General features: G+C 39.9%; 2 protein-coding genes and 1 pseudogene across 2 annotated transcripts; all 3 read left to right on the top strand.

Annotated features, from left to right (window-relative positions):
* The first annotated feature begins 7,706 nt into the window (after positions 1 to 7,706).
* LOC145398478 (short-chain dehydrogenase/reductase family 42E member 1-like) lies at positions 7,707 to 17,503 on the top strand. Its single transcript, XM_080271355.1, has 7 exons — positions 7,707 to 7,866; positions 11,006 to 11,115; positions 11,957 to 12,075; positions 13,238 to 13,483; positions 14,546 to 14,606; positions 15,870 to 16,441; positions 17,446 to 17,503. Exons 1-7 carry the CDS (start codon positions 7,707 to 7,709, stop codon positions 17,501 to 17,503), a joined length of 1,326 nt encoding a protein of 441 aa, XP_080127481.1.
* A 13,348-nt stretch (positions 17,504 to 30,851) lies between these two features.
* Positions 30,852 to 101,435, top strand: ACC (acetyl-CoA carboxylase). Its single transcript, XM_080271279.1, has 42 exons — positions 30,852 to 30,925; positions 32,791 to 32,954; positions 33,673 to 33,802; positions 34,954 to 35,121; positions 37,128 to 37,259; positions 37,775 to 37,989; positions 39,271 to 39,480; positions 39,614 to 39,784; positions 42,023 to 42,185; positions 43,920 to 44,082; positions 44,973 to 45,082; positions 45,249 to 45,393; positions 46,017 to 46,244; positions 48,316 to 48,466; positions 48,896 to 49,145; positions 50,807 to 50,910; positions 51,579 to 51,718; positions 51,858 to 52,024; positions 53,691 to 53,797; positions 54,759 to 54,890; positions 57,420 to 57,623; positions 58,093 to 58,211; positions 58,747 to 59,020; positions 61,168 to 61,358; positions 72,127 to 72,277; positions 72,919 to 73,155; positions 73,367 to 73,570; positions 79,353 to 79,548; positions 81,336 to 81,436; positions 83,027 to 83,188; positions 84,863 to 84,970; positions 88,486 to 88,606; positions 90,209 to 90,417; positions 90,718 to 90,861; positions 91,307 to 91,477; positions 93,706 to 93,849; positions 95,613 to 95,748; positions 97,125 to 97,302; positions 97,423 to 97,624; positions 98,163 to 98,399; positions 98,851 to 99,030; positions 100,787 to 101,435. The coding sequence occupies exons 2-42, from the start codon at positions 32,841 to 32,843 to the stop codon at positions 100,943 to 100,945; spliced, it is 6,828 nt and encodes a 2,275-aa protein (XP_080127405.1). The 5' UTR covers positions 30,852 to 30,925; positions 32,791 to 32,840; the 3' UTR covers positions 100,946 to 101,435.
* Positions 91,002 to 91,120, top strand: LOC145398520 (5S ribosomal RNA; annotated as a pseudogene).
* Positions 101,436 to 144,179: the final 42,744 nt, after the last annotated feature.

Below are 144,179 nucleotides of genomic sequence, written 5' to 3'. Positions count from 1 at the left end.
TGTTTACGTTCTTATTTTTATTTGTGGTTTGCATAATCTTACAAAGAGTCGTATTTTAAGTGGATTTGCTGGGTCGTAACACCTCTTTCTAAGGGATTTATTCTGCACATTACACCTCCATGTCTTCTTGTACGTTATTGATGTAAACGGCGTCGGTATTGAAACAATGAAATTAGCGTACACGGGAATTTAATAATGTAATCTGCAAAATAAATCGCTAAGGAAGAGGGTCTGCGAGGCCTCCTTTGCCACCTAGAGTATTGCTTATTAAGTATACGTGTCGGGGTTAGGTCAGGAGGGGAACATTTTTGACACTGCCTGTTGCTGAAGTCAGGTGAAATCTCATCTATTGTGTTGCCAGTCGGTTCATTCTTTTCCCCTCTGTCTGTAAATAAAACCAAAATTCTGCACTGAAAACAAAAACGATTGATAAACCAGTCTCAGTTCTTCGTCGTTGGAGAAGGTAATTAACCCTACGGTCTTAATCTGCCCGGTTACACAACGACAGGGAAGGCATACCTCTGCCGATGACTAAGATTAATAATTTATTCCTGCATCCGGATCCGGATCCACATGAAAATCTAATCAGCCCTCCCTTGACTCGGTGCCCACCTTTCCACCAGATTTCACTGAAATCCGATCACAATTTTATGAGACAGCTTGAACACAAGCAGACACACAAACACGGGTGAATACATGACCTCGTCTACCTTCGTTGGCAGAGGTAACCACAACAACAATGTCGCTATCAGTGACTGGCGTAATTGGATCGAAAGTGGTGATAAAAGAGTGTAGTGGTGTTTTTGCGCGTACTGGGGATGTTTGGAGGGTTACGTCTCTCTCTCTCTCTCTCTCTCAGAATACATATATATATATATATATATATATATATATATATATATATATATATATATATATATATATATATATTGTATTATATGAAAAATATTTAGTGTGATGTCATTTTTTATAATTTGTATCTACAAATACACTTGCTACCTCCACATTACTTTATTCACCTTACGAAAAGTGTGGCGGGGTTAGCTAACAGAAATTTTTACAGACTCTCTCGCCTCGATGGATTTCTTTTAAGTTGATACAGTGAATAGGGGTAGCAAGACTTAGAAACTACGACATCGTAAGGAAGGCGTTCACACAATCTCCAGGGGTTGACTTTTGTATATACTGTGTCGTCTGTCTCGTGCATTTTATTAACCTTCCTTTTCTCTCTCGGTGTACGTTGCATGAAATACTCCTACGGTTCGGGTGTAGACCCATTATTTATCCTTTTTCTCACAAAGAATCAAAACACTTAATGGTGCTGAGGCTGCAAAGTATTGAAGATGTATTATAATGAGATTGTATAAATTTGTAACTGATTTAATCGAATACAGTCAACGAAGGTAGAAGTATATAGCAATATTGTGTTTAAGAATTCATTTTTTTTTTTTTTCTGTGGGAGAGATTGACCACTTTTGATGCCAGTCGAATGTGAGGGTACGTCGTCTACAGTGACAGTGGTTTGCCTCAGTAATACAAAGTGGTCGAGTCTCAAATACCTAAATTCTTAAGAGGTACAGACTGTCACAAGATTTATCGAGAGCCACAACCACAAAGGGCTTGAGTGACTGAAAACGACAGGATTATCTAAGGACTTAATTCAGTGGACGCCGACATAGGAAGTGTATATTGTTCATGAAGTGTTGCGGTGGCTAATGAGGGCCGTCGGGTTGCAGTCATATCCTCACTTCAACCAACACTTCATTTTGATTTAGAGGAAGAGATTATTTTGTGTTTACGGTAATCAGGAGAGTATGATGAACACTGCCAGAATTTTATAATGATCATTTCCCATTGGCTAGAATTTTTGAGCTGTGAAAACTTGAGCATTATAACCTCCCCCTCGCCCCCCCAAAAAAAAAAGCATTAATTCACCGATGTAAAATAATTCAGACGGCCAGAGAACGAGTATCATGTGTGGATTATTTTTGTACAGAAGCGAATGCCCTCGTTTCTTTTCAACACCTTTTTCGTGAGCCAACAAAGAAGTCAACAAAGGACACAATACTTGCTGAGCTAAAAATACTAGTTCCCCTGGGAGAGCAACGAGTCTACACGCTGAGTCACACACTGCGGGTTTACAGTAGTGATCACAAGCAGGTCACGTAGTTGGGTAAACTCTACATTAATAATACTTACGTAACTACTGTCGCATATCGATTCATCTGTGTGGAGTAAGAAGAAGTGATGTTTTACTCACGTGAAATTCGTAGTCAGAAAAGCTAATCGATATATAGTATATACTCCATGGAAGAGCTTGTATACACACACACACACACACACACACACACACACACACACACACACACACACACACACACACACACACACACACACACACACACTTCAAGGTTCGTAAGTGATATGTTGTGACGTGTTTGATTAGTAAGAAGTAAAAAAGAAAAAGTTTAGATTAACAACATAGCACATAAAAGTTAGCGCATTAATGTACATAAATCCATTAATACGTCGTTCATTTTACAGCTTATACGAGTACGTCTTTCCTCTTTACAACCAACAGAAGATAGTAGCAACTGTTTCTTCACGTAATTCTCTTGATGGTTGAATAAGAAATCGTGGAAGAAAATATCCAAGCTGTACTTTGAATACTAATGTAAAAAATCTCAATATGGAAGGTTCTGGAAAGTTGTAAAGGGGTGGACCGTGAATATGAGAGAGGAAATTGACCAACACATGCGAATAGTGACAATATTTGGTGTCGATGATGGAGTGGGTTAAAATGAAATTGGTGGTTGTAGGGGTAATGGTGATTTTGGTGGTGGCAGTGGTGGTTGTGTGTAGTGGTGAGTGGTGGCTAAAGTAGTGAGTGTGGTGGTTGTGTGTGGTAGTGAGCGTGGTGGTCGTGGTACGTGGCAGTGAGTGTGGTGGGTGGGTGTGGCAGTAAGTGTGGTGATTGTGGTATGTGGTAGTGAGCGTGGAGGGTGGGTGTGGTAGTAAGTGTGGTGGTTGTAATAGTTTTGGTAGGTGATTGTGTGGTGCGGTAGTATGTATGGTAGTTAACAGGCTTTTTATAATGGTTGTTAAGATCAGGCAGATGGAGAGAGCAAGGAATTTGATAGCCTGGTAAAGATGTAAAATGTGTGTACAGAATTACTTGTTGCACTCTCAAAAACAACAACAACATTGTATGACCTTGTGTTTGTTGCTGTGTGAGCTGGGTGGGGGAGGGGAAGAGGGAGGGGTAGAAAGGAAAGGGGAGGGGTATAAGGGGAGGGGATGAAGAGAGGAGGGGGTGGAGAGGGAGCGGAAGTGAGAGAGGATGAGGGGAAAGGAAGAGGATGAGAGTGGAGGGACAGAAGAAAGGGAGAGAGGAGATGAAGGGGGTGGAGGGAGAGAGGAGACGAAGAGGGTGGGTGGAGAAAGGATAGGAAGCGGGTGGACGGAAGAGAAGAGGAAGGGGTGGAGGGAGAGAGGAATGAGATTTATCCTTGTGGGTGGGAGACAAGATAGGATGGGGGGATTTGAGGGGGAGAGATGCGGGGATGATGGGGTGCTTGCCGGGGCAGGGAAAAAGGCATGCCATCTCTCCTCTTCCCCACCTCCCCCCGTCTCTCTCCTTTCTTCCACCCTCTTCTCTCCTCTCTCACACCCTCCTCTCTTCACCACTTTCTCTCCTTTCCCGCAGCTTCATTGGTGTCAAAGGCTCAAACACCCTTTCCTTTCCAGAGTATATAATTTTATATTAGCAATGGCTCCTTCCCTGTGATGAGTACTAAGGTGTTGTTTTTATTTATTTATTTAATTTTTTTGGCCACTGTAAGACGATTTTATCCAACTTTCAAAAGGTCTCCCGTAACGAAAAGATTAACAATTTACACCCCCTCCCCACAAGAGGACAAATACGTCTACTTTGGGGGCATTTTCAAAGAGGTAATTGAGAAATAGGAACCCCAAGTTAGGATCAATTTACTTTGTTATTATGATCCAATCGGGGAAGAACAGTACGCTAAGTAACATCAGTGCAGCGTCCTTTATGATACAGATATAGCCAGCAAATGCTAAATATTCCCTTTTGTGTTATTTTATATCTTGTAAAATCGAAAGAGCATGTATAAATAACGTTGCAACAAATTAATGTAACACACACAGAAATAGACTGACAAAAGGCGAGGGAGCGCTGCCTAAGTCCACGATTGTTTTTGTGATGTGGTGTGGCTATGAGATTGGTGGTATTGTAAGAGGTGAGTTTGGTGGTGTGGTGTGTGGGGAGAGTCGGTGTGATAGGGATGGTGCTGTGCGATGTGGGCGTGGTGTGGTGTGGTGTGAGATGGTGCTGGTGTTGTGTGGTGTGGTGTGAGATGGAGTTGATGTATGGTGTGGCGTATTGTGAATGGATGTGATGATGATGGTTTTTCTCTGCGGCTGTGGTAGTTGTGGTGACTGTGGTTGTCGTTGTGTGTTTAGTTGTAGTAGCTGTGATCGGTTGTGGTGGTGATGGTTGTGTTTTTAGTGTGACAGTAGTTTTTGAGGTCACTGTGGTTGTGATTGATCGTGGATATTGCTGTGTGTGTGTGTGTGTGTGTGTGTGTGTGTGTGCGTGTGTTTTGATGGTTGGGGACAGGGTTTTGTTTTTGGATGGAGTGGTAGAAGTGGGAGTGCGTGTTTTGTGGTAGTTGTGGTTGTAGTGTGGTAGGGTTCAGGGGGTTGGGAGAGGGACTTTGGCTCAGTGGTGGGACTGCCTGACATACCTCACGTGCCGCTCTGCCCTGCCCTGCCCTGCCCTGCCCTGCCCTGCCCTAGCCCTTTCCCTTCCCCTGCCCTGCCCTCGCCCTTTCCCTGCCCTGCCCTGCACTCCCATGCCCTGCCCCGCCTTACCTTTCCTTGTCCTGCCCTGCCCTGCCCCGCCTCGCTTTTCTTTGTCTTGCCCTGCTCTCCCTCCACACCTGCTCTGTTCCTCCCCTGTCTAGCCCTGCTTTGCTCTACGTCGTTCTGCTCTTGTGCCACACCTGCTTCCTCCACTGAGCTCTACCAGGATCTGCTGGGCTGTTTGGAGTGTATTGGGTGTACTGGAGTGTATTAGGGGCATTGGAGTGCGTTACGGTGTTCTGAATTGTGACGGGGTGAGTTGGCATGCACTTTTTTTTGCGTTGGTATGTATATGAGTGAATCAGAGTGCGTTGGCTGTATTAGGGCGTTAAGGTGCAGTAGGGTGTGTTGGGATGTAATGGGGTGTATTCGGGTATGGTGAGATATATTGGAGTGTGTTGTGTATTGTGTTGGGGGGTGTTAGGCTGTGGTTGTATTATCAGTATGTACAGGGTGTGTTGTGGTGTGTTGGAAGGATTAACTGCATGGTTAGGGTGTGTCAGGGTGTGTATCAATATTGTAAAAAGCCTAGTGTAAAAATCAACTCCTCTTTAACACCTCTGCTTGTTGTTTCCACTGTTCACATTTCTACCACTTTTTGTTTTTCTTTTCTCTTTTCCTCATCGTCTTTTGTTACATATTTTCCCTTCCGTTATTCCATTCTCTTCCTTTCTTTACCATCTCTTATTGTTCTTTTCCGTCCTGACTTTTTATATCCTATCTTATTTTCGCTGTGCATCGTCTTTTTTCTCTGTCTCTTTGTCACTGGCTTTGCCACTTGTTGCTCCTCTCTTTCCAACGGAAAATTGTTTCACGAAAATTTTTCTCCGACGAAAAATGGTGCTAGTCACGACGAAGTGCTATGGGAAGAATGTAGAGCTGTAGCCATGTCTTTTTCTGTTATAACTATAAAGAAAATAAAGTATACAGCAGTTATATACCCCATAGATTTGACGATGTTCGGCATGGATTACATTTTTCTACTGTGAGGACGTGAAGACTCAGTGAACTATCATTGCGACTACTACTATTAAAATTATTATTATTATTATTATTATTATTATTATTATTATTATTATTATTATTATTATTATTATTATTATTATTGTCATTGCTCCGATAAATGATTATGTGACCCCTTCATTTGTGTCACGTATTTTCCATTCCGTTTTTGTTCCCTCCAGACGATTATAAAAATTAGGAGAGAGAGTTCAGGAAATGAAGAGGGGGTTAGATTTGACCTTAAATAACCTCTGTAAAACACGATATCCTTTCTGTGCTCTTAAGCTGATTGAGGTTGATTGGAGTTAAGAATGAACTAGACACCACCGTACTGAAGAGGTGAAGGAGAACAACTGTAGTGTTTGAGAGCTGTTCATCCTGTGTTCCAGAATGTTAAGCCTCTAAGAAGAACAGAAATCTTAACTCATGACTCCTGCTACCGTTAGTTATAATTAATGATATTGACGGACGATTTTATTCAGCTTTGGAGTGGCCTGTAGGTGTCGGAAGGTAAGAAAAAAAATAAAAAAAAAGGTCTCCAGTAAGCAAGATAAAATGATGGTTCTCTCTCTCTCTCTCTCTCTCTCTCTCTCTCTCTCTCTCTCTCTCTCTCTCTCTCTCTCTCTCTCTCGTGTAATATTTCGTGGTTAACTATATTTTCGTGTGAATATGTTACTCTTTGTCGTAGGGATGGTTTAAGGTGCAAAAAATAAGTCTAAGCTGGGAATGTATGTTTGTGTATCTGGGTCATGTAGGTGTGAGACGTGTTTACTTTGTGTACGTCTATTCTTGTGTGTGTGTGTGTGTGTGTGTGTGTGTGTGTGTGTGTGTGTGGGTGGGTGGGTGGATGGGTGGGTGGGTGGGTTGATGTGTATATGTGAGAATATATTGGTATGGTATTTGTGTGCAGGTGAGGGGACGCGCTGTATGTGTTTCATCGTTCTCTTTTGTCATATGGAGAGAGAGAGAGAGAGAGAGAGAGAGAGAGAGAGAGAATAAATTCCCTCCCCTCTCACCTCTCTTGTTGATGTTGTGTGTATTTTGGCGATCCAGTGTCTCATTCCCGTCTCAGGTGTCTGCCCACCACACTCCTCACTCATCTCGCCTCTTGCCACCTTCCCTTCCATCATCCTCTTTATCCCTGTTTCTGTTTTATTATTGCTAACTTCTTGGCGCCTTCCATCACACCCATTCTTCCTCGTTATCGTTTATTATTGTTAAGTTACAGGCGTCCGCTCTTGAAAATGTGGCATGTTTTCGAGCGAACAATCTTGCCAGTGCTGTTATTTTTGCCTTTTAGCGATGTGCGTAGGTCCGCCATTGTTTTAATAATTTCCGAGATGACCTAGTTTTGGTGCTTGATTTGGCTTTTTTTTTTTTTACTTTCTGTTAACAATTTGGTGGCGAATTTTGAGAAAAGCTACATAATTAGCGCCTATTTTTCCCCTAAGTTGTCCAGTGATGTGCATAGGTCTGTTGTAGCTTCAAAGAGTTTGCTAGATTACCCAGGTTGGTGTTTAGTGTTTTAGTTTTTTTTTTTTTTTTTCGTCAAAATGGTAGCGAATTTTGAGGAAAGTCAATCAAGGAACACCTATTGTTTTTTCGTAAGATTTACAACTATGTACGTAGATCCGCTGTAGATTCAATAGTCTTCGAAATAACACGACTTCCTACCTATGTCCCTATTTACTCAACATTCTTACTTACGTCCCAACTAATTCCACTTTCCTACCTACGTCTATACTTACTCCAGCTTCCCACCTACGTCTCTACTTACCGCACCTTCCTACCTAGTCTCTGCTTACTCCAACAGCTTGATGCGTGTGGTGGTAACGGGTGGGGGTGGATATGTGGGCTACCATATTGGCTGGATGCTGGCACAGGGGGGTCACCAGGTCACCCTCCTTGATATCACCTCGTCCGACCCAGAGTGGCGGGTCACAGCGCCAACGGCACTCCATGACGCACTGCCGAAAGGTGAGAGAAAGAGAGAGAGAATTACATAATCGACGAGTGAACTAAGCAGACAGCAATGAACAACGAGAGAGAGAGAGAGAGAGAGAGAGAGAGAGAGAGAGAGAGAGAGAGAGTCTGATTACTGTTGTCACTTCAGGGTACTGGTGCAGCGGTGAGGATGGGTGTGAGTCAATGGGTGGTTCACTGGAGTACGTGGAGGGCAGTGTAACCCGCCTCGAGGATCTAGGCCGATGCTTCGAGGGTGCCACGGGAGTTATACATACAGGTAAGGTGCACACACACACACACACACACACACACACACACACACACACACACACACACACACACACACACACACACACACACACACACACACACACACACACACACACACACACACACACACAATTCACTGATCGCAAAGCTTAACTCTCGTGGTATTGACGCCTCTAGTATTCAGTTCCTTCCTGTTAGCACCAAAGTCTGAATAGAAAATTAGTGTATTATCTACGTAATAAGACTCAATAAAACGCAAACACAGCGCAAGAAATCTATATACTCATGGCCAGATACGAGCCATCAGAACAAACTGCTGTGTTGAAGGGTGTGCGTGCAGAGTTGGAAACAATCCTGTCTTCTTGGAGGATTGGATTGCTTTTGTCAGACATGGCGGTAACCCAGTCTAATTTTAGCAGTGACAAACAATGTATATCTAATTTCACCACTGACGAACATATATTTCGTTTTAGCAGTGACAGTGTACTGTAGACTTCCTAGGTACATATTGTCGGTTCATTTTCATCTGACGGAACTGGCCCACTCGTAAAACTTGAATACTAAATCGTGGGTGCATGAAATTTGATGAGCCTCAGTTATGAGGTACGACTGAGTGTCCTTGGTTACTAGTCAAATACACTGTCCAGGCCGACTACACCTGGCTATCAATCGAGGTGAGAAGAGTTACGGAATTTTGTCAGGTGAAAGCAAAGTGACCATAGTGAGCCTGCTAATGATATCCTTCGTATACACAGCGCTTATTAGACAGAGGAGAGAGACAACCAAAGAGGAGATTATGGAGGAATACTGAGAGGACAAGAAGTTTTACATGCAAATGAATAAGATGAAGTGCAAAGAAAGTAATTGTCACCATGAACAGGACAGAATAAGGAAAATAAAGTGTTTCATGAGAATTATGTAGGGAAGAATGTACTGCATTGTAAAGAGGAGAGAAAGTAATACGAAAGAATATTAAAACTGAACAATTTACAGGACCTACTGAGGTGCTACTGAGATAGATCGATATAAAAGTCGATAGCTTTATTTTAGTATTATTTTATACCGATTAAATGAAAAGGAAAATTTCGCCACGAGAGGCCTCCCCAAAACTAAATAAATAAAAAAATCGTTTGACGTTAACAAAAAAAAAAAACAAAAAAAAAAAAAAGGCGACACCGTACTGAATGCTTTGTAATCATTTTCCCGTTTACATATCATGCCTTATGTCTTCATTTCCCCGATGCTTAAGACAGTGTTTATTTACAAGTATCACATTTATTATATTTATAGGTTGTCGTCATTACACCAGGGTGCGTTAGAGGGGGGAGAGAGAGAGAGAGAGAGAGAGAGAGAGAGAGAGAGAGAGAGAGAGAGAGAGAGAGAGAGAGAGAGAGAGAGAGAGAGAGAGAGAGAGAGAGAGAGAGAGAGAGAGAGAGAGAGAGAGAGAGAGAGAGAGAGAGAGAGAGAGACCTTTTCTGGTTTGAAAGAGGTTTAATCGGCAGACGCATGAATAGTCTGGCATATCCTTTGAGTCATGGATTTCGCTGAAGTTTTCCAGTTTGAGTCAGTAGAATGTCAGGTCATAAGTGGGCGTGACCTTTGATGATCATTCGTAGCTTTAAAGGTCACCCAGTGTTATAGTTCTTTTACCTAAACCTCTTCGCCACGATTACGTATTTCGCTGGCTCTCACAAGAAGCCTACACTTGGTGGCGCAGTGCATCCTGTGTAGGGTAACTGCGGCATCTACCCGGGAGACAAACCTTGTATTTCCCACCACTATTCCGTGGGAAGGACGCTGCTCCGACCTGGATGAGGCACTGTCCACCGAAAGGAGGACGGCAGATCCCTGCACGGTGTATGTACTATACTGTGCTTGCATGATGGCCCCACAGAAGCAGTTGCCTACCTGTGGTTGACGGGTGTGCTCTGCCAGACAGACGAAGGTTAAGCAACAAGAACAACAGCGATAACAAGATATTTGACATTATTATCAGGGATCCACCAAGCGATAGTATTCAAGATACAGGTATTTTGGATCGCTATTCGTGCAAGGGCTAGTGAAGACTTTAACTAACCCCAGCGATTCGCAACTTGATACTTAGTTGAATATACTCATCAGGATAAAGCAAGACGATGAGAGCGAGGGGCTGAAGGTAAGTCTTCTGCTGTGCTATGTTTTTAGTGTACTCTTGTGAATAGCGTGAGGTTCAGCTACGTCATTGGGACTGTAAAGCCCTCACGTGACTGATAAGAGATAGCACATAAACATTCCCGCAGACTACGACACAACAAAGGAATTGATAATACAGGTTCCTATTTCAATTCTACATGTAGACAGACTGAAATAAAGAGGCTTTGCTCAAAGGTCTAGAGGTCTGCCATGGGGGTCACGGAGTGGGTCCATGGGCCGACTACAACAACAGAGTAAGGTCCCTATACCCCTGCCTTTGCGTGATTATACAACTGATTGCTTTCGATTTGGGGTTACAAGAAGTTGAGATCGATAATGATATATTTCTTAGTATCAGCATATATCGTGTTTAAATAGATAAAAGTCGTGTGAAAATATATTTGACGTAGTAGCGAGTATTTGCTGAACATTGTTATGCTTTGATTTACTCGTAAGTAAGGAGAATACACTGAAAAGATGGACGGTCTTGGATACCACACTTTCCTTCTTGACGGCAAAATGGACGCATAACATTGTTCAGCAAGTACTTGGTATTATGTCAAAGGTATTTCCCCACGATAGTTATCTGTTTAAAAGTAATTCATGATGATACTACGAATATTATCAGTGTCGATATTTCATACTTCCTTGTAGCCCCCAATTCAAATAGTAAGTGATGTCATTAAAATATTCTTTTTATGTGTGTCAGCGTCATACGGGTTGTCAGGGCGGGAGCAGCTAAGTCCTCACGATGACCGGGTGGAGGAGGTCAACATTACCGGCACCAGACATGTTATAGCAGCGGCCATCACAGCTCAGGTCAGTCACTATACACCCATCACGACTATCACTGCACCCCCATCACGGCTACACACCCATCATGACTGCACACCCATCACGAATACACACCCATCACCACCACGATACTCCACCGTAGTATTTTTTTTTTTTTTATGCGTCCGACTGTGAGCATAACTAAATTTTATACTCCGTTTTCTTTGTCCCAGCTGTCCTCCTACGTATCTCAGCTTCACATACCACCTCATAGATGCTAAAACCTTCCGTCTATAGTGAATATATGCTAGGACTGTCTTATTCAGGACTGGTGTAAAGACATATGAAGGAGTGTTTGTGACATGACGGTGGATTGTATGGAAGATAAGTAAAAAATATTATAAACAGCACCACATCATAAAACTGTTCTCTGTCCCGGCCATGGGGTAAATTTTGTCCATGCGTGTAAAGTATGATAAGAATAAAACGTCGAAAAATCAAGAGTTTATAATGAGCCGGAAAAAGTGCGTGAGATACATAACACCTCCTCTCCCCTCCTGGCCTGTTCCCCTCCTGTCACCCTCTGCCTCAGTCCTTACTACCCTTTCATCCTCCTCCTTCAATCCTCATTATTCCCTCCTGCACCTCCCTCTGGCTGCCTTCCCCCTCCATCTTCTCCCCGTTCACCCCGCTATGCAATTTGGGTCATGGATGGAAGCCTTAATATTCCGCGTGCACTTTTTAGGCATTAAATCTAACCCCTTCCAGTCTACAAATATAGATTCTCTGCCATAAGTCTGAAACTCCTTCTGAGCAAATATAGGTCGTCCGCCTTAATGGAACTTCGTGCAGTCAATAGGCACTGATCTTCTTCCCCCCTACCCAGGTGAAGGCCCTGATATACACGTCTACATACAACGTGGTGTTCGGAGGACGTGAGATACATGGTGGGGACGAGACCATGCCGCAGTTCCCCCTCCACGCCCAAGGGGACCACTACGCAAGGTGAGTTTGTGTGTGTGCGTGTGTGTGTGTGTGTGTGTGTGTGCGTGTGTGTGTGTGTGCGTGTGTGTGTGTGTGTGTGTGTGTGTGTGTGTGTGTGTGTGTGTGTGTGTGTCTGACTCTGGGCATAAAACCGATTATCCGTTCCTTGAGCTTTAGCGGTCCTCCTACGTGCCACACACCTATCACTTCGATGCTAATAGCCACCCCATGGTGATTACAGCGCAAGGTGACTTTATTATTATTTCTTTGTGTGTCCGACTTCGGGCATGGAACTGAATTTCTGTTCCCTGAGACCCAGCAGTCCTCCTACAGACCAGCATCTTTGCATGTCATTACTTCAATGTTGATAATCACCGTCTAAACTGAAAATGTGCTTGGTCTGCCACATTTAGGACTAGTGTGATGGCATTATGGAGGGCGTTGGTGGGTCTTGAAGAAGGTCACTAAAGGTTTTTTTTTTTTTTTTTTTTTTTTAGCGAAAATCAAATCCTCAGAATGTTCCCTGCCCCAGCCTGATATCGGTGGCAGAATCGGTAGAGAGGTGATCTGTTGTCCCAGTGGACGGAATTCGAATCCCAACAGGGACATAGAACAACAGCTTAATGAGTTTTAAGTTCGTTAAAGTAGACTGTAATGATCTACCACAGACCCTTTGACATGTCGTAAAAACACCCCAGCTCATACCAATACACCAGTCCTATGAGACAACCCTACCATGTGCTGTCAATATAAGCGATGGGTGTTAGCGCTGAAATGATGATATGTGGAGGTGTGAGGTACCCAGGAGGACTGCCGCTCCTCAAGGAACAGGTTTTGAAGCCGATGTCAAGAGACGTGCATATAAAAAAAGATGTCCTAAGTAAACGAGGTGAAACACTGGGATAACGTCCATGACTGTACCAATCTTGTTTGATTTTGTTGCTGGATATAGCCAATTATCATCCTTCCAGTGTAGTAATGACAAAGCCATTGTGTAATTCACTTTGTAATACCGTTCGTATGATGTGTATTTCCTTCTGCCTAATAACACCTGTTTTTAAATGCAGTGTATCAAGGCATCTCATTTTTTTTTCGGAAAGAACAACTTTTTACAAGCTTCCAATCTGTGTTTCTCTCTTCTTTGCAATTACAAAATGTGTATGTGTTTATGTTGGCGTGACAGGACTAAGGCTGTGGCGGAGATGTTGGTTCTTATGGCCAACGGGAAGTGCCTACCCCAACACCCATCGATTACCTGCCAGGCCCCGTCCCCTGACCCTCCCCCCTGCCCCTGCCGCATCGCCTCCTGCCCCCTGCGAGCGTGCCCTGCCCCTGTCCCTAACACGCTGCGGACCTGCTCCCTGCGTCTGAACGGCGTGCAGGGTATTGGCGAACGGCGGCACACCAACAGGATTATACCGAGAATCAGGTTAATGTCGGTTAGTTGTACTGTGCTGCGTTTTATTAGGGTGAATGCAAGTAGAATATCATTTTAGATTAGGTTTGATTGTTAGGTTGGGTCATGGTAGGTTTTATTAGATTAGGGTAAGTTAGAATGTAAGCTTAAATTTGCTTGTTTAAATCAGATGTTATTAAGGTAGGTTAGATTAGAAAATCATTTTAAATTCGGTTTGCTTAGGTTATACTAGATTTGTTAAGGATAGGAGATAAGTTTAGAATGCGCATAAGTTCAAGGTCTGTCGTTTTGTAAAGTTAGATAGGGTCAAGCATAATTACATTTGGCCAGTCTTGCCCCTGGTGTTATCATCCTTGACATTATTAGTTCTGGTATTATAATGCTGTACCCCAGGTAGTACATTGTTTGGCGTTGGAGAGGGACGCCTTCATGTGGTGGCAATAACATAACCGGGCGGCTCAGCTGTCTGTTTATACAAGCATCCCTCAACTACTTCCCTGTCCCCGGAAAAGGGGATGGTAGATTGCAGAAGGACAGCTTAAGCATTCAGTCTACTGGGTTCACGGTTCAGATGAGCCTTGGGCCACAACAACGACAGGGTATTATGTCTTTGAACAGTGTGTTAACCAGAATTCAAATTTGATCATGTCCCTTTATCACTGCTGACCGAATTAACTTCCAGCTGATTTATTTGATCATCCCAGGAGAACTGTAACGCCTCTTCGTCCTGAGATTCTTGAGATTCACAAGCAAACTAGTGATCAGTTTTCTGTCATATATTAATGCACCAATTTTCTGATCACTGCGTATGATAGTATATTCATGTTCTGACCACATCAGTGACGTAGTTTTAAAATTCATTCGCGCTATTTTCATACGATTTCATTAAACGTAGGGAGAGAGAATGCATTGATGCAGATTGTGAAGGGGTCAGTAGAGGCTGTTTCTAACCCTGTCACCACAGATTGTTTTCCAAAGTGGGCAAAATCGTTTAGAGGTAATCTAGAAAAATTTTTAAAATAGGTTATCGGATTAAAGTGATTAAGAAACTAACTGTTAACACGTCCTCTGCAGGTCTGGGTGGAACGTGACCCTGGGCAGGAAGGATTCAGTGGTGGACTACGTTGGCATCCAGGTAATATACTGACACTGAATTTTCTTGACTTAACATTCCTCAATATTTTCTAGCCCAGCTTAATTTACCTACCCTAACCTCAGTCAGCGTGTGACCTACAGCTTTCTTGTAACACACAGCACATTCAGAGGAAAGAAAAGTTATAACCATACAAAACGTATTTAAACATACCAAACAAGACCTATTACACTGAGCTGTGCCGAGACGCCCGTGTGCCGAAGGGCAGACTCTGTTCGTGACTTAACTACCTTACTCATTCTTTTTTTATAGAGACAGAGAAACACAAAAATGCCCAGACTAATAAAGCATAAAAAAAAAGTTTCAGTCAGAGGGACGTCTCTCAGAGTCAGTGATTTCCTCTAGCCTTAGCCACGATGAAATTTAAAATGACATCATCATTGTGAAGTGGCTACAATGAAAATATGAGTCTCGAAAGACTGGAATTATTTGCTTCATATAGTACTTCCTATCTTGATTTTAGACCTTTTCCCATTGTTCATAACGGCCGTGTCAGTTTGCATGATTAGTTATTTACTGCTCTTCTGTCTTTTTTTCCTCGTGGTGTAATTTTGGAATCCTGTATATAAACGCAACTTGCACCGCTTCTCCCTGTCCAGCTACGTCGTGAACCTCTGTACTGTATACTCTTGGGGGTATATTTTTTTCAACTACGTATTGCCGATTGCCAAACCTCTTTTTGAACACAAGTCTACAAACGGTTCGCCACACTGTATGCCTTCCATCACACTTGTCCTCCTCATACCTGTCCCTCTGTTGCATTCAAATCATCACCACGAGCACCAGCAACACCTCTTATCCACTCCTTGAAACTCTCTCAGTATCTCTTCCTTAATTATTATGGTAGTTCTCGCCCACACCCATCAACGCCTAGCAAGGCCGCTTGTATGGGTTACAGTGATGCAGAACTCCTACCCACTCTCACCCGCGCCAACAGGCATTTAGTCTGGACGTGACCATACTCCGAAGGACAATATTTAGGCCACTTTTTCAGCTACAGCAGCGGCCTCCATCCCACTATTGACGCTCGAACTAGGCCCGCTTAAAATAATAAAGAAAGACTTACACTTTAACTAGGCAAATTTAGCCCTAAGCATAAACACATAGGGCCCTTGCTTTATAGACAGTAGCCCATTCCTGTCCTTTGTGAAATTCCTCGTTGACAAGTGTTGTTTGTGAAGTATTTAACAGCGTTTTCAGCACTTCTGATTTAATACAAAACTTTGTTCCTTATTTGCTTCTCAGAACGTTGTGCAGGCCCACGTGAAGGCTTTAATGGCATTACTGCATGAACAAAACCAACCAGCAGTATCCTTAGACCCATCCATTCCTCGCTCACGTCCGCTCAGCACGACAGACCACCAGTCTGACTCTCCTCCTGATTCATGTGAGTCAGGACCTTTTCACCTCAGCACAGAATCTTGTAAGGTTTCTGGCGAGGCTTTCTTCATCAACGACGGTTCTCCCATCAACAACTTTGAGTACTATAGACCTTGGTATGAGGGTCTGGACTACCCGTTCCCCATGATCAATTTGCCTCTTTGGTTCATGCTGGTCTTCACACACATCCAGCACGCCATCTACAAGCTTGTTCACCAGATCTTTCCCTTCGACCCAGTCATCACTACCGCCGAGGTATACAAAGTCGGCGTGACGCACTATTTCAGCAGCAAAAAGGCCAGGGAATGCTTCGGCTATGCACCAACTCGCCCAAACGACCAGACGGACGTTGTGCGGTACTTCAGGGATAAAGGATACAGTAACAACATCGGTAGAAGTGAAAACCTTGTCAAGTCCATTATCATATTGCTTGCGTTGTTAGCTGTGTCGTCTGCCTACCTTTATCTTCTGTCTTTCATTTTTTTCTGATTCTTTTAGATGAAATTGTACGTAGACGTCTTTTTCTTCTAATATCCAGAATGTCCATTTTTTTCTTTTCTTTTTCTTTCTTTCCTTTTTTTTTTTTTTTTTTTTTTTTTTTTTTTTAGCTAAGGAGAGACTTTTCGAACTTGAGGGAGATTTCGAAAGGTCGAATGGTGAATGGACGAGTGTGACCCAGGTAACTGGGCTTTTCTTGCCGTCAGGAGCATGTACATCGATTGTAATTAAATCATAGAGTTGTTCCGACAGTGAGAGAGGTAATGAAGGATGTGTATTGAAGAGAAGTTGTTCGGAAAATGAGAAAAGGAAGGTCAATAACAAAATGGAGGGATAAAGTGTAGTTACTGGAAGGTTACAATGATACGCAGTTGTAAAGACAAATTTCCTTGAAGCACACTTCATTATCATCGATGGTGTTCAGTAACTAATGTTTTTGCTTCCAGTGACTGACGGTCCATAATTTGTACCATGATTTAAGTATTTTCGATTCTTCATTTTACCATGGTTACCCTTGTTGAATATAAGTTAGCGAGAGAAAATGTGAAAAAATAGTGAAAGTGGCAGGGTAAACGTAGATAAATACTAGATGCCTTAACTTGCATATGTTCGTATACATTGGACTCTGTTTCATTATGTACTCAGTGAAAATAATAGCAAGGCTCTTTCAGGTAAGTTTTCTATTACTTACATCAATCTTCATTAGCTTACAAACCAAGTGTAGTCCTACGAACTGTGTTTTTATGCTTGAGAAAGCCTAACACGTCAACTTTCTCTTTCTTGTGTATTACGGCATTCCAGGACGACTGACGTTTTGTTACATTTTCTACCGTAATTATATTCCAGGCATGAATAATTATTCGGCTATAAGTAAAGTTGTACCACAATGTAAAGAAAATAGGCTACCTGTGTCCATGAACACTTTTTGTCCACGGTTTTGCAGTGAACTCAACCCGGATACTGCAGTCTACTTTTTGCCGACGAAGGTGAAAACTTGTTGAGATTTTTGTACCACATGATTCTGCAATCTGACCTTTTATATATATATATATATATATATATATATATATATATATATATATATTATCTTTGAGTAGTGGTAGTAATAAAAAAGGTAATAAATAATTGCAGTGAAGTGTTGAACCACTTCTGTTTTTTAAAGTATGTTTCATCCTTGCTTCAACTATTCAGGAGAGCCCGCTAGCACGTCTCTGCTTGGCTCAATAAACTAAAATATTTACATCGACGTCAAGGGCTTTATCGGTCTACATTCAACAAGTGTTCCGCCGATATGTACTTACACTTACATGTGAACTACCTATGTATACCTCTAGGCCGCTATGTGCTAATCTACCTCCATACTTTTAATTGTACTTGTTTGGCGTTTCCTCTGGGACGAGATTAAAAAAATATAAAAAATAAAAAATGCAGTGTTAAAATGTGTTTAGTAATTTGACGTACTTATCTGTCAAAACCAACTGAGGTAGCCAATTTATAACTTGAACACTGAATTAGGTAACTTATTTCATTTATTCATTTTGTGTGTGTGTGTGTGTGTGTGTGTGTGTGTGTGTGTGTGTGTGTTACTACCTCCAGACGATTTTAATCAGCTATGGAGAGACCATTGGAACTGAAGAGGTGAGATATAGCCTTCATTAACTCCGTCACCACAAGAAATCTTTCATAAAGGTGAAGTAAATCGTCTGGTGGCAGCTTGATTATGGTGGACAAGCTAAAAGCACTAAATGCTGAAACTTCAGGGTCCATTGGTTAATGCCCTTGGCGTGCTGTGGCGTGGTGTGGTACAGTGTGGTGTGGTGGTGTGTTTTGTGGTATGGTGTGGCCTCTCTAAAGTCTGCGAGTGAAGTACCTCGCGTCCGAAAATCATTAGTGAGAAACAGGCAGGCAGCATTGCTCATGGAGATGCTGCCGCATCTAACCATTCGTCGGCTACATAATTCACTGGTCTGCTATAAGTCACGTAGCACTCACTTTTTTCCTTTTTTTTTTTTTTCTTGTTTACTGATCTTGGGCTGAATTTACAAACTGTTCTGAATCAAGTCATTGTATAAGACTGGGTTCCCTGTTTATAATTTCATCTATATTCATAAAAACACCAAACATTTCACAGCTGAACTAAACTGTATATTGAGGTGAAAAAATACGAACAGTTAAGATTACCCGAGAAAAGTGAAGTGCTACGGAAGCTTGCTTATCGGAGAAGTGGGTTAAGGTATTTTATGAATAGGATCCCGGCTGATAAATGGAGCCCTTGAGCCGATTCAAGGTTGGTGATTGAGATAAAAACCTCGGCAAAAAAGAAAGATAACAAAAAAAGTAGGGTAAAAATGATAGAAGGGAGGAGAAAAAAATGAAGCAAAAAACGTAGCCAGCGATCAGAAAATGTAGGTGAATTGTTAGAGAGAGAGAGAGAGAGAGAGAGAGAATCTTTTTCCACAAGTGTCTCCGCAAACTCTCTCAGGAAGTAGTTCTATCCAGCGGGAGAGAGAGAGAGAGGGGGGGGGTAGTCTACTCCATTCACTGAGTGCCTTCTAACTCAACTGAGCGACTCCATCCATAAAGAGAGAAAGGCAGGGGAAGGTAACACAAAAAACGTGGAGAGTGTGTCCGCCTGACCAGCAAGGAGTGGCTTAGCTGGTGGCTGGGGTCCTGCACCACACAAATGCCGTCTCATCACAACTAAGCCAGTCTTCCTCGGCCTGTCGGGCAGTGGAGGCAGTTTCCTCGTGGGTGGCTGTGGATGTTTGCTAGCACATCATGGTACAGAGTCTGAACTGCTGAGGTGAAATACGAGTAGTGCTGTGTGTTGTGCAAAAGGAAGTCACCGACAAGCCTACAGTGTCTGAGAGGACAGTGAAGTGATGTGCAATGGATATGTGACTGGTCAGGGTCGTGTCGCTTATTGGTAGGATTTTCTGTGATATTGGTAAGTAGTGCATGAGGTGAATAATTGCTAACCTCTTTAGCCAGTTGGCACAAGTTCAGCTGACCGATGAGACGTTTGTTATTGGTCAAGTTGAACAAAGTAAGTCCAGCATTAGTCTTACGGGGCGTCAGTATCCTTACGTTGTATGTCGATCATTACTACACAATAGTTATGTCGTTTTAGTGATGCCTAATACCAACATGGATGCAGTGCGCTATGGTTAATCAGAGTGTGATATCGACATTGATAATGCTGGAAATCCTGCGTTGTGCCAGAAGCAACAAGTGTAGAATATATTTATTGGTTAACTTCGAACATGATCAAACCAATAATTCAATGATGTATATATTTATGATTATGAAACATGAATATATGATGGGAGAACAACTAGTTTCTCATTCGCTGTAGTGTTTCGCAAAATTTCTCAAATCACTGTTAGAATTATGAAAATTTTACAGTTTCAGACTGACTACATTTGTAAATTTAATCCCTTCCGTACGATGCCCTACTTTAATGTTTTTGTTACTACCAGACGACGGTATTCATTTGAGGAACAGGATCCGGGAGTGGACGGGTTAGTCGGGATATATCTAATCAGTTGACAATGTCTTCAGATCAAAATCATCTGGAGACCTCAAAAATTAAACTGGCAATACGTCATCTTGGTGAAGGTTACAGCAAGTACACTGTTATCTGTTTATCCTTGTGTGGGACGTTGATGAGGTTGCTTTTCTACCGTACCTCATCAGGTGTTCCTGCACCTTATTTCGAAGTGATGTTATTCTGGCCACCCTCACCATTGTCATCATAATCTGTTGTGTAACCCGTTCTTGCCATCACCATTGATAATGTAATCTTAGTGACAGTGCACTCCATACCTTCTCGGAGATACCCTAGCTGTTTGTGTCAGGTATAAGCATGAACAATGAATGAAGCTGCTGGTTACCCTCCACCTGACAAAGTCAAAGGAGGGTGTTGGGTGTCCGTCCGTAGAGTTGGGCGGTTGGCCTGGCGTAGAGATTTCGTTTCCTGGCCAGAACTCAGAATGTATTTACTATATAGACATGAAATTTCACTTACTTATATGTCGTATAGTGAACTGGTGTCCTCTGATAGGTAGAATGCTGTCTTAAGTAGTTATTTTGAAAACAGTGAAAAAGAAAAAAAAATTCCAGACATGTCAGTGCAACGTGCGCAGGGAATCAGAAGGGCCGAGGTTATGTGTCTTCAAGGCGTTCTCCTTACGCCCACCTTTAAAGGAAATGATAGGCTGGGTGAGGGAGGGTATGTGCTTGGTCAGTGGAAGGTTTCAACAGCGTAGCGTTGCCTGTATTTTTTATAAATACGAGTATATATATATATATATATATATATATATATATATATATATATATATATATATATATATATAAAATGTGTGTTTTTACCAACACCTCTGAGTAAAAAAATAAGTAGACCCTTCAGAGAGCGCACACCTCCGCCAGCGCTTATATCAGACAACGCAGATCACCACCAAAATTTAATCAACTCTTCTTTGTTCCATGAGCTGTATGCCCACAAAATTTTATTGAAATTCTTGAATAACTTTATGAGATATGAACAAGCAAACAAAAAACAGTTCTGAACCGGAACTCGATCTCAGATCACAGCCAATATTTAACCGACTGTTCCTTTGCCTATGACCCACATATCCAAAAAATTTCATTGAAATGTGTCAATAACTTTTTCATATATCGTGTGCACAGACAAACAAACATACAAACGAGTGAATACATCACTTCCTCCCAACTTCGTTCGTGGGGATAATAATAATGAAATGGTGTAAGTCAACAGCCGTAGTGTGCCGTCAGTGACACTGTGGATGGAATGTTGCATAAAGCAGCAGCAGCAGCACTGAGATTATACTATTAAGGGTCCAATTGCGAACCCGGTGGTAGCCCACCCCCCTTCCACTCTGCCAGTCCCCAAGTGGTTCCTGTTGCAGCCACCCCACCCACACCACCACCACCCCACCCTATCATAGACAGAGCCAAATAATCCTATATATCTCCCTACACACACACACACACACACACACACACACACACACACACACACACACACACACACACACACACAAAAGCATCCCGCAGCTGTGGCACTTCGTGAAGGCACTCCATCCTCCGTGTTGCGTAACCATTCTCCCCCACTTTATTCTGGTAGCATTTTGGCAGTGTTGGCCGTCGTCAAGCACAGCAGAGCGTTTATCTGATCTCCCTATATCTATTTTCTTGTCACCCAAGCCACAGGAAACATAATTCAAGGAGGAATAATAATACCAAGGTCATATCTGAGTATAAATAATCTCAAAGTGACAGATGAACAATGATTGTTCTTAATTCATATCCTTTTTAAATTGGACGATTTGCATCGTCTCATGCAGTCACAGAAGTATTTATATCTTTGAAAATAGAGATAGGGTGATAAGCTGTTTAAGACTTTCCCACAGTCAAGAGTGCTAGGACATTTTGCGATGTGTATGTCGAATACCCTGAAGTTAAGTCCGGCTAAGGAGTAACAAAAGCTTTGTGTTGTAGGAATATTCTTGGGGTTGAGAGAGAGAGAGAGAGAGAGAGAGAGAGAGAGAGAGAGAGAGAGAGAGAGAGAGAGAGAGAGAGAGGGGAGGGGGGGCTATCCACGCACCGTATGCCTTGTGTGTCATGGGAGCTAAAAATAGGGTGGGGGTGGGGGTGCAGGCGGGGAATCTTTTTACCCAGTAAACAACAATAACTCATTCACCATAACTTGACGGAGATGTTCGTCCTTTTGCAACTGTTTCCCTTAACCCAGTGGCGATGGAAGACAGTACTAAGACCGTGCATCCTTCCCAGGGCATTTTATTGTGACTCGCACCACATTCCAGTGCAAATCTCTTGTTACAGTTCGGCGTTCAAGATGGAGAGGTGGCAGTTTTACCTTGTAGTCAAAGTGTTCAGAGTATATGTGTCCTGCACCTTTTCGTCACCCAAGTAACACTGTGCAGTCTCATGTAACTTCGTGAATTACTAAAGCTTTCACTGAGAACTAAGAAGAGTAGAAGCACTGAAAGCGGTTAATTAAGGAAGGAAAATGTGATCTGATGGCGTTGTTCGAGAAGATGAGAGTGAAGTGGAAGATGTGACATGGAAGAGTCAGGGATGAATGCTTGTGCGCGGAGTTAGAATTGAATTTGTTGATGAATAATGGGCCGTAGTATGGAATGACCGATTAGACATCCCTCTACCTGTGTATGTCAGGTTGAAGTCTAAGGTGACGAGAGTTGCGATGACAGAGGCGTGAAAGAGGATAGGCTTTGGGGACCGACTAGGCAGAGTGAGACAGCAAATGCCAAGATGTTATAGAGAATTTGTGATGGGTGATTTAAAGGGAATGGTTAGTCTTGGCATTGTGAAAATTATAATGGGTCGTTTTTGAGTCCTATGGAAAAAATCGATAATGGACAGCGGCCTAAAGACACGTATTAGCAACGGAAATATTGCTTAAGTAATATTTGAAGCGCAAAGAAGTAGCCTACAGCCGGTGAAAGTTGCCAGTGGTGCAGTAACCCACAAAATAACTCGAATAACTGCGTCAGTGTGAGACCGGTGAAGCTCAGTCCAGGTGGAGCATAGTCATTCATGTGTGTGGGTGAGAGAGTGCGGAAGGGGGGGAGAAAAGAGCGAGGAAGACGGCTGGTGTGAAGAGTGAAGTGGTTTGTGTGAAGAGTGGATAGGTTGGAGGAGAGGGGAGGGAGGAGGATGGTTGGTGTGAGCAGTGGGAAGGTGAGTGAAAAGGAGGGGAAGAGAGGAGGGTGGTTGGTGTGAACAGTGTGTGTGTGAGAAGAGAGGAAGGAAGGCAAGAGGGTAGTTGCCGTGAATAGTGGATATGTGAGAAGAGAGGAGGGAAGGAAGAGGGTAGTTGGAGTTAATAGAGGATGAGTGAGGGGGGGAGGGAGATGGGAGAGCGTGGTTGTTGTGATGGGGTATGTTCAGCATGTAGTTATCATATATTTTTGTACCATGGTGAACAGTCTAGGTATTCACGTAATGCATGTGTAATATTTTAGTCATATTCCTTCGTAGTTGCGGATAAGTCGCGCGCGCACCCCCCCCCCCTCCCCACACACACACAATTTTTGGTGGTTAAATTTTGGTAATGATCTGAATTGTCTGCTATAGGCGTTGGCCGAGGCATGTGCTCCCCGAGTGCTGTCCTTCTTGCTTCTAATGCTCTCAGTCTTGACTTGTGTCCTTTTGACAGCGTTCAAGCTTCACTTCCTTATGTTAGAATGGGAATCACAATATTGTCATTCAGCGACTTTTTGTTTTTTACTTGTTCACTTCCATATTCCTTATAACGGGCACATGGCACATTAATATTTTCTTATATGCTGTATACATGTATATTCAGGCATGTCCGTGATAAAATGGTATAATGACTTAGGAAGGAAAAATAATCTGTCGTAGGGAAAATCTATCACAAAGGAAGGATGATAGAAGGTCCCGTGGGTCAAGCCCCAAAAAAATTCAGAACAAAACACAGGCAGGTTTCTGTCAATGAATTTGAAATATAAAACTAAAAAATGAAAAACCGCATCATCTTAACCGCGGCCATCATGTTAGATTCGTTTATGACTGTGACAACACCATTGATTTACCTGTAATAAATTATTATATGTTTTCATGCTTTTATAATCACTAAAGAAAAATAGACTTGTCATATTGGCACCTCTGTTTTTCACACTGAGGCTAACAGAACACGTGTTGTTTTACCGTTATTATCCACCAGAGAAAGCATCAACAAACTTTATGGTGAGCGTTTTGACTTCGTAATAATGCCTGGTGGTCGTTCACTCTGTCCCGCTCACTGTATAAACAAGGACATTATGTGTTGTGACGATCAAGACTAGGGCAATGAGCAGCGTGGACCGACTGCATGAAAACAAGCACCGATAGAGTGCACCCATTGAATTAATCTTTTGTTTTTTATCACAGTGAATTTCATAACAAAGCTACATTTTTATGAAGACTGTAATACGCTTTTCATTTGTAAGAGGTAAAATATGTTATAGGTAATTCTTTTCCAGTATTAAATGACCATTCTTTCTATCATTCTTGTACCATTGCGGTTGCAGATGAACACTAGGCTGCAACGACCCAATCACTGAATGAAATCGTCTGGCGTTCTCTGGTAAAGAAAAGAATGTTGCTCTGACCATACAAGCTGTTTCTGGTATTAACACCCAGGCTCATGTGATTTAGTTTCAGCTGAACAAAATCGTCTGACGCCTACTAGAACAGAATACTAGAGCTGTTCTGATTATAAGAGAAAAGGAACTTTGTGTGCCAGTCCACTGGGTCATCAGGACTTGAAAATACAATATATTTAAGGCCACAATAAAAAAAAAAAATGAAAAAGGAGCACAGGTCTCTAAGTCTAGTCAAGTGGTTCCAAACCTGGGGACACTGCAGTATGGTAATATTGACTCTTATTTCATTTTTGATGTACTCAATTGATGATATTCACCTCAGGAGAAACTGTTCAAACTGGAGAGGTTAGATTCTGCCTTCATCTACCGTTTCACTAGCAGAGATCCTTCATAACCTGAATAAAATCATCTGGTGGTTACCTGAGAAAAATTAAAATCGCTATAATGGTTAAAGGGTTAAGTTCTTGGACTGACTGAAGACAGGATTTAGCAATAATTTTCCTGAGGTAAGATTTATGAAGAATCCTTGTCTTTCAACCATCCCGTGTAGTGTAATTGGAGGCAGAGTAGAATGAATCCCTGGATTTGTGAAGGAACCCATTTACCAAGGACACGTTCAGAGAGACGAGTGTGACGGAGGCTGGGGAAAGCATGACACGCAATCCTCTGTCAGCAATTGACTGTCTGAGAAGTTCTGTCAGTCTTGTCTGGCCATATTTGCAAAATGGAGCTTTCCACGCTCTTGAGCGTCAGGCTGACAGATCGTGACCAGTTCCACGTGAAAGATGGATGACTTATGTTGTCCCCGTGAAGTGACTTAGTAATTGAGCATCAGGCTGACAGATCGTGACCAGTTCCACGTGAAAGATGGATGACCTGTGTTGTCTCTGTGCAGTGACTCAGTAATTGATAACCCAAGTGGAAGCAGTAACCAGCTTCAACCGCGCCACTGAGATACCAATTCACTTTTTATATGTTCTAGTATGTGCGTGCACCGCGTCGCTATGTTCAAGTTCCCGAGGTACGAAAATTTCATAGTCAGCATTCTCGTTACGATGCTGTATTGATTGGCATATTGAAAGAGAGATATAGATGGAGGCCATGGCTTTTATCGTAGGTTGTCATGGGGTTACAGAACGGAAAAGTTCGGGAACCACTGGTCTAGACAAGACTACCCTTTTGTTATGGGACCGCTGAGTATGAGATCCAGAAGCCTGAATTTTTCTTATGCAGCAGCAGATGAAATAGCCTTGTGCAATGTGCATTGTATTGCTTACTTATTGCAGTTCTTGTGAATGAAAAATTTCCTAAGTATCGGCAACAGCAAACGATTTTTTCTGGCACGTTGGTAGGCTTAAGAGCGAGTAATGAAACACGTACGTTACAGCATAGAGTAAATCCAAATGATATCCTTTTGTAACACTGGTACTGGAACCGAAGATACCGGGATTACCGACACAGTAATGTCATCATTGCACCACACCTCTACATGACCAGTAGATGGAAAAAAAAAAAAAAGTATATTTGCCATGCACACATCTCAGCCAACCAGAATTTCATTACCTCTTTCTACTCCTACCATCTCATGCAATACCTTTCGGATCATCGTCATTACCATGTGTCATTTAGCTTATGATCAATCGCTGTCGTGTAATATAATTTGTGAGTGCTTTTTTATGCTGCTACCGCCCTCGTACAATCAGTATTTTTTCTTTTCTTCCTTTTTTCTTTTTTCTTTTATTTTGCATGCCTACCTTGCGTATATTTCCCCTCAGTGCAGAACTGGTCGTTGTGCAAACATAATTCATCCAACAGCCTTACAACTCTATACGGTAACCTTCACACTTGTAACTTAATAAGACCGGCATAATTTAAACATGTGACACATCCAACAGGAATTATACTCATATAATGTAACTGTCCTTCAAAGAATTAGCAATTAGTTACATAAGATGAATGGTTAAAGTATATGTATTTACTTATTTACTTTCATATTTTTCCTTCCCATTTCTGTCATACCTCCCCCTCTCTTGTACGGAGTGGATCCTGTTGAAATGAACTGAATGGCCGTGGCTGGGTGAAATGAAAGAATGAAAGTAAAAGTCTGTCATTCCTCCCTCTCCAGCCACCCGCCATGATTTTATCTTGGTGGCGACCCAGCTGAAGTGGTGAAGGTAATTAAGGTACAGTGGCCGTTATCGTGATCTCGAGTTGCTGAAAGCCGTATTAGGTAACAATGTGAAAGTTACGATGTTACTAGGCGGTAGTTGTGATGCAAAGCTGTGTTACTGCCCCAGATACCACACCACTACTCATAACACAGCACACCGACGCCGGCCAATATTTTACCTTTAACCCTTGACTTTTACCTTTTACTGATTATTATTATTGTACGCCAAAATATAACGTAAATATATTGCTTCGGAAATAAACTTGCATATGCAATGTGTTACTGTATAATGAAGGTCAGTGGGAAGAGGAGGAGGGAGGTTTTGGCATGAGTGACTGGCGTGTATCACATTGACAGGTTTTATTTTTTCCATAATGTCCACCTCCATTCATCTTTCACTTCCCTACTAACTTGTTTATCTCTCTTTACCTCCATCCAGAACATTTTCTTACATTTCGTCCACTCAAATTCCCTCCAAATTCCTCATCCACTCTCTTCTTACCCTGTCTTTCTAGCATACAGAGAGAGAGAGAGAGAGAGAGAGAGAGAGAGAGAGAGAGAGAGAGTTGGTAGGCAGGAAGAAAGAGCGTAGTAAACACTGTCAGCTATGAAAGTAAATAATGATGTCTTCTCACTTGCGCATCCTGTCAATATGTCATGACAGACCACATGATGTGTTTCTATAACTCTGCCCATCTAAAGATATGTCTCCCGCGGCACACTAGTTCAGCAACATAAGCCGAGTTTAGGAAGGCAGTTTTTCTGTGCATGACGAAGTATTTGTGAAGTTTAATGCGCAAACTAAATCACTAAGGAGTAGATGTTTTGAAATATCTAAGGTGATTTATAAGACAACCCTACATTTCACGGCATAATATGTTATTCCTGTCTGCTTACTGATCTTGCACTTGTCCTTAGTCACCCTACCGCTTTCGTCATGGAAGCCGTAATAGAAAATGCATCCTTATCTCAGAGATCACATTACATAAGACAGAAACGGTTTCCTCCCTGATTCATTCGTGCCTTCGCCTCCACAAACATCTAGCCTCACCAGTTGTGCTGGGACCATTGGTACGTGTGCAGGCCAATCTTGCTTGTTATACTTGTTCATGTCGCTCGCTTCTCAAACCATCTGACATCACATGCAGCATTTTTAGTTGTGTCTTAATGCGTTTTTGAAAAATAAGGCTTACATCTTGTTCTTGCTGTTCCTTTACACCGATCTGTCTGGCCGAACAGAGCTACCGACCACAAACAAGCAGCCACCTTCTGATGGTGGACAGCACCTCGCCAAGGCGGAACTCCACACGGTGAAGTGCGGAGAAAATGGAGAAGGCATAGCCCCCTAGAAAATGAGCTGTGTCTAAGAGATATGAGTGATTAATAGTGTTAGACCGGATTTTGACTACTTGGTAAATGTGGCTGAGCTCCCCGTCTGGGAGTATTTTGCAAGGCCAGCTACCATCACCTCCATGGTAGTACCTCCCGGAACGATGGTAACCGTGCACCTACAACCTTTTTGGTGGACTAACCGGTGCTACACCTTGCTCAGCGGTAACCCAGAACAGTGCAAGGCAGGGGCCTCCATCTTTTCTGACCCGGACACGTGCTCCGGCCGCATACCTCATCGCTTACATCCAAAACTAAACAGTGGTTTAACGCAGCTACATCCTTCTCCCGAGTCATATCATGCTGCTCTTGAGTCATTGTTGAGAGATAACCATGTTTCACCTCAGTCATTATAGCCGATTCTCTTTCACTTACATATCCACCACTTTAGTTTGCGTCACTCTCCTGTCTTCATCGCGGCGACTCACAATAACCACTGCTTTTATGCCACCATCCTTCTCTACATATCTAACAACATCTCTACTTTCCCTTTAGTACTGTGAGAGGGAGAGCTATTGGCGTGGGAGCGCTTCGAGGTGTAGGGACTCAAATTTATGTTACCATTGTCCAGTACATTCAAAGGTAGATGTCTAGTGTTCTTTTAGTTGCATTGCATAATAATAAAAAAAAAAAACTTCCAGTCACTTCTTCAGGGTTCAAACCGTTCTGCTTAAGACACGGCCCTCTTCATCGACTTGAATGCTCTTCCATCCGACCACCAAGCCTATATTTGGAGTTTAAGTCCTGTTTCAAAGCTGTCAGAGCAGAGATGTTATTAGCCTCAGAGCTATAATAAGCTTAGGAGTGGCCATTCGTTATCTCAGGATTGAATGCGTGCCACGGTTCATAGTATTACAAATTATATAGTTACGAAATTACAGCAGGTACAGAAATAGGCTAGGGGGATTCCGAATTTTTGGGGTGGGTTTTTGTTCTTGTTGTTGTTGTTGTTTTAGCCTCAGGTTCATCTGAATGTGAGCCCAGTGGACTGTAGATCAAAGTTACCCCATTCCTGCAATCCACCACCCTTTCGAGGGACAAGAAGGAAGTTTAAGGACATTTGTATAGCCAGTTATTGTACCTGTCTGCTTATATCGGTGCTGCCACGTGAAGGCTTCCCCCAGCATCCTGAGCTGGATGCAAAGGCAATATGGGAGACCTACAGAGCACATGACACAAACATATGCCTTACGGGGTTGAGACCTGAGGGGCATGCAGTAGTGGTAATTTGCTTAGTTTGAGGGCCTTTTTTTTCAGCAAATTTTTTTAACGTAATTTGGCAGAGTAATGGATCTGATTAATGTTAAGTTATCGTACATGCTCCGTGTGATGACAGGTGTGAAGCAGGATAGGTTTTGGAATCATATGCTAGTCGGCTGTGAAATGAGCGTACGTAGGGGTTAAGCAGTGTTTGTGATTTACGAACTTGATGGAGGAGTTGGAAGCCGTCCTTTGGATGATCGTAATGAGTCGTTTGGGTGTGCCAGGAGAAAATGATGCGTCGACTGAAGGAAGCGTCAAGAAAAGTTTGCATAAATAATCCATACTTCCAACACACATGAGTGCATGAATGAGCACAAACAGATTAGTTAATGTCGGTAGAATTTACGCAGATAATGTGTTTGTAGAGAAGTTTGCTGAAGCGTGACACTGCTAGGAAATTCGAAAGACGATGTGGGTCATTTTCCCGTCAAAGTCGTAGCAGTATGCGATAAGAAGGGTAGAGAGGTACTCAGATAAAAATACTTGTAAACACTGATAAATAACGTAGATGGAGATGAACGTGAGATAATATTGAGGAATTAGCAACTCATGCAATAGATGGATTAAAAGAATAAAAATGGCCGGTGATGAACCTAAGATAAGCTACCAGCGTCCGCGCACCTAGCAACTCCCGCACCCTAGGCAATCGTATTTTATGACAGCACAGTGCGTACTCATCCCGTCATTGACGTCACCTGGTGCGATGTCGAGCCATGTGCCGAGAGAACAAGCCCCGCCCCATCCACCTCGCACCACTCACCTCACCATGCAGTTGCCAAACAGTTTTTTGTCAGTTTATTTATTTAGTAGAGATACATAATTATGACATATAACAATGATTAGGAATGAAAATAATTAGCTATTGTAATTCACAAATACCTTGGATTGCTTTCTCAATGGATATTTATTGCGATCATAAAGGAGATAATTTTCGCAGCATCGCAGGTGAAGATGTTGCATACGTCCCGAATTATAATGTGATGATTGCAAACAAATAATATCTTATGACTTTACTATATAGTCACTCAGTTTAATTATTAGTGTATTGATGTTTGGTAGCCCACACAAAAGAGGGTTGGCAACATGAAAAAAAATAAATAAATAAACAATACTAGGTTGTAACTCAGTTGGTTAGAAGCCTTCCCATAACGTCAATTTTGTTGATTAATATGTGAACATGAGAAAATTTACTAAGAATATTGTAGCATTTATGCTCAACGTACGAATATTAAGAAAAATTAAGTATTATAATGTAACTGTTTATGCAATGATGAGATTTTTTGGTTAAACCTCTTCATTGCACAACCCGAGTATATCTTATGGCATTTCCCCTATGGGTTCGCCGTCCTGACTGGGAGAAGTTGCATTTTAACATCTGTGATGCTGACCTGATGATCTTGAGGGGCCACTGCCAAGGCTTCGCCTTCGTAAGTGAAGCAGCAGTATCTTTCTGTCTTTATATCTAGCCGTATTACGTTCTGAAAGAGGGACGGAACAATGGAATTAGCGTGCCGTCTAGGGTTAGAAAGCTTTCAGCCTGAGGAGACGTGATTAGCATGACCATCTTTCATTATGGTACACATAGCGCATCAACATTGACAGTAATACTGGAAGTACATAATTGCTTGGTATTTCCGATAATAATCCATGTGGAGGGAATAACCAGGAGCTCTGCAACAAAGTTTTTTAAAAGTTTATGTTTTTGTAGTTCTCACTCAGGGCTGTTGGTTTCTGTGGTATTTTTGAGATTCCTCTTGAATGTGTTTTTTGCTGTGTTGGAAGTCTCAGCAAGTTTCCAGGGAGTATGTGTCCAGTTCACCAAACAGAGTTAGGGTGAAACATATGCTTGGTCAGATTATGCCTATCCCAAACTAACCAGTAGGGATTTGTACGCTAAAATGGGGCTCTGATTTCATGGGTTTTAGTTGGACTCCTCTGGCATTGCATCATAAGACGACTACATGCAAAGCCGTAACCACAGTTAATTACTAAAAGCTACTGGGGAGTTTTTGATGTCTGTTTGCAGTTAAAAGAATGTAGCTTTTTATAATTTTTACTCCCTTCCATTGAGGAAAGAAATTTAAAAATTGGGAGGGGGGGCGAGTTGTCTCGGATTTAAGGGTTAAAGGATTGCAAAGAATTCAGAAACCAGTTGCTGTCAAATCAGGCAGGTGCTGGGTATTTAGTATGATTTTACTCAGTACTGTGCAGACTTTTTTGTTTCGTTTATAAAGTTTGGAACATAGTTGCATGTACCTGCCGTGTTTACCTGATGGTGCTTACCATGCTACATTACCTCTGGCATTGTACATGTTTGGTTATTTTTTGGATCTCATACCGTAGCAAATGTTTGTACTGTAGTTCTACCTCCTGATGTTAGGGTATGATTTTATACATGATACTATTTTCGTACTGTATTAGCTGTAGTGAAGTTATATCTCCTGTGTACCAGTAACTGGTTGTAGCTAAAAAAATATCATTGTTGTTGATGTTCTTGGAAACTGAGTTAATATAAGACAGTCATGATGGTTGTGTTAATGATTAAATGAGTGCTTATTGCATTACTAAGAGATATAATTTATCTGTTTGGCAACTTGTGGAAACTCGGGAGAAAGAATCTTATCACTTGATTTACTGTATGCAGGCAAGGTCAGGTGAAGAGCAAGTTCAGTCTCTGATGACAAGGGAGTGAGGAAACTACATCGGCTTTTTACAAGACAGACCATCTGTAATTCATATTCAGAAAACATGGACATCTTTATTTTCTTTGCAGATCGACTTCATGTATATCTTTATTGTATATTGAGTATATTGTTGAGCGTGGCTTTTATATATAAGAATGTCTTCCGTAAGTTGAGTACTCTTTTTTTTTTTGTACAATTGTGAATGAAATATTTTTCAGTTTATTATGATTGTAATAATACAGTTTTGAAATACAGAGATGTGATCAGAGTCCATCCAACTTTTCTGGATATTTAAAAGTATAATAAATACTGTATTGTATTCTATGTTACTGTCTGCAGCCTTATGTCATATCCAGTATAGTGTACAGTGTGTTACTTCTTTATACAGTGAAATTATACTTTTGATGTGATCTTCAGAGTCCAGCCAACTTTTCTTAATATTGTACGGTATTTATAAGTTTTACAAATGTTCTGTTCAATGTCGCTGTCTGTAACCGTGTCTTATATTTGTAATACACTATATTGTACTGCACAGCCTACAGTGTGTTACATCTTTGTACTGTAAAATTATATGTTGCAGATATGATACAGATATCTTTTTCTTATAGGTGACAGAGTGGGTGGTTTTGGCATAGGGAGTGGTGGCGGTAGCATCAACATGATGGCTTCTCCTGATCAGCCTGGTGGGCGCTCGGCTGATCAGAAAGAATTCACCGTTGCAACACCTTTGGAATTTGTCAGGAAATTTGGTGGCAAGAAAGTTGTTACCAGGGTAAGTTCTTGACAGTCATCTTGATTGCAGGTCCATGAAATTATGTAATTCCTGTACACCTTCTGTGTTTATTGTACAGATATGTTACAAGTAGGCCTCATTCAGTGGTGTCATGAATTAACGCCTTGTCAACTTAAAGTTCTTTTGTTATTATTAAGTTATTTTGAAGCAAATTATTTTGAGGGCACTTTTGTTGCATAGTCTTAAATAAGAGCATGTCCCTTTGAAGGCAACATTTTGCGAGTACACATCCTAGGTTTTAAGTTAAGGCTGACTATTGTAGTAAAAACCTTGATTAATCAGTAATGGAGGCAGGTATTGTTTGAATTGTATATACATATTTTGGTTATAAGTAACATAATGTGTTTGTATATGGTTAATGTAAGTCTTCAGCTTACTACTTCATTCCAGGGTAAAGGACAGATTAGGAGAACGGGATTAAGTACTGTTTATATAATTTATAGTATGGTATTTGAAAACACTTCTGGGTTACCATATCCATAAGGGCATATATATATATATATATATATATACCAATATATATATATATTTATTTGTTTATATATATGCCCATGATTCTTCATTTTTACACTTTCTCCCCCTTACTGTGAGAGGTTTCCACCAAGTAAAACTACAAATAAACTAGATGAAATAGAATGTTCATACTGAAGGTTTGAAATACCAACTAAATGTAATATTTCAACTATTTCTCTACCAGATCCTCATAGCAAACAATGGCATTGCTGCAGTCAAGTGTATGCGTAGCATACGGAAATGGGCTTATGAGGTATTCAGAAATGACAGAGCTTTTCATTTTATTGGAATGGTCACACCAGAAGACCTCAAAGGTAAGTTCATTTATTCTGCTTAAACTGTCTTGAGAAGTTACTGCAATTGAATTATAGAAAAGAACATTCTAATATAATGTCAGTTTTTTAATGCTGTAGAGAACCTTATATCTTTTATTATGAATTATATTCATAACAATACAGGTATCAGCTTAAACCTTCTTCAGTACTAACAGCTATGTATTGTGGTTGTATGTTTCATAAATTTGAAAGACTGTAATTACACCATGGCTGATTTGGTCTGGTCTCAGACATGAGACAAAACAGGCTGGTGCTGAATTCATGAATGGATTTGGTCATCTGCCCATTCAGACCATGCTGCCACTAACATAAAGCAGTACCAGCCGTTGAAAAAAAAAAAATAACATTAATGCTTAATGTGAAAACCATACATAGTATGTTGTTACTAATTATCAGATGTCATCATGTACTAAATTTAATTACGGTATCAGCTGATTTATGGCAGTTGTGTGGTCTGTTTCATCAACTGTGGTGAATTTTTTTCATAAGAACTTCATAAGCAGTACCATATCACATCAGCAGTTTGGACTGTCTAACTGCTCTTCATTGGCATACCCTCTGTCCAACTCTGTTCATTTGATTTTAAAATGATTAGCTAACTGCCATCCATTTGTTTATGAACAAAGATCTCTGAAGCATTCAGCTGTAAACTGTCAGGTTGAACGCAACCCTGATGTTCATAGGCTGGCAATAGTACAAGTTTTTGCTGCTTGTGTATATACAGCTTTGCATATTTGCAAATATATCCAATATATCCAGCAGTAATATAGGCATCTTCATAGCCAGACCAAAGGCTACCAGTAGTTACCAACCAAGCAGGAGAACATTTGAGCAGTTAGCAATCCTACAAGGCTTATTTATGTATTATGTCCATTGGTAGTTACTGCAACTGTCTAGATATGTTCCATACAACCTTTTTCACCAATTTTATCTAGAACAATGAATGAATGGTGGTAGTTTGATGCCTTTATAATTGGTTGGTGTACTGTAAAGTAGCTACAGCTGCTTACCAACTTTATCTTTACAGTGATGTATAGATGTATGATACTACACACTGTGTAATAGTTAACTTGTTATAATCTGATAATGTTTTATGTGTGTAAGATTAATATACATGTTGTGGTACTCAGCGGGTGCAGAATACATCAAATTGGCTGACACAACAGTATGGGTGCCAGGAGGTGCCAACAACAACAATTATGCTAACGTGAAGCTCATCCTGGACATTGCAACTCGCTATGAGGTGGACGGAGTTTGGGCTGGCTGGGGACATGCCTCAGAGTACCCTGAACTTCCAGGTGAGGTTGGAGGGAATGAGCATTATTTGAAGTGTAGGATAGGGACAGCTCTTGGAAAGGAATAAATAAGGTGGGTCCATTGTAGATGCATTAAATAGTACATACTGTACTTATAATATGTACAAGCTAATTTTGAGTATGCCATCTGCATTAAGACTGATTATTCTTTACCCTGTCCTATTCTTCACCCTGTCCCCATTTCCTGGTCAGACAGCTGTTAACTACTGACTACTTACGTTGAATGACTCTGAATGGCACAAAACTTAGTGATGAGACAATGATCACCTACTTAATGTAACAAAGTTACTCTTAACCAGCTTTGTAATTTATATGAAATTGTGTCATTCACATGGTAGTGTTGCATAATTTGTCTTTGATTGTTAGTTTGGCTGGTGGGGAATAGCATTTATGATGTAAATTAATTGTTTATAAAATCATCTTGAATTTTTACTGATGAGTCTGCTGAAATTACACAACCTTAACATCCCTGTATGCAGTAACTCATCACACCATATGATTTTGATATTTTTAGTGGTGAGTGGTGACAAACATCATCCACTCATTGTAGTACTGCATACTTCTCCCTTCATCGTCATCATTCTTTTTCTCAGTTTGCCCTCCTCTCTATCTGTTTTTTCTATCCTTCCTGTCACTCCTCAGTCCACAGATGACACTACACAGAGTGAAAAGTGTAATGGTTTCCTATTGCACAGGAAATAATTAACAGTGTTGGGTGGTAACCATATAACCAGGTAACATGGTGATGTGGAGCCTACTATGGTGTCCCTGTTACCTGGGTGGAGAAATGAAATTGCAGCGTCCATCAGGGAACCAAATGTCCACATTCTTCTCTACATCTTGCTCAGGCATGGTGCTGTCTGCTGTGAGGGAACATCAGTTTGTAGCATGTGACGGCCCAGCAAGGATGATTGCTTGCTTGCGGTTGATGGGCCTTTTTAGCCAGACTGACTGGGGTTACGTGGCAACAACAGCTTTGATGCTGTAGAAGTCATTTTCTCAGTCTTGTGGTGTTAGTGTTTGATGCCATTTGTTAAGACAAGCATAAAATGATACTGTTGAGAAACTCCATTTCATTCAAAATATTTTCTTGAGTTTTACTTTTAAAATATAGGTTCCATAGTAATAATTATTCATTTTTCACATGTCAGTACACCTCTCAGTGGATGATATGGCCACATACTCATATATTTATTTGTGATGATGAACATTGTAATATTATCCTTGTGCATTGTTAAGGAAGTATATTTTTTTTTAACTGTTTGCACATGCACATCCGTGCATCCTCTAAGCCAGTTGGGTAGTTGAAAGATTATTGGTTTGCCATAAGAATGATTTCAGCAATTATTGCGATATTATGTTACTGAATAGAATTATAAGTCACTGTTCATCGTCACATGATCATTATCATAATCATCATCATCCAATTCCATTATGCCCCATACAAACAGGACCATAGGGGCCCAGGGTTGAGCTACTCAGTCATGGCATATTAGGCAAAGATGGTTGCCACACTTTCCCCCACGTGTCATTACATGAGCAAGAAGTGCCAACCACCCCACAGATGGAACCTGTACAGGCACCATCTGGTTAGTGTCTTAACCCACTAAACCACCAGGCATTGAATGATAACAGTCATTGTGTTAAGTGTTATTATTTTTTTTCATTAAGTAACTCTTAATATGACTCCATCGGATACATTTATGTGAAGTTGCAGTATGTGGTGAATGTTTTTTGGTGTATCAGATAGAGCCAGGATCCAGGGGCTTGAATGATGAGTGAATGGAAGCATGCTCATTGAACTTGGCAGACTTGTCTGGTCTGGATTTTGCCACTCCACACCCTGCCCTAGGGTGAGAAAGGAGGTCCAGATGATGATGATGATGATGAACTGTAATATGAAAATTTTGCTTAAAGTTAGGAATAATAATTTTCTGCTCATTCTTCAGATTTTATTGTAAATGTTATTCATTTGTATTTCATTACAGCTAAGCTGCACAAGAATGGTATTGCTTTCATTGGTCCACCAGAGAAAGCCATGTGGGCACTGGGAGACAAAATTGCCTCCAGCATTGTGGCTCAGACTGCAGATATTCCAACCCTGCCTTGGTCTGGCTCAGGTGTGTGCACAGAAGAGCTGTTGCCGTACATTTTAAACACTTTAGTCCAATGAAGTACTTATTTTGTTATTGCTATCTCCAGATGGTTTTATTCAGCTTGGAAAATAATTAGAATGTCTTCATATACTTGTTCTCTGGAAGAGCCCCCCCCCCCCATCCTGTATAAAATCATATAAAGGTAGTAGTGATAAACCAGTAAAGCACTGTACACCATCAGATTCAAGAGATTGAATGGCATATCAAATTTGAGGGTACAGCCTTTACTACAACACATAATCTAGTGAGACCCTACCTGTTTTAATGTATGGACTCACTGTAGGGTAATTATCATTGTAGCTGACTGAATCCAGTGTAGTGTACCCTTTTATTCTAGTGTAATTTTTAGTGTAGTTGGCTGAGTGTTTAATTTTCTCTTTACACTGAAAATGTAATAAATAATAATTTAGTGTAATAAATAGCAAAAACTTAAAATGATCAGGCATCATAAATCTGTGTTATAATGAATTGTTTCACAGGTCTAAAAGCAGAATACACAGAAACCAATTCTGGTTCAAGACTGAAAATTCCACATGAGTTGTACAAACAAGGCTGTGTAGAGACAGTAGATGATGCTCTTGCTGCTGCTCAGAAGATTGGTTTTCCAGTCATGATAAAAGCATCTGAGGGAGGAGGAGGCAAAGGAATCAGGAAAGCTGAATCAGAAGATAATTTTCCAGCTCTTTTCAGGCAGGTTAGTCTCAGTTTTGCAACTATTGCAGTACATGACCAGTTGAATGTGTGTACCTGCCAGACATTTATGAAGCACTTAGTATAAAAATGTATGGGTGGTTTGCCTTTGAGTTAAAAGTTGAGTGGTTGAATGATGGCGTATGTGGTATGTGGGGACATCACACAACCTTGTCGCACACCCACATTGATCGTGAACCAATCACTTAGATACCCATTTACCCTTACACATGCCTCACTACCATCATAAAAACTCTTGACAGCACCTAGCAGCTTACCATCTACACTGTACATGTGTAAAACCTTCCACAATCTTTCTCTGTCTACTGTATTTTGTCATATGCTTTTTACAGATCCATGAATGCCATGAACACCTTATGGTTCTTGTCACACACCTTCTCCACTCTCTGTTTTACTACAGATATTTGATCCACACATTGTCTGCCACTCCTAAGGCCACCGTGTTCGTCACTCACCAGGACTTCTGAGCTCTCTCATACATTCTCTATAATAATTCTTCCATATAATAATTCTTCCATATACTATGCCTACCACACTCAGTAGACTTATGCCACAATGATTCTTGCACTCACTTCGCTCACCTTTATTTCTTTACAGGGGTACAATCACTGCCTTTTTCCACTCAACTGGCACAGTTTAACTCATCCATGCTTTCATGCATATCTCCAACAGGCACTTCATTCCACTCTCTCCACTACACTTAATCATCTCTGCATACACCTCATCAACCCCAGCTGCTTTCCCATATTTCAGCCGCTTCACGGCGTTCTTCACCTGTGCTACTGTCACGTTTCCTGGCACTGCATTCCTTCTCTGTACACTCCCCATGCCAATCATATTAACAATCGCTTTGCTCTATCCACTCCCATTCATCAGACTTTCAAAATATTCTTTCCATCTGATCCTTCTTCATCCTTATGGGTTAATAATCAACCATCTACATCCTTCACACTTTCACATTTTTTCCACTGTCACTTCTACATTCTGCACCTCTTTCCAGAATAACTTTCTATTTTCATAGTAATTTGCGTTCATTTTTCTTCCTAGATCATCATTTACCTCCATTTTTTTTCCTTTTCAGTAGTCTCTTTACATGCTTCTTGATCTTAATATATTCATTTCATATTTCAGCTGAACCTCTGTCTTGTATCCACTCTAGCCACTTCTTCTTCTTTTCCTCCACTGCTCTTTTAACCTCTTTTTGCTTGTGGAAAATAGGTTTAGGATGATGATATTGATATTTAAAATCAGTGCTCAATTTTAGGTACAAGCTGAGGTGCCAGGGTCTCCAATTTTTATAATGAAGCTGGCTGAGTGTGCTCGTCACCTGGAGGTGCAGATCATCGCAGACGTGTACGGTCATGCTGTCTCACTGTTTGGCCGTGATTGCTCTGTGCAGCGGAGACACCAAAAAATCATTGAGGAAGCTCCTTGTGTCATAGCAAACCCAGACGTTTTTCACAAAATGGAACAGGTGATTGATATATCAGAAACAGTATCTTATACCATCAGTTACTGTTTACTTGATATAATGTATACCATACGGTACTTTAGATGTTGCTGTTTATTTGACTACATTTGACTAATAGCTAATGCATAATTTTCAGGCAGCAGTAAAGTTGGCAAAGTTGGTGGGTTACGTTAATGCGGGAACTGTAGAGTATTTGTATGATAATGATGGCAACTTCTACTTCCTGGAACTGAACCCACGACTACAAGTGGAACATCCATGCACAGAAATGATCACAGACATCAACCTGCCTGCAGCCCAATTACAGGTTGTGTAGACTGTCATTAAAAGAATATATATATATATATATATATATATATATAAAGTATCTTCTACCATAGTAGCTATTTCTGGTACAACTATTTTGTATTATCAACATGATGTTAACCTTACTTCCCATGAAGATATATATGGGTTGAGAAGTCTTAATAAATTAGAGTAGATAAGCATAAAGGTAGAAGAACCATCTTGAGTGCCCATTTAAATGGGCCACACATCCATTCCTACATTTCAGTCTTCAGTGTTTTTGGCAGCACCTAACTGGCAAGCCATGCACCCCCTCCCCCCCCTCTCTCTAAATTTGAGCACTGGAATGGGTTGATTATTCTCATTAATTAATTTAGCCCAGATCTTTGATATTGTGGTTCTCTATTTTACTACAGTATTTAGTCCTCTGAAATATAAACAGTTTGTATCTCAGCCACACCATCTTGATCTTGCTTCTCCTCATGGGGCTAAAATCACCTGTTTTAGTACTTTTCACACTGCTGTCTCTCTCTGTGTCTGCCGCCATGTAAGTCCTGCATAATGCAGACATTTAACCTTTACTTACTTCTTGGTGACTTCGTTCATTTCCACCTTGATCTGTGTATGCAGTATCCTATACATCTTCCAGTCATGTCACTTATTTTCAGGATCAGAATCAGTATACAGTGCTCGTCAGAAGTATTCAGCGTTGTCCGCCAGGCACGCAATACTTATGGCCCAAAAAGAATCACCCATTCTGGGGGGTAAGAATTGAGCCACAAGTTTGAGCTCCGAGCATGACGTCACGGTAGCCTGGGGCCTTCCGACGCGCTGGTTGGTTCCCGCCTCAGTCGCCCACGGGCTGCCTGAGAGAGAGGAACTCCGCCGAGTGTCCCTCTCAAATTGCGCCATTTTTTACCGAGTGTCCCGCAGTGTTCTGGCCTTCACAACTTTGTTATGGCACCTACCCGTGAACTATCGAGTGAAATCATATCCCAGATCATTGCTCTAAAGGAGGCAGGCCACCAGACAAAGGAAATTAGTGAATTGGTTGGTGTGGCACGATCGACAGTGCGTCGTTGGTGTGCGCGGTTTCGGGAGGAAAACAGTGGTGCAGTTCCCATAAAGAAACCGCGGTCTGGTAGGCCTAGGAAAACTTCCCCAAGGTCTGTTAATGTTTTAAAACGTGCATTGGAGTTTAATCCTCGTGTGAGTGCAAGGAAAATTAAGGAGAGCAACCCGGAAGTGTTTGGTGAGGTGTCAGTGAGAACAGTGTCTCGTAGGGTGCATGAGCTTGGTTACACAAGTCACAGGCCTGTGAAAAAGCCTCTTCTCACCAAGAGCCAGAGAATTCGTAGGCTTTCCTTTGCTAATAAATATCTAACCTGGGGTGAGGAGCAATGGTTGTCAGTGTTGTGGTCTGATGAGGCAACGTTTAGTGTTACCTGTAACAGAGGAGCACGTGTGTATCGACGCAAAGGCAGTGACCCACTTGACCCACGGTATGTAGAAAGCACAGTTAAACATCCTGATTCACTCATGGTATGGGGTTGTTTCTCAGGGAAGGGTTTGGGGAAGCTTGTTGTACTTCCCAAGAACATCAGAGTGAACCAGGATGTTTACCTGGAGCTTCTGTGTGATCATTTACCAGACTCCTTCGAGCTAACAGGTGCACGAGTGTTTCAGCAGGACGGTGCACCTGCTCACAAGGCCAAATCGGTCACCAATTGGCTTCGTGACTGCGAGGTATCATTCATGACAGACTGGCCAGGAAATAGCCCAGACCTCAACCCCATTGAAAACCTCTGGTACCTCGTAAAGAAGAGTCTCCAAGGGAAAGACGTGAGCTCTCTGCCTAAGTTGGAAGCCGCCATTCGTGACTCCTGGGACAAAATACCCCTCCAGCACCTCAGGAGCCTCGCCCTTTCACTTCCAAGACGTCTCAGGTCCTTGAAGAAACGTAAAGGCTACCCTACGAAGCACTAAAGGTAAATAAAATGCATTATTTATGTGTTTTTTCAATGTTGAAAGGTTTGTTTCTCAGGAGGGACGCAGGGCGCTCTATACTTCTGACGAGCACTGTAGTGGTACAGATTAATCATCTAGAGAGCCCATATTCATCATAAGATGTATCTGTATCACTATCTGTATGAGGAAAAAGCTCCTCATCACTGTCTGATTAAGTATTTTATATGATTATGAGAAAAAAATGGTCCTGGTTGTCCTCACAGTCGTGTTTGTATATTTTATTGTTTTCCAGGTGGCTATGGGCATTCCTTTGCATAGAATTCGCTGTGTAAGGGTTCTATATGGAGAGTCATCATGGGGTGACACTGAAATTGATTTTGACGAACCAAAGATACAGCCTGTGCCAAAAGGTCACTGCATTGCTGCCCGTATTACCAGTGAGAATCCTGATGAAGGTATGAATTCTGTTTTAGTGTCATTCATATTAATGATATAATAATAGATGTGTGAATTATGTTAACCTTTAGAGAAGTACGAGCATTTCTATACTGTACTTAACACAGTAAAATTGTGTTGTATGAGCTTGGATAAAGTATGATGCCACTTCTGAGTGGGTTAATCCTTTCAGTATCAGGCCTGCATCACCTGCTTGTTACCGTTCAAAGCAGTGTGTCTTAGTACTTATTTAACTCATTTGTTGCCATTCAATGCAGTACTGGTATGCATTAAAAAAAATATCATATGTTTGAGGTGCTTGGAAGGGGTAGTGCTGTGTTTGAGGTTTGAGTGAAGGAGTGGCAAGGTGTTCAACATTTGAATGCATTTTGCATCAAACGATATTGAAAGAGATAATTGAGATACTGGTAAGTTCAGCTCTTTGAGGAGTAGAGACCTCCCTAAGCTGAATAAAACTGTAAAAACACTAAAATGCAATAACAGAATTTGTTCAATGAAACTGCAGTGCATATTAGTGAGGTTATGCTATAGCATTTTGTTTGTTTTAGGTTTCTGGTCACTGGTCATAATGCAGACTCATTTGGTAGTGTACTGATCATAGTTTTCTAAGTTCTTATTCATTCATTCATTCATCATCCAATCCTGCGTTGCCCCATGAGGAGTGTAGGAGCCTGGGGCTAGGCAAGTTGGTCCTGACATTTAAGATGAGAGTGACCAGCCTCATTCGTACCTGAGTGGCATTTACGTGAGCAATAAACCCCAAACATCCCTTGGATATAAACCTTCACCAGCTCAATCTGATTGGAGTGTCTTAATTACCCACTAAACCACCAGGTGCCAAAATTTGGTTGTATGGTTACCACCCAGTGTAGCAAATGGTTTCCTGATGTACAAGAAACCATTTGGCTTATCACTCAGTGTACAGTCACCCATAGGCAGAAGGAATAGGAAAGGCACTAATCCTCTGCCAACCCGTTTGTTGACATTTAGAGAACTAGTGTTGGTTATAAGGTTGCCACCCAGCATATGAAATGATTTCCTGGTTTACAGGGAATCATTTGGCTTGTCACTCAGTGCAGAGTCACCTTAAAATAGAGTATCATTACACCTAAGGAGTGGATGATGGGCACCTCCACTGACCTTGTATTTCGCCTCATAATAATTTACATGGTTAAGTGGTAAATACACTAAAATATTAATTCATATTACCCTGTGAAGCTGATGTATGCCTTCTTCATACAGTAAACTCAATTATCCATCATCGTAATATCTTTTGCTGCTGGCTCAGCGCTGTTAATGCAATATCTGGCAAAATTATGCAATATGCGGTGCCGACATGGGACGTATCCGGAGGTTCTGTGCAATATCCGTCATTGAGGTGTATCAGCAGGCTTGTAAATGATAACCAGTTGGCACTGTATTACTGTATTTTATCATTACTTTATTGTATTTTATTCTTAATTTTCATCTTTTGCTCATGGGAAAGTTTTTAGGATAGAAAGTTGAGGTGGATAATAATGCAATATCTGGCTTAGTGCCAAATATTGAGCTGATGGAGGTTACTATGCAATATCCAGCGTTGTGCAGTATCCCATGTAGGGCTTGACTCAGTTATGCCAGATAATTGAGAGTTTACTGTACTTGTTGGCACTTTAAATGGTGATGTTTGGCTTAATAAGTGTTGTAGATGTTTATTTCTGTATTGTACTAACAAAGATGCCCATTAATTCTAGGATTTAAACCAAGCTCTGGAACAGTGCAGGAACTGAATTTCCGGTCAAGCAAAAATGTGTGGGGCTACTTCAGTGTCTCTGCGTCTGGGGGTCTTCATGAATATGCCGACTCACAGTTTGGCCACTGCTTCTCATGGGGCGAGGATCGTGAGGCAGCTAGAGAGTAAGTGACTGGGTGCAATTTGATAACCTTTTTAGCATTCAGGGAGTAAATGTCTGGGGAGAATTTGATTATTTCTTGAAGAGCTCAGCACCTTCTACGTTTGCCTGCTCATTCTTGTTGGTCTTCCTTATCTCAGTTGTTGCTGGTTGAGTGAAGTCAGGAAGTTTATGTAGTTTTGTTATATTCAGAATGAAGTTGTTGTGGCATCTTGAAATTGTATCATCTTTTTCGTGTCATCATCCCAATCCTTTTTCCAATTGACTGCATTACTTCCATACAATATTAATCAGCTAAGGATGAACTTCATGAACCTTTCAGCCACATAATTAATGGAGGGCATACCCAGCTCAAATAAAACTGTAATTTGGTAGCAACAAAAATAAACTGCCAAAATAGATAATCTTGTTGAAGAGGTTAACAGCCATAGGTAGGCAGGATCCAAACCCATGGCTTCTAGAATTATTTTTAAATAGTTGTCTTGTGAATGGGAAGTAGGGTTTAGATAATTTTGATGATTTGAGGTCGGTTCATACCATATTGACGTGCTGGGAATAGGTGGTAGTCTTTCTCCCTCAGCCCCAGAGATACATGAATGATAGAGGGTAGAGATCTGCATGTAGACTTACAGGTAAGAAAGACTCTGCATGAACCTTGATTCTATTTGTATATGGCTTTCAGTTCGTCTTTGAGAGTTTATTTCATCAGATTTTCTTTTATTATGATGATTGATGATGATGATGATGATGATGATGATTATTATTATTACAACTATATTCAGTATTCAGTTAGGTTTTTATACAGCCATTATTGCAGTAATTACAGGTGTTTTATGATGTTTCTGTAAAATTAAGGTATATATTTTTTTATAAACATTTCATTTGTATTTGCAGGAATCTGGTGATAGCCCTGAAGGAACTGTCTATTAGAGGAGACTTTCGAACCACTGTAGAATACTTGATCACACTTCTTGAAACAGAAGCATTCCAGAAAAATTCCATTGGTAAGTTGGAAAGCAGTGTTCAGAGTTAATAATACCTGAATGACTGATGATTACTAGTCTTAGTTCTCTGTAGATAATTATGCAGTATAATTTTATGCTTCTAAGTAATGGTAAGAAATCAGGCAAGGTTCGTAACACATTTACACTTATATCGTCTAACCCTCAGATACAGGATGGCTTGACCATTTGATAGCGGCTCAGGTGAAGGGCAAAAAACCAGACACTATGTTGGCAGTCATGTGTGCTTCAGTCCTCATAGCAGACAACTACATACAAGATGCCTATAATAACTTCCATAGTTCATTAGAAAAGTAAGTTTTTGAGCTTGTATTATGTAATGTATGATTTAGATTTTCCCTGTGTGTTTTATCATACACGATGACTTAAAAGAGCAAGTACAGTACCTTACATTTATTATGTACAGAAATGGTGATTAGATGTTAAAGCATGTAGCTAACAGTATTTCCATTTAGATGCGATGTTATAGGATGAAATAATGATAAGCAAGAGTAATTATTGATACTTGTCTGCAGTCTTGTCTCATACACTAAGAGCATTCAGATGTGTTCTAGCTCCCTGCTATACAGTCCAAGTCACCTTGTTATTAGTCACTTCATTAATGTATCTAGGCTTAGTCTGTAGCTTGCATAACAGTGTGATGGCTGTACTCTAAATGTTGTATTGTTGATTGTAATGCTTTCATTCTTTGATGATGATAAAAAGTTACCGGTACCTAGATTTATGTAGCCTCTACATAAATGGAAGAATTATAACTGCATTTGGAGAAGTTGTTTATTGTGGTGATACAGCAGTCGAAGTTGGGTTGAAGTTGTTGTATCCCTTTATAAATAATATTTCCAATTGAGGATATGATGCTTCCATTTGAACAATTTATGGCACTGTGATAGGACACCCTATTATTAATTTTCATCAGAGGTCAGGTGCTGCCCTTAAAATCTCTAAGCACTGAGGTGGAGGTGGACCTCATATATGAAGGGACCAAGTACCACGTGCAAGTGACACGCTCAGGCCCTGCTCAGTACTTCCTGGTAATGAATGGCACACACAAAACTGTTGACTTCTTCCGCATGAGTGATGCCGGGCTCCTGCTTTCTGTGGATGGTGTCAGCCATGTCTCTTACCTCAAGGATGAAGTGGACAAGTGAGTTTCCTAAATTCTCTGTACTGTTAGAGCATAATTTCATACTCCTAATGATTTACAGATGTAAATGATCATTAGAATTTCCTGTTGAACATTCTTATTTCCATTTCGCCAGGTCAGTGCAGTGACAATGGAATTTGCTATGACTGACCTTAAAGTTCTAGAAAATTGTATGGGACACTTAATTGGAAAGGCTAGCTCATCAGATTGGCAGTTTAGTATAGTGTGCACTAAAATAAATAATTGTTGAAGCCTAACAATTTCTGATATTAACATGTTCCTGATTCCATAGTAAAGCTGATGAATGGGAATTAATGAGAGCTGAATAGTAGTAAACATCATTGGTTTTGATGATGCTCAGAAAAGTAATGGGGTGTCAGAAACTGTGACATTGACAGAACTGATGACTGTTATGAGAGAGTGAAGAATTGGAAAGCATCACATGTTAATGAGGTGTATGCTGAGATGTTGTGTAGTGGAGAGAGTGAAATAAAATGTGTGATGGAAAGATATGAGAAAACTTGGAGGAACAGAATTATGCCAATAGAGTGGAACAAGACTGATTGCTTCTGTGTTCAGAGGTAAAAGTGACAGAGGTGAGTGCAAAAATTATTGTTGATATATGTATTCTGATAATTGTAGGAAAGGTATATAGAAGAACAGTTATGGAAAAGATAGGGAATACAGAATATCAGAATGCCTTGTGAGTGATGACCAGGGTGGTTTCAGGAATGGTAGGGGATGTGTGGGTCAAATGTCTGCAGTAAGACAGATAGTGGAGTAAATGTGAGAGCTGGACTGTAAGGCATTTTTTTGCAATATAGTTATGAAAAAAGCATGTTATGCCATGATTAAAGAAGGATCATAGAAGATTTTTTGTAAGTATGATGCAGATGGGAGGCCTTTGAATACTGTATTAGAGATTTTAATGATGATAATGTAACATGTGGAATAGTTGGTGGATGTCATAAGTGTCAGTGTTGAGTGAGACAAGGCTGTGTGATGTTCCCATGGTTGATCATTATATACATCACAGTGTATATGTTTGGAAGTTGGTATGTAAGAAAATAAAACTTGAGTGACAAAGAGAGGGATGGGGATGGTAATGAATAATGAAAGTTGGAACACCTTTTATCAGATGACTACAAATGAATTTGTGTTGCATGCTGACAGTAAATAAGAGCTTTGCATATTGACTTATAGATTTGTGTATGTGTACTTGCATCATATTTTGAAAGTTAATTGAGATAAGAGTAAAGTGATAGTAGATGAGAGAAAGGGAACTTTCATTGAGAAGTGCTGATGATTGGAGAGTGACAGATTATTAAGGGAGTCTAAGCACCTCAGTGCAGTAATAAATGAGAAGTAAATATGCAGAGGAGGTGGTAAGTAGAGTAGCGGAGAGAAGGAAGAAGGCACTTGCCAAGGTCTTGATATCAAACAGATTGTGTGGAGGCTGCAGGAGGAAGTGGATGGAGGTATGTTAGACCTTGCACTTATGTATGAGTGTGTGACTTTGGTGTTGTATTAGAATGGAAAGAGCAAGTACATCTATAAAGAAAAATGACCAAAAATATATGCAGATGGTAAGACCTGTGAGATAAAGCCAAGATTCTGGTGGCCTGAATAGTGTGTGAATAAATATCTAGCTTATTTCACTGGGCATACAATCAATATTAATTTTCTCTCTGTCAAGTTTCCTTTGTCCATGTTTTTTGAACCTACCTCATTTCATCCTAAGGTGAGAAAAAGAGATGAAGATGATATTCACCAGACAGTGGGGATAAATTTCCTCTCTCTCTCTCTCTCTCTCTTTCTCTCTTTTCAGAATGATGCCTAACAGTTTTATCTGGTTAAGAGAACCCTGCCTTTATGAAGGGGTTAATGAATCCTGTATTTAACCAGTCCACCTGAGAAAGTGTCCTATAATCTAAATGCAGTCGTGTGTCAGCAGCAGGGACAGAGTGAGAAAAATGTCCACTACTGACCTAATTGATGTTGGAATATTGTTGGATGATGGTGACTTTGGTTACTTTGGAAAGAATGCAAAAAGAAGGAATTGTCTCAACAGGTACCGCCTTACTATTGGCCACCAAACTTGTGTGTTTGAGAAGGAGAATGATCCCACAATGTTGCGAACCTCTGCTCCTGGCAAGCTTATCAACTACCTTCAGGAGGATGGAAGCCATGTGTTTGTTGGACAGCCTTATGCCGAAATAGAGGTAATGAAGAAGTTAATGTAGAGAGAGTTATTCCGTATTACATGCCTGTCCAGTTTATCCTAGGTGTTGTGAGAACAGCTAACTTTATACGTGTGGATGAGCTTAACCGTGTAATGGAGATTATGATTTAATTCAAATGATTGGTCAACGAAATTGAACGAATGTATAACTTTTTTCACTGAGCACCCAGAATTGCTTAGAGTGTGTTATCCTTTTTGCTAGATTGTACCCACCCTCTTGAGATAGTGATGAGTGTGTGATATTGAAAGGAATTTTTTTTTTTTCGTGTGCTATGTTGCTTTTAGTATTTTTTATTGATCCTTGCTTCATAATTTTGTTTCAGGAATTCATTGATTTGTAATCTCCCTGTGTGTTTCATAAGTTTGTTTTAGGATTTTACTGATTTCTAATCTTGTTTGTTTATAACAGAGTATGAAGATGGTATTGACACTAACAGTGCAAGAATCTGGATGTGTCTATCACTTGAAACGCCCAGGTGCAGTTCTCAATGCAGGTGATATAATTGCCCGCATGGACCTAGATGATGCATCCATTGTTACTAAGGCACAGCTTCATGATGGAGGCTTTACTCCGAGCAAGACTCCACTACCTCGTGAAGATGAGAAGCTCAACTACATGTATCAGACTTGTCGGGCTGTCCTTGATAATGTATTAAATGGTGAGATTATGATTTTTTGTTCATATGACAACTATAAATTTACATGATTGCATTAACATACTTTATACAGTACTGTCCACAGTTATGAACAGCATCTTGAGGTATGCAGGCAGCATTGTTTATATAGCACCAAACCTTAGCATTTTCAGCAACTATTTTTGTAAGAAATTGATGATAAACATTTTCTTTTAAAATTGTACATAGTAGGCCTATTCATGTAACATGATGAAAGTTAGGTATTATGTACAACTTTGAGTAGTGAGTAAATTCCAGATAGTTATATTTCAGTAAGTACAGTACTACACATTTTAAAAACCACTCGTATAATGGACACTTGCAGTTAGTTTGCGCAGATATGAAGGACTTGGCATGATGCTTATCATTATAGAACACTGAGATTCCTTCTAGTATACATAGTGGAAAAAAGGTTGAGATTATGATTGTGTATTTAGAATAGATGGCTGAATGAATGACAAAGTGGGAGAGTTGAGCAAGCTAGAAAAGTGCATCACAGCTGAAAAGATGTATCTCAGGTAGGATTAGAGTATCATTTAACTCTGTCTGGCTCTCAAAACTTATTCTGTTGACTAAGAAGGCATTAGCTGGAATAGATTACTAGAGTTTTCCTGACCAACAGAGAGATAATGATGGCAGTATTAACACTCAATCTCCTAAGTTCATCGTCAGCTGAATTAAATCAAGCATTAGCCGGAATAAAATACAAACCTATAGTTGTTGTGACTGTAAGAGGATGAAGGAAATAATGGAACACCTGCATGACGGTGCGATGATGCCGAATTTAACTTGAAAGTTGAAGTTTGTTGATAATGAGTAGAAGTGTGTGATTAGGTGATGCTGTACGATTATACCAAGAGAAAGGATGAAGATAGGGTGGTGAAAAGTTATATATGAGTCGGTTTGAAAATGGCAAGAGGTGTAGAAGGCCTAGAACGTGGATTGATATAGCAAATGAGTAAGTGAAAGTGAGGCATGGAAGTTGATATGTCTAAGGAATAGACGAGATATGAAGCAGGTTGGGTTAAGTACGGTAACTATATGTTTGGAAGTGCATAACAAGGGTTTTGTTGCCTGTTTCTTACCAGTGTAATAACTGTCTGGCAGCCGTTGAATAAATATAAACAGTCAGGATATTGGAAGCTTAAATAATGTGTGAGTGATTGTGGTCCTCTTAACTGGGCATAGTGTTGATAGATCATCCCTTGATATGTGTGTAATTCACTCGCAGATATGTAAAATGCAAGAAGAGTGACAAGTTTGTTGTTGAAAAATGAAGTGACTGATGATTTTTCCATTAAGTCCTCCATCTACATGATATAGAAGGTTTGAACAATTTATAGGTATGATAGTTGGCAGGAGAAGAAGAGTGGTTGAGAGAACCGTGTTTTTTTTTTTTTTTTTTTTTTTTAAAGTAGAGAGCAGCCTGGATCACCTGTCTTGGCCATCACGTGTGAGGAAGGTCCAGAAAGTACCAAGACATCAGTGAGAAGTAGATAATTCATTACTCTGATTTACTATCTGACAGATACTGTACTTTGCTCTCGATTGTGTTTGCTCACATCTGCCCATACCATAAACGTACGTCTTGATATTAATACTTCTTTACCATTTCCATTTGCTGTGGTATGTCTGACATGACATAGGTTACTGTCTTCCTGACAACCACTTCACACCTATGGTAAAGGAGACTGTCCAGAAAATGATGAGTGTTCTACGCGACCCTAACCTGCCCCTGCTTGAGCTTCAGGTTTGTTTCCAGTCCCATAAATGATTATACAGTAATCTCCATTAACTTGCTTGGTACGTTTAGTTCCTTAATACCGGTTCCCAAGAGATTGTTACTAGTGCTGCATATAGAAGTCAGCAGTATTTCTCCTTTATGATTGTAGTTGGTACCTTTAAGTTGTAATGGAGAGTTTATTGTATGCAGTATGTGTTTATGGAAATTCTTGTCGGTATTGTAGTATTTATTTAGGTGAATACATTTAATGTATGCTGCTTGCCAATAGTGAATGAGATGACTAGTTCAAAGTCTTGCATATTTCTTTGAATAGCTAGGGTAAAAAGATAATATAGGTAAGAGCAAATTGATTGTTGTTGAGTAAAGCTAGTCAGATTATGATGTTTAACCTTTAGACATTGAGCTTTGTCAGCACAGATGAAAAGCAGTGACATCTGATTATAATGATGCATTGGGAACAATAAATGATAATGAAAAAGTTACATGATATTAATGTCTCCACATTAAATAACTGAATATACTGATGAGTAGAAATTTAATATTTGGACATTGAGTTAATGGATTTGAATAAATGGTTGGCATAGTTGGTAATGATATGACTGTGTATTACACTGCCATGTTCTGTGCAGTATTCAGCCTCACTGAATAAATAATAAGTAGCATGTATTTTCCAGGAAGTCATTGGATCTATTTCTGGGAGAATACCTCAAGCAGTTGAGAAGAAAATTCGCAAGTATATGATGATATATGGCAGTAATGTGACATCCATGCTTGCACAGTTCCCATCTCAGGAAATAGCTAGTGCTATTGACAGGTGAGTTATCACTGGTGTGGTAAGCTCTAGTTATTGTTTGTTGTATTCTTTGAACATTGCTTGATTATTAATACTGTAACAGATTCCTTTAATATCAGTATTCCCTATCTGTAAATGTTATCCATATATGTTTCTGTAGCCACGCAGCATCGCTACAGAAGAAGGATCGTGATGTGTTCTTCGTTACAACACAAGGTCTAGTGCAGCTCTGTCAGCGTTACAAGAAGGGCTCTCGAGGACGCATGACACAGGTCGTGCAAGAGTTGCTCAAGCACTACCTCCTAGTTGAGACACAGTTCCAGCATGGTAAGTAAACTGAAGTGATTGAAGCTAGTGACAAAGAGAGGTCAAAGGCAGTTATAAGCTGTTGTAGACTACCTTGCTAGTTGCAGCATAGCTTCGAACACTCCAGTACTGTGTTAGAACTTCAGGTAGTGACTTTACAATTTTACATATGGCATTTACTGTAAGTTATATCCATTTCACTGAGTATGCTGTTGATAGTTCTCCATTTTTAATCTTTTCTGTTTCCTTGTTTTGAGATCTTACCTTACCCTGTCCATAGTTGGGGAAAAAAGGTCATGATGTTTATGTTGATGCATCATTATCCCAACTGTTATTTCCCACCCAAAGATGGGTTAAGGAAGGGTCCAGACAGCAAGGGGAAAAAGCCTGATAGAGGATGAATTAAGCAACATCATGTCCAGAAAATGAGTTGCATGCATTCACTCACCATTCAGATCCCCAGAATCTTGGTTCTGCCTGACATAACTATCCACACCTATAATATATGCTTCACATTGGCAACCTATCAGCTTGAGTGAATCTGACAGCTGTTATATTCCAGGGTAGAGACGGGTGCCAAACCCGTGTCACACACTTCTCACAAAATTCTTCCAGCCAGCTCAGTTCTTTGTAATTTTTCAAACCTAATCAGCCGCCATATCTTGCGTTCTTACACAGTCATTTAAATATCTGTCCACCTTCTTCTTGGTCTGCCACACCTCCTCCCAACTTCAAACTTCCTCAGATGTCACCCTTTCACAATCCTGTTTACAACCTTTCTTTCCATGTGACCATACCATGTAAGTTTGCTGTCTGTCTTGTGTCCATATGCTTCCTTACTTCACATTTTTCATGGACCACATTATTTCTTATCCTGTCCATACTCTGCATTCTGCATATCATCATCGTCATCATCATCATCATCATCATCATTACTTCCTTTCCCACCCTAGGGCAGGGTGAGGAGTAACAATGTTCAGACATATATATATATATATATATATATATATATATATATATATATATATATATATATATATATATATATATATATGTGTGTGTGTGTGTGTGTGTGTGTGTACTGTATAGTTATACACACACACACACATATATATATATATATATATATATATATATATATAATAAGAGTTTGCAAAGTCTTATTTTTGTTGTTGTAGATCCAGGTTCATGGCAATGAAGCTCATGGACTGCACACAGAAGGTACCCCTTTCTTAAAACCTACCTTTCTTTTATCAGGGGAGGAGTGTTTTGAGGAATGTTTATAAAACTGGGCAGCAGAGCCTTCCAACTATATTAAGTGCCATCATGTGAAGTCATCCTTCAGCAATATGCAAAGTTTAATACTAGTTATGCAGCATATTGTTATGCTGTTGGAAGGGGCTCATATTTATTGAGACAACACTAACAAGAAATAGCAATTTCCTACATCAGCAATAGCATTTCAGGCTGTAAACATTTTTCAGATGGCTATACTAAGAGCAAAATAATTTTTTGAAATTCTGAAATATTAACTAAATATGCCAGATAGTTGTCCTCTAGAAAGTACCTGTATTGCATTTCATAAGGCTGAAAGCTAGCAGTTTATAAATTAAGCAGTCATAAGTTAGTTTCTGTATACTCATGTATTGACAAGACATATTTCGCTAAATGATACTTTAATTTCCAGGTTCTTATGACAAGTGTGCTCATGCACTCAGAGAAAAGTATAAGGATGATGTCAGTAACATCCTTACCACATTACTTTCCCATTCTCAAGTAGCAAAAAAGAATCAGGTTAGTGTTCTTACATTAACTGTCTGATGCTATGGCAGGGACGTAACTTCGTATCGGTAGTGATATACAGTGTGTGTAAAATGTGTTTGTCAGTGCAGCATGAAGGTTGAAGTAATTTGTTAACTGTTCATGGTCTTTGTTGAGTGTAACTTAGTACTGTGCTGAACGTATGAGATGTTGCCTTTAACTGTTGATGCCACTTCTCAGATATATTGAGAGTAATTTTATCACAGGCCCAAGCAGCACTTCCATATCTGTACAGGTCTTGTTTTAAGCCGTCCTTTTGACATTTGTTATTGTACTAAGTCCTCAGTAAGTTTAACAAATGCTGCCTGTATAAATATCATTGTTGCATATGAAATTGATTTACCAGTTTTTCCCAGTATGCAGTAATAATTATACAGTATGTAGAGAGTTAGGACTATTTTGAACACATCCCTTGCATTCAGTGAGAATTGCCAGTACTTGATGGCCACATTCCATCACAGATCAGGGACGTAGTGTCAATACAGTACTGTAAAGTTAACCATGTATGTGAGTATATGAGCTGCTGTAGAAGTTTGGCTGTGCTAAATGCTTTGTTAACCTAAGGTAGTTTTGCTTTATTTTATATACCCAGTAACTAGTATCCTGATTATACAATAGTAATTACCATTATATTTTGAGTTCCTTAAACAATATTTACAATACTTTTGAGCTTAACATATAATAATTTCTGTGCACTGCTGGCATGGTTTATATGTTTATATAGATTTATACATACTATAAATTATATAAATGCAGCAAGATTGTTGCTTAAAAGGTAATTAAGTGAATGTCTGGCCCATATCATTGTTGAAGGTTCTCCCTCTTTTGTTTTTTCTCTCCTTGTTTTCTGATTTCTACCACTCCATCTTTAAATGGGAAGAAAAGCCATGATGATAATGATGGTGATGATAATGAAGTTCTGTTTGGATTTCAGATGGTGATCCTACTGATAGAACACCTGTGTGGTCATGAACCAGGCTTGACTGATGATTTGTCAGCTATATTGGAGCAGCTAACAAAACTGAACAGCACAGAGCACTCCCGTGTGGCTCTAAGAGCGCGCCAGGTAGTGTCCACATATTGAATAATATACTATAATACAGAATGGAGGGATGGGGTGGAGAGGTATATGAGAGAGGGGGGTGTGAGTTGGGAGCAGGGCAGTGAAATGGCGGGGGACAGGGTGACATGGAGGCAATTTGTTTGTGTCCACCCTGAACGTGATTGAGGCGTCTGGCAATAGATAGATAGATATATATATGTATATATATATGTAGTTATATATATATATATATATATATATATATATATATATATATATATATATATATATATATACTATATATATATATACCATATATATATATATATATATATATATATATATATATATATATATATATATATATATACTGTATATGGTAAACAGAGGCTGGAGGCAGTGTTTAAAGAATCCTGAGTAATATGCTTGTACAGAGAAGGATGCATAGGATTGTTACTGAGACAAGAGCAACGAGAGGAAGGTGTGTAGGCTTATGTGGCAAACTCAGTTGAGGTATGCATGGTGAAATTAGAGAAAGTAAGCAATGGTAGATGAATATTGGAGTTAGATTCATAGATTTACACGGAAAGATATGGATCTGGATAATATATGGAATGCATGCAAGGAATGTTTAATTAGGAAGGCTAGAACTGTATGTGGTGTTGCAAATGTATCAACCATTTTAACAGTTTGGTAAGGTGTAGAGCTTGAGATGTTATTATGGAAAAAGAAAAAAAACATGATTGAGGTAGATGGAGAATTGCTGATGAAAGAAGGGAATATAATGAGGGTAAGAAAAGTGTATGCTTGTGCTATATGATCATATGGAGAGAATGGGTGCAAGTAGAATGGTGAATTATGTACTGTATATCTGAGTGAGTTTGAAGGTGGGAGGAGGCATGGTTTAAAAAAAAAAAAAAAAAAAAAAAGGATAGACATGGTAAATAGGTGTGAGAAAGGAAAGTCGGAAGATTGATGAGGTTAACAAATTGACAGGAAATCAAGTTGCTTTACCTCTCTTTCTTGATTCTTTCCACTTCCATCTGCCTACGGGTGACACTACACTGAGTGACAAGCCCAGAGGTTTCCTGTACACCAGGAAACAATTTACTGCACTGGGTGGTAACCATATAACCAAATTATGGCACTTGGTGGCTTAGTGGGTAATTAAGGCGCTGCAGTCGGATTGGGCCTGGGCAGGTTTATATTCAAGGGATGGTTGGGGTTTATTGCGTACGTGATACCACTCAGGGATGAGTGGGGCTGGTCACTCCCATCTTAAATTCCAGGACCAACTTGCCTAGCCCTGGGCTCCTAGGCTCCTTATGGGATACCACAGGACTGGATGATGACTGAATGAAAAAAAATGTGCTGTGGAGCACATACAAGGGTTTTGAACGTTTTTTATTTGATAGTGGATAGGCTATATGTTAGGTGTATGTAAATTACTTCTAAAAAAGTGTGTGTGTGTGTGTGTGTGTGTGTGTGTGTGTGTGTGTGTGTGTGTGCATGCACATGTCGAAGCTAGAATTCCAAGGACATGAATGATGTGTGATTAATTGTCTGGCCCATTTCACCGGGCATGTTGTTGATGTTCTCCCTTTTGTGTACTCTCTCTTTCCATCTGTTTGAATCATACCTTGCCCCACTTAGGTGGGCAAAAGGGGCAAGGCGATGGTGGTACAGCAGTTATATTTTTTATTCTTGGCAAAGGCAGATTAACAATTCAGAGAAGACCAGCAGTACTCCTACATGTCATATAATTGCATGTCACAGGTTTAATGCCAATACCCACCGTCCATACTGAGGATGGTGGGCATTAGGGGTTGGTCATTTAGGATTATCATGATGGTACTAGTTGGGGTATTTGTGTTACATATCAGTGGGTCTTGTAAGTTATCAGTAAAGAGTGATTTAGCAACATTCAGTCCCTTAAGTTGTTCCCATATTCAGTCTTGGATCAGTCTTAATTCTTTTGGACAGCAACGTCCTATTCTGCCACCTGACCTTATGTTCATAGATGAAATGCATAAAGTTAACCCTTTCTGTGTAATAATATCTTTTTTGTTTTATTTTTATTAATGTCAGCTTTGGTTTGATGTGGCATACTGAAGGGATGAATAGAATGAACATGTCTTAAGGTCTCAAGAATTGAATATTGTACAAAAAGAGTCCATAAAAAAGGGATGTTGTTGTTATTTTTGTTTAATTCTGGTCAGAGTGGTTGAGGAGACTTCTCAACCTCAGATAAGCAACTGCTCTTGTGGGGCCATCCTAAAGGTTCAGTACAGTACATAAACCATGCAGTGAATTGGCACTCCCTTATGGTAGACAGTGCCCCACCAGGGTTGGACCAGGGTCCTTCCCATCGTGGGGTACAGGAGAATATGAGGATGTTTGGCTCCTGGATGGTTGCCACAGCTACTTCTAGCAGGGCACACGGTGCCACCATGTGTAGTCTTCTTGTCAGAGCCCTACAGAAAGGATAAATGCAGGTGCTGTAAGTAGTTCATAGAATTAAAAGTCTTGCAAAAAAGGTAAAATTTTCTACAGGTACTAATAGCTGCTCATCAGCCAGCCTACGAGCTACGGTATAACCAGATGGAGTCCATCTTCCTACCAGCAATAGATATGTATGGCCACTCCTTCCACCCAGAGAACTTGCAGAAGCTGATCCTCTCAGAAACCTCCATTTTTGATGTCCTTCATGCCTTCTTTTACCACTCCAATGTTGCTGTCAGGATGGCAAGCTTAGAGGTATGCATGCTTGGTTGTTCATGGATCACAGGGTCTTGCTTTATTTTTTAGGTTTCATTGTTGATTTATACATACTTCATTCAAAGGCTTGAATGATGATAAACGTATATGTGGCCTATCTCATTTGGCACACTATTGATAGTTCTACTTTCATGGTTTATATATCTCTGTTTAGGGTGGGAGGTAGGGTCAGGATTATTGTCATGAATGATGACTACTTGTAATATCCTTTTGCACTGCTTTTTGATCATTTTAGTGCAGTACTATGGCTCTTTGGGAGGGAAAAGTAATGAAGTTAAGTACTAGTATGTACTTTTCCTCATTATGTTTTGGCCACAAACATGATGTCACTGTATTTACTTTTTGAGCAGTATACTTAACTTTTTTTTTTTTTTTTTTCTCAGGTTATATGCCAGAAGTATCTTTAATATATTTTTCTACTAAATAGGATATTTCTCTCTCCTTGAAGGTTTATGTTCGGCGAGCATACATCAGCTATGAATTGACATGTCTTTGTCATAAGGAACTTTCAGGAGGAGTGTGTGTTGTTTTCTTTAAGTTTCTGCTACCATCTTCACATCCTAACAGGTTAGTATACTTATGTGAGTAATCACTGTTTGATATTAGCAATACTGATCAAATGTAAGACCTTTCATGTGGTTATTTTGAAGTAATATAGCAGTGTAGGAAGGTGAGAATAAAGTGGTTGAAGATAGGGTGGAGGTGTTGTGCAAAGACAGAAGAACTTTTAGCCATTTTGGAGGGTTATTAAAAAAGTATGGTATAGGTTTTTGTTAATGAGTTTACCACATTCTAAAGTATTTCATGATTGTAGCATTCATGTATAAAATCATTGTGATTATCATTATCGTTCTAATCTGGTATCCCGTGTTCACATAGGGTGGGGAGACCTACAGCATGGCTAGTTAGTGTATTTTTGAGACGAGTCAGAAAAGAAGGAAATCCTAGTTCCATCTTCATCAGTGTCATGGATACGATGTCATAGGAACTGTGAGGTGACATGCAGCCAAAGTTAGGTTACTACTTCCCCAGTTCAGTACAGAGTGTAATGAAGGTTTACTGATAGTTACCAGAAATTAATTGCCTTGCCTACTTGATGCAGGATTCCTCACAATAAGATGTGGAGCACCCTGGAATACTCTGACCCTCACCACACCCCCATTGACCCTCCCACTAACCTCGAGAACTGCCAGCGGATGGGTATCATGGCTGCCTTCAGAACCTTTGAGGACTTTGAGATCTACTTCAGTGACCTCATGAACTTCTTCCAACCCATGGACCCTGCTGGCCTTGAGGGGGAAATGAGTCCTCAGGAAATGCTGTCTGGATCAATCAAACTGGGATCATCCTTTAAAGACCATGTGGATGAAGTTAAAGTAAGGAGCATGTGCTTTTGTCTGGTCATTTATAGCAGTAGGCCTGCCAGAGAATATAAAAGGATTTCAGAGAACATGCTATCATGATTAATAGTTTAAGTCAAGTAATTGATATTTTGTATTATCATCATAGGTGTATTTATTATTACCATTATCATCAATATCATTCTCATTATCATTGTTACTGTCATTATTTTCATCATCAAATGAGATGAAGAAAGATCCAGAAACAGAGAAAGAGAATGTGTAACAGTAGGAAAACTGTCATACAGCTTGGCAGCCACAAACTCTGTCATACACCATTCAAGCCTTCGGAATCATGTTTCACCCCATGGGCAAAATTATCTGCACCTGTTTTATTTTTTTCTATAGATATTGTTCACACAAACCTGTTAGTTACTCCATTGACTACCAACTTAAAAATGGATGCCAGATTTTCCTATGTACATCTCTGTACATGCTTCATTCATCCACGTCATCTTTTTATCTTTTCATCTTCTGTATCTCTCTTGCTCATTCTCTCAGCCATCATATCCATTCACATTCTTGGCTTACCACACATCCTCCAACCGTCTAACTCACTCAGCTGTACTACCTTGTACCTCTTTTATAACCCCATCCATATATAGATTGAATAACTTTGGGGACGTGACACATCCCTGTTTCAATTCAACATTCAGACAGAAAAATTCACTCAGTTCACTATCCACATGCACTAAAGCCTTAGCCCCCTTGTACATACTCTTCACGGCATTCAGCAGCCTCCCACTTACTCCACTTATTCTTAATACTTTCCACATCCCTTGTCTATCCACCCTGTCATATGCTTTCTCCAAATCCATGAAGGCTTCACGCAACGTCCTTCCCTTCAATCGAAACTTTTCCACTATAGACCTAAGAATGAGTACCGTATCTGATCTATACAGCCTCTTCCCCTGCTAAAACCTCCCTGTTCTTCTCCAACTAATTCCTTTGTTATTTCCCTAACTTTGTCAGTAAGTAACCTACCATATACTTTTCCTATTACACTAAGAAGACAAATTCATGTATGAATACCACACACTTCTTTTTCCTCTTTTCACTTGTACAGAAGAATAATTATATCTGACTTCCAGTCCTCCGAGACTCTACTTTCCTTCCAGGCCTGTCTGCAAATCGTCATCCATTCTGCTCCTATCTCTCCCCCATGCTTCAGCATTTTACCAGACACTTCATCAGTTCCTGAGACTTTCCCCATTTTGATTTTCTTCTTTACTTCCATCCTACTGATTTCTTCCTCTCTTCTCACCTCCCTCCTCCTCCCAGCCACTCCTCAACCACTCCATCCTCGCATTATTTTCATCCTTTATGCTCTTGAATTCCTTAAAGTGTTCTCTCCATCTGCCTGTACCACCTCATATATTTGCTTTGTAATTTTATCCTTACTCTCTCATTGTAATTTTCTGTTGTAACATATATCTCTACCACCCAGTTTTCCATATTAACACAGATGGGAAGAGCAAGAGCATTCTTTTATGGTAACATAGGGAACACAAATCAGAGGAGAAAGGATGATTCAAGCACTCTACCCTCCTTTTTTCCTGCTTGTGCCATAGGCTTGAGACTATGTGTAACACAAGTACTGTATGGTTGGGTTGCCACATCCTTATGCCAATACTGAAGGGCGGGGGAGAGAGGGGAGGGTGATTTCTAGTCTCCCCTGACCCTCCACTTTAGTCACCTTTTGGAGAATATGTTCGTAGTAGTATCCTTTCTGCCTAATCTCAGGATAAAATACAAACTCAAGGATATTGTGCATATCTCAAAAATAATCACAATTACCTGTACCAGAATATTTCAGAGTATAAAGGATTGCTCCACCTCATGTAAATGTGGAAAATTGTGTTCAAGGATACTGTCTATCTATCCTGTTTGGGGTGGCCACAAACAAAACGCCTCCATGTCACCCTGTCCCCCGCCATTTCACTGCCCTGCTTCCAACTCACACCCCCCTCTCTCATATACCTCTCCACGCTATCCTTCCATCTCATCCTTGGCCTCCCCCTCCCTCTTCCCCCCTCCACCTCACTCACATACACTCTTTTCATCAGTCTTTCACCCTCCATCCTCTCCACATGGTAATGATTTAATTAAATATCTTTTATCAGAAAACAAAGGATCCCATACACATAATGAATATTGGAATCAGTATGGAAGAGGAGATGAATGACAGTGAACTGAGTGAGCAGTTTGCTGTGTTTTGTGCCAGCAAGAAATGGGAGTTCCATGAGGCTGGTATCAGGCGCATAACTATGGTAGTTTTCTACAAGCAACAGTTCCCTCGATATTTCACCTACAGGTTAGTGCCTTCGTAGATTAACTCATGCACAGCTGATAATTACCATTTTATGTTGCAGACAATTCATTTGTTATATATACAGCCTTCTGTTAATGCAGTACAGTATTTTGCAGAGCTTTGATATATAACTTAAGTTCCTTCAGGTTTTGTTTTTACACTAATGAATTCTGAACATGTGTATAGGGGATATATTATGCACTTTGCTTTAAAGAATTCTGTGGTTTTACAGCTGCTTTTAAAATGAGTTGAGTTGATTGTATAGTTGTTCTTACACGTAGTTTTTTTTTTTTTATGGACACCAGAATCGAAGAGAGTGTACTGAGATGGTATGATCATGTGGAGAGTATGGATAACAATAGAATGTTGAAAAAGATTTATCTGAGTGAATTTAAAGGAGGGAGGAGGCAAGGTAGGCCAAGGAGAAGGTGGAGGGATATGGTGGATGAATGTGTGAGGAAAAGAGGTATGGAAGTCGGTGAGGCTAGAGGACTGTCAAGAAATTGAGCTGGCTGGATGAATGTTGTGAGAAGAAGTGCATGATCAGGGATTTTGCATCCCTTTTTAATGTGACAGCGTTCAGATTGACTCCATCAGATACTTTTATATGAAACTACAGAATGCGGTTAAAATTTTTGGTGTATCAGATAGAGCCAGGATTCCAGGGGCTTGAATGACGAGTGAATGGAAGTGTGGCCCATTGGATTGGGCAAACTTTGGCTGTCAGGACGTTGCTGCCCCTCACCCTGCCCTAGGGTGGGAAAGGAGGTCTGGATGATGATAATGATGATGATGATATGTTTGTTTTTTTCATTCAGTGACATATGCCACATGTATCCAAGACTTGGAAAATCTGCTTATCTTTGTAGTACCTGCACATTTCCTTTGTGTGTACAGTACGGTATATGAATGTCAGTTTTCATTTTTTCCTGATGCTTATTAATATAGGCTATCAGGTTTTGATATATATTGCAATAAGACTGCAGTTATTTGCATTTTCAATTTGCATATAAAAGATTTTAACTGATAACTAATCTAAAAGGTTTATTGAGTTCAGAGATTATTAGGATTACTATCTGAGTAAAGCACTGTAAGATGAGGTGACTTTGGTCATTGTATAGAATTATGAGTTATCAGCATGTAGACTATTACTGCAGGTAAAACTTTGTTGTACCAAAATATTACCCTAATTTGATGTTCATTCTTATGCAAGCATTGTTTAATAATTTTAGAAACAAGTAGTATGCAGAAGTTATCATCATCATCCAGACCTCCTTTCCCACCCTGGGATGGGGTAATATAGAGTCCAGAGAGTCTGAAAAAAATGGGTAGAATGAGAACTACAAGAGTTTGTCATTGAATGGATTACACTCACCTATTCAGTTCCCTGGAATCCTAACTCCACCTCACAGGCATAAACATTCACACTTATGGCCATCATACCACCTGTCAGCAAGAGTTATTATGCAAAATTAATATTAACTCAAAAGTAAAATGTTGTATGACATTTTCTGGCAAAATAATGCCAGAGTACATAACCATATCGATTTTACCTCCACCAAAGAAAGTTGGAGTAGGTTATGTATTCACGTATGTTTGTCTGTTTTTCCACTTCATATCACCAAAAGTTCACAGTATATCGTCAGTCATCAGTCATCATCATCTGGACCTCCTTTCCCACCTTAGGGCAGGGTGACGAGTAGCAATATCCAGACAGCCTAAGTTTGCCCAGTTCAATGGGCCACGTTTCCATTCACTCATCCTTCAAGCCCAGGGACTCCTGGCTTCATCAGATAGGCCAACAAATTTTCACCATGTTCTTTAACTCCACATTTACCTATCTGATACAGTCAGTCTGAATGTTGTCATGTTAGAAAGAGGTGCCATATATATATATATATATATATATATATATATATATATATATATATATACTGTATATATATATATATATATATATATATATATATATATATATATATATATATATATATATACTGTATATATATATATATATATATATATATATATATATACACTGTATATAGTAATACCTCAATATACGATACCTCTAGATGTGATACCCTGGCCTAACAATGGGGGTAGAAATACCAACATACCCCTCCTAACGATGGCCAGACCCTGTTTAACGATGGGTTTTGGATTTTTTTTTACTGATTTTGATGATATTTTAGACAAAAATTGTGTGTTTAGGCTGATTTATAAACTGTTTTTAGTCTTAGATTAATGTGTTTTAGCCATAGGTGGGGTCAACATTGTCATATTGGGATACAGTTTACTTAACTTGATTTTCTCCATACTTATATTTGACAATTTTTAGATTTTATTTGTTTGTTTTAGTGAGGTATTTACAGGTGTTAGTCTTAGGTTTCTTCCTTGACAGCTGTTAGGCCATTTTGGCTTTCAACTTGTTTTTGGGCTCATTTGGGTGGGTTTTGGGCTTGGTTTGGGGGGAAACCCAAGGCTGGTAAATGTTCCACATTGCATGTTAAAAGTACCCCGATATTCGATACCCACCTAACGATGGGGTTTTACCTTACCAATTACATCATTAAACTGGGGTATGCCTGTATATACAGTATATATATATATATATATATATATACAGTATATATAATATATATAAAATCCAGAGTAACCCCATCATATAGTAACAGAAACATTCATGAAATTTTCTTTGTGCAACAGGAGTATAATAGACCAGTGTAAATTTTTAACTTGTACAGTGGTCCCTCGCGTTTAGCATGTTTTAAGTTAGCGATTTTCACGTTTAGCGATAGGTTAGAAAAGGTACCAATCCTGCGCATTTAGTGATTGTCTTACGCATTTTGCAATGTTGGGCATGAAATGCCTTGCCCGTCCACCACCAGACCACCACTGTTATCATTGTTGTGAGCATCTGGCGATCTTGGATGCATTTTTTTTCTCTCACAGTGCCGAGCATTTGGCGTTTTTTGCTGGTGAGTAGGTGTATAACCATATGGTACTGTATCTGTATAATGTATTATTAATACGCTGTATCAATTTTAGCACTTAAAGTAGGAAATCGGCGGTCAAAAGGATGACTTGCAGGACGGGCGCAGACTAATTGGTATTTTTCCCTTATAAGGTACACTTCACATTTAGCAATTTCGCATTTAGCGATGGTTTCTCCAGACTAATTAAATCGCTAAGTGCGAGGGACCACTGTATATCTTATTAAGGCTTGTGAATCAGCTTTTTTCAGTTGTCTTATGTTTTAATATATTTAAAGCAAAACTGACATTGATAATAACCAGTCCTAGAAATTACTTTCTTTGAGATGTAGCAGCCCAAGGCTTGGCTCCCATAGTCCAGATCATTTAAGAGTAGACTTGAAACAGAGCATGCTGAACCTATAGATTTGTCTTGATTGTAGTTGATGTGAGAATGCATTTTATGTTTCTTGCCTTGTTTTGTTGTTACCTCAAAGGTTGAGCTCACAGTACTAAAGTGATCTGCTGCTGTTTTTCTAAACATAGTTCAGTAAAAGTCTTTTAATCCAGCATCCTTATGGTCAAAGGTTTGCCAGTTTATCAGATGTGCTACATTGTTGAACATTACTCTTTCATTATTAACCACTCTTTTAATCCCTGTTAATACAGCAAACATCTGTTGATGGTAAAAATGTGACTTCATCATGATCATTATCATCATCATGATTCTTCTCCTTACTCAATTATTAGCTGAGGGTGGATCCAGTAACAAGGAAGAAAAAAGTACAAAGGAGAGAAAACTTATCAGTAGCATATCTAGTGAAATGGGCCAGACAGTCATCCACAAATCATTTCAAGTTCCCAGAATCATGACTGTATTTCACTTGCCTTGACTATCTGCACATTCCCCCCCCCCCCCCAATGGATGTGCCTGTCATTCCAGACACTGTCAGATTGCCAAGTTACTCCATGACCTGTCAGGTTGGTAAAGGGGTCCAAACCCTTGTGCTGTGCTTTTCATACATGTCTCATCAAACAGTATCCCCTGTCAGTTCCCAGGCCTCATCAACTTCCATATACTGTGTGTAGCTACAGTAAATAATGGGATGATCCATTGTCTTAACAAGGTGAGTCTTGTGAGTGTGTGGAAGTGTTTTGTTATTTGGGAAACATTATGTGCAGGAGGTGGGGCTGGAGTTTGCTCTGTGGCTAGAGTAAGGAGTGGTTGGAAGACGTTCAGGGAACTGTTGCCTCTCCTGACACTGAGAGAGCTCTCCCTCCATGCTAAGGCATCTTTGTATGCAGCCTGTGTTAGGAGTGTAATGCTTTATGGTAATGAGACCTGGGCAGTAAAGGAAGAGGAGACTCGCAGGTTCAAACATACAGAAATGACAGTGGTTAGGTGGATGTGCGGTGCGTCCATGCTTACAAGGCCTGGGGGGGCTAGGTTTACAATAGAAGAGTTAAGAGATAGGATGGTACAGGAGTTTATTGGTGTTGTGATGAGGAGAGGTAGATTGAGATGTTTGGGCATGAGAGGATGGGGGATGATAATTGGGTGCAAAAAATGAGAAGTGTTAACATTAGGGGTAGAGTTGCAAGAGGTAGACCGAAAAAGATCTGGGACGAGGTCATTGAATGTGATCTCAGGATTGGGGGACTAAATAGGGAGGCTCCCAGAGATCGGGCAGTTTGGAGAGCCACCATAAGGTGACCAAGGCCGATGCATGCAAGCACGTTGGAGCCTTTAAAAACAAAACAAAACAGTTGTGGGTTAATAATGAGGTTGGTGATATGTAGTATACTATACTTTGATCATTATGTTAGGCCATTTACATACCATAGTACAGTACCATAAGTGACTAAAACTTACTGGATGACAGACAGTTGTCTGTGTCAGACTGTTGGGTGCTGGTTTACAAAATTTTGAAAGAGAAATGTATAGTTATATGCATGCTGTTTTATTGAGCTGCTTGTGTTTTTTATCATTATGATAAAATACCCTTACTTTATGTAAACTGGCATATAAAAAAGAGCCTAAATGCCTTCATTATTATTTGTTATTATTCATTGTAATATTTTGCAATGACTATTACCTTATTCTACTTATTTCTAAATTAGCTTCCTTTACTTAGCCTAATATCCAAGTTCAGAAGAGGAGAGTAGTCTTCCATTATAGCAGGTTGGTAGGTATTTCTGTATAGGCTTTCTCTGTTTTGTTTTTATTGTATTTTCACTGACAACAGGAAAGAAGCTGTTGCTTAGTTACAGTTAAAGCATGTTATGAAGTTTTTGGCTGAATTTTTAACATTTTCTCTGTGTTTAGAGCTACAGTGGTGTGATCAGACATCTTTTTTGTTTTCTTTATATACAGTATACTGTATCTTTATGTAGTAGTGAACATGTTGGTGATGTATGTCTTTATCTTTTACTGCAGACCAAAACACCTGTTGAAACACATTGCCAAAACTATTGACTCCAGGTATGATGAGTAAACATAGCATTTGTGGTTGCATCCTATTAGCCACAGATACGGTATTTTGTACTGTACTAACATTTGTTGTGGTAATTTACTGCATTGCTTCTTGGTGTACTTTATTATTTATCAGTAGGAGTATAGCTTTGTAATATTTGTCTTGATTCCATGCCAAATTTTAGCATATGAATGAATTTAATCTCACATGGTGGAAAGCATGATTTTTGCAAACGTGCAACAATTTCAGTCAACCCTGAGTCCAGGTCAGGTGGATCTGTTGTACAGCATTTTTGAGAGAAAATTTTTAAGATACTCAGGACAGTACTGTATTATCAAGGTGAGTGGAAATCAGTGATAGGGAATGCTGAAATACCCATTTCACCTGCTGTCAGCAACATAGGTGATCATCATCTTTGTTTATATCATCATCAGATGTAGAATTTCTTATTGCTGACAAAGCCATTCTTCATTCTCTGTTACACAAAACACCGTCAGACACTGTGTACTGTACTGTTCAATCTGTCAGGTTGTTATCATGATGTTCACATATACCATGCTTCAAATACAATAGGGAGAGAAGCAGCATAGCCCAAAAGATGACCAGTATGGTTAGAGCTTTCTTGGCACCTTATGGTAATCCCTGATTATTTCTCAGTTTACTTGTACCAAACATTCTTACCCTTTCCTCCATGGTGTCTGTTGAACACCATCTCTCCTTTTCAGAACCCGGCTTCACTTTTTGTGCATACATTGAGATGTATAAGACATCCATCCGCAGACTTTTTTTTAATGTTAATTTTTCTCTATGGTCTTGCACGCTTGACGTGATATTCGTGTATTTCTGCTTAGGAACTTAACCATTTCTCTTGCCGCAAAACATAAATCACCTAGAGTTTTCTCCACTCTTTATGAGACCGTCTCATTGAGTCAGTTACTCTACTTTTAGTTCTACACATGTATAGTCCATTCTGTACTGATTTTCTAAATTCAGCAGCTGTCTTACTTGTAAAGAAGAGTACACTGCATTAAGTAGCCATCTCTCCATGTTTAGAATTAGATACTTGTATTAATTTATGAGACTTCAGTGTTGTCACCACTCAACCCTTCTTGTCACATATATATATATATATATATATCATCCGGACCTCCTTTCCCACCCTAGTGCAGGGTGAGGAGTAGTAACGTCCAGACAACCCAGGTTTGCCCAGTCCAATGGGTCACATTTCTATTTACTCATCCTTCAAGCCCCCAGAAGCCTGGCTCTATCTGATACACTAGAAACATTCATCACATTCTGTAGCTTCACATAACCGTATCCGATAGAGCCAGTCCAAATGCTGTCACGTTAAAAAGGGGTGCCAAATCCCTGATCATGCACTTCTTACAGCATTTATCCATTCAGCTCAATCTCTTGTCAGTACCCTAGCGTCACCGGTTTCCATACCTCTCTTCCTCGCACCCTCATCCACCATATCCCTCCACCTTCTCCTTGGCCTACCTCGCCTCCTCCCTCCTTCAAATTTGCTCAGATATACCTTTTTCACCACTCTGTTGTTATCCATTCTCTCCACATGACCATGCCATCTCAATACACTCTTCAGTTCTGTTATCCACAGACTTCCTTACTCCACATCTTTCACAAATCACAGTATTTCTTATCCTATCCCCTCTCTGTTCTCCACATACATTCCTCAGCAGTCCCATCTCCACTGCTCTTTTCATTTTCATGCCACACCGTAGTCTCACATCCATGTGTTAAAGTTGGCACTAACACTCCTTCATGTAAGACTTATGCAGCTGAAACACTCAAGCCTCTGTTTCTTATTGAGGTTTTCATAGCACCAGGTACTTTCCGTCCTTGTATCACTCTACTTTCCACTTCTTTTGAACATTTATCTCTCTTTTCTATCACTGTACTCAGATATTTGAACTCTCACCAATTCCAGTCTCTCTCCATTCACTAACATCACACTTGGAGTCACCTCATTCAGTAACCATCACTTTACTCTTTTCTGCATTTACTCTCAAGGCACAACGCTGACAGACATCAGCAAAATTCTGCACTAGCCTGCCAAGTTCTTGTCCAGTATTTGCAAGTAGTACTGCATCATCAGCATACAACAAGTTTAGGATATTCCATCCATCACCATTCATGACCAACACCATCCCTCTCTCCATTACTTGTGTTTTTACGTCTCTGATGACCCCATCCATATATATATTGAACAACTACGGGGACATCACACAACCTTGTCACACGCACACACCGATTGTGAACCATTCACGTAGATGCCCATTTACCTTTACACATGCTTCACTGTCATCATAAAAACTCTTGACAGAACCTAGCAGCTTACCATCTATACAAGTATACAGTACTTATTTGTATTCTGCCTAACATTGGTAATTTGATATATGACTGCAATCTATCTAGATGTCATCAGGCATTTTATTGCCACATCAGGAGTGACCAGTCTCTCGTCCTTAAGTGGCAAACACAAGTTATCCCTCGAATGTAAACTTTTATGGGACGACACATTAGGTTGGAGCATTTTATACAGTACTGTACAAGTCATGAAAAGTGTAGTGACTGGGATGTGAAGCAAACTGCAAAATGACCAAATTATGACCAGATTAGTTTAAAATGGATATGGTTTTCAAATTTATTTCTAGAATTTGCTATTGTTCTCATAAATTTTCAAACTTGTATTTGTAATCCTATCATGGGAAAGGGGGGACCATTGGATATAACAGATTTTTGGCTTTATCAGTTAAGGCTTCCCCCAATTAGTCCATTATAGGGGGATCTACTGTGTATATGTTTGATATGTTTGTGTGTTTAGATAGATAGATAGGTTGATACTTTTTTTTTGGGGGGGGGGGGGATTTGTCAGAGAGGTGGTTTACAAGATCAAGGTGGCAGTCTTTTGATCATTTCACAGCTGCTTGCACTCATAATGAGCCCATACATGCAGAGGTGAGCTTAGTAAGAACTTGTGTACAGCCTTGATATCCTACACACAACACATGGAGTTCACATTGAAGTGAATTGATGGTATGCACAAAACTTGCTGAATTTGTGTGTTGAGTAAACGAAACAGTATCACTGTATTATGTTGTTCTAAGTACTGTATACTGACAGCCAAAGTAGTCAGGGTCTTTTTGGAACATCATATATGTCAAGGATAAATTACAGTATTAGTAGGCTGACTTGTATGAATTTTATATACTGTATGTCTGTGTATATTCTAATATTAACCCAAGAAATGATTCAAGGTCATTGACGTAAAATCTTTCTTGCCTCACTGTTACCATTTATTGCTGATTTTGCCTGCCACTTCAGTTCTTGAACTCTCTGTCCTTCTACTCACGATTTTCTCCTGTACATCAGTCTTTCTTCACTTAGCTTGTTATTAGCTTATTTCCTGCATACTTTTAATATATCTGTATACATGAACATACCACCTGATACCCATATAAAACTGGACCCAGAATACCATGCTATGAAACTTTACAGTTATATGAAATTTTCTTATGATTGACTGTACTGTAGTACATAGAACTACTTTATTTTACTCTGTATTTTAAAAGATTCATGATTTTGAATTTTTACTCACAAACTATGGTTCTGCTGCTTGAATTTGTTGCTGTTACGCCCATAAATGAGCATGGCAGTGGCAGTAATGAGAGTGCTGGTGGTGGTACAGTACTGAGTGCACTGGTGGTGGTTGGGAGTGGTGGTGGTTAGTTGTGTGAATTTTGTAACCCCTAGTTCAAGCATTGTCGAGAACTTGAGTTTTTGAAACTGCTTTCTCTGTTATTATATATTTATTAAGATTTGGGGATAGTTTTATATGATTTGTTCTTCTTGTATGTCGAACTGTAAGTCCCTAAGAGAGTCTCTGTATGGTGGATTTCTGGCAGTTGTAGAAACCTAACCCCTGTGAATATTACAGGTGTACTGTATTGTATGGAATGGTAATATATATTGGTATATGCTGTGGTGGTAGGTGAGGATGCTCACCATCCACCCACTCAATGTAGTGCTGCTCTCGGGTGTCTGCCCTTTCCTCTCTTCCTTCCATCCTCTTCTGTCTTTCTTTCCTTCATTCTTTCCTCTTCCTTCTGCCTATGGGTGACTTTACACTCCTTCTTCTGGGTTTTTTTCTTTCATCTTTTCTCTTCCTTTTTCCTATGGGTGACTTTACACTGAATGAAAAGCTAAATGGTTTCCTGTACACCAGGAAACCATTTACTACGCTGGTTGGTAACCATATAACCAAATTTTGGCGCCTTGTGGTTTAGTGGTCAATTAAGGTGCTCTGGTTGGATTGAGCCTATGCAGGTTTATGTCCAAGGGATGGTTGGGGTTTATGGGGTTTATTGTTCATGAAATGCCACTCAGGAATGAGTGAGGCTGGTCACTCTTCATCTTAAAAGTTAGGACCAACTTGCCTAGCCCTGGGCTCCTACGCTCCTCTTGGGGCAACATAGGAATGGATGATGGATGGATGGATGGATATGCTATAGTAGTCCATAGGCTGCATTTTACTGTACAATATATGATTTGCACCTTGTGGCCATAAAATGCTAGTATCCCAGTGAATATGTATGTCACATAGTAATAGTACCTATGAAAAAAATAGATTAGCTTCATTTATAATGTTAATGACTGTTACCATGTAACTTTAAGACTGTGTTCCAGTTTTAGTTCCTTTGTTCAGCGGATGCCGTAAAACTATGTAGAAGTCAGTTTAACTGAAAAGTATGAAACATTGTAGGATAAAAATGTTGGCACGTATTTTGCTTTTGAACCTCATGTACTGATGATAGGGTTCCATTTTTTCATGTGTTGCTTGCCTCTTGTGTACAGCACATAGTTCAGTGCCATAGATATGCCTTTTTGAAACATGATCTGTAAGTTATTTGTTTAAATTGATTCACCACTGGATGGTCATCATTGAAGTATGTGCACTGAGCTACTTAGTGTGGAATTATAGTACCGTATATAGTACTGTAATTGCTTTTTGGAAGGATATAGTGTTTATTAAATGCTTTTGATTAATAGTGCTGGAACTTCATTATGGTTGTGTTATGTGCATTGAGAGCTTTTTATTTAGCTTATATTTGATTTTGGAAATGGAATATTATAATTGCAGGAACAGCTTTGATTTTTTAATAATAATTCTTCATATGCAGTTAACATTTTTATCATAATGTACAGTAATTGTAAAAATGACTTGGTAGTGCAATGTACACAGATGTCACTTGCTTGAGATGTTGCATATTCTAACTTCTAACTGGAGCTTCTGTGTGACAGGTCAAGGGATGAATTCCACGAGGACCGGATCTATCGACATCTAGAGCCAGCACTGGCATTCCAGTTAGAGATTAACAGACTCCGCACCTATGACTTAGAGGCTCTCCCCACCTCCAATAGGAAAATGCACCTTTACCTTGCCAAAGCCAAGGTTGGTATAGGTTGAAATTAATTATAGTTTGAATATGATGTCATCAGTTTTGTAGAAATACCAGTGCTGTATGCTTTAACATCAAATGTTCCACACTCGGATGTCATATGTAAATGAAAAACAGTCTGCTGCATAAAGCAAGAGAAAGAGATTTGCTGTCATTCAGGTGTGGCAAGCTTCTATCTATCGTTCTATTTCCAGACATCCTAATCCCGTCAGGGGTGGCCACAAACAAATCGCCTCTGTGTCTCCTGTCCCCCGCCATTTCACTGCCCTGCTCCTAGCTGACACCGCTCTCTCTCATATATCTGTCCACTCCATCCCTCCATCTCATTCTTAGCCTCCCCATCCCTCTTCCCCCTCCACCTTACATACACTGTCCTTGTCAGTCTCACGCTCTCCATCCTCTCCACATGGCCAAACCACCTCAGTGTGTTTCTCCTAACACTTCCTATCACATCCACATCCACACCACAAGCTTAAAGTACAGTAATTAATTAGATGATGTTCAAGTTGAGCATGTGTTAGTTTTATACAGTACAGTATATTACAGAAGGGAGTAAGAGAGAGGGGAGGGTTAACAATCATATTTCATCATACTGGCCTACATGAAACAGCAAGTAATCAGTTTCCTGTCGTAGGTGGCAGATGGGCAAGAGGTCACAGATTTCCGATTCTTCATCCGATCCATCATCCGCCACTCGGATCTGATCACGAAAGAAGCATCGTTCGAATACTTGGAGAAGGAGGGTGAGAAATTGCTGCTAGAGGCCATGGATGAGTTGGAGGTGGCCTTCTCTCACCCTCTGGCTAAACGTACTGATTGCAACCATGTCTTCCTCAATTTTGTGCCTACTGTCATCATGAACCCTTCGAAGGTGTGTGTGATTGATGTTGTTGTTGTTTTTCCTCCTCCTTCTCCTCCTTCTCCTTTTCCTCCTCCTCCTTTTCCTCCTCCTCTTCCTCCTCCTCCTTCATCTTCTTCTTCTGCGTCATTAGTGAAACTGTTAATACCATCATGATATAACAATGTAGACTCATCTTTTACCCTAACTATCTTTACTGCACAAAAATGATCTCACCTCACAGATTGAGGACTCAATCCGATCTATTGTCAATCGATATGGGCGGCGACTGTGGAGTCTGCGTGTACTTCAAGCAGAGATCAAAATGACCATTCGACAAACTCCGCAAAGCAAGACCATCCCCATCAGATTAACCCTATCCAATGAGTCTGGCTATTACCTAGACATGCATCTGTATCGTGAAGTCACTGATAAACTCACAGGACAGGTGAGGTTGATAATTATTATGTGGTTAGCTGCAAATTTCCACTGCTTTTAATTTTTGTTTTCCATGAGTGTAGAGGAAATATATTACAGGAAAATAGGTCATAATGCTGCCTAGAAAGCTAATAGTACGTATGGTACTAAGTAAAAATTTTTAAGTAAATAATCATAACCAGTTCTTTCAGACACATGAGTCTTTACAACAAATGAGTGTAAATATTTAAAAGAAATCAGAATTAAAGCTGCATTGTGTAAAACAGTCCCATTTGATTATGGTAGACAAGGTACAAATATTTCAGTAATTGGATTTCATTGTGGTGCTTTGTGTTGGCAGTGTTATTCTTCATTAATTATTCATTATCAGGCTCTAAGCCTTTTCTGTTTAAATATAGAATTTATATACAGTAATTAAGAAAGGATTAAGCATTCTTGATCAGCAGTATTGTAAGAAATTAATTTCCTTGTCTACTGTAAGGAAAAAATTTATGCCAATCAATACCATCAGGTGAAATTTTCGGAATATAAGATTGAAGCATCTCAGCGAATCTCCAACCGAGCCTCTGTGAGCACCTGGCGGCGTTTCGCATCCCCGGTACGAGGAGTTTACTCGGTACCTGTTGTCTCTCACTGCCAGTTGTGTGAACTTATATTAACCATGCATCAGTAGTTCCTTACAGCTTTGACATAAACTTATGGGTTTATTATATGCGTGGCCATAACAGTGCATTCATTGATATATTTGTTCTAGGAGTGGAATGCTTTGAACTTATATTTAGTGTGGTGATGTAAAATAACCATATTTTACATTTCAGTTTTCCAGTTAGTCTTGTAATAGATAGGGAACTAAATACACCAGATACTTGTTGTGAAGGATGCTTTTATATTGTGTTAACTTTATTTCATCTAAATATATAGGGTGAAGATTCATTATAGTTGCTCATTTAAACTGGAAATTTTTACACAGTATATATGAGAGAGGGGGGTGTGAGTTGGGAGCAGGGCAGTGAAATGGCGGGGGACAGGGCGACTTGGAGGTGACTTGTTTGTGGCCACCCCAAACGGGATTGAGGCGTCTGGCAATAGATAGATGGATAGATATTTTTAGTGCATGTCTTGTACTACAGCATTTTAGTTACATGAGAAGAGCTGACGGCCACAACCTGCCAAGTGCTCAGCCACCAGAAATATTTTAGTTATATGAAGCAGAGGTCCAAGTGTAGAGGCTGCAAGATGATTGCATGGAGGTATATTGGTGCCTTTATTTACATGTGGGTGTGATATTGTGGTATGAAATGAGTGCAAAAAGTCAACTGTAAGAGCAATTATGTGCTTAAAGTGTGTAAGACAAGGAACATTGTGATTTTCAGAATATGTGAAGTAAGGAAGTCTGTTGATAATGGGATAGAAGAGAATGTACTTGAATGGTGTGGTCATATGGATGGAATAGATTGAGATAGTTGAGTGGAATGGATGTACAGTATGTGAGTTTAAAGGTGCATGAATGCATAGTAGGCCAGAAAGAAGGAATATGGAAAATGAGTGTGCAAGAAACGGATGGAAGTTGATAAGGTTATTGAATTGATGAGAGATTGAGGTGATTGGATGAAATATTTGTACCAGCTTTCATCTATAATATCAACAGAATGACTGACTGTTAGGTGTATGTATATTATGATAAAAAATAGGTACAGATGATTATGCTTCTGAGAAGGAGCCAGAATTTTTGTATTTAAATAATCAGTGTCAGTGATTCACCCATTTAATTGGATAAGCCATTGATAGTTCTCCAACTAATGGGATATACCATACACTCCCTTTTCTTGTTTCTGGATACTCCCTCACCCAGTCTTTAGGTGGACGTAGTATTAGGATGGTGGTTATGATTATTATCATTCATGAATGTGAATCTCATTAGTCATAATTGTTTGTTTGGAATTATATTTTGGTGCAATACTTATTCCTAGCATTACATTCTAACATTGTTTCTGGTGCTTTGCAAACTGTGACTCACAAAACCTAAAGCTTAAGTTATTCTGTTTAACCCTTAGAGTCTGAGGGGTCTCTCCAAAGGCGAATAAGATAGTTTGGCAGTATCCAAAAAAGTTACCATTGTGTTGTAGGGATAACTGTTGATCAAGCGATAAAAGAGGTACCTGCATTGTTAGTGGTGACAGCTGTTTAACGAAATGGACACTTGGTGGTCCGACAGGATAAAGTGCTCAAACATATCTGACAGGTGGATTATTGCTCTTATAATGCCACTCAGGGAAAAGCAATTAGGCATTCTTGTCGTAAATGTCAGGAATGAGTAACTTAGCACTGGACTTCTGGACTTCTAATGGGGGCAGTAAAGGATTAGAAGAGGGGTGGACATACTTATACCACTTCTTATGTATGTTTTTATGGTGCCTTCAGTGCTAAAGTTGGTAGAATTTGCATCTTCCAGTTATCCTGAAGTGTTTTCATTCCCACCTTGGAGTGGACATTTAAGAAGGTGCAGTTCAGTAGTACAGTACTGTATATACTTTCATTTGTTGTCACACGTTCATTTCATGAGGTTCCCTGGATGACATATACAGACTCCCACAAACAGTCAGTACTGTATAACAGAATTTGCACATGCCTTTCTCAGTCTAAACAACTAAAGCCCCCCATACCCATACCACTACATGAAACGTTGGATAAGGGCAGGCCACATATTCAGTGATGAAAAGTGCAGTTCCGTAGTGCCATGGATCAGTTGTCCTTCAGGACTAGGAAAATATGGCTTAAATGTGTCTAATATAATGAAGTTGTAAAAAGTATCCTGCTTTTTAACTAGTTAGAGTATTATTCTTGCACAAAATTTTATTTGAATTAAGATATGAGTTGAGTTTACTAAAAAAAAGTATCTTGCTCACAAAGAACTAAAGTATTAATAGTAAAAAGGAACCACAATTACTCATTCAGTCCAAGGTTTAAACTAGTCAGTGTATTTGATACCATAAATGTGGCATTGGGTGAAGTACCAAATACTGTGAAATGCAAAATTGGGCATCATATTTTGCTGAGGCGTGTGTGGAAATGATAATAGTGTTGTGGAGAGAGTTCAGTGAAGTGTTAGAAATTTGTAAATAAGTTTCGATGAATGGCAGTGTAAAACTGCTGTAAAACCATAAGAACCATGGAAATGCATCAGATGTAGGAGCGCTTGGATGAATTGCATTGTATGACACAAATGGGAGAAGATTGTGATTGTGCTTTGTACAAAAACAGAGGTGGCTAAAGTAAGTGAAAAATTTACTGTGGCACAGTATAAGACTGCCGAAGTTTATAATAAAGGTATTTGAAGTGGTTGGTGGGGTTGCTCACCATCCATTCACCCAATGGAGTGCTGCTCTCAGGAGACTGCCCTTTCCTCTATTCCTTCCTTCTTTCCATCCTTCCTCTTCTCTTTTTCTTTCCTTCATTCTTTCCTCTTCCATTTGTCTATGGGTGAATCTACACTGAATGACAAGCTAAATGGTTTCCTGTACACCAGAAAACCGTATACTGTACTATGTTGGGTGGTAACCATATAACCAGACTATGGCACTTGGTGGTTTAGTGAGCAATTGAGGCGCTCCAATCGGATTGAGACAGTGCAAGTTTATATCCAAAGAGTGGTTGGGTTTACTTCTCACATAATGCCACTCAGGGATGAGTGAGGCTGGTCACTCTCATCTTAAATGTCAGGACGAACTTGCCTAGCCCCAAGCTCCAACGCTCCTCATGGGTCAACACTGGATTATATAATGACTGAATGAATGAATGAAAGAAAAACATAGGGAAGGTAAAGAATGCATTTGAATGTTTGGTGGATGATAAACAAATGGCTATAGGAGTGGTAGGCAATGTGTCTCAATTATTTGCAGTGAAACAGAGGAGATAGCTAGTAAAAAGGACTGTAAAGTATTTATCACATTTATGGCACAGGAAAAAATGTATAACAAGGTAAACAGCGATAATGGAAGGTTTTAGATATGTGTGTTGTGAGTGGAAAGTTGTTGAATACTGTTGAGAGTTTTTATGGTGGTAGTGAAGCATTTCCAAGGGTAGCTGTGCATCAGTATGAGTGGTTCAAGATCAGTGTTGGAGGGAGAGAAGATTTGTGATGCTCCCAATGCCGTTCATTATATATAAATGGATGGGGTTGTGAGAATGGTAAAAACTTGAGAGGGGGGGGTTAAAAACAAGTTATGGAGGCAGAGAGAGAGAGAGAGAGAGAGAGAGACTTATGAATGGTGACGGATGGAATATCATATATCTGATGGATACAGATGAGTGTTGCTTGCTGATTCGAACAAGAGGTTTGCAGACTGCTGCAGAGTTGATAATGCCTGTGAATGTCATGCATCAAAAGCATATGTTGATAGGAGCAGTGATAGTTATTCAGGGAAAAGGTGACTCCTAGTGTCATGCGCTGGTGACTGGAGAGAGACTTGAATTGGTGAGGAAGAGTACGTAACTGGGTAGAAAAATAAGATAAATATACAAAGAAAGTGAAGGCCTTGAAGTTAAAGAGAAGTTGGAGTGTGAAGGCTGCTAAAAGATTGCATAAAGGGGTTTTAGTGCTCACATTAACATATGGGTGTGAGATTTTGCTGTGGTAAGAGAACAAAAAGCTGAGAGGAAGAACAATGGAAATGGGGTGGTTGAGGAATGTATGTGGAGTGGGTAAGTCGGAGTGGATAAAATAAGAAATAATGTTATTTGTGAAAGAGTATAGAAATCCATTGACAGCAGGGATGAAGAGAGTGTGCCAAGATAGCATGATAATTAAGAGAGAAAGAATGTAAACAGGGTGGTGAAAAGGGTATTGTGAGTGTGTTTGAAGATGGGAGAAGGTATGTCAGGCCAAGAAGCAGGTGGATAGATGTGCGAAACAAGAATGAGCACTCAGAGAGTGCAATCACTCTTCTTACTCTTTATCATCCTCAGTGCAAAAATTTAATTTACCATAATTGATCAACACTTTGTTCTCAAGGATCCTTTAAAAAATGCTCTCCTGGACACCCATTAACCTGTTCAGCTAAAGAATGCCATTTTTATTTTATTCTTTCTTCCCAAGCTAATTCCCTTAAGCTTAGGAGAGACTTTTGGACAGAGTGGCTGTAGCATCATGAACAATAATAGCAATTCAAAAGGTGAATAATGTCATGTGGTGATAGCAAAACTAAAACAAAAAATGTCACTAGATTGAATGGGTTAAGAGGTACTATTGTTGTACCTGTAATTCATATTTTACATTCAAGTAACAAAGCATTAGTATGTTGTTAAGTACTGTATAAGATATGGATTGGTAGCCAGGTTGTAGAGATGAAGTAGTATAGTAATTACTAATTATTTACATGCATGTCAGGTTTAGCAACCTGAGGTACGTACAAAAGTAACCAGGTAATTACTGTGCTCAAACATTAAGTTGCTTCAGGAAGTATTTTGAGTTGATTTGGATATCTTTTCTTTATTTTTGTACAACTCTGCTTTGTTTAAAGTTTCCTTGGTTTCAGATACATTAATTTGTTGGTTTTATGACATTATTTATTTATTTACTGTATATCATGACCCTTTTACTGTGCTTTGCGATGTCATAAAAGAGTACTTACAGTTCTAAGACCATTTTCCTGATGCAAAATCCACATTACAAGCATGCATTATTTATTCTTTTAAAGATGAGCTCTGACTTTACTTTGTGAGAGTGGTGAACTGAGTGAATTATGAGTCTAAATAGCATCCTGGTTAAAGAACTTGCATCTGTCCTTCTGCAGATAAAGTTTGAAGGGTTTGGAGTGCGCCAGGGTCCTCTTCACGGTCTGCCTATCTCTACACCATACATGACCAAGGACTATCTGCAGCTGAAGAGGTTCCAGGCCCAGATTAATGGCACAACCTATGTGTATGATTTCCCTGAGATGTTCAGGCAGGCCATTGAGAGAGTGTGGGAGGAACACTTGATGGACAGAGGTATGTAGTTGGGAATATATAGCATGGAGCTTATTAACCCTTTCTTAGTCTGTGGATGTATTGTTTTATACAATATATGTTACCACAAGATGATTTTGTTCATCTGAGGGGTATTTTAGTTATCAGAGACTGAAAAGTGCCTGAGTTAATCTTTGGAATGCTAGATATTCCCTCAGCCAAATAAAATGGGCAGGACTTAGCTTGAATAGAAAGCCCATGTGCATCCATGACAATGAAAGTGCCAAGCCTTCAGGATTGATATCCATTTCTTAGTAATCTGATGTGCAAGTAATTTCCAGGTTACAATATTTTATTTCCTACTGCAGTGGGGTTGAAATCTGGATTTTTAGTAGCTTCCCAGTGAGCTTGGTTTTATCTTACTCACTGGAGTTGAATCAGTGTGGCAGTGTAACTTTCACTTGAACCTGTTATGTAGGAATGTTGCTGGACAATTTTTAATCTGAAAATGTGCTTATAATACAGATATTTACTGAAAACGAGGGAAAATTAAGATACAAGCAGCTGGTGTGGGGTCCTTCCTGATCATTCCATTTCAGTGTATTTTTATTGGATATTCATCATCGCTGTTTGGTCTGTAGTTGCTCAGGTTTGCATCTTATATGCATGGTAATACTGTAGTAGAATATCTTTCCAATTTTTTCTCTCCCAAAGTTGGTTCCAAGATACCAAAGACAGTGCAGTTTGTTTCCAGTAGCCACAGTGCACAAGTACAGGGGTCGTGGTAAGACCATATTGACACATTCACAAAGTCCAGCAGAAATGTGAAAGAACTTACTGTTCCCATGAAGTGTAGCATAACTGACCCAAAAGTTTTGTAAGATTTTTAGATATTTGCATATGTTTTGGGAATGCTGAAGCTGGGGCTAGCTGCAAAGCCCAACCTGCTCCACACACTTGCAGTATACAGAAAGCATTCTTTTGTAGAGTTCTGCATGTGTAGACTTTGATTGCACTGTGTGTGGTGCTAGTTTTCACCTTTCTCCATCATCCCAACTTTAATTTCCATGTAAAAGATGGAGTACTTTACATACTTCCATACATCAAAATGATGTTGTGTTTCCTCCTCAGGAATCCCTGTACTGTACTGGGATTCATCATGGTACAGCTGATGTTTTCATTGGACTGGAAACTAAACCAAGTTCCAAAACTGCTAATGACTTCCCAGTTGTTGCTGGAAACTGTTGGGGAAAAAAGAAATTGGAGATGCATACCTGATGGTAGGATTTGTTACAATTTAGAGAGGCTACCAGAAATTGAGCAACATGGAGAGCTGCCATTAGGTTACCAAGGCCAACCCATGCAAACATGTTGGAGCCTTTATAAATGGTATGATGAAACGAGAAGCCTCCGTTGAAGAAAGATCATCAGGTAACAGTACTTGTGGCTGAGTGTTCCTTGCCATATTACGCTCGCATGGTAGTACCCTCTAGGGTCAGTTTTAGCCATCCAACTGCCTCCTGCATGAAGTGAGGTAGGATCTAAAAGTAAAGAAAGAGAGAATATGATTATAGGAAAACTTGAATAGCATCCCCTGTGAAAGGTGCCACTTGGTCAGTCAAACATCTTTCAAGTGACCTGGCTCCATCTCACAGGCAAAAACTAGTTTGTTTATTTAATTTTAATTTTTAGTAATTAAGCATGGACAGCCACCATTAGGTGGCCAAGACCGATGCTTGCAAGCATGTTGTAACACCTATAAACTAGATATGAATATGGTAAGTACGTGTGTGATGATTCATGTAACTGTCCTAATTATTCATTCTTAGGTGGTGGTGAGGTACCAAACCATCTGATGAGCCTGGCAGAACTTGTACTAGACCAGGATGACCAGTTAGTGGAGGAAAAGCGACTTCCTGGGGAAAATACTGTAAGTTATCTTTTTCACCCTTCAGATAGTATATTTTTACCTTCTGTTGAAATATGTGTATACATACTTTTCAGCATCCTTTACTAGGACCTATTTTGAATTTCATGCTCAACCAGTATTATTATTATTTTTTTTATGTTATATAATCAACCCTGAAGATTTTTCTATTCATAACCTGACTTGCTGTAATTGACACAATAGATTTTTTTTTTTTTTTTTTTTTTTTTAGTATGGAATGGTATGTGCAGTACTGAACATAATTATATTACACCATAATACAGCATTATAAGAAGTCATCTGTAGGTTGCTCTCCTTGACCATTATTATTATTTATTGGTGACAAGCTAATGCTTAGCATTGTCATTGGTCATTCATTGTGTCATCATAGTTACTGCTATGTCTGACCATGACATATATTGAAGACTTATATATGGTAACTACCCTGTATTGGTATGGTTGTGTAGCATAGATTTGAATATTTCATGATTACAGGCTGTGTGTAAAGATTGTATGAGAAGAGTGTATAGATGCAGTGACAGCTGTGAAAGGGTATGGAAGTCCCGAGACGCATCCATTTTCAGAGAGGTATTCCCACACATTACTTAGCAAGAGGTGTTGGGTTGGCTAACAAGCACGTGCACTTCTTATCTAATTTGAAGGACGATGTATTTCATATATTACTTGTATATTTGTAATATGGTTAATGCTTGATTATAGATCTCCCTAGGAAAACCCCTGTGCAAGTGGTAATAAACTAAGGAGCCCACCAGTAAGTTGATTAGAGCATTGCTGCAATGGTTCTGTACTGGTTAATTAGGACGCAGTAATGGTGTACATTCTACGCAAAGATTCTTTTGGGACAAGGATTTGTTTTGGTATGCCTGCTGAATATCACAGTACATCTGTAGCTCATTTTAGTGACTTCACCGCTGAATCATTGATATAATGGGGCTGCATGTGACTATTTACTGAGTGGAGAAAACATATATGGTGATAACACTTTCTCCTGGGATTTTCTGACATTTCACTAGAAGCACTGTTTATATCTGGAATGTTGTGAATACAGTGATTCTGAACTTGACAGATTTGAAAAACCAGTGCTTCTGTGAGTGTCATGTACATACTGTTCTTTACCTGACTTAATCATTATCTGTAAATATGGTAAATTCTAAAATTCATTTGCAATCATGGTGATAATATATTCATGGTCAGATATTTGTACTTTGTCTAATCATTTTAGCATCCAGCTGATTAAGAATGAAAAAGTTAATTACTCCTCATTTGCTTATTTGCACCATGAGTAGGAAGTTACATCATAGTTCAACAGTATACCGTCGTAATACATATTATATAAGAAAGTGGTAGTGAATGAGAGCGGAACTACAAATCATTGTAAGAACTTTGTCAAATATGTTAATTTCTGCCTTATTATATCACATTATAATAATGTGCCATGTGACATGTTTTGTGTTTGTTATGAAATATGCCTTCCAGATGATAGTGTATTCCTACTACAGTAGTTGTTTACATTAGGGATTAAAGTGCAGGGAAAATGTTGTTATTAATTATTTAAAAATTATTTCACTCCAGATTGGAATGGTAGCATGGCGTATGACTCTTCACACTCCAGAATATCCGGATGGCAGGGACATCATAATCATCTGTAATGATATAACGTACCAGATTGGTTCATTTGGCCCACATGAGGACATACTCTTTCTCAAGGCTTCTCAACTGGCAAGGCAGTTGAAGGTACGTTCGAACATACTCTTTCTCAGAACTTCTTAACTGGCAAGACAGTTGAAGGTAAGTTCAATATTTAATTTGATATCTGTAATAGGTGCCAGTAATCAAGTTCATCCTCATCTTTATCATCATTCCCATTATCTTCATCCTCCATCTCCAGAGTCATCTGAAGGTGACACTAAGCCATGTTTGTGGATGGTAGGCACCCACATGTAGTACTAGGAATGTCCACAGATAGTAACAGATAAATATGAACATAAGTTTATGGCAGTGAACTGACAGCAAAGTGGCTTGTAAATTTGTAAAATACATACAGAGAGTGTTTGGTAAGTAAGAAATACTAAAGGTGTGTGAGGTGCTGAATGTGTCAAAACAGGAGGAACAGCATCTTAGGATAGTCAGTTCCCAGTTTAAATGCATTTAGTTTTTGCAGTTCTATTTACATAGTAGCATGGCTGATGTTCTGTTTACAGCGTAGCATGACTGATTCGAGCTTTAAAGAAAAATGTTTCTGTTATATAAGTTGCAATAGCTCATAGCGTAGGGTATGACAGACAAGCGGCCTAGATCAAATTAACTTAGTGTTTGTGTAGGTGCTAAGCTCATTTACCCTGATTTGTAAGGTCTCAAGCTGAGAGGCTGGACAGTGCACAGATTGTTTGAGGTTTGACCTTTGAAGTTATGTATGAAAATTTAGCCTTGCCAGTGTAATGATTGAGGTGTTGATTCATTATGTCAGGACTGAGTGGGGTGGGCATCTCAATTTCGGTAAAATCATCCAGTAATATTTTTCCATGGATACAGTGTGAAGACTCATTTCATTTTTTTTTTTTTTTTTTTTTTTTTTTTTTTTTTATAACCACAAACAACTCCAAGTATTTCTAAATAGTGTAGGTTTTGATGTAGCCATATCCATACAGGTAGAGAAAGAATACAAATCATGTTTCCCCTTCAGCCAGAATGTCAGTTACATTTCTTACTCTAACCAGATGATTTTATTCAGTTTATTTAGAACTTCCCGGTAGTGCACAGTTAATGAAAGCACATCTGACTCCTTCAGTTGAAAAAGTTGCCACTGAGGTGAATAAAATCCATTTGGAAATAGCAATTGTATAGCACAAAAGACATTCTGGCTAAGTGGATTAATGGTAGTCAGAAGTAACAAAAGTACAATCTAGGTGTCTGGAAACTTCTCCATTTTGAACTGGTATTGGTATGGTGATTCTACAACCTAGCATATGTGCAGCAGTTGGCCTCTTAACTCATGTGACTCAAGAGGAGATGTTTGAACATAAGACATCCTGTCTGTTTTCATTTGTCTTCGGAGAGATCACAGAGCCTTACTCAATATCACCATCCCCTCCCCTTCACTATGATGGCCCATTTTTCACTTATACTTACTACCACCAGACAATTTTGACCAATGTGGAAATTAGTATAGGGGTTACTTAAGGCACTGTCTATTTATCTGACCCATTCTGTTTGAAGAATAACTCCTGATCAGTGTAAATTCATCTGGAGTTGGGAAATATAAACTAAGAAAATATCATCACTAGACTTGTTAGAGCAAACTCTGCAGAAAAGTACCGGTAATCAAAGATGTAACTGCCTCAGGTATTGGACTACATAAAAGCAAGTGTATTTCATATTCTAAATAAGACTTAATACTTGCCACCACAGAGTCCGAGGATCTACATTGCCGCAAACTCAGGTGCTCGCATTGGGCTGGCAGAGGAGATTAAGCATATGTTCAAAGTGGCATGGGAGGACCCCGTTGAACCTGATAAGGTAAGCCAATTTTATGGAAATGTTAGAGTTCATGTAAAAACTGTTTACTGTAAAACTCACAAGTACTTGGCTAATTAATCTCCAGCGATGTTGGCATTCAGAAGCTGTCGGATATTTGGGAGTGATTCACAAACACGTTACTGTAGAGTTTAATGAGAATCTGAACTCTGAATAAGCTTGTTAATTTATAATAATGCACTGGGTGTATGCTGAGTATAATGTTGTTGTATGGTATTACACACTACATTGTACAGTAGAGGGCATCAGAGTAAATAAACATAGTAATCCTATGGTTATCACTCATAATTGGTACTGAACATGCTGCATGATAATGGAATTGCACGATGATAAAAACACAGAATCAGTGGGATTTATCGTAATTGGTACCATGCATCCCAAGTGCAGGCTCAAAGTTTTCCTTTTATGACAGTTTTTGTCCCCTGAATGCATACATACCATTATAGTAAATATCAGAAACACACATAGGTATGGTTAGTTTAATAGAAAGTGATGAAAGGGCACAATAAGGAAGAAGTACATGCCTTAGAGAGACCTGAGATGGGCTTGAGGTAGGGGGTGGAAAGTTAATGGTATCAACTAGGCTACCTGGGATTAACTCCATGAGTAGGGCCTTATCTTTGAATCCCTCAAAGCCTTCAGAAACCACAGATGCTGCACCATCATTGGTGGTAGAAACCAGCTCTTTTTCATGGTCACAGCAGGAGTGCAGATTTCCATCTTCCTGTGATTACAAAAACCTCTATAACCAAGTGCATGATAAAAGAGAACACTGTATTGAGGAAAAAGACAAAGATTGTGTAAATGAATGCCATTATGACAGAAGGGATGCTGTAAGGAAGAACATGGTCATAGAAGTACAGTACTAAAACAGTGAAATGGCAGTTATGAGGACACCGGTTGTTGTGCGGTAAAATGATGAAGGCCATAATTGTAAGGAGACAGATAGATTTGACAATAAGAAACAGAGTAGCAGAGTACAGCTAACAAAAATAGTTTTTAAACTACTGCCACTATGATTGGTTTGGTAAGGGAGGAAGAATGAGACACCCTAAATAAACTTGGACAGATAAGACAGTACAGTGACACTTCGTTATAACGAACTAATTGGGGGAAAAGACAGACAGTGTGTCCAATAATTCATTATTTAAGACAATCAGTAGGGACCTGCCATACTGGACCTAGGATTGGTATACAGTACTGGATAAGTAGATGAAAAATGGTGTAGTAAGTATCCCATGAAGGACATGTTATAAGACATGAATAGATCAGTATTGTATAGATTTAGTCTGTGTCCTTTATACTATTAATAGATTAATAAACAATACAGAAGTAATATTGGTCCTCATTTCAACAGATAATAATGAAAAGACGTGGAAATACCAGGTGTGGGTTCAGTACCAGTGTTTAACAAATTTCTCCAGTAGGTCACTGGATGCATTCTCTGTACCAGACCTTGGTACAACATATAATAAAAAGTTATTGAGTTGGTCATGGAGCCCATTTTATCCAAAATTTGGTATAAATTGGTGAGATAAAGTGCACTTTCAGTGCAGTCAGTCCATGAGTAACATGCAGTTGAGTAACATGTTTTTGTTCAAGCACAGTCAGCATAATGCTACAGGTCATAATCAGCATGGGGGAAAACTCGAGCTTTCGTGGAATGTCGCTGACTTGGTAATGAAATTTTAAAGTCACGTGCAGTGACGTCATCTGCCAGTCTTATCATGATTGACTGGCTTACATCTGAGTACCTGTCCTGGGCACACTCAAGGCTCTGTGCATAGATGAAAATTAATGGGTTTCACAATTTTAGGGGATAAAATGGAATGAAAATATTTACTAATCAGAAAAAAAGTACTCTTTCATCCATGTGTTCCCCTAAGTTAGTATTCAGTTCCACATTTTTCGTTCAGTTTTGTGCCTCCCAACACATATCGGACCAACTGAGCGTGCGGCTATCGGGACTTTCTCGCATTTCACCGAGTTCTACTTGCACTGTGCAGCAAGATTTTTTTTGTGTGTGTGTTTGAGTGTCAAGGGAGAACATTGACTTTTAATCATGCTGCGTGATCAGCCCCAGCCACCCGGAAAGTGGAGCATCTTCATACATGCCGAAAAGTATGAGATAGTAAAGGAGTTAGAGCAGGGAATGAGGCAGGTAGAAATGGCAAAAAAGCACGACGTTAATGAAAGCACCATCAGAATGATTTGGATGGACAGGGAGAGGATAAAGAAGATCGTGCGTGGTAACCCTGGTGATGCAAACGTGGCAGCAGTGGCAGTTCTTGATGTTGTCCTGAAACTGACTGAGAAGCTCATAGGGTATTATAATGGAGTGCCAGAGACTTAACAGTGTCCCTACTGAATGCTGCATGATACAAGAGAAGGTGAAACTTTATAGCGACAACATTATTTTAATACCATTCATGTTCATAAGTACAGTAAACCCTTTCTAATTCGAATCCGAATAATTCAGAAATCGGTTAATTCAGATCTTTTTTGACCACCAGACAAATAATTTTAATTCGGATATAATTCAGATTAAGCAAGACAAGTCCGCATAGGGTTCCAGTGATAAGTAGATGTGAACAGTTTTTGTAGTGATAAGTGTAGTAATAATTGTAATTTTTAAGAACTATACAGTACCTTCGGTACAGTTAAGTGTATTGTACTCTGCTACTGTCTTGTTGGGCTTCATTATCAAGGTTTGACACTGTTTTATTTATTGTATTATGCACTCTTTGTGTATAAAGTAATAATATACTGTACTGTTCAATGTTTTTGTGAAAAAGCCATGTTTTAGCAAGCTTGGGTATGATTTGAGGATAGGGGCAAGCATGAGCTCCAATAATTTGGGTTTTTGGATAATTCGACATTGGGTTCTCCCCAATTAATCTGAATTATAGAGGGTTTACTGTACAATAGTTATATCTCTGTCAGTGTTTTGCCTGATGATGGGTGTAAGTAGGGGGTAATTTAAGTGGAGTAGAATGGTAAGAAGGGGTAAAAGTAAGTGGTTTTGAAAGTTGCCAGAACACATTGTACCATTAAACATGCAAACATACTGTATTGTTTGAGTGCCATGGGTTTGAGTAGCATGGTTCTGTGTGAGCTACTTGATGACTGAGTGTACAACTTATGAATTATTGACAATTATTTTGTTCCTTTCAGAGTTTTGAGCTTTAGTTAATTCTGTATTACTGATGCCTATGAGAAACAGAAGATTAACCATTATTATTATTATTATTAGCGTAGGTTGAACTGCCAGTAGCTGATACCTGCTAGTTTGCTGTTGTTAGTTACGGTATGCCTGGAAAACTTATGTAACCTCCTAGAAGTTGCTGATAGGATAGAAGTACTTCAGTTTAAAACTTCCCTGGTGTGGTACTGGAGATACAAGCTTGTGTATCGTCACCCTCCTCCTTTTTTTTTTTTTTTGATAGATTGTACCATGCAGTAAGTGATCATGCAACTAGTGTTTTATTTGTCAACAGGGTTTTAAGTACCTGTATCTGACTCCAGAGGATTACAAGAAAGTATCAAGTTTGGACTCCATACATTGTGAGCTAATAGATGATGATGGCAAGGCCAGATATAAGATCAATCACATCATTGGTGAGTTCTTTGAACAGTTTTATTCTATCTTTTATATTTACCTACCAAAGTCACAAACATCACACAACAGTCAGGACAACATACTGTATACCCAGCAACAGTGTTACAGAAATATCGTCAAAATGTATAATGTAACTCAAAGCATCATATCTATTTATGTACCACCAGGCACATCATGTCTTCCAGGATATACCACATCCCTCAACCTACTTCAGAACATCGTTAACACAATGATCAATTTGAATTTTTGGCATTTGGTTGTAAAGTAAATTTTTAGTGATGAAAAATTACTTATTTGTGCAATGAGTTGTTCATGTGCAACATTGTAAGTTCTTCAAAATAATGTAAATGGATGTGTGAATGTAATAGATATAATGGGAAGGAAATATATCATGATTAAGGCAGAAAGTAACACTTGCTCAGTATCTTTATATGCTGGTATGCCATACATTGGCTGCCACTGGCCTGGGAAGTGTTATTGGTAGTGATGTGTTTCCTGGAAGATATTACAGTCAAGAGTGAGATGCTCATGCCCAGGTCACAGGAAGGTCCAATGCCGAGCCACCATTTTACCCATAGGTGACCATTTATAATTAAAGTCTTCCAGCCTGACAATCAGTAATCTGAATATCCCAGTACTCAGAATTCTTCAATGAGAATTTTTTTAATTTTTCTGGGCTTTTTTTAAATTTTTCTGGGCCTTATCTAAGGATTTATCTGGTTTGGACTTGCTCTTGGACATGGATTTACCTGCCTGCAACTATTCATCTACAGTTCTCTGAATTCCCAGTGAGTAAAGCAATAACCCATATCATTTTAAGCATTTATTTAATGATCATGTACATATTTCTAATGTTTTCTAAGGTCCCTTCCAATAGTCAAAAAAAAAAAAAAAAAAAAAAAAAAAACCTTCAGTCCCCTGCCATTCAGATTACAAGACTTCCACTGTACTTCCCAGGCAGAGGAAACTTCCAGCCACCCTGTTTATTTGAAACATGACCTGAAACTTCTGCTAGCCACACCACTTCAATGTGGTTGACTACATGGAGTGAACTGAGAGTTCGAGATATACCAGAAGCTTGTATGAGAATAGGGTGGCTGAAGAAGAGTTCAGATGAGAATGAGGTTAAAAGACAGGGTAAATTATATGAGGGGTTACAGTGTGTCATGGGAAGAGGTGTCATTGCAAAATAAGGACAGATAAACCAGTGGGTATTTTTGCGTTGGAGTCACCCTTTATAAAATGTGGTGCCAGGAAGATATATAGCTTTTCAGACATTTATAACATTTGTCACACACAGTTGCCCAATTTCAGTTGCTTGTATAACCATTTGATTTCTACACTTCTCCTCAGCTAAATATAACCAACTATTTAGAATTAATGAAATACATTTTTAAGTCCATTGCAGTGTGGAGGTTGATTAGTATAATTAAAACCCACCTGCTGCAAAAATACCCCTCATCTGAAAAAAATAGTTTGGTTACAGCCAGAATAAAGCATCAGAGTATGACCTTGTCGGTCAAATTGTTAAACTGGGATGCTGTTTGGTTCATGCTTTTTCCACTTATTAATACAAAACTGAGTATATCACTTCCATTCAGGAAAGGATGAAGGCTTTGGTGTTGAGAACTTGCGTCACTCTGGAATGATTGCTGGTGAGACCTCCTTGGCATATCAAGAGATTGTGACCTACTCCATGGTCACTTGTCGTGCTATTGGAATTGGGGCCTACCTAGTAAGGCTTGGTCAGAGAGTTGTTCAGATTGAGTCATCTCACATCATCCTCACTGGCTTCAGTGCACTCAACAAGGTAAATATTGGGCCCAAAATTGTTAGCCCTTGTGCATATCATAAGTATGTTATGTTTTTATACTGTGGCAGTTTGCATATAGGGGATACTGACATGAAAAAACTAGATATCAGTGACTTCTGTTCTAATTTCAACACTCAAAACGAAGTGTGGAAACCATAGAATTGTTTCCTGACTTTCCAGTTTAAAATTTTGCAAGCCATCTCATTGTTTAGGAATTATTTTTTATTCATTTTTCTCTAGGATAGTATTGTGTCTTTCCAGTAGTACCTGCTGATTTTGTTTTGACACTCTCAACAGTTACTAGGTCGTGAAGTGTACAGCAGCAACTCACAACTGGGAGGTGTTCAGATTATGCACAAAAATGGAATCTCACATGCAGTTGCTCCAAATGACTTGGAAGGCATTCATACTATGCTGAAGTGGCTGTCATTCGTACCCAAGGTTTGTGATTTTTATCATATGTCTTTAAATGTCATCAGATTTAGATCAAATAACAGCTATGCTAGACAGCACTTAGATGTGCTTGTTGTGTTATTTTAGTTTTGATGTTTTATTACAGGCACAGGATACTTTTTTTTTTTTCACACAGACATAACACATTGAGTACACCGCTTCCCGTCTGATCAGCGAAGTTAAGCAACGTTGGGTCTGGATAGTACTTGGATGGGTGACCGCCTGGGAACACCAGATGCTGTTGGCATAACGTTCTCCTTACGTGTCAAGTGGGGTTGGTGGAGGATTATTGCCCCTCCCTGTAAAACAATTAACTCTAAGCCTTGGCCACCCCGATTGGGATACATGGCGTCTGGCCATGAATGAATGAAAAAAACTTTTGTATGTTGTTGGATGGCCTTTAATATAAATTTTTTTTTTTCCCCCCCATCAGACAAAAGATTCTCCTCTTCTGGTGTTAGAACCAATAGACCCAATAGATCGAGAGGTGACATTCCAGCCAGGTCGTGCCCTATATGATCCTCGCTGGCTCATCACAGGACGCCCATCACCCACCAACTCTGCTGAATGGGAAACTGGGATCTTTGATAAGGATTCTTTCCAGGTGAGGCTTCATTGATAATCGTTCTGTTCTAGTGGGGTTGCTAAGTAGCTGAACCTATTACAGTAGACCCTTGCTATATCGAAGTGACTGAGGGAAAGTCTTGTTTGATACAGCCAAAAGTTAATTAATCCAAGGATCTCTCCATCAGGTGGGAATTCAAGCATTTTTATAAATAAATGTCATATTCTAGTACTAAAAATGGAAGCTATATGCATTTTACACTAACTTGACTCATAATCTTGCCCATTTGCAGCTGACTTTACATCCTTGTCATAGCACTTCTTCATGACCTATACAGTATTACTATAATCTGTTATTACGGCTTAGCAGTCATGATGGGGAGAGGGCAATTTCATGCCAGGTTAGAGTAAAATGGGTAGGAAACATGTGTATTGTACACTGTACATGTATAGATGGCCGTACACTGTTTAGACGGCCACTCGTCTTGTAGGCTGTACACTGAGTGAACTGTCTCTCGTCATCACTCATTCCCTACTGTCCACTGAATTAAAAGTAGCAGCAGCACTGTAAGAGGGGAAAGATGAGAACATGTGGAGTAGATAGCATAATGTTGGAAAATGTTTAGGTGTATGGTTAAAAGAGTAATAGATTTGTAATTTATTATGTGCAAGGACAGAAAAATGCAAGTTGACTAGAAGGTACAATTAATGGTCATCTTTCAGAAGGAAAAGAAACAAAATGATAATCAAGAATGTAGTTTCTGTGGAATTAGTTTCATTGGTGAAACTGTAAGATCCCTGATACGTGAAAAATGACCCTTGTCCAATACTTGAATCATTCCAGTACTCAGACTATTAAAATTCTTGGAAAACCTTGTTTTTAGAAAATACCACTCCACATGTTGCTGAGCCACAATGTGGATTTTAACATAACCTCTCAACCACCACATGTGCCTCTTCAGGGCCCTGGAAAAGTAGGCATGTATGTTTGGCTTAATGAGAGGTGTGAATAATGAATGTAAGGGCGTGGCAGTAGGGAGGTTAAGCCAGGATTTGGGGACTTGAATGATGAGTGAACAAATGTCTTGCCCATTTCATTGGGCATGTTGTTGATACTTCTTTCATTATTATGGATTCTTTTTCCTTATTTTCTGACCCTGTCTTATACCCATATGTAGGTACAAAAGAAAAAGAGATAATGGTGGTGACTAAAAGGTAGGTGGGGGCGCTCACCATCCACTCACTCGATGTAGTGCTGCTCTTGGGTGTCTGCCCTTTCCTCTCCTCCATCCTTCTTTCCTTCTATCCTCTTCTGTCTTTCTTTCCTTCATTCTTTCCTTGTCCTTCTGCCTACGGGTGACTTTACACTCCCTCTTCTGTCTTTCATTCCTTCATTCTTTCCTCTTCCTTCTGCCTGAGGGTGACTCTACACTGAGTGACAAGCCAAATGGTTTCCTGGTCACCAGGAAACCATTTACTATGCTGGGTGGTAACCATATATCCAAACTTTGGTGCCTGGTGGTTTAGTGAGTAATTATTGTGCTCCAATCGGATTGAGCCGGTGAAGGTTTATATCCAAGGGATGGTTGGAGTTTATTGCTCATGTAATGCCACTCAGGGATCAGTGAGGCTGGTCACTCTCATCTTAAATGTCGGGACCAGCTACCTGGCCCCAGGTTCCTACACTCCTTATGGGCCAATGTAGGATTGGATGATGGATGGATGTTACCACCCTCCATAGTCAATTGTTTCTGGGGTTATAGAAAATTGATTAGCTTGTAGCTCAGTGTAGAGTTGCCTGAGTGTTGCGCTGGATTGAAGAACTAGATTCCAGGTGCCCTCATCTACAGTTGATCTTTCCCAAGACCCACTGACGTGTCAATAAAGCATTTGCACGAATCTGAAATAAGGCAGTCTCAGTGTGTATTCACCATGGAAGTGGATACTGGTGCTAAGCTGTGACACTTGAAGGTGTTAGTTGCCATTTCTTGCATGTAGGACTGTTTTCTGTGGGGTCAGATACGTGTTGGAAAAATAACAACACATTTTCCAAAATATTCGTGCTCACATTGGGTGCACATACGACTTCATATACAGTTTATGGTTAGTTTCTATAATAAACTACAGCCTCCATTTGCAGTGGTAGTACATAATTGTGAGCGCTCTGTTTACAGGAAATTCTTGTTCCATGTGCTATGATTAATATCTCTAGTAAACTACTGCTTCCATTACAGTGGTTATACCTAATTGTGGAAACTCTCTTTTCAGGAAATACTTGAACCGTGGGCTCAGACAGTGGTGTGTGGGAGGGCTCGTTTTGGTGGCATTCCAGTTGGAGTCATTTGCGTAGAGACTCGTACTGTTGAATTCAATCTTCTGGCTGATCCGGCTAATCTGGATTCAGAAGCAAAGGTAATATAACTTTTCTTTTCTGCTGATATTATTTGTGTTGTAGCATGTGAGATGGTAAAAAATTAGTCGACTTTCTAATATGTGATTTAAATTAACTATTGTATCAAGGTCTGTCAAGTTACTGTGTTTAAGTAGCATGATGGCACAGGTGGCAGATAAGAATTCAGGCCAAATTGACTGAGTGTCAGTTCTCCAAATAAAGTCATTGATTATTTTTTTTCTTCTTCTTCTTTATCTCACGGTCCTCTCTACACACAGTCAAAAAAAAGTATTGGAGCACACTTTTCCTAAAATAAACTAGCATCTTAGATGAACGCTGTTGTAAAATCCTGATGATACTACTCTACATTGGAAAACCTGCTTTCAGTAGTTTGCCGTAAGTGCTTGTTTGATATTTTCTTGTCAGTATTTTTATTATTTGCACACTGAAATGTTATAAGATTGCTTGTTGTGGAAGTTAATGAGCTCTGTTGTTCATTTAGGATACCTGTATGATTGGACCCCTCCTATGTAATACTCATTTGATGAAGTATACCTCTCCATAGAATACTTAGAATCCTCCCATTCCCAGCTAAATACCAGTCCTGTGAACTAAAATGTCAAATGTGGATTAAAGGCAATGGAAGGGCTGCATATGTACACTAATTTCATATGCAACCTTACTTGGATACATTATACTTTCATGATTTGTGTGCAGAGTGCTCTAAAATAATTTTATGGTTTTGGTCCAGTCCATAATAGAATCAGCTCTACTGTTGCCAAGTCCTGTATGTGGATTTCTCAGGAGGAAACGTGGCATTATTTAATTTATTTGATTTGATTTGATTTGAAAAAGCACATGAAAACTGCAATAAGGAGGTGATAAGTTGTATGTGGAAAATTATGTGAAAAGCTTAGGGGAGTTGATATTGCCATACAGTAAGGAAAAGTTGTATTCTTATGATAAAGTCCCCCTAATATCCATGCATTACAGTAAACTTTAATTGGAAAAGATACCGTATTGTACTTCCTTATATAAATCATGTATAGATATAAAGGACAGTATCATGAGAGGCTCTGATGACTAACTCTGTCCAGTTTAACTTGCCCTAAAATTGCCACCTGTTCATCTTGTATGCTGTAATAAGATATTAATACTAGAATATAGGGCTGGTCACAAAAAGGATCATGGAAAGGATATAGAGGTGTAATACTGGCCTGTTGTATCACTGAGTTACAGAAAATAAGCTACAAGGGTAAAAAATCTCCCTTCGTTTAAGGTGAGCAAACTGCAGGATTTCGACTTTGATATTTTTTTATTGATTTTGTTTTCCAGATCTAGACATTTATTTCCATTTAGCAGTTTTAAATGTTTAACTACAGGACATCTAGCAGTACTCTGTAGATTTTCACACAGTTTTTGTGGTGCTGAAGAGGAACCTATATGTGGTGGTTCTGTGACCCTGGGTGGAGCAGCTGCATTACCTGGCTGGTAGCCAAACCTTCTCTTATTTCCCTGCACCTTGCCCTGGGAGGGACCCTTGTCTGGCCTCGGGAAAGTGTTGTCTACCACAAAGATGGACCAGTTCCCTACATGGTGTACTCCACAATTTAGCAATGCTTTAGAGATATTTGGACATTTTTAGCAGTTCAGAGAATTTTGCACGTTTCTAGTGATTTTCTGGAGATTTTTTATTTAGTGACATTCTAACAGTTTTTAACAGCAGGTTTAGCAATAATTGTTCATTTGGCTTTGGTAAAGCTAAATGTGATCTCTCCACCAGACTGTATCACAAGCTGGACAGGTGTGGTTCCCAGATTCAGCTTACAAGACCTCACAGGCCATCCAGGACCTCAACCGTGAAAGTCTTCCTCTCATCATCTTCGCTAACTGGAGAGGATTTTCAGGAGGAATGAAAGGTAACTTTTTTTTTTTTTTCTTTTTTTTTTTAAATGGTGTTTGTGGTAGGTTGAGGCACCCACCATTCATGTACTCAGTGTAGTGCTGCCTGCTGGTTACTGGACCAACTGACAAGCGTAATGGTTTCCTGTAAACTAGGAGACCCTTACTACCTAGGATGGGAACCATATAACCACATGACACATGATAGTTATGTGGTTTATGGTGTTTTAACTGAATTGAGCCTATAAAGTTTGATATCCAAAGGGTGGCTGGATTTTATTGCACATGTGCCATAAGTCACTCAGGAACAAATGAAACTGGGCACCCTTGCCTTAATTGTCAGGACTGAGTAGCATACTCCCTGGATCCTGTGCTTCCGACGGGGCAAAAAAAAGGTCGGATGATGGATGGATGGATAGATGGATGATCATGGTGATATCGAAAACGTACTTGGCCGGCTTCTGAGAGTTGTGTTCATACCTAGACCTTAAATAGGAAGCTGAAAGTAATAGTTGTGTGTCATAGTCTTGGGGGGAATGTTTGGGTGCTTTCTTTGTCATCAGTCAGCTACAGTAGAATTTCCTGAACTACGCTTCTTTTGTCAGGTATTTGTTTACTTGATGTTATTACTTTTATGTAAAGGAAAATCAGTTGTTTTAACATTCATATGGATAAAAATGCAAAGAGAATTGACCGCCCAGGGTAGCTGTGCATGCTTTTTCTCCTCATGTTGCACAAACTAAGTCTACACGCATAAGTGGTGGTACTGATTAGCCCAGCACATAAAGATTGGAGAATGCTTTGCAGCATGGTGGAAATATATTGCATTGCACTCACACTGAATTAGGTGCTTTGCCTTGTGAGGCATTTTAATTGGAGGCAAGAAGTAATGCACTTTCTCCTTAGCTCTTTTAGTTTGAGATAATTCTGGTAAGATAACTTAAGAGTTTCTTTGTCAGAGTGCCTTCAGATTCACTTGCTACAGGGAAAATGGGGTTTAGCCCTGTAAAAACCTGCATTTTTAACTTGTATATTAGTGGAATGGTTTCTGACAACAAGAATTACAATAACATCTTAAAGTAACCATTTGAAACACATAATGTGTAAGATGCATGCATATGAGGATGTAGCATAGCATTTCAGAGTGACTGTGGCTTATTTTCCTTTGTATTAGTAGTAATAATGCTCCTACTTTAGTCTTTGTTTTTCTTTCTGGATCATCTATACCCTGTTAATTAGGTAGAAACAGTCATCGTCATCATCCGGACTTCCTTTCCCACCCAAGGGCAGGGTGAGGAGTAGCAACATTCAGACAGCTACCTGGAAATAGTTATAATAATAATTTTTTTATATGCAGTGTTCATTATAATGGTTTGTATAATGTGACTTTCAGATATGTATGAACAAGTGATCAAGTTTGGTGCATACATTGTTGATGCCTTGCGGGAGTACAACCAGCCCATCCTAGTATATGTACCTCCCTACGCTGAGCTTCGTGGTGGTGCCTGGGTTGTAATTGACTCCACTATCAACCAGAGATATATGGAGATGTATGCCGACCCTCTGTCTAGGTATGACATGTTGTACAAGTACAGTATTAGCTGTATGTTAGTGCGTGCTACTTTCATTTTTATTGCTTTCTCATTATTACAGTTTTTTGTAACCTGTAAACTTAAATTTTTTGTCAACAGAGGTGGAGTGCTGGAACCTGAAGGAACAGTTGAGATTAAATTCAAGATGAAGGACCTAGTGAAGGCCATGTCCCGTCTTGATCCAACCATTCATAACTTGAACAATGCTTTAACTGAACCTGACCTGCCACCAGCAGAACAGGCTACCATCAGGAAGAAGATCAAAGAGAGGCAGGACTTGTTGTTACCCATATATCACCAGGTAGGTCATACTAGTACTATACATTTTACAGTCTTTTAAAGTCTTTTTGAATCTTGTTACGTATTTCTTCTCTTCCCCTTTTATATTTCACCAGAGTGTATTACTAGGATAGTTTCATGTATTGCTGGATATATTATTTCATTATCTCTAGAGTGAAATGCATTACTTGCTAGAAGCAGCTGGCCCAGTAGTTGCAGTGTTTGAATCCTGGTGTGGGCAGCTAGTGCCACTTGACTCAGGTGTCCATCCACCCTCTGTGGGGTAGTAAATGAAATTAATATGTAGGGCAATGGTTAGGGGAAATAACTGTGGTGACCTGGATGATGCAGTGGCCTTGTCTTCTAGGGTAGTGGATGAATAGCCTGCCACAGGCTTAAAGGCCTATGTCTTGGAGATGAACTCCACTGCTAAATGACTCATGGCATCTGAGAGTGAGTTTTGGGGGCCTGAAAGTGTTGTGATTTCCTTAGAGTTGCCATTTATGTCAAACTTTTAATGATTGACAAGCTTGCCAGTTGTATAAAACATTGGTTTACAGGTTGCAGTGACATTTGCCGACCTGCATGACACACCAGTGAGGATGCAGGAGAAAGGTGTCATCCAGGGCGTGGTCCCTTGGGCAAACAGCCGTCAGATCCTCTACTGGCGGCTTCGGCGACTGCTGGCAGAAGAGAGGGTCAAGAAGGAGATTAGGCATGTCCAGTCTGATTCCTCTGATGCACAGATTGATGTCATGCTGAGACGCTGGTTCTTCGAGGACAAGGGCTCAGTAGATGTAAGTTAAGTAGGAGATTTCATCAGTATATGTTTCATGCACCTCAATGTTATAATAGGGAAAATTGTCGTGAACATACTACAGTACGTTTTTCACTGTGGAGGAAATCTTTAACAGTAATAAGTAAATATTTCTTATAGTAATTTAGTGAAGCCAAACAGTCAACATGTGTTATTGTCACAGGTTTTGTTAAAGGATTTGTCTACTGTAAGCCCACAGCTTTTTTAAGCATTAAGCCCATAAGCGGTTACTGAAAAGTTGCCTATCAAAGCTTCATTGCAACTTATAAAGCTGATTTGCATCTTTCCACCGATATACAGTATCAGTTGTTTGGAAAATGTTGGTATATGGGAACAAGGACTTATTGTTGGTACTTTATATTTTGTTTCTTTTACCACAAATCATTCTAAGCTATTTTGCTTAGTCCTGATTAATGATTCAAATGTTGCAGAGTTACTTGTGGGACAATGATAAAGCAGTGGCAGAGTGGGTAGAGCAGCAGATGGAAGGTTACTGGTCAAAGGATACAGGATCGCTGAGGCCAGATGAAGGCACCTCCTCATACCTTCTCGAGAACCTGCTTCTTATGAAGAGGGATGCCGCTATCTCTCAAGTGAAAGAAGTTGTCAAGGTAAGCCTAGACTTGTATGGGCTTAGTTCTTTATATCCATCATCATCTGACCTATAATCTTGCATGGAATAAGAAAAGGTCATCAACAATAGTCATGAGCCTGCCATATTAACACTTCAGCACACACTGTACCCACGCTAAGCAACAGTATTAATCACCATATCATTGCTAGAATTCATCAGCAGTAAAAAACATTATTCATCATCATCATCATCATCATCCACACCTACTTTCCCACCCTAGGGCAGGGTGAGGAATAGCAATGTCCTGACAGCCCAGATTTGCCCAGTCCAATGGGCCACGCTTCCATTCACTTATCATTCAAGCCCCCAGAATCATGGCCCTGTCGGATACACCCAAAACATTCACCACATTCTGTAGCTTCACGTAAACCTATCCGATAGAGTCAGTCCAGACGCTGCCATGTTAAAAATGGGTGCCAAAATATTATTACCCAAAGAAAACAGGTTTCTGCATAGCCAAAAACTCGTAGCCATGGCCACAGTCTGATTCACACAAGTTCAGTAGAATTGAGGGATTCATCATTATATGGCCATCACTCAGAAAGAGGGTGTACCCTTCACCGTATGTGTATTTGTAAAAGCCATAGAAACTATCCCCAAAGCTTCCTAAATTCTGTCTGCACTTGTAAATGCACATGGAATTGAAACTTTAAGGCAGCAAGACCCCCCCACACCTCTTCCAGTGGAGGATTTTAACCAGAATCTGGTTCATGGGCAATGGCCTGCTAAACTGGAACAACAGCTGGGTGAGGGAACTGTCAGGAATTGCATACACAATCTTGATCCAAGCTGAACTGCAGGAGGAAGTGTACAAAATTGGCCATTAGTGGTAGTAGTAGTTGGGATGAGCTGCCAGCAGCAGATGTGGCAATTGGCAAAGCACTCAAATGATGCTACTAATGACTGGATTAGGAGCAGCACTTCTTGAAAAATGAGAGGTGGTGTGAACCCCCCACTCCACTCCCTTGCAGGTAAATGTGGTAGGTCAGACCTCTATCACCTCTGAATATTGAGGATACACCATAGTGTCAGATGGATGTGATGGGGGTTGGGTGTAGGGTTGGTGGGCTGCTTGAAAGGTAAGTAGCAGTAGTGCACAAACTCCCACACTGTCAAAGCAGCTGTGGAGGCACTGAGAGCATGCAGTGGTGAGCTGTGGCAAAACAGCGTTGTGCATGCCATGCTAGGTCTTTTCTGACAGGGTAGGATGAGAGAGAAGAAAAGTCCTTACTAGCTTAATCAGCTCAGTTTGATATCAGTGTAGCTGATAGACCTTTACCTGTCTACCCCCTTTTGAAAGTTCAGGAGGCTGCATCTCTCATGAGATTGTCCTGCAGCAACTTGCTTCATTATACACATTGATGAATACCCACAACCCACTGTGATGATACGAAAGCACAGCCAAGTCGGTCCAGACAGTTACTTGAGAACAAGGAGACAGTTGCAGGAGGGGGAGGGGATGGTGCTATGCATTTTGGAGGGGCTGGCATGCAGCGACATTACAATGGAACTGATTTGAAATGTCTTGAATTATCCTCCAGCATTAATCACATGCGGTGACAATGCCACATAAAAGATAAACAGATGTTTAGGTTGACTGCATGAAGGGGTGGAAGCCATGAAAGCAGATGGTTAATTACTTATCATCTTTCTCACAGTTCCATCACTTTCATAAACACAGCATCTTGTCCCACATGGCAAACCATTGCCTTCATTCTTTTACCCTCCCACAGGAATTCCCCGAGATTGCTATGGACACAATTGTTCACATAATTCGTCGAATGTCTCCATCTCAGCGTGCTGACACTCTGAAGGCACTAAACAACATGGACCTTATCAGCCAGCAAGCTGAACCTATCACTACCCCTGACCCCCAGGACACCACAAACTGACCCTTATTGTGGCAGTAGTAGAGGTTGTTTACTACTGGCCACGCACACAAGGAACACCATTGTTAACTGTGACACCCAGCCAATGCACTACAACCCTGCACCCATTACATAAGGTAAATTTGTTTAACTTAGCTTGTTTGAGAGTTATGTTCCTTAGTTGTCATACATCATAGCATAATACTGTAATGGGAAATACAGTAATTCTTCAGTTAATTTGCTTCACATGCTAGATATTTCACAACAGTGCCATTAAACAATATAGGAACACTTTTAATGTGACGCACCATTGTTCATTAATAAGTGGTCAGAATGTGCAGTGAAGGATCAAGGTTAAACTCTAACATTTATATCAAATATAAATTATGCCTTTAAAATCCGTATGTACATAATATTAAGTACCTCCAGTTGCAACAGCAGATACATTTTGATACTTGCAGTGTTGGATATATATTTTAAATGCCAGAATTAAACAAAACAAAAAAATCCTACTTGCTGGAACATCACTAGCTCGTAAAGCAGTCTTTGCTTAACGTGATAGTTTTTAGGAAAGCCTCTAAAATGTTAAATGAGGAATTACTGTACACAATTTTGGTGTTCTTTAGTGAATCTTAGGTCAGTGATTAAATAAAAATGGGAATTATTAAAATGTCGTCAATATTACAAATCTATACTCAAGTTTTACTGTTTTCATTTATGATGCGTGACTTCCACCTCATCAAGTAAATTTAAGATTCAGGCTAGGTGGAGTGTAGTGAATGGAAAGAATATGGGATATAGAATGGTAGATTATGTGTATATTTTGTGTTCAGTAATATTTTTGCACTTGATAGTGTTTTGCAGCTGTAACCATTTAGTGGCCACATCGGGTTTAGATAATGCAGTTTGGTACTAACTGTCCTTCACCAGATTATGTGATAGTGTACAGAGTATTATACTGATGTTAAATGAACTGCAAATTTTGCATACAGTTAGTGAGTTACAGTGTACATAGTATTTGACCCTTTCACTATGATGATGTGTGTTGTAATGCGGTATATTCTTGTTACCACCTGACTACTTCATTCAGTTTCAGGGAGACATTTCTTAATGGAGTTGATGGGGATTGTTTCATACTCCTTCACTGCAAAAGAATTCCTCTTAGTATAAGAAAATTGGCTGGAGGTAACAAGAATAAACAAAAAAAAAAAAAAAAAGTCATTATAGTGAAGGGGTGTAAGTAGTGTATAGATAAGTAGCTCAGCACACTTGTCATGTGACTGTGAGCCTGAAAGCTTCAATAATGAGAGCCTGTTTATAAACTGGAGTTCTAATTTGCAGTACTATAAATATTTAAAATATATTAAACACTTCAATTTTTTGGCCATTATTTACTGAATATTATCATATTTATCCTGAAGTATTGAAAGACTAGAGAGACTGTATGTACGATCACTTCATCATGGCCCTTATAATGTCGTACAGCATGATCTCCCTACTGTGTTTGGCTCACATTTCCATATCAGATATATCTACCTCATCATTTTCTCCAAAACGTCACTCAATGTGGTCCTTGCACGTTTCTCACTGTTCAGCTACATTAGGTAATACAAAGGATCTATCCCCCCCCCTCCAGAAAAAAAGAAAAACTATTTTTTCTCCAATGTTTTTGCTTAGTCACTGTTGATCTTTCTGAAACATACTTATTAATAACATTCCGAAATTCAATATTTTTCTTGTACAGTATTATTAAGGAGTTCTACTGTCATTAACAAAGCATAGTAATAAATAGGCTTGTGAGAAAGCTGCAGAATTGATAGGTACCATGACCTGTAAGGGAAATCAAAAGTTTTGCACCTAGTTGATGTTTGTTAACTAAATAAGAGCTCTGCTTATGAAAAGAATGTTACTGACTGAGCTCCTCTTCTGTATGGTATCTCTTTTATGTAAGTCCACAAAACTTTATAGTGTATATTTTTAAATATTTTTAAGCCAACATATTTACATCTGACCCACTACAAACAAAAATGAATAATGAGATGTACAGTAATTGAATATCTGTACTGTATTTTATTTAGAGGATTTATTGTGTAAGTGTTTGATTATAAATTTGATAATAGAATTCAATATCTTAATCTGTAATGTAGCAAATATATATTTGAGAAATTCAAAAACCTATATTACTTAGAAATGAAAAATGCATATTTATTTAAATATACCGATATCCACAGATGATTTTCCAGAGTTACAGCATTTTGGAAATATGTACAACCTCTCAAATCCAAAAATCAACTTTCCAGAAACCTCCACTGTCCAAAGTATTTTTCTATATGATTGGAGATTGTTGATGTCATGTATCATTACCCAATCAGTGTTAATTAGAACTTTGTTATATGCTCAGAAGTACAGAGGATAAATGCCAGTTAAAAGTACTTTATATTACTGTAGCCTGTTTGTTACCTTATTTTTTTATTGGTATCATTATGATTCTACATTCCAAAATTTTCACTTTCTGTAAAACCACTGAACCCAGGCATTTTGGATTAAAGAGTTTGTACTGTTATAGTAGTTTAGTAGTACAGTAGTTGTTGCTGTGACTTCTGGCTGACATTTTGTAGAAGTGTATGCTAGATAGATTTGTAGTAGTCTAGTGGTAAACAGCTCTGTTGGAGACAGCTGTGCAGTACATTCAGTTTTTTGAATCAGAGAGGTGACTGTCATGTAAGTGCTTCTGTGTAAATTGCTACCAGTGACAGGTCTGCCACCTGCAACATAAATGTTGTGGACAACAGTAGCTTGGCCTTGTATATCCAACACCCCAGAGGAATAATACAGGATTGGCTGTTACTGTTGCTGTATGGAGGATGTGAATTATTTAAATTATTATCAGGACATGTATGCTATACTGTATTGTATTAATAGCTGTAGAGTGAGATGTATGTATTTAGGTAATGAAGTGCATGTAGAGCTTTAAACAGCCAGTAGTATGCTTTATTAGGATTTATATTGTGTTTATTGTATATCAAGAGAGGAAAAGTGAAATTATGTTACAACTTTTGAGGTACTTTTCATGATATTAAAGAGGTTTTGGTTTTGTTAAAGTAAAGGAGATTTATATGTGGCTAATGAAATTGACTACAAAAAAATTGAAAGCAGTTGACCTAAACTCTAAGTATTGGGTACCATACCTTGGTGAAAGAACAGCTTGTTTGTACATAAATAATTTTTAATGAAGCAGCTAGGTGAGACTCAGACATACAATGCTTACTTTATATTATTTGGTTGAGAATGACATTGATAATGCAGTTTTATGCCATGCATCCTTCTCTTCAAGGGGCGAAGTGCTGCTGCTATTAAGAGAACTTTGTCGGTGCATATAGTCGTTTGCACGTGGATGCCCTGCAGTGGTCTTTTAAGGGGCTTCGATGTTTGATTTATCAGTCAGTAGCATGTTCTCTTACCCATTGGACCACAAATCATGATAAATACATATAAGTTTCTTGGCTTTAGGAAGCAGAATATGTCTGTGAATTTTTGTCTAGTATGAAAAGTATTTTGCTGAATGGAATTGCCAAGAAAGAATTAGTTATTAATTGGTGGAGACCACCACCATCCCTCACTCGATATAGTGAAACCATAGCTGACTACAGTGACAAACCAAATGGTCTCCCATACTAAAGAAAACCATTTACTAATGTTGGATGATAACATATAGTCAGCAGATGGACACTTGGTGACCAAATGGGATAAGGTGCTTCAAATGGATGTGGTCCAGAACGGTTTAAATCTGAGGCTGATTGAGACTCTTGCTGATACAATGCCATAAATGTGAAAGGGACTGGATTCTCTGGCCATGAGTGTCTGGACTGAGTAGCCTGGCCCCAGTCCCTGTGCTACAATTGGGACGATAACGTATAGGATAGGTTGATAGATGCGTGAATGAAGTTAAAGAAGCTGGTTATTTGACAGTGTTGATAAAGCTTTGAACAAAATGTTTGCAAATCAGAGTTATTTGTTGATGATCATACTACTCACAACATAACCAGTACCCAGCATTAGTAAAATATATAGCTCTTACCTAGATGTATGACCAGAGAGAAACTGTGCTGCCAGTAAAATTAACAAGGCTGTTGTCAAGTCGCTGAGGATGTTTTTTACAGTGTTTTGTACTGTGTTTGATATAGAAAATATCTTCATAAATTTTTTATAAATAGTGTTAGAGTAGAAGATTCTTGTGGATACATATAGATAATGCATTGGTGTATTAGCACAAAGATTGTTGCATGGCTGTATTTATATTAAGGTAAAGTTAAGAAAGTAAATCTTAAGCCTATTTATTATAGACAGTTTTACAGTAACCCTGCCATTACTCATTATTTGTATACTGAATTTGGATGTAATTAAACCGTATGGAATTGCCTCATTCATTACCAGCAAATAACCTTATCCCATTCACTGTCATGTGTATTAACGACTGTCTGTGCCATTGCTGTTGGCATCCAGTGAGGCATCATCATCATCCTATCCTTTGTTGTCGTCAGTCATCATCAGTCAGTCAGTCAATCATTCAATCAGTCAGTCATCATCATCATCATCAATCATCATCATCATCATCATCATCATCATCATCATCAATCATCATCATCATCATCATCATCATCATCATCATCATCATCATCATCCTGCCACATTCTCTCACCCACAGGTGGGTGAGAGTGTTAAGAAAAAAAATGTGAAAGAACTCATCTACAGTATGCTAAATGAAATGAGCCATACACCCATTCACAAACCAGTAAAACCTCCAGGATCCTGACTATACCTCACAGGCACAACTTTCCACACGTATGCACTACCTAATTACCCAGCAGACAGATTTATCCATATAGCATTGAAAAAAAAAAAAAAAAAAACAGGCAGAAGGGAGTAAACAGTCAAGGTGCTCTCCCTTAACATGAGAGGGGTGGTGTTCCCCCATTCCACCTCATTAAGAAGAACTCCCCCCTTTTCACCCACCCTGCTAATAGGGGGTCCTGCCCCCTTTCTCCTCTAGAGGCATCCCCCTTCTCCCCTGCAAAGGGGGGTCACCCCCTGTCTTCCCATAGCCCCTTTGGCTCTACAAAAGAGAGTAAACTAGTCTCAGTTGACAACAATAATTTAGAGATGGAAGCAAAGATTTTTGTGTGTCTACGATTGCTTTTCAGTGTCTGTGTATTTACTTACTTGTAGTATGATGGATCTGAGGTAAGCTCATGATATCCTGTCTTAATATAAACATTTATCCCATCTGTTTTTTAACACGGATGTCCATTGCATGTATCACTTCCCTTTCCACATTGTCCCAGATATCAGTACAGTGCTTCTGTTTGGAGAACTAAACTTCTTTACATTGTTTTAAGTGCATATCACATGGACAATCCACTCATGGGGCAGAAGCCAACAGCAGTAAAGAATGGCGGCCTAAAATTGTGTGATCACACAGTGTTTCACGTATAGTACCTAGCCACCTTTTCCCCCTTCTTTTGCGACCTGGGCCCAGTTTTTCTGTGCTGGCCACAGTCAAGGTTGGTGAACCTTATCCACCATAGATAATGCACCCTGTACAACCTCAACCAGGACATGAAGTTTACAATAAACCTTGGACAGAATTACTTGAACTATCATGGACATGGCCCAAATGAGTATTTTTGCAATGGTTATTGAAGTTCTCATCCTCCATGAAAAGAAAGAAGCTGCTGACTTCCATATTGCATTTCACATATGGGCCTTGCTTGTAAACAAAAGCATTAAATGACATTCCATTAACATTACCAAATCTGTAAATTCAAAATATTTCTCAAGCCAGTAAAAACAACAAGATTCACATAAAAAAGACAGTTTAAAACAGCAAGGTGGTAGGTGGTGATGACCATCATCCACTCACTTGATGTAGTACTTATTCCTTCCTTCATCTTTATCATTCTTTTTCTGTGTCTGCCCTCTTCTTTTTCTATTTCTCCCATCTTTCCTGCTGCTTTTATTACATCAGGCTGCCTTCTCTCCAATTCAGAGCATCCCCTATCATATGATATACTTCTCCACACAATCCTTCCACCTCAGCCTGTCTCTGCAGTCCTTCCACCTCATTCTTTCTCCTCCATCCCTCCACTTCATACCTCATGCCATCTCCTCAATCCCTCCATTTCATACCTTATGCCATGTCCTCAATCCCTCCACTTCATACCTCATGCCATGTCCTCCATCCCTCCAACTCATCCCTTCTCCTCCATCCCTCCATCTCATCCCTTCTCCTCAGTCCCTCCACCTCATACTTCATCTCATCTCCTCAATCCCTCCACCTCATCCCATCTCAGTCCCTTCACCTCATCCCTTCTCCTCCATCCCTCCACCTCAGTCTCCTGGTCAGTCTCATTTTCCATCACATCCACAATTTTTCCACAACTGTATTGGAAGGGACTCATCCCAGTTTGGGGTTGGAAGGGATGATGTCACTTTAAATTTATTCCCGCCATCTTAGGTCTATTCTAAGTCTATATCTTAAGTCCATATCTATTACCAGAAGCCTCAATCCTGTAAGGTGTGACCAGTCGACCAGTCCCCCACAATTTCCTTGCCCTCCCCCCAGCTCACACCCTCCCTCTCATGTACCTCTCCACTCCATCTTTCCATAAAGGGGTAATAATGGCTATATTTAAACTGTTCCAAATCTCCAAAGCTCATTAACGGTATGCAGAAATGTTAAGAATGACAAACATAGGGTGGAAGGGAAGAAAACGATAATATCCAGAGAGACAATGACAATTTCCATGGAGAACGATAATTTCCAGAGAGGCACCGATAATTTCCAGACAGATAATTTCCAGAGAGGCAATGATAACTTCCAGAGAGACCGATAATTTCCAGAGACTGATAATTACTAGAGACCGATAATTTCCAGAGAACGATAATTTCCAGAGAAACCGATAATTCCCAGAGAGACCGATAATTTCCAAAGAGAATGATAATTTCCAGAGAATAATAATTTCCAGAGAGAAAACGACAATTTCCAGAGACAGAACGATAACTCCCAGACAGACAACAATAATTTCCAGAGATATGGCTCCAACTGTACACCAACTGTAGGCATTTCCATTTGGCAAGTTCAAGTTTTAAATTTCAGCAATACTGTACTCTGGTTCCTTCTACCTTGCATAAGAAATAAACAGGCAGATAAATAGGTAGGAGATAGGTAGGTAGAGGAGGTAGGTATGTAGGAATGTTAAGGAAGCATGTACAAATTTAACATCCTAAGCTACTGTAAACTTTAGTGCATTCTGACTTTCCAGCATCTGTTAAGGCAAGTTTTTCAACCAACTGGCATTAGCAAAAGCTAGTACCATGACAAGATTTAAAGAATATTACACAAGCTGAGGTACAGCACACTGCACTATGCCCATCACTGGTTATTTGAACACTGGCGTCTAAATGATTAATTTGATAGGACACATTTAAGAGTATTCACCATTTTATTATCTAGCTGAGTTGCCCCCTATTTCTAAGGTGGTGGTGATGTGACGTCAGTGCTATCCAGCTGCCCCTCCTTCCCATCTGCCCTGCAGAACAAAGATGCTTTAGAAGTCAATCCTTTAACTACAGTGACAGTGCTACCCCATCCATCCATCATCCAATCCTACGTTGCCCCATGAGGAGCGTAGGAGCCCGGGACTAGGCAGTTGGTCCTGACATTTAAGATGAGAGTGATGAACACTAGTTAAATCTTATGAAGAACTTAATTGAAGACTATTACCAATCCATCTCAAGGAATATAGGTTAATATTCTGCACCAATCCCACCAAAGGAGGGTGGTGGACTGCAGAGGGTAATTTTCACTTTAAGTCCCACAGAATTAGGAGCACATAAGCATGAACTCACATAAGAGTAAAGGGCTACAGTGAATAACTCGAAAATATTCACACCAAAATTAGCACAGTAATCAAGGCATCTATTCTTACACAATATAATGATACTTCCCCATTCAAGTTATGCAAAAAGTGAATTATCTAGTGAATAGTATGAACATAAAAGGAGAGGACAGCTGCGGTAGGCACGCTGACCCATGTAGAAAAAAAGTGAAAGAAAACACTAGAGGTATATATTAGTCTAAGAAAGTTCAGGTTTGGCAATGGGGAGAAACTCTGACCATCACGATAAGGGATGGAGACAGTAGGCTACCTACTCAGGCCAAATGTTTGCAAAGTAGGGATAGTCTGAAGTCCCTTGGAAGCCTACAAAGACTATCAAGAAGACCATCTTAAAATGTCAGACGCGATTAATGTGTGGTTAAAGTAGAAGAGGATGTCAGAAGTCCCTTTTCCAGGGTGAAATTCACAATGGATATCGTTTAGGAAGAAGTGCTAGTAGTTAGGCGTGGGTATTTGCGTATAGAGGAGGGCGATGAGTGATGGGTAGGGTCAGGTCTTTGTTGGCCATAGTGGTCAAGTGGATAGCACTGCTGGCTATGTTAGCCCAATAACGCTAGGGTTCAAATCCTGATATGGGCAACTGGCACACCGTGCCTCGTGTCCATCCACCGTTTGTGGGTTATGTAAAATGAGTACTTGGGGTAACACCACCTATAAGAGGTAATTAATATCGTGAATGATGCAATGGCCTGATATCCCATGAAACTTGGTTAATAACCTCTCCACAGGCTTAAAGGACTAAATTACAGAGTTGAGTACTGTGGCTATGCGCCTTAGAGCGATTTCTGAAGAATCAAAGTGAGAAAAGGGGTCTGGACCTGAGAATTCAATTTTTTTTATATTGCTTCAATCGTAGTGTTTCGAAAAATATTACAATTAATTTTGTTTAATACTAGCCAATTGTTTAATCAATATTATGTTTCTTTAAGAGAATAAACGTTTGGTCAGTTTACATACAGCTTATATAATAGTTTGTACCACGAAACAAGAATTTTAATAGTAATTTTCTTTTAAGCTTGGAATAAAAGTTTATGAAAGAATTATTATTTTAGTTTATTAGTTTTAAGCGTTTGTCTTTATTTGTTTAATATTTTAGTTTTTAAAGAAATTGCAAGTATACTCCCCAACCCCGACAAATGCTCCGTGGAAAGATTTTGGTGTTGCCGAAGGTTCGACAAGTTGTAAATATCACAAATAATCTGAAATGTTAAGTGCGTGTTAGATATTTTGTTTCTATAGCAGAAATTTTGGTGGCTTGAGGGTTGTTTGAATGTGAAGAAAGAATGGAGGAATGGGAGGGAAAGGGGAGAGGTGGATTGGGATGGTGGTGCTGGCATGGAGGACTGAGGTTAGTAAATGTATGTATTTTTGTCTGTATATTTTAAATTGATTAATTTAATACCAGGTAGCTTGCTAGTTCCTTTAAATGCTAATTGGAATGTGTGTGTCTTATTTCAGTAATTACCACACCGTAGTACAGTATTAAAGTTCTGTAGTTTGCCAAAAATGCCTTTTTATTACTGTATTGTAGCCAATTATTTGTATTTGATTATGTTAAATTGGACTAGGTTGAGATTTCTGTAAATATTTTAATTTTATGTAGTTAGGCATGCTAGTGAAGCATTAGTGTTATTGAAATATTATTTCAGTAAAATATATATTTTTTGTAATTTGCCTATATATGTACAGTATTTAAATATTTTATTTTTGCGTCTCTAGAAGGGGTTCAGTTGGGATTTTATGATTAATGTTTGAAATCTGTGGTTAGATATGCTTGTGTAAGTGCTGATAAATTCATTGGTTGGAAGTGCATGCATAGCATAGTGGTGGTGAGTCTTGTCTAAGAGCTACTGAGAGGCGCCTTAGACCACTGGAAAAGGAGGGTTAGGTTAAGTTAGGTGGCTCGGTGGCTGTTGGTGAAAAGACCAACCCGGTTATTTTAGGTTGCTGTCGTTGGCCTTCAGTGAAAAGACTGACCCCATAGTGGTGTTGCTGAATTATGCTGTCAGGAACCCAGTCAGGTTAGTGTCAGGAAGGTGGCTCAGTGACCCTTGGATGTGTAGTCTTAACAGGCAGCTCGCTTTCCGATACTTCTCCCCATTGTAAGGACGTTTATTTTTAGTTACTGATTTATTCTAGTGAAATTTGGCCTCTCTGCTTGTTTTGGTTTCTTATTTGTCTGCATTATATTGATTGTATAAATTATTCCTGGTTATGGTGGAAATAATGGACACTTTATATATTTACTTATTTAATTTTTTACTGGTAGTCATTGCTAGTCTTTTCACCATGCATTTGTTCCCAGTTTTATGTTTTTCTGTATTTTTAAGGTAATTATTGTAAGCAAGCTTGCCTCTGTAGGTCAGATTAGGTATTATCCAGTATTGTGGTTAGGTAAGGTATTATCCAGTATTGTGGTTAGGTTAGGTATTTTCCAGTATTGTGGTTAGATTAGGTATTATTCAGTATTGTGGTTAGGTTAGTATTATCCAGTATTGTGGTTAGGTTAGGTATTATCCAGTATTGTGGTTAGATTAGGTATTATTCAGTATTGTGGTTAGGTAAGGTATTATTCAGTATTGTGGTTAGGTTAGGTATTATCCAGTATTGTGGTTAGGTAAGGTATTATTCAGTATTGTGGTTAGGTTAGGTATTATCCAGTATTGTGGTTAGGTAAGGTATTATTCAGTATTGTGGTTAGGTTAGTATTATCCAGTATTGTGGTTAGGTTAGGTATTATCCAGTATTGTGGTTAGATTAGGTATTATTCAGTATTGTGGTTAGGTTAGTATTATCCAGTATTGTGGTTAGGTAAGGTATTATCCAGTATTGTGGTTAGGTTAGGTATTATTCAGTATTGTGGTTAGATTAGGTATTATTTAGTATTGTGGTTAGGTTAGGTATTATCCAGTATTGTGGTTAGGTAAGGTATTATTCAGTATTGTGGTTAGGTAAGGTATTATTCAGTATTGTGGTTAGGTTAGGTATTATTCAGTATTGTGGTTAGGTAAGGTATTATCCAGTATTGTGGTTAGGTTAGGTATTATCCAGTATTGTGGTTAGGTTAGGTATTATCCAGTATTGTGGTTAGGTTAGGTATTATCCAGTATTGTGGTTAGGTAAGGTATTATTCAGTATTGTGGTTAGGTTAGGTATTATCCAGTATTGTGGTTAGGTAAGGTATTATTCAGTATTGTGGTTAGGTAAGGTATTATTCAGTATTGTGGTTAGGTAAGGTATTATTCAGTATTGTGGTTAGGTAAGGTATTATTCAGTATTGTGGTTAGGTAAGGTATTATTCAGTATTGTGGTTAGGTTAAGTATTATCCAGTATTGTGGTTAGGTAAGGTATTATCTAGTATTGTGGTTAGGTTAGGTATTATCCAGTATTAGTATTATTCAGTATTGTGGTTAGGTTAAGTATTATCCAGTATTGTGGTTAGGTAAGGTATTATCTAGTATTGTGGTTAGGTTAGGTATTATCCAGTATTGTGGTTAGGTAAGGTATTATCCAGTATTGTGGTTAGGTTAGGTATTATCCAGTATTGTGGTTAGGTTAGGTATTATCCAGTATTGTGGTTAGGTTAGGTATTATCCAGTACTGTATTGTGGGTAGGTTAGATATTATCCAGTATTTTGGTTAGGTTAGGTATCATGCAGTATTTTGGTTTGGTTAGGTATCATGCAGTATTTTGGTTTGGTTAGGTATCATCCAGCCTTGTGTCTACTTGGCCGAGTGTTGCAGAGCACTCTGCTGGTAGACAGCGTTGCTCAGCAAGCAAGTTTTTCCACCTGCCGGGCAAAGAGAGCAAAAGAATGAGGTAGCTCAGTTGACACGCTCACCTGTTTGTAAACAAAGAAGATGGTGACCACTTCGACGCTGTACTACAAGTACTCCATGTGTGGACTTTTTTTCTCTCCCATGAGGAGGTTGAACTGCACCAAATTCATTGTGTTAAGTAATGAAACATTAAAGATTCTTTGTGCTTAGTGACTAGTTTATAGGTTTGTTTGTAAGGCCGCTATGAATGTGTTAGTGACGAAACACCTATCTCTAAGCTAAGACGAAGTATATTGCCTTCCATCATCATCATCACGCATGTAGGACTGAATATTAATGTGTTAAATGGGAGCTTTATTCACACTTGAGCATAAAAACTTTATCAATTAAACTTCTTCAGTCAGTGCTTGACCAGCATCCTCCCCCATCTTGAATGTTTTGGTTGGTCAGCTGATCTGTGTCTATTTTGCCGAGCTTTTTTTCGCTCAGTCTGCAGCACATGGTATTGCCCAAGTAGAAACAAGGCTGATCACCCTCCCGTTTTTTGTGCCTATTGTTACTTGTAATACATGCATTGACTGATTGCTTGATTGTGTACATTTGTAAAGTGGGGAAAAGTGTGGTGAAAAGGGGGACTTTGGGCAAACGTCCAGAACCAAATTCCATTTTTCCCATAGGTTTAGTTATTTGTTTGGCACGGGCTCGGTCCAGAACCAATTAGCCGCGCCTTAGGCGACTTGACTGTATTATTATAATACTGTACTGAATGTATTGAGTACAGGGTAAGGTTTGTCTGCGCTTATATTGTTCCGGACAGTGGTAGCCAGGCGTCTTGACCCTTCCACCTCATCTTCCATCTCAAAGGGGGTTAATGTGAGATTGACTTTTTAAAATTGATCACCTCTTTTGAAAATTGCACCACTAATTTTCTACAGAATGCTGATCATCTCATGAAGGCTTATTATAGATGCTTTCCCAAATTTTGTTAGTCACTCTTGTCCCAATTTATTGCCACAAAATTCCATTACCTTTTACTGATATTCATAATGCTGTTGCCTGGTTGCTGTTTTTGCACATAGATCTTACCACATATTTTTCCTATAATCTTTCGGTTTCATTATGGACACTTTCGAACATAAGCATATCAGAATGACAAATTGATAATGCCCATAATTTAAGCTGCAGTTTTGAATAAGCCAGAGAGGGAAATGATACAGGAAAAAAATCAGTCCCTCATTATTATCCTTTTTGGGGGTGTAGGAACCCAAGAGTGGAGTGGCAGTGTATTTGTAGGTTGCACTGAGTCTGTTTTGTTTTCCTGCAGTAGCTCTGGAGGATATACTCCATTAAGGGAATTTGTAGCATTAGTCTGCATTGTGCCCACTCCAGGGAATCCTCCAGTGAGATGGCTGGGACAAGGTATGTGATGGGCTGCTTGTAAAGGTTAATATGTTGAGGGTGTTAATATTTTATTATTACTGTATTATCTCTATCTATCTATCTATTACCAGATGCCTCGATCCTGTATTGGGTGGCCACAAACCAATTGCCTCCATGTCACCTAGTCTTCAGCCATTTCACTGCCATCCTCCCAGCTCATACCCCCTTCCCATATACCTCTCCACTCCATCCCCCTATCTCATCCTCAGCGTCCCCCTCTGTCAACCCCCCCTCCACCTCACTCACATACATTCCTCGTTAGTCTCTCACTCTCCATCCTCCCACATAACCAAACCACCTCAGTGTATTTCTCCAAACGATTTCAGTCAAATCCACATCCACACCAGTGCTGCTTCACTTCCTCATTTGTCAGTCTGTCTCTCCATGTAACTCGACATGCTGCTCTCAGATAACTCATATCCACCGCTCTCACTCTTGACTTGTGTCCTTCCAACAAGGTCCAAGCTTCGCATCCATACGTTAGGGTTGGTATCACAGTACCATCATGCAGCAGCTTTTTTACCTCCATGGTCACATCCCCCCCCCTGCACGCTATTGTCACCTCTCAGCCAAGCATCGTGCTACAGTAGGCCTGTACGTTGTGTAGCACCAGGCCAAAGTTACACAAGTGTGATTGTTGTGTTGTTGCAACGATTTACTGTACGTGAGTAATGCCGCCTGTATTGGTGTGATAGTGGTTGTTTGGTCTTGGAGATGACTTGGACCGACACAGGAAGTGTCTGCTATCAATCTACGCTTGGGAGCAAGGGATCATACTGCGGGGCGTCACTTTTGTGATTCCGTGTCATTTTGAATTCGCCCGGGCTTTCAAGTGGTGGCTTGTATCATCTATCAGTACTGCCAATGCCCAACACTAGTCAGCACTCCTAATCTCATCTGTACTCCCATCCATTGTTGACAATTTAGCCATTTCTCCTCGTTCTTGACTCCCCTCCCTACCTCCCCTCCATTACCCTCTCCTCTTGCCTGCCCGGCTGTGCTACACTAAGTAAATCTTCCCTGGAATTTTCCACTGATTTCATCCATTGAAATAAGCCCTATGCCCTGTTCTTATACCAAATAATATATACAAGAAAGAAATAAGGTAAGTGATAGTGCCATACACCTGGAACTGGCTAATTATCACCTGACAACACCTCACGTGCACTCGTTCGATAATTTTCGCTGTTTATTTCCCCTTGAAATATGCCGTATAATCTATTCTCGTAAGAAAAATATATATAAGAAAGGAAGGGAGAAGCCTAAGTGATATTTACATTCACCTGGAACTACCTAATTTATTATGTATTGTCTAGATTTCCTGCCAATCACTTCATAGCATATATATTAGCAGCTGTCACCCCGCTGACATTGGCAGCTCCCCTGGGCAGGCCACCACACTCTATTCAGTAGAGATGGAAAACTCGATTCACTTTGGTGACTCGAGTTTTTATGAGTCACTCACCGAAGAGAATCGGGTACTTGAGTCACTCGATTCACCAAGTCAGTAGCCTGGCTGCAGCAAGTGAGGCACTGAGAGGATTGCATTAAAACAACGTTAAAAAACGTTAAGCCATTCTGAGGTGATGTAAATAGCTTTAAATTATTAGTAGGATAAAGAAAAACATTTAGATTGCTTAATAATTTATTATTTTATTGCTAGAATAAAACAGAAATGAAAAACACAGCGACCTGTTATTTAAAATCCTTCCCAATTCATGAGTCACCAGTGACTCGGTGAGCCGGGCCTTGGCCGGGCCCCACCGCATCTGTCCGGGGTGGCCTGAGTCATGTAATTCGAGTTCTACGAAATCTTGTTCACACTCAATAATCGAGGCTGGAACACGCTGCCTGCAAGTGGTCCTGTGCTATGAGTGGTGATGTGTGCTCACACTACTGTTCATACCAGGCAGTGGTGTGAACACTGAGCAATACTTATACCGCGACCGGGTACTTCAAACTCGTGAGTGGTGAGCCGGGTCGGGCCCCGCCACATTTGCCCGGAGCGGCCTGAGTCAGTCGAGTTCTAAAGTTATGTCACTCGTGACACTCGTGTCCATAACTCGAGGCTGAAACCCGCAGCCTGCCACGAGCTGAAGGTCTGGTCACTTGGTCAGTGAACAGCCAGTGATGGTGTGGTATGAGTGGTGGTGTGTCCTCATACCAGGCAGTGATATGAGCATTGCACATACCACTCTCGAGTCTCAACCGAAATATAATGTTAGAATATAAACTATTACTAAGTGAACGAGTTAATGAAAACAATGACTCGATACACCCGATTCAGCGAAAGGAATCGTTCGATTTGAACGGTTGACTCGCGAGTCTTACATCACTACTATTCAGTTTACTGTCGTCTTTCAAGGTGAGAGCACGTCAGATTTGCGCCTGCCCAATTCCGCTGTGACTACGTTCTATCTGGTGAATAAAACAGTGCAAGTGGAAATGTAAATAATGTGTAAACAGCAAGTGAAAGCAATGAATGTAAATATAAGTGAACAGTGGAAAATAGTTTTATAAGTTACTGAAAGTGACTGCCTAACACAGTGTAAATAAAATAGAAATGTAAATAATGTAAATAGAAATGTAAATGAGTAGTAATATAAGAATACAAGTATATATACTAGGAGTAATGAAAGTGAAAGTTTCACTCTAGCGTGTACGAATACTATGAGTTACGAAAGTGAAAATGAAAGTGACATATTCACTCTCAATGCTAGTATACAGGACAAGAAAGTGAATGCTACGTATTTTACTGAAAGAGAAATTGAATGCCTACAGTGACAATAAACTACTATTACTGAAGGAAACTTATGGATGAAGACTGTAGATATATATAAGTGTTATATAGTAATAGAAATATAAACTGTGAATGATTTTATGAATAATAAATGACAGAACACCAGCGGCGAACGATCGCAAGTGGGAAGGTCATACGTGCTCATAATTTTCATTGCTTTCACAGTGTTTTTCCTTTTTTTGGAGTATGGATTCCAAACTATTTGAGAATCATAGAATAGTGTTTCTAGCGATAATATCAGGCTGTGGTAATCATGCTATGGGTTGTCGGGAAGTGTAAAGTGGAGACTTCGTTACCCAACTTCAGAGGCCTCCACAAGTTCTACAGTACTTGATGAAGGCTCAACAAACATCCCAGTAGAAAGCTGAAGGTATGTGCCATACGCCTATGTAATTATAATATTCTAGGACTAATAACTGATTTTTGGCAAATATTTTTAGAGAGTCTGTCGGAGCGCGAATATGCCCATGAGACACGCAAGTCAGGCAAAAACAACCCCGCGGTTTAGGGGTTAAGGTGGGTTGTCATTTTTATTTCAGTCTTGGGTAGGTGACTTTGGGAAGCTGAGTTGACATAACCCCCCTTTTATAATGTGTTTCAATCTCCCTATGTAAGATAAAATCAGTATGCAATAAGGTATGACCTGACGTAACCCCATCTTAAAACATGTAGTGACTGTGTTCTTCTGCCATCTCTTGTACACAGCAATACATCATCTTCATTTGCCCTCTCATTCTCACCTACTCCCATGTATATACCACATATATACTCCAACTCTTTCATCTCTACGTTCTGTCTCAGTCAGTCCACATATATCCACTTTTGCACCCTCAAGCTCGTGGACAATTTCTCTCTTTCACCTCATCATTCATACCCCTTACATTCCACGTTGCAGTCAGCACCATCTCCTTTGTCTGGTTCATGGTCATCACCTATTGGTCTGTTCTGGTCGAGGCATTTTGTTTGTATTTTTAGTTGTTTTCCAAGGAGGGGCACTGACCCTCCACCAACCCACTTGTTGATACATAGGGAATTTGTATTGGTTGCCACTTAGGGATAAGTGAGGCTGGTCACTCTCATCTTAATTGTCAGGACCAACTTTCCTAGCCCCGGGCACCTACCCTCCTCGTGGGACTATGTAGGATTGGATGATGGATGGATGGATGGTTATAAGATTACCACCCAGCATATTAAATGATTTCCTGGTATACAGGATGTCATTTGGCTTGTCTCGCGGTGTAGAGTTACCCTGAAAGAGAGTATCATTATACTGAGTGAGTGGATGATGGTGCCCCCACTGACCACATACTCTCCTATTACCTCTGCCAAGGAGGTTATGTTTTCACCCCTGTCTGTTTGTTGGTTGGTTGGTTGGTTTGTGAGCAAGATTACAAAAAAAGTACTAGATGGATTTCCACAAAACGTGGTAGAATGGTCCTTGGCCCAGAATACACTCCATTAATTTTGGTGCGGATCCGGATAAAGGTGCGGATCCAGGATTTTTTTTTCACTTTCTTTAACATTGCGAGATAGGGCATTGGCTGGGAGGTATGCGCTCTACTGAGTGCCATTCTAGTTATTATTGTTATTTATTAATTTCTTTGGTAGCTGCAGTCTTTTGAGTTTACTGTATTATCAGATATACTTGTTCATTGAGAAGGTAGTTTTTTGCATTGTGTTATTTATTTTCATAATGTGACATTAAGCTTCCATTCTGACACTACTTATACTGTATTTGGTTGTGCCAATTCTCATTGCAGTGTTGCTTTCAGAGTGGTGGATGCTTGGACAGTGGAGATGCTGAGAGGTGAAGAACGCTTATGGAGCCATCGGAGATGAAGTTGGAAGATTGATGGCAAGACAGCAAACCAAATATGGAAGATGGATTGGTGGCAGGTTGAAGAAATAAGTGAGAATGATGAAGGTTGAGGGGGGAAGTGTCTTTGAAACCTGGGTCAACTCAAACAGCAGCACTGGATGAGTTGTCTTCTCAACATATGTCACCAACAACAGTACACAATAGGTAAGAATTCATAGAGTGTGACCTCAGGGATAGGAGACTGAATGGGGAGGTTGCCAGAGATTGAGCAGGGTAGAGAACTGCCATTAGGTGACCAAGGCAGAAGCATGTAAGCATGTTGGAGCCTTTAAAAGTGATAGAAATAAACTTCACTTCTTCACTGTGATTTGTTTAACACTTGCTGCCTATTGTGAGATGGGAAAAACATGTCAGGTTGATTGATTTTACTCCCTGTTATTAAGACAAGGATATATCACCCAACACTTTGTTACAAACAAGCCCATATCTTCAGGTACACAGGCAGGGAAGAAAATATACATGGGGTTTCCTTTCTTCTCTGACGCATGTTCCTACAGATCCAAGAGCCTTGTTAAAGATATTCCCCTGCTCCTTGTGAATATGGGAAGTTGGATGAGCATGGTGTAAACTTGAGATGTACATGAAGTTTGTTTCCAAAGGCTTAGTACCGTAGTTTTCTTCGTACAGGCACATCATACTTTATCAGTGATTAATAATGTACAGAATGATGTGGTTTAGCCAGTAGGAATATAGACTATTCTAATAGTGTATGATGTTATCAGATTGATATGGTGCAAAGTAGCATTGTGATAATTCACGTAACCCCCCCCCCTTTTTTTTTTTTTTTTTTTTTTTTTTTTTTTTTTTTTTAAGGCAGACTTTTCAGATTGAGTTGTTGTTGTGCTGCCCCAGTCTCTGATCAAGCAAACCCATCAACCACAGGTAACTGTCCTGCAGGGTCAGCCTATGTAGTGAACCGATGTCCCCATGTGGCTGAAAGTGTCTCACTACAGTGAGGTGGGGGATTAGTGTGGATGATTGTTTCCTGGGTGGATGCTGCATTTGCATATCTCCACTCTGTTAACAGGGCACCGTAGCTGGCTCCACCTCACCCCTTTATTTGGTTTAGGTTGCCACCCAGGTGTTGTAATAATTACAAGATTACAGGAAACCATCAGGCTTGTCATTCAGTGTAGAGCCACCTGAAGTGGACACGAGAGTAATGATTACTGATAGAAAAATTGTAGAAATGCCAGGCGTGGAGTAGAGACAAAAACATTGATAGATGAAGTGAGTTGGTGATGGGCATTCCCACCCACCACCATCAGAATGGACTGGTTAGATATAGCCATAATAATCCTTGTAGTACAGATAATAGACTTTATGTTGGAGTGGTTATATATAACTATTATAATCCTTGTGAATACAGATCTCCTCTTCCCTTGGTGTTGGCCTCATCCTCATGTACTGCTGATCTCTTCCTCTTCTTCCTTTCTCATTGCCAGCCTCTTTCTTCTTAACTCATAGTTCCAGGCTCTTTTCCCTAATTGCAAGTATCGTGCTCCTTCCTCCCTCATTGGACACTCATCTGAAATGGCAACTGTGGGGACTGCAGGCATGAAGTTGCCCTTCTGCTGTAGTCTGCCATCCTCTTTCTCAGAATAAGAAAGTACTGTACTTGAGGAATGGTTGCATAACTGGGGAATTGAGCCAGACAAATGACATAAAATCAGTCAGTTCATCTCAGGCTTCCTGTACTAGTAGCTACAACCCCAGGCTCATCAAAACATGAACCCAGTGGCATGCAGACCAGAGATTCTGTAGTTCACCATTCTCCTGTTGTGAGAAAGGGATGGTATTGAAGAACGTTTATATAATCAGGCAACTCCACTGTCAAGCCATGTCAGTGCTATCACTAGACGGCGTCCCTCTCCAGCACCAATACTGTAAGGGTTAATTAAGGTCTGTATTGAACTCCCCACACACTAAGGGTTTATTCATCAACAGACCTGAAAGCATTTAAATACTTGTCATTTTTCATGGGCCACAGAGGGTTAATTTATTAACAGACCTGAGAATATCTCCTAAAAACATGTCATTTTTCAGGGACCACCACTACTACTGCTGCTGCTGCAACTGATGGGGTTGGTACAGCTGCTGCTACTGCTACTTCTGGGGTTGTTGGTGGTGGTGCTATTACTTCTAGGGTTCCAGCTGTCACTGGTGTTCTGCTGCAGCTGGTGTACCGATACCTGCTGCTGCTTTTGTTCTTGGCATGGCCAGGGGGTCACTGGCCACTTTAAATCTCCAGGGGAATATCTTTGGCTGGCCAGAACTACTACACTGAATCACTCCATAGCTGACTTGGCCACCCCCATCTTCAATTCTTAGCTATGCCTCTGCAGCTACAACTTCAGCCACTCATACTTGTACTCCTGCTGCTGCCACCATGCTTCTGTGAAACACGAGTTGCACATTTTTTGTTTTGTCTGCCTTGATGACTGAGTTTTTTGTTCTTCAGCAACCTAATCTCTATAGCTCAGTTGGACAAGGATAGCAGTACTGTGGCTCTGCATCCATTCCTTATCACTTAAAACTTGATGTGTACAGAGTATATTAACATTTGCTTCCCTACGTTGGAAACTATTGACAATTCCTTACCCCATCAATGGGTGGGAGAAGGATGTTGGTCTGATGACAGTTGATGATGATGATGATAATTGTGATAATCATCTCCATAATTTAGATCATTGACCAGGTGGCAGATTATTCCACCACTGTGTTATACAAGGCTTACTTATTTCACGTACAGTAGGTACTCATTTTATGGTACATGCTAATCAATGACAAAGACAGTGACAATGATGCAGTGCCCGGAGCCAATCCCAGGCACTGTCAAACTGGTAGCTTAAACAGAAATACTAACCAAAAGGCCTAATAAAATATCAAGCTGGTAGGAAGGCCTAATAAAATATCAAGCTGGTAGGTGTGGAGTAATCAAATGTTGTCATGTGGGAGAGCAACTGCCTGTATTCCACCTAACACCAAATGGTTGTGTTCGGCTGAGTGATTCTTGAGGCCTAAGGATAATAATGATATTTTTAACATTTATTTTAGTGTATGTTCAGTTATCATAGTTCTTTCAACTTAATGGCCTAGCTTTATTTATTTATTTTTTTTTAAGCTCTGTGATAGATCTAGCTACATCCTCTGTACTCCAGATCGACATCCTTTCCATTGCACTGCTTCATGACGCATTATTCTATTTACTAAACTATTACTGAGATGGTAATTGTGGGCCAGGTTAAAGTAACAAGAGCATAAGTAAGCAAATTCCCCAAATATTCCAGTCTTAAAGTCGTGCAACCTTTTCATTGCATGATTAGCATCAGTCTACTTGCCAAAATATTGCAACAACTTGGTATTATTTCTTGTTGACAGATAAATAGGTGCACACAGATTGATAATCCAGATACACATGGATACCTTGCAAGATGACTGATTGTTAGGTATAATACTAGAATTTTTGAGATAGAATGGTGTAGAATTACAAGATAGAAAGGTTTCACAGATTATATTTGATGCCTTTGACTGTTAGTACAGTATTTCTCTCAGTTGAAGAATGTCTGGTGTTAGTACAGTGAAAGTGGCTTGTCTTCTTTGTGGCTGTGGTGATTTTCTGACATCATGTGAAGGTGTCTGTTTCAAGCACCAGTAAATATAGTATGGGAAGATATGTTATTCTGTCATTTGGGGAAGATTGATAATACAAAATACAAGATAGTGCTGGCAGTGTATTGTTGGCAAACTTTTGCTTATGCCTGTACCTACATCACAAATACAGTAAGTCCATTATATGAGACAGGTGCTCAAAAATACAGGGTGGTCCATATTTAACATGTCCCATTCTTGCATGTTCTGTCTTTGCTTTCTGGACCATACGTTGTCCCATGCTGAGGTGGGAAGAAGTCAGGATGATGATGATGATCATGCATATATTGATGATGGATGTGCAGAATGGGTCAGTCACTATTACTAGTGTCTGCCCTACTTTGTTTTCTACATCCCAATACCCTTTCTTACTTTATAGTGATAGTTTTTTTTTTTTTTTTGCAAAAAAAATTACTATCAAATATATCCTCTTGCATTTGCATTCAGTAATTGCATCAAGTTCACTCATTCTGAGTCAGCAAAAAATTTTTCTCTGTTTGTCCATTTATTTATCTGTCTTGCCAGATGCCTCAGTCCCATAAGGTTTAATCTCATTTCACCACCACGTTCCTTCGTCCTATGCCATTTGGCTGCCCTTCCTCGTATCTCTCCAAACCATTCTTCCATCTCTTCCTTGCTTCCCCCCCCCTCCTTGGGCTCCCCCCCTCCTTGGGCTCCCCCCCTCCTTGTCTTCCCCCCTTCCACCTTTACTAACTCTTCTAGTCAGTCTCTCATTCTCCATCCTCTCTACATAGCCAGACTATCTCAAAGTATTTCTCAGCACTCAGTCATCCACATAAACACCACAATGCTTTTCTCTCTCTCTCTCTCTCTCTCTCTCATTTTTACTGCTTTCACTCTTGATTTGTGTCCCCAAGCTTTACATCCACACATTAGAGTAGGAAATCATAATCTGTCATGTAGCAGTTACCTCCATGCTCACTTCCCTGTTCCTAATTACTACAGCAACTTTTCTACCCTGCTGTACCCTTTCAAACACGTCCTCCCCTAAACTTCCATCCTTACTCAACACCCTACCCAAGTACTTTGATGCACTTTCATTCTCCATTTCCTCACCAACCAGTCTTACTGGGTATGCTGCGACTTAATTTCGTAGAAACCATAACTTTATGTACATTCACTTTTGGATGCCATTTCTTACATACACCCCCAGACTCTTTCACCAAGCCATTTATTTCACATTCGTCCTCACTTAACAATACAGTATCCTCAGCAAACAACAGTACAGAAGGTTTCCACACCCTACCCTCTTAACATAGACACTGCAACATCCACCACCTTACCTATTGCTTTTTTTTTTTTTTTTTTTTTTTAGCCCATCCTTATGCAAATTGAACAATTGCAGAGACCTAAAGTTTTGTCCATGTGCAGATTTATTTCCCATGTTTCACCGGCAGAATTAGATAACACTGTGACTCAACATCCTCTCCATAAGATTTCTTCATGACCAGCACTGCATTTCAATATCATTTTAACTCGGCATTTACAAAGGAAAGATGGTAATTTATTGCCTAGTTAAACTGAAAGTAGTCAGAATACTGGCATACCCCACTCCAGCTGACCTGAGACGTTCCCACAACACCCAGTGTAAATGGGCAGCCCTGTATTATGGTTTAGTAAATTAAGGGATGTTGTTGCTGTGGTATCAGCCATCATAATCAGTACTGTAACCAGACCACTTCTCTGAACTGATATATGGTCAGTTTCGGTATTTTTGTTGATACAGTATTTGCTGCCTGACGAAGCAAAACAGTGTCACTTGTTATGTAGCTTATCTGTGTGTGCTCATCTTCATTGATTTTATATACATGAATAACTTGTTAAATGAGATGTTGCTAAGTAGAAAATGGTCCATGTTGTAATTATGGAGCTTAACTCCTCCATTTGAAGCTCATATTCCTTCATTAAATTCCAGTATTTGGTTTGTATAGCATTGACTGTGATTCTCGAGGATAGTTAAGGTGAACCTGGGACCACCACAGCAACAGGTATTGCGCAGAGGACTTACTGATAAATAGCCTTAGTGCCTTTATTTTTTTATTTTTTTCAGTTAATGAGGGTGTTTTTGTATGTTGATTCCCACCCAAAATATTGGTATTTGTTGTTACATTTTTATGCCAGTATTCTTGTGATGATATGTTATTTGTGCATATTTATTATTGCTCATGTATAACCAAATACCAAACTGCTTCTACAGACCCATCAGGCACCTGGAATTTCAGTGTTACTGCACCACTTCAGTGTATATTATCCATGAGATTGAAATACATTTAAACATTCTTTTGAGAACTTCTGGCACATGTTCCACACAGTTACAAACTGAATATATAAAGTTGTGATTTTCTTTTGTGTATAATGCTAACAGAAAGTAATTCCTCATTTAACAGTTTGTATATAATCCTGTAAGTTGCTGTTAGGTGGAAACTTTAAGTGCTAGGTTCCAGCGAGAAGGATTTTTTCTCAAATATTTAAGGATTGTATTCAAGACAACTAAGTATACGATATTTATGCTAAGTGGAAAGACAATTTACATTAGGAATATTTTTAGATTTACACAGACGTTAGTGATAGTTGAATTAACCTTGATCATTGATAGCATGCGTTTTTGATTAATGGAGAAGTATGTTATCTGATAAGTTTTTTATTTTGACTAACAGATTGATTGAGAAACTGTGCTTAGCGTAATTGTTTTAATGGGTGAATTACTAATATGGTTTTCACAGTGAATTTTTATGTATTTTGTTTCTTAAGACTAACAAGCACTTTCTGGAGATGAAGCTTAAACTAATGAGACCTCTTGTAATCACTGTACCACATAAGAAAAGTATTATTTTCTCCGCGTTTTACCATTTCATGTTTTTCGTTATGTAATGTGTTAGAGCATTATACTACAAATTAAAGTGTTTTCTGTGTGTTTTACTATTTCACAAATTTACAGTGATGTGTTAGGACATGATACTACAAGTGACTGTGTGGTTTTACTATTTCATGTTTATAGTTATGTATTGTATTAGGCTCCTTCCCTCCATCCACTTCCTTTTCTCCTTGTTCTTCTCTTTCTTCCTCTTCTCCCTCCCCTCCCTTCCTCCACCATATCACTCATCCTACCTCCCTACCACCACCCCGCTACCCTCCCTACCACATTCACCACCACTCATCTCCCTACTTTGCCATGGCCTGCATTTAGATGCATCTGCCTATTGTACTCATTGCTTCCTTCCTCCTCCTACTCTTTCCAACCTTTCCTCCCTATTCCTTGCATCTTCCTGCCTCTACAAAGCCTACTTTGCATTTTCCTGCCCTTTCATGCCATTCTCTGTTTTTTCTGTCCCTCTCTGCATCTCCTTGTGTTCTCATCCCTTTCCTTCCTCACCATGCCCATCCCTCACTCCCTTTCTCCCCATTCCTTACCCCACTTCTCCTTCCTTTCCCTTCCCTCCTCTCCCCTCCCCCCCCACACCTAGCCATCTCTTCCCTATCCTTCTAACTCCCTTACCTACCAATCTAACCACTCCCTCCCCTTCACCCCACCTGGAATTCGCCTTCATTCCCCCTCCCTCTCCCCTACCATGTCCATTCTTCCCACTTCTTCATTACTTTCCTCCACCTGCATCCCTCTCACCTACTTCTCTCCTTGCTCCTACCTCCATTTCTTTGCTTCTCTGATTGACCATCCCCCTCTTCTTCCTCCCCCCCACCATTACCATATCAACCTTCACCTCCTCTACCACTCTACCTGCTTCACCCCTCCTGCACCATTCTACTAGCCTCATCCGTTCTCTACCACCACACCAGCCAGACTCTCACTTCACACTTCCATACCTTCCGTCCCCTCTATCACGACCATACTTACCACTCCCTTCATCACCACCCCATTACCCAACTGCCTCCCCCCCCCCCTAACTATCACACCACCCTAACCTCCGCTCTTATTCTGCCAGCGCCACAAGCAACCTATCCTTGCTTCCTGCCTCTTCCATTCAGCCTCCACCAACCTGTGCCTTCTCAACCCCCCATCTGCTTGTACTCTACTTATTGTATGTACTTACCCTCTGCAAAACATTGTAAATAAATACATTTAATAAAAGTATTTTATGACGTGGGTGTATTTATGAACCTCTTATAGGACACCCCCGACACGTTTAGTCAAACTTGCAGGGTGGAATGCACCAGAATGTTCCCTAAAAATGACGTGAAAAATTCATATTTATAAAGATTTTTAGGCCCATATTTATAGACTTAACAATCTTTATAAACATGACTTAAGTGGAAGTTATAAGTTGTCATATTTATAAAGATTCTTTAAGAATCTTTATAAATGACAATTTATAATTTCCACCTTAAGTCATATTTATAAAGATTCTTAAAAGTCTTTATAAATATGGGCCTAAAAATCTTTATAAATATGAATTTTTCACGTCATTTTTAGGGAACATTCTGCTGCATTCCACCCTGCAAGTTTGACTAAACGTGTCGGGGGTGTCCTATAAGAGGTTCATAAATACACCCACGTCATAAAATACTTTTATTAAATTTAATTACAAGTAGTTATTACACTTATTTATTTACAAGTAGTCACAAAGATACCTAAGTTAAAAAAAGTGAATACAGAAATGTGAAACATTCAAAATAAATGGGTTAAAAGTAGTTTGTATGGCTGTGTTTGCTTCACAGATTTTGTGTACTGAAGCAAATACAACCATACAAACTACTTTTAAAATTTATTATTATTTCATATATTTTTGTATTCACATTTTTCAACTTTGGCATCTTTATGACTTGCATTTATAAACTCTCACAAATCTAGACATGCAACTTGTCATTCACAGACATGCCAAGTGTAAGATTAAAAGATTGGTTATTAATAAAATCTGGGACATTTATAAATACCCCAACTTTATTACAGACACTTTGATAACCTTTTTAAAGGAGAGAGGGTGGGAGAGAGGGTGTCTGTGTGTGGCGGGGGGGGGGGGGACATAGGTGAGAGAGGAGAGGGGGTACGTACTGTAGGTGAGCGAGGAGGGGGGCAAGGCGAGGGGAGGAGGCATATACGTGTGGGAGGAGGAGGGTATATTGTATGTGGGGGAAGTGGATGTGTAGGTGGGAGAAGAGGGTGCGTAGGTGGAGGGATGATACATATAGGGGCAGCGATGGGAGGGGGCGTGTAGGTGGGGGGGAGGGATCATGTACGTGAGGGGGAGGGGGTTTATGAGGGGGAGAAGGTGGTGGAGGGAGGGATAAAGCGAGGAGGACGAAGAAAAAGAGGAAGGAGAAGGAGGAGAATAGGGATAAGGAGAGGTGGGAGGACGAAGAGGTTAGACGAGGCAAGAGATAGATGGTCGAGACAAAGGAAGTGGCAGGGGAAGGGAGAATGGGGGAAAGGTGGAGGGAGGGAGGCAGGCACGAGGAAGGAGGAGGGAGGGAGGCAGGCACGAGGAAGGAGGAGGGAGGGAGGCAGGCACGAGGAAGGAGGAGGGAGGGAGGTATATGGAAAGGAGAGAGAGAAATGAGGAAGGGAGAGGGGGAGAGGAAGGGGGTGGGAGATAGGAATGAGGCAGGAGATAGCGATGTGGAAGGAGAGTGTTAAGATGGGAGAGGGAGAAAAGAGAAATAGGGAGGGAAGCAACTTGAATGGAAAGTAAGCACGGAAGGAAGGTGGAGAAAGGATGGAGAGGTTGTGGGTGGAGAAAGAAGTAGGGAGTGGAAGGGGTAAGGAGGAGGAAGAATGAGGGAAGACGAGGAAGACGCGAGGAGGGAATGGGAGTCTGGAAGCTGAGGAATTATTACGAAGGAAGGATGATGAGGTAGGGGGAGGAAATAAAGGTGGGATGCTGATTAAATGGAGGTAAGGCGTGGTGGGGAAACATTATTCATTCAGAGAAGAAACTCTTGTGTACTGTCCGTCCAATAAGTATCTCAGACATTTCCATCGTTTTAAAATAAATATACATTATCCAATAACTTTACATCAATGATTATGGCTGCCTTTTTGTACATCATACATAATTTTACATAACATATACGAATCCATTCAGAAGTACTGGCCTTAAAAAAAATATAACTGTTGTGAAACCATTAAATTACCTGTCTGGCAATACAATTTGGATGGTGTACAGTAATACAAAACGTCAGGTAGAAGTATTACGCCACATCTCAATAAATCACATTCTTACCTAATGTTCTGAGGATTTTGTTTGCCTGTAAAAATTGAAATACTGGATTTTGAAAGACACTGTCACTATCATAATGACCTGTACTTATGTAAATGTATATACATTAAAAAGCTATTAAAAAAAAAATCTGATTAACACGAAGCATCTAGTTATGTTTTGCTATCATGGATGGTGTGAACCATGAGTTGATTTAGACCAGAGTGATACCCATACCCCCCTCCCACCTACAAACATCCTTTCCACCACCTTGTTTCCATCCATTCTCCCCATGACCACAGCATCTAGGCACGCTCAACATTATACACTTCTCTACTGCACTTCTTTAACGCCCCACGTTATTAATTATCCTTGGCACTCAATGCAATATTCATCTTAGGAATGAATTTGAATCTGACCCCGCAGGGTTGGTTTATTGGACACCATTCCTCTAAGCACTAAGGACGATAGGCAGGGTGGGGATGAAGCAGGAAAGTAGGGCGGGCGTGAGTAGGGTAAAGGCCCGTCCAGACGATCGAGCAATGCCCGCGGGCACAAGCGAGCAGTTTGCCTGTTGACGGGCTCACCGCTTGTGCCCGTCAACAGGCAAACTGCTCGCTTGTGCCCGCGGGCATTGCTCGATCGTCTGGACGGGCCTTAAGTAAGAGGGGATAAGAGAGGTAACATGAAGGAGGTAAGGCAGGTAGCATTGAGTAAATGAGCCAGGTAACTGGGAAAGGATGAAGCAGTAGCATGAAGTAGGCAGGCAGGAAGGGTGAGGGAATAGGTGAGACAGGTAAGCATGAAGTAGGCAGGCAGGAAGGGTGAGGGAGAGGTAGGCAGGAAGGGAGAGGGAGAGGTAGGCAGGAAGGGAGGGGGAGAGGTAGGCAGGAAGGGAGGGGGAGAGGTAGGCAGGAAGGGAGGGGCGGAGGCAGGAAAGGAGGAAGGGAGGGGGACGAGGAAGGAAAGTAAGCGGCAAGGAGGGGAAGCAGGATGGAAGGGGGTGAGGCAGAAAGGCAAAGGAGGGGATGAGGCAGGATGGAAGGAAGAGGGTATGGCAGAGTGCCAGGAAGAGGGTGAGTCAGTGACAAGGAGGGGGTGAGACAGGATGGAAGGAAGAGGGTAAGGCAGAATGGCAGGAAGAGGGCGAGTCAGTAACAAGGAGGGGGTGAGACAGGATTGAAGGAAGGGGGATGAAGCAGGATGTAAAAAATGGGGTGAGGCAGGATGGAAGAAATGATGGGGGTAAGGCAGAATAGCAAGGAGGGGTGAAGCAGGATGGAAGGAAGAAGGTAAGGCAGGATGGAAGAAAGGGGGTGAGGCAAGATGGAAGGAAGGGGGTGAGGTAGGATGGAAGGGGATGAGGCAGGATGGAAGGAAGGCAGAATGGCAAGGAGGGGTTAAGGCTAGTAGGAAGGAAGGGGGTGAGGCAGAATGGAAGGGGGTAAGGCAGGGAGTGAGGCAGAATGGAAGGGGGTAAGGCAGGGAGTGAGGCAGAATGGCAAGGAGGGGGGTGAAGCACGATGGCAGGAAGGAAGGGGGTAAGGCAGAATGGCAAGGAAGGGGGTAAGGCAGAATGGCAAGGATGGGTGAGGCAGGATGGCAAGAAGGGGGTAAGGCAGAAGGGAAGGAAGGGAATAAGGCAGAAGGAAAGGAAAGGGGTAAGGCAGAAGGAAAGGAAGGGGGTAAGGCAGAAGGGAAGGAAGGGGGTGAGGCAGGATGGCAATGAGGGGGGTGAGGCAGGATGGCAAGGAGGGGGTAAGGCAGGTAGGAAGAGAAAGGGTGAGGCAGGTAGGGGGAGAGAGGGGTGAGGCAGGTAGGGGGAGAGAGGGGTGAGGCAGGTAGGGGGAGAGAGGGGTGAGGCAGGTAGGGGGAGAGAGGGGTGAGGCAGGTAGGGGGAGAGAGGGGTGAGGCAGGTAGGGGGAGAGAGGGGTGAGGCAGGTAGAGGGAAAGAGGGGTGAGGCAGGTAGGGGGAGAGAGGGGTGAGGCAGGTAGGGGGAGAGAGGGGTGAGGCAGGTAGGAAGGGGGAGGAGGTGAGGTTCCCTAGAATAATAATCTTTAATTTGCTTTATTGTACAGTACTGTGATCACATACATCCTTCTTGGCATACCATGCCTCCTGCCATCTTCAGTTCATGCCACATTTGTATAGTTTATGCCAGTTTTACACTTTTTTTTAATAATAATGAAACTCCCACATGCATAGCCTGCCATGCACCACAAAAGAAAAAATTAAAATTAAAAAATAAATAAATCATACTTTAAGATGGCTTCCATGAAGGAGTTATCCTTCCTGCAAATCGTGAACTAAATTCTTCTTGGTTCCAAATACATGTTTGAAGAGTACAGCATTGCAGCTGAAATACTGATCCTTAACTGAGCGGTTACAATATATATTTAAGCTGTCAATGGTTGATTTCCACGGCAAAATCCTTACCTTCTATGCAGGGAAACTAATCTGGTAGCACTAACAATGATGGGTAGTCAAACTTATCCTCTAATAAACCACTGACAGCAACCCAAAGCATTATGGAATATTTATTAATCTCAACAATATGACTTTATTTCGATTCCTCCCAGCTGCCACTGGATGCTGACGATAACATTACCTGCTCCTGCCTCGGACTTCTCCATCACTCTACTTAAATTGCATACAGAAAGATAGGCTGACTGCAGGTAATTAAACTGTATGGCCACAATGTGACAGTACAAAATGCAGCATCAGTCACATATATCCTTTTCACCACCCTATTGATATACTCTCTCTCCATTTAACTATACCATCCAAGCACATGCACCCTTTAATCTTACTGTCTGCAGATTTTTTACTTTTACAAGACTAACAAAATGGAAAGAAATTAATTTAAAAATAATCCACACATCAGAATACAGATGTCCTCCATTTCTAAAAAATCTTTAATGGCTGGACTTGAAGTGCTGAAGGTTGAAGTTTGGGGGTAAACTATTCAGGGGAAGTAAGTTCTCAAGAGATGCAGATATGGGAATAAATGAATTCTGATAGCCAGAAGTTCTGCAATATGACTGTGACAGTCCAGTCACGAGCAACTACCAGATGCCGATGTAGCACAGGGGAAGGCCGTAAGGGAGGCAAGATTCCATTTTTACTTGTACGGGACGCAGTTTACTTGTGATTGCAGGATTATTATTAATTCTTAGATTTATTCTGAATTTTGTCCAGTTTTGGTCACCAACATGTATTAAATCATTACTGCTATGGACTTTTAGGCTGCAGCCCTGGCACAATTGCTGTCAAATCATTTTGGGCCATCCGATCTTTAGTAAATTGTTGACTGGGTATGAACAATACTATACCAGCATGTATTAAATCATTACTGTGGGACTGGGTACAACTGATGTCGTTGGAGAAGAAAGACTGCCATGGAATATCAACAAAATAATTTATAAATCCATCCCAGTCCACCCTAACAAATGGCCATCTGGTCACCCGAACTGGTTCAGAACTGGGAAGTTTGAGTTGACTAACTAATAAGGCATTGACAAGATTATGGTTGGAGGATCCAAGTAGTGACAGTACTTCTATCCTGTATTGATCTGGGTTGTCAGGAATAGGTCTAAGAGACAGGCACCATCATCAGGATCACCTAGTATTCTGGTTGGTTTTTACCAATTGCGAGATTAAACAATTCTGCAAACAGCTTGCAGTCTAGACTAGTATCATCAGTCCTGGCAGAATGTAATAACCATTCTATATTATGAATGTTAAATCACGTAAAATGGTATTCAGTGTTAAGGGTGAAGTTAAGGTTGGTCAACAGTGTGGATACCGAGTCAAATACACTAGCTTCTGAAGAAGCATTGGGGGAGTGATAAACTAAACCGATATATTTGGTAATACTTAGGTAATTTAGTTTGTATAATGAACAATCAAAGTAAGCTAGTGAAGTTCAAAATAGTGTCAACTGCATGTTCAGATTTGATGTAACAACAAGTGCTATATCTTATCCTACTACTGTATTTCTCATCCTATCCATTCAACAAACTTCACACACACACTCCTCTTCAACCCCATTTCCGCATCTCACTTCTTTGTTCTCATGCCGAGTTAATAATAATAATAATAATAGGTAATAATAATAATAATAATAATAATCCATCCCTCCATCTATCATCCAATCCTACGTTGCCCCACGAGAAGCGTAAGAGCTCAGGGCTAGGCAAGTTGGTCCTGACATTTAAGATGAGTTAAATAATAATTATAATAATAACAATAATAATAATAATCCTTTCTCTTCTGTCTTTCTTTCCTCTTCCTTCTGCCTACGGGTGACTTTACACTCCCTCTTCTGTCTTTCTTTCCTTTATTCTTTCCACTTCCTTCTGCCTACGGGTGACTCTACACTGAGTGTCAAGCCAAATGGTTTCCTGTGCACCAGGAAACCATTTACTATGCTGGGTGGTAACCATATAACCAAATATTGGCGCCTGGTGGTTTGGTGGGTAATTATTGCGCTCCAATCGGATTGAACCGGTGAAGGTTTATATCCAAGGGATGGTTGGGGTTCATTGCTCATGTAATGCCACTCAGGGATGAGTGAGGCTGGTCACTCTCATCTTAAATGTTGGGACCAACTGCCTAGCCCCGGGCTCCTACGCTCCTCATGGGGCAATGTAGGATTGGATGATGGATGGATGGATGGATAATAATCCTCTAAACATTTTACCCAGTTAGTGATGGGTTGAGCGATTGATCATAAACAGTTACAGTACAAAAGTGTTAACACTGAAATTGTCCAGTGAAACGGGGCAAGTAATAATAGTGTAATAGTAATTATAACAACCAGGGGAGACGGTAGGTGACTTGAAGGGGCAACCATAATTTACAAAAAGAATATTTAGACCTCAGAACACTAGGTAAAGTAGTTTACAAATTTCCCTTATTTTTGTCACTGTTGTATAGCCAACCAAAAAATAAATAAATAAATAAATAAATCACACACCTGGGGATCAACGGTTGTGAAAATGAGTGAGTTTTGCAGACGAACATGAATCTATTAACATACTGCCTCAAAAAATATACCATCCAGTATGTGGCAATTTATGTGATTTAGAGATGTCATAGTTACCATGACCAGTATTTGCACTTATAATTACTGGGTACCTCATATCACAATGCTTCATCCAAGTTTGACCTGTAATGATACATGCGGTAAGATGGTCAATATATATATATATTTTTTGGTTGGCTGTACTTATAAATGAGCAGTATCAACATGACAGATGAGTACTGATGTCCTTCGTTTGGCAGATTAGGTGTTTACTCCACAGTTTCACGACTTGCCTTCTGACTTCAGCCTGCAGCTCCATGCCTGCCATCTACAGCTGAAGTTTAGCCTGTTGGGAGGACAGGAAGTGGTGAAAACTTACTACTACAGTCGCTTGATCTTAAATGAACATTACAGAATGCCAAACAAACTTTAAAAGCTTCCATTTTCAGCGTCTAAACGACAACATTACCAAGTTTTGTTCCACCTAATCTAGATGTATTCAGGGATTAGATGTCTGGAAAAACATACACCCATATTCAAGGTGGCACAGACAGCTTTGTGGACCTTGACAATATCCCAAATCAATTCATAATGCACCTAACTATGGGCAAAAACCAGCCTTCAAAACACAACCCTCTTTAGTCTGATAATTTCCATTTCAATCTTCATATCAACAGATTTCTACCGAACTTACAGTAGGGCAGACTGGTAGTGAAGAGGCTAACACACAATTTATGTAACTCCTCCAGCTCTGAAAGTTACCTATATAGTGAATACAATTGTCTGGTGGCAGCAAAAATGCAGTACAAAAATCATCACCAGACTGAAAAGTTTTAAGCCTACATAATGGCAGCTGGCAGTCCAGTGTCCTCCCCTCAACCTGGAGGAGTCAGCCTACTGCCCTTCAAAGGTATTTTAAGTGGCACGGAAGGCATAATTCCACCTTTAACTTAGTGAATGTCTCTGCATATCAGACCTTAACATTCCTGGGTATATTATTTTAATATTGACATGTTGTGGGTGTGGGATGCCTTTATGTAGTGGCACTGATATCATGTGGCTCCAGTGCCTGGTGTATTTTATGTGTAAAATTTTTGACATTTCCCAATTTACTAGTCTCGTCAATGCAGTCATTACTGCTTAGAAATTTTAACTCCTATTTTTTACCAGTAATGTACTTATAGGCAACAACCTGATTTTACTTAAAACTGCATGCTAATTACTTTAGGCTAAGTGGTGGCTACTTTGTTACATATTCAAGGTGTTCAAATTACCATTATGACAAAAATCTCAAAAACCTGTAATTTGCCTTCAATACAATTGCTTCTGGCCATCACAACATTTTACTAATGACTTACTGGCAATATTTACCTGTGACAACTCAGGGCAGCAAGACTGAAGTTTGTACCAATTGTTTCAACTAAATATATACATGGAGATAGGCAGTAAATTTTCATGCAGGCTAATAAACCTAATTAAGATTCATGCAGGCTGATAAAACTGATTAAGATTCATATGTTTTACAACTACAGAAACATTACTTTCTATTTTAAAATTTCCATCACTTGTGTTTACCTCATCCACACTGTCATGCCACCAAAAACCATTAGCTTGGTAAAGTTGTCTTGCATTAAAGTCTCAAATCCAGAACTTAAAACACAGTACAAACCATAAACTAGTGATCATTTCCAAGTACCTCCTATTGAACAATATTTCTTCATGCAACACTGTGATCTTGTACCCCCTGTCCTTACACATTATAATACTGTACTAAGTAGACGAGTGATAAATCACTGTTAATCTTTAAACTGCAGCATTAGGAAGTACAGTTTTTAGCATGAAATTATGTAGTCAGAATTTGTGCCAGTTTATAAGTTTATCTGCAACAGTTTGTGTGAGTAAAGTCTGATCTTCAAGGAGGACAGCACCAATGTGGGGAGGGGAGGGGGAAGAGATCTAAAGTAGGGAGAAAGTGACCAATAAATACCAATGTCACCAATTCATGTACTTCATTCATACAAAAGCAAAGAACCTAAGACTGATCAATAAGTCACAGTTCCCAGACTAAGAGCACTGTACACTCTTACATTCATATACATTTCTAAACAATTTTCCCATTAATCCTTTAAATCCAAGCAGCTCGGATTTCAGAGCACCAGAATGTACAGTATTGTAAGAAGCCATGTATCAGGGAGTTTATCAATGTATGTTTGAATGCCTCTGTGTTAAAGTACCTTGTCTCATGCATTTAGATCCTTGAAGGGGGGGGGAATAAACAAAACTGATAAGGCAAGGATGGACAAGTTTTAAATTTAATACAATCGCAATCAGAACCCAGATGTGATTTACTATCTGTCTCATCTGACTAGTATATAGCAATATTAAATTCATCTTCAATTAAATCACCATTTTCACTTAGTTCAATTACAACAGCCATGAGCAGGTTACAGGAACTACCATACTTCTTGCTTAAGACTTTCAATTACAGATTTTAAATCTTCAAGTTTATAATGGCTCTTACGAACATTCTTGTAAAAGATAATTTCTTTCCTTTACCTATTTATTCAATTTAAGCATTTCTAGCATGCACTCATTGCCAATGACATTTGGTGAAAAATTTTTAACAAATAATAATCACTTTCCAACCACACAAATACAGTATTTCAAGATTACTGTAGCTACTAAATGTTTTCAATATAATTTCTTTACACAATTCAGTTGTCCCGTAGCAACTATCGAGTTTTTTTTTTTTTTTTTTTTTAAATTAAGGGAACTCTAAGACTGGCTTTGAAAAATCCAGCCAATTCCACGGCAGAGGAATACAAGCATGTTGGAGCCTTTATAAAAGATACTAGAAGAAACCTCGAATCAATTATAAATCAGTCAAATTTAACAAGTCTGTTAAAACATTAAGATTTATTTAACTATTTACGAAAGATATGAACTGCCTTTCCAAAAATCAAACAAACCTTCATAAAAGTCTTAAGGTGAAAAATATATCGTAGTACCGTTTTGTATCTCAGCATAAGCAATGTATCATTCAAGTACATTAGTTTAATTAAAGCACTTACTGGAAAAATGCATTATTTAAAACTCAGTATATGCAGAAACTAGTGTGTATACAGCCTGTCTTTGTATCTTTAAAAGCTATAGTCCGACATCCAAAGACTCTTTCACGACTAGCATCAGTTTTAGTATTAATCCGAGCTGAGCAAGACTGAATTTTGGCTATTATAAATCATCAGACTGAAAAGACTTATATATGTGTAACATCACCGATATTCTTGGTGTAACTTGTTTTCGTCTACACACATGGGCCAGTCTTGAACCAAATGACAGTAACTCACCACCTGCAAAAATAAAAAATAAAGTTACTTTCTGCTGAGGACAGACACAATAAACAGAAATTCTATGGGATGGAGGGTTACACATTTTAAAATCTGTGCAAGGAGGGTTACAGTAAAATAGAAACCTTATTCTCTGGGGTGGGATGGTCAATATAGTTTAGTTATCAACCCCCTTGATTCCCAGGCCTAGTTTATTCTTGCTGCCTCCATATTTTAAGCTAAAAAAAAAAAAAAAAATTACTTTAATGATTTTATATATACAGTAACTTTAAACAATGTGACATAGCAGCCATGAGGGCACTGGAAGGTGACATACTGATGGATAATGATGCAGTACTTCAAAATCCTTTCAACTGGGGATCAACTCCATATAAAATCTATACCTGTACTGTGTAAATGTTCATAAAAAAAAAATAAAATAAAAAAATAATAAACAGTAATAAGCATCATGGGCATTGTACTGTGAAGCTGTGATGAAATTTTGCATCAAAGGAGGAAGAAGGGGCTATGGCAAGTATTATTCCATTAACAACCTTCAAATATAACAATACAGTACAGTACTGGGTTTTGGAAGTCTTAATCGCTGTTTATACCATTATGTCTGCCATGGTGTGAGCCTGAACACTGAAATTTTAGCTCACGCACCGTGACACTATTGTTTTTACTCTAAATCTGCCCAAATTTTTTTCATATTGTAGGTCATTTCACATAGCCCAGTGACAGACTACACTATGGCTCAAAATCCTTCCCACAATTCTTCATGACTTGTATACTCAGTGAATATTGCTACAGTTCAGCATTAAAGATGGAGATTGTAATTTTAGGCCAAGTTACTGAGAAAGGTAAAGCACAATAACAATGGCTGTGGCAGATTGACAGACCTACGGTCCTTGAGCCATGGCTGAAACTCTGTCTCACTTACAAATTACTGGTAATCTAAGGTTAAGACTAATATAATGCATGTAAGAAAACTTCAAGAAATAAAAATACACCAAGATATCCCTCCCTTTGTATGTATAAACTCTCAAACACTAAATCTTCAGTTAAACACAAGTCCACAAAAATATATCAACATAATTCTGATAACACTAAACCACTCGTACTTTCAGTGCCAATATAATTTGAAAGCACCCTTTAAATTTGTGGGTCTTCAGCTGACTATAGAGTACTTAATGGGCAGGGGTTGAGTTACCAAGGTTGTTACTTTGGTCAATTTAAGTTCATTTAACAGTTTAAGCCTGTAACAAACTAACGTTATTTAAATTTATTTATTTACTTATTTATTTATGTATTGCAGAAATTAACCTGTAACTTGCTTAGTACCTTTGAAGTCAAGTTTTGCCTCTGGCAGCAAGTGAGAGGACCTAACAGGCAAGATAATAACACCTCAAGTGTACTCACCTTTGTAGTAGACAGTCGACTGATTCCCCGGAACGAAGACAGCGGCTATGGTAGTTGTGGTTTTGGGAAGCTGGAATACAGGATATCATTGTTAGCAACCTATTTTTATGCTACCATATCAAATATACAAAACTGTTTCCGCACCATTACTAACCCTGCTCTTAATGTTGAAATGCTCAGCACATTAGGCCTAACCTGTAAATATTTCTAAATTCTAACTGCTTGAATACTGCTTAAAAAGCAGCACTGCCTGCTCCTTCCTTCTCTTTTATTACTCTGTCTGTCTGTCCTCCACTATTCCTACTTCTCTCCCTATCCTTCCTGTCACATTACTCATTCCACTTCAGGTGGCTCTACACTTAAAGTATAGAAGCCTAATGGTTTCCTTTAACCCATGAAACCACAGACAACGCTGGGTGGTAACCATACACCCAAATTACGAAGTTACATGGACCCTCATATGGTGCTCCTGTTAACTGAGTGGAGACCAATGTGGCATCCATCCAGAAACCAACCCACACTCTTCTCTGTGCCTCTGTCCACCACACATGGGACAGCCCTGCAGGGTTGGTTACTTGCTTGCAGTTGATGAATCTGCTCAGCCAGACAGACTGGTTAATAAAGTTGTTCTAGATACCTTGATACACATGTCTCATTACATAAGCATCCGCTATATGAGAATGGTTAATTTAGACCAAAATTCTGTAACGTGAGCAGGGCCACTTAACCTATTTTCCCCATAACTTCTGTACTCTGCTTTAACAGTTTTTGCCATCCTTTTCTTCTGTGTTATATGAGTTTCCACAATCAGAGCAGTCCTCCATTAAAACTGCACTCATAACGGGACCAGCCAGTAACCTTCTGCTAAACAGAAACCTGATCCTGATAAAGTAAATCTGCCAGGAGTCAACTGGGCAGTATTCTGTAACTATATTCTCTCATTATAACATTCTGTTTTCCTCTAAAGCACCACTTGTAAAGTACTGCACCTCTTCAACTCCCAGTTACCCCTTTCTATGTGTAGGGACTAGGCTACTCTATCCTGATATTTAGAGGATGACCAGTTGCTTGTACATAAGCAGCATCAGGTGACCAACAAATGAGCCCTCTGACACAAACCTCACGCCCTAAATCAAGTCTTAAGCATCTGAATAGAGTATAATTTCCTCCAAGCTCAAAGTCAAGCAATTTCCTTTGGCTATAGTATGGATGATTGGTGAGTTGATGGGGTCAAACTTTACTCCCAATCTAGAAACCCACAAGTATTGATATGTACGCATAATAGTTTTACAGGCATTAATGACACCCTGTTTCCTCTTATCAATTCCCTAAAATGAATGAAATGGGACATCTTTTCTATGGACTGGAGGTAAATGAAACAGGACAACTTTTCTGTGGACTGGAGGTAAATGAAATAGGACAACTTTTCTGTGGACTGGAGGTAAATGAAACAGGACAACTTTTCTGTGGACTGGAGGTAAATGAAATAGGACAACTTTTCTATGGACTGGAGGTAAAACAAGTACCAAAACTAAATAATTACTTCAACTGCTAGAAATGGGAAAAACCAGGCATCCAATAAGAGTTTTCTGATAATCAATGCATGTACTGTATACTATAACAATGTAACTTCCCTATTCAAGGCTGCAAACTTAAGTGAACATTTAAAGCATACTACCTAAATTTAGTCAATCCCTCTTAATCCTAGGACATTATCATTCTTAGGCTTATGTCTGGTATGGATGCTCCCTCATACCTTTTCCCTAGCAAGTTTTATACATGGTTGATTAATATTCTTGATATTTATGCGGAGTATGGCTAGGATTTTTATGCGAGGACAGTAAGGAATAAATTACATACAGAAAGGTGTTACGGAGCTTACTTTGACAAGAATACAGGCCTTGCTACTATTATATGACCAGAGTCCCGCTTTTAGGCGGGACAAACCCACTTTTTTTATGTCTGTCCTGATTATTTATTTGCGACTAAAAGTACCGCTTCTTTAGCAAATTATCTTATGTGTCCCGCTTTCAGAAAATTATTATTACATTAGATATAAGATTTGTGGTAGGTGGTGGCGACCATCATCCACTCACTTGATGTAGTGCTGCCTACTTCCCTAGCTTTTATCATTCTTTTTCTGTGCCTGCCCTCCTCTCTTCATATTTCTCCTTTTTCTGTGCCTGCCCTCCTCTCTTCCTATTTCTCCTATCTTTCCTGCCACTTCTTATTCCTTTTCTTTCCTTTACAGGTGGCTTTACATTGAGTGACAAGCCAAATGGTTTCCTGTAAGCCAAGAAACCATTTACAACGCAGGGTGGTAACCATATAACCAAACCATACGTACTCCCTACGTGTCAACAAGTGGGTTGACGCCCCTCCCTGTAAAATGGTAAAAACGTCTCCTTGGCTTCTCTTGCCATTTACCAGTATCCATCTGTAGTCCTAAATTGGCCATGTGGAGAGGATGGAGCGCAAAAGACTGAGGAGACTGTAACCAAGTGAGGGGGAGAGGGAGGGGGAGGCCAAGGATGAAATGGAGGGATGGAGTGGAGAGGTATATGAGAAGGGGTGTGTGCATTAGATTGATGTGGTCCTATATTATGGTAACAGGCAATAAAGTCCTGGTTACTAGTCAAACTTGCCTGTCTCCTAATAACTGCTACAGAAAATGTCTAATGTTGGAGTCTCCTTGGTTGCCAGTCAAGGCCCTCGTCTCCAAACACTTCAGTCAACCGATGGAAAAAAAAAAAAAAAAAATTGGAGTACTTATCTGAAAAGTCTTGTCTCGAGTCCAAACACCCGTCTTCGCTTGGTCGCTTGAATCCAAACACCCATCTTCTTGGTCGCTTGAATCCAAACATCCGTCTTCTTGTCGCTTGAATCCAAACATCCGTCTTCTTGTCGCTTGAATCCGAACACCCATCTTCTTGGTCGCTTGAATCCAAACACCAGTGTATCTTCAATCTAAACAGGCCTTCTTAGTAGACAAATTCCTATGCATAAAAAAAAAAAAACTATTAGAATTCTTAGAGTTTAACCCAGTAAACTAACATGAAAACCCAAGCAAATTAATAATGCCGAAAACCTGAAATATAAACCTTTTAACTTTAATGTAAACCCATTCCATGCAATGTCAACTGTTTTCTACCATAGATATGGTTTTCTACCAGAAAACGCAAAAAAAAAAAAAAAAATAGTTCCGGAAGCTCTTGACTCCACATTGTCCTGCATGTAAACATTTGTCGAGGTATATGAAATTCAAAGAATTTCAAAATCTACGCTTAAACTTTGCCTGCATCTTCTACCATCCCTATCTTGAATGTCCAACATTGGATTGCCACCACTGATGCTGCTAGTCATAAAAAGTGCTATATGGAAAGAGCCTACTACTGTTTAATCCTATCTGTGAGGTACGAGAAACAAAGGATGCAAAAGACAAAAACTTTACAAAGTACCATATGGGGATACGTCTTGAAACTCGCAAACTGCCGGTTAAAAACAAACAAAATCCAGCTTAACAAACTATAATTAACCTACCAGCAAGTCAATAGTCGAAGAGCTTAACATAATCTAAGGAAGTCAGATTAATATAAAGAAAACTAAATGGGCGAAGGAAATTATGCTTACCCAATGTGCAACGCACCCTCCCACCAGCTCTGCATCACTCAAAATGAGGCAGCGCACCGACTGTTACCTCGCCCCCCCCTCTCCCCCCAGCAGTTTCCTCCAGCTCCCTCCCCACTCTTCGCCGATACGCCATTATGCAGTTTTAGTATTTTGTGCATACATACGAATTTAAGGATTATGTACGGTATGTTTATGTAAATACCGATATGTGTATTTTTTCACTGCTCTTATAAATTAGCCTCCAGTAGGGTAATGACTGTCTGTACCTTCTTCCTTTTGGGATAAATGGATACGTAAATAATTATGACATCATGTGTGTGCATATGTATGTAAAGATTTTAACTTCATTCTTAGTCTAATGGAAGTCGGTAATTTTCTCCAAACCTCCTCTCAACCCCCAACATTCTCTCCTCCTCCTCTCCATCCCCCACTTCCTTCCCTCCTCTTCCTCCCCAACTTCCCTCCTCTCCATCCCCCACCTCCTTTCTTCTATTCCCGTTCCCTCTCCTCTCTGTCCTCTACTTTCTTCCCTCTTCCCCCACTTCCCTCCTTCCTCTTTTCTCCATCCCCCCCCACCACTTCCTCTCCATCCCCCACCTCTTACTTTCCTCCTCCGTCCCTCATTCCCTCCATCCCCCCTCATTCCTCCTCTTCTCCCTCTCCTACTTCTCTCCTTTCTAAATCCCACCTGTTCTTCTCTTAAAATTTCATCAATTATTGGCTCTATTCTGTTCAACAAGATTCTGGAAAAGACTTTTGCAACTACAGGTGTCAAAGTTATCCCCCACCAATTTCCACACACACTTACATCTCCCCTTTTCTGGTATTTTTATAAATACTCCATTTTTGCACTCTTCTGGAAGTCAACCATTATCCCAAGCCACATTAAAAGGTTTTAAAAGAGCATTTATCAATTCACCATTTTCCACCTTAAGCATTTCAGGAAATATTCGATCCTCTCCTAAGGCCTTAAAATTCTTTAATTCCTTTACAGATTTTGCTACCTCTTCTAAGATAATACCTCCTGTTTCTATTTACAAATCTCTCTCTGCTTGCAAACCAACAACAACAACAACAACAATAATAATAATAATAATAATAATCCATCCATCCATCATCCAGTCCTATGTCCCTCCATGAGGAGCGTAGGAACCAGGGGCTAGGCAAGTTGGTCCTGATATTTAAGATGACAGTAACCAGCCTCACTCATCCCTGAGTGGTGTTACGTGAGCAATAAACCCCAACCACCCCTTAGATATAAACCTACACAGGTTCAATCTGACTAGAACACCTAGGTACTGTACTCGCTAAACCACCAGGTGCCATAACTTGGTTATATGGTTACCACCTAGCATAGTAAATAGTTTCCTGGTGTACAGGAAACCATTTGGCTTGTCACTCAGTGTAGAGTTACCCACTGGCAGAAGGAAGAGAAAAGAATGAAGGAAAGAAAGACAGAAGAGGAACTGTAGAGTCACCCGTAGGCAGAAGAATGAGGAAAGAGTGATGGAAAGAAAGACAGAAGAGGAAGGATGGAAGAGAGGAAAAGGCAGACACCCAAAGCAGCACTACCTCGAGTGAGTGGATGGTGAGCGCCCCCACCTACTAATAAAAATAATACCTAATATGGCTATGTATGTGGGTGCTCACACCCAGGTGGGAGTGAACGAAGATTTGAGTGATGAGTTTTCCGTGAATGTTTGTGTGCATCAGGAGTCAGTCTTGAGCCCCTTATTGTTTGTCACGGTGCTTAAAGCCCTCTCACGTGACTTCAGGAATGGACTCCCGTGGGAGATGCTGTATGCCGATGATTTAGTACTGACTGCAGGGAATGAAAGGGAGGTAGAGGAAAGATTTACAAAGTGAAGAGATGGTATGGGGCACAAGAGCTTGAGAGTAAATGCAGGTTAAAGTGATAGTATCTAAGGCTGGTAGCAGTACCATCAAAGAGGGAGAGTGGCCATGTGCAGTTTGCCACAAGGGTGTGGGTAGTAATTCCATCCTGTGGAGTTTGACAAGGTGGGTGCATTAGAGATGTAGTGATATTAGAGGTAGACTGTGAAAAAAGGCTAATTTCACGTGTATGACATGACGCGGAGAGCATGTGGAGATTGTCAGGCACGAAAGGATTGATCTTGCTGCGAGTCTCTTGAGCGTGTGAAGGAGTTTTG

Source organism: Coenobita brevimanus, chromosome 45, assembly GCF_032717465.1.
Source record: "Coenobita brevimanus isolate Jiangsu-jjx chromosome 45, ASM3271746v2, whole genome shotgun sequence".
Taxonomy (NCBI): Eukaryota; Metazoa; Arthropoda; class Malacostraca; order Decapoda; family Coenobitidae; genus Coenobita; species Coenobita brevimanus.
This window is presented reverse-complemented; position numbering and strand designations above follow the sequence as displayed.

What these genes read in the sequence shown, in the direction of transcription:
- LOC145398478 (XM_080271355.1), top strand. Translation starts at nt 7,707, where the DNA reads ATGCGTGTGGTGGTAACGGGTGGGGGTGGATATGTGGGCTACCATATT. An exon ending in CAAGGGGACCACTACGCAAG is followed by an intron (nt 12,076 to 13,237) that starts GTGAGTTTGTGT and finishes TTGGCGTGACAG; the next exon opens with GACTAAGGCTGTGGCGGAGA. An exon ending in TGGACTACGTTGGCATCCAG is followed by an intron (nt 14,607 to 15,869) that starts GTAATATACTGA and finishes TTTGCTTCTCAG; the next exon opens with AACGTTGTGCAGGCCCACGT.
- ACC (XM_080271279.1), top strand. Translation starts at nt 32,841, where the DNA reads ATGATGGCTTCTCCTGATCAGCCTGGTGGGCGCTCGGCTGATCAGAAA. An exon ending in CCTGCCTTGGTCTGGCTCAG is followed by an intron (nt 37,260 to 37,774) that starts GTGTGTGCACAG and finishes ATTGTTTCACAG; the next exon opens with GTCTAAAAGCAGAATACACA. An exon ending in ATAGCTAGTGCTATTGACAG is followed by an intron (nt 51,719 to 51,857) that starts GTGAGTTATCAC and finishes ATGTTTCTGTAG; the next exon opens with CCACGCAGCATCGCTACAGA.